General features: G+C 39.5%; 2 protein-coding genes across 7 annotated transcripts; both read left to right on the forward strand.

Moving 5' to 3' along the window:
- Positions 1 to 7,858: 7,858 nt before the first annotated feature.
- BLTP1 (bridge-like lipid transfer protein family member 1) lies at positions 7,859 to 96,599 on the forward strand. Of its 6 annotated transcripts, none has more exons than XM_082281537.1 (85): positions 7,859 to 7,950; positions 16,101 to 16,230; positions 18,985 to 19,101; positions 20,491 to 20,569; positions 21,197 to 21,261; positions 24,404 to 24,590; positions 25,633 to 25,714; positions 26,362 to 26,555; positions 28,901 to 28,980; positions 29,387 to 29,537; positions 31,080 to 31,236; positions 32,003 to 32,081; positions 32,371 to 32,462; positions 33,311 to 33,428; positions 34,200 to 34,355; positions 34,797 to 34,894; positions 35,884 to 36,062; positions 36,215 to 36,321; positions 38,387 to 38,595; positions 41,042 to 41,269; positions 41,831 to 41,968; positions 42,231 to 42,407; positions 44,110 to 44,238; positions 44,448 to 44,567; positions 46,159 to 46,436; positions 46,552 to 46,802; positions 47,237 to 47,495; positions 47,890 to 48,733; positions 49,548 to 49,618; positions 50,099 to 50,272; positions 50,557 to 50,677; positions 51,497 to 51,643; positions 51,999 to 52,126; positions 52,238 to 52,440; positions 53,852 to 54,049; positions 54,709 to 54,920; positions 55,118 to 55,269; positions 56,103 to 56,253; positions 57,057 to 57,209; positions 58,455 to 58,695; positions 59,325 to 59,473; positions 59,902 to 60,121; positions 60,825 to 60,983; positions 62,000 to 62,175; positions 62,266 to 62,441; positions 63,059 to 63,765; positions 64,935 to 65,162; positions 65,531 to 65,624; positions 66,630 to 66,680; positions 69,553 to 69,759; positions 69,871 to 70,109; positions 70,716 to 70,960; positions 71,468 to 71,573; positions 73,514 to 73,611; positions 73,707 to 73,892; positions 74,598 to 74,766; positions 75,267 to 75,478; positions 76,106 to 76,304; positions 76,915 to 76,974; positions 77,819 to 78,045; positions 78,927 to 79,057; positions 79,903 to 80,026; positions 80,182 to 80,291; positions 80,983 to 81,073; positions 83,208 to 83,452; positions 84,028 to 84,243; positions 84,387 to 84,567; positions 85,474 to 85,666; positions 87,583 to 87,744; positions 87,848 to 87,987; positions 88,129 to 88,330; positions 88,503 to 88,706; positions 88,821 to 89,000; positions 89,432 to 89,569; positions 90,043 to 90,303; positions 90,713 to 90,863; positions 91,147 to 91,304; positions 91,425 to 91,617; positions 91,808 to 92,025; positions 92,215 to 92,466; positions 93,015 to 93,218; positions 93,449 to 93,643; positions 94,511 to 94,645; positions 95,087 to 95,252; positions 95,947 to 96,599. In XM_082281537.1, the coding sequence occupies exons 2-85, from the start codon at positions 16,134 to 16,136 to the stop codon at positions 96,161 to 96,163; spliced, it is 14,997 nt and encodes a 4,998-aa protein (XP_082137663.1). In that variant the 5' UTR covers positions 7,859 to 7,950; positions 16,101 to 16,133; the 3' UTR covers positions 96,164 to 96,599. The 6 variants fall into 6 exon arrangements, with proteins under 6 accessions (XP_082137663.1, XP_082137664.1, XP_082137667.1 ...); XM_082281538.1 differs by having other exon boundaries at positions 90,046 to 90,303; XM_082281541.1 differs by having other exon boundaries at positions 85,474 to 85,570.
- Positions 96,600 to 97,637: 1,038 nt separating this feature from the next.
- Positions 97,638 to 104,255, forward strand: ADAD1 (adenosine deaminase domain containing 1; the record flags this gene model as incomplete). Its single annotated transcript, XM_082282579.1, has 11 exons — positions 97,638 to 97,824; positions 98,716 to 98,871; positions 99,298 to 99,465; positions 100,001 to 100,063; positions 100,560 to 100,682; positions 100,795 to 100,918; positions 101,096 to 101,266; positions 102,060 to 102,286; positions 102,810 to 103,047; positions 103,465 to 103,597; positions 104,142 to 104,255. 11 exons carry the CDS (start codon positions 97,638 to 97,640, stop codon positions 104,253 to 104,255), a joined length of 1,704 nt encoding a protein of 567 aa, XP_082138705.1.
- Between the last annotated feature and the right edge of the window lie 39,924 nt (positions 104,256 to 144,179).

Raw genomic sequence — 144,179 nt, forward strand, 5'->3', positions numbered from 1 at the left:
ATCCCATTCTCCAAGCTCAGGGCTTGGGAGCTCTCCATAGGCCAGAAGTCCATGGTCAGTCCTGACACCTCATTAATTAACTTTCTGGATGCAGTATGTCTTGAAGCCTTACCTCTTCTATTTCTGCTGCTGCTTGTTATTTTAGTAACGTTTTTGAAGTCACCTTGCTCACCCTGAAGTGTTGTGAGCCTGGAAGGTAAGATGCAGTATCTTTGCAATTTGACACTCTAGCCTTTGGAAGTGGAGGTATCCCCAGTGAATTAAGACGCTGCCCTTACAGCTCTGTCAATGCTATAGTTCTCCCATTTATCCTGGAAAACACAGGAGACCTGGAAAATATGTGTAAAGAAGTCACTTCATCTGTTCATAGGAGCAGGCACTGCTCTAGCTGAGTGTGGTCACCTCTGTGGCCTTGAAGTAATTCAACCAAGCAGCTATCCACAAAAGATCGGAAAAAGATGACGTTAGAGATGTATAATGTGCCAGAGGATCTCCTAGGCAACTTCCAACACCCTTGGTCACTTAGGGCACAAGCATTTCAAGTGCTGAACACAGGTAAGTTGCATTGCACAGTAATTTACAATAATAAATCATCACTGTTTCCTGTGTTTAATAGCTCTCCACGAGCACAATTTTGACAGCCTTTGGTCTGGTTTTTATGCCACAATTATTACCTTTACACCTCTTCTTTCACCTCTAAATCATTTTCCTAAAATCTGCACTTAAGCACCATTATTCCCTCAGTGGCACAATTATATCACCCCTTAAAATTCATGTTATATTTGTGCATGAAGAATTCACTGTTGGATTCCTCCATCCTTTTTACTTTTAAACCAAAAAATGAACAAGTAATGAAAGGAATAAACTCCCACGAAGTCTCAGTATGATCCTGCCACACAGCAGTCATTGAGTCGCCAAGTGAAAAGTAGCCTCTTCAACAAAAACATTGGAGGAGGTTGAAAAGAAATGTAGGTGGATATTTGTTATTTAAAAAGGCTTATTGTACAGAGCTGGTATTAAACATGGGGTGATATCCCTGTGTCTGTCTTTATACACCCAAACTTCAAGTCTGTGGCAATTTCCAAAGTGCAAGGAACATGGAGTATAAGCCAGAATTATTTGTAAACATGGGATAGCTGAGATTTATATAACAGGCTACTGCAGATTTATGAATCCAGGAAAGGAAATAATTACAAAGGAAATTAAAGTTAAAAATAGTCATGAACCACCAAAAAGAATGTGCTTGCACCTCTTTCTCTGGCAACAGAGTGTAACACCCACTTGCTGTGTGGCAGTTCATTCTTCTAGATAATTAGTAGTGCCAGGAATGGGGTCTCCAGTTTAAAAAAGAAACTTTACTTGGTAAATACTTCTCATTATATGTTCAAAATGGGTTTTAGATTGCCTAGACAAAAGGCTTATACTATATGCCTGTGCATCTAGCACAAAAAGTCTAATAATAGTGTGTTTCAGTATAATGCACTTCTTTTGAGAGCTGGAATAACTAAAAATAAGAGAAGTTTTAAAGCCTAAAGCTAACCTACCATCTGACGATATTTATTACCAGCAGAACAGCATAAAACACACTGTGTGAAATGTAAGATATGAACACTGAAGGAATGGACACAGCTGCTTCTAGTTACCCTGCAGATAACTATTTATAGGGCTGGAGACACACAATAAAATCCAGTATAAATCAAAAATGCAACTGGCCAGAACCAAAATGGGGACAAAGAGCTCTATGACACTGGATATTGCTGTCACCTGTGGTACATACAGTGGCATTGGGGCCACGTCAGGGAGCTGGGAGGATGTCCAGGACCTGTAAGGGTTTCCAAATACTGCCCTGAAGCCAGGTACAGGTTTTTAGTGAGTTCAGTGAACAGATCACAGGAAAACACAACAGCAACCATTTTCTTAAGAGTACGGAAGTTATAATCCATACCAAAAAAATCTATACTGTAAAAAGGAAGCAGTTACACAATTAAGCTCCACATGTGCACATCCAGCAAGTGATGTGGGGGACAGGTGAGAAAGGTGGGTTTCTAAATAGTAAATGAAGGATTTTGTGAAAAAACTTGTGCAGGTGCAACACAAGGCCACTCAAGTGTGTTTTAGTGATTGCCAAGACACAGCAATGGGATCTCATGGAATCCCTACCTGTTCACTTGTTTTCACCTGTCATTTTCTGAAATTAAAAGTACCAATTTTTCACAGAAATAGGATGTTTAGTGCTGTCTGAAAACAGTTTTGATAGATGAATTTTAGCAAGTTTGTGGTGTCTACAAGCTATACCCTAGGTTTGCTGAAATCACTGTTCATTTTGTATGGTTTGATGCCTGCTGCCTCACAAGATAATGTGTATGCAATAGGTCTGAGTGAGAGGAACTACAAAAGCCTGAGAATCTGGCTAAACAATACTCATATCTAAAATGCAGATTTTATTATCAGTGTTGGTTTACCATCACACTCATTAATCACATCAGAAGGAAAGAGTTTACAGAAGTGATAGTTTGAAGAAACTAATAAAAAACCAAACATGTTTTGTTAGTATTCTCGCATTCTACTCTGCTCATCAAAGTGAAAATGATATTGCTTAGTTTGGAGGAATATGACTGCATAACCTTTATGTAGGGTAAGTTATATTTTCCTTCACATTTTGTTTAGGGATTGAATGAAGAATCACTTGATCCTTCCACATTTTTCTTATATTCACGTAAGATCTGATTGCACAGATCCAGACACCAATAAACTACTCTCAGAGCAAGGATGATTTCTTTAGCTAACCTGTTTGGGAATCAGTTTTTGGGTGCACCATAAGATGGGGAACTCCTTTTAAAAACGAGCACCATTCATGTAAAACTCCTTGAATGAACATGCTTTGGAAGTTAAAAAGACACTGTGAGTATTGAAAGGTCAAGTATGGAATAAATTAATTCTGTAATTGATAACAAGCGACTTCCAGATCTGGCAAATTATGTACTTAAAACAAGTTATTAATATTCGTTTGTTTTCTGAACTGTCTGTTTTTATCCTCAGATGAAAGAACCAAGGAATCTAATATTTTTCCCCGAAGTTAAAGGATGTGGGTGTTTTGACCCAGCAGCTTCTGGCTTGTTGAAGTAAGTTTTCACCATGTTGTGAATATTTTGCATAAGGAATATTTATATTTATTTATCTCTAAGCTCAGCGTTTGTTTGCTTTTAATGTAATCTAGAATGAACTCTTATAGTAAATACTGATGTTATTTGGAGGAAGCATAAATCAACCATTGATATCCTCACAGCTCCAGCAACTTCAAACCCCTCACTAAAGCAGAGCTGAAGAGAGAATTAAGTTTCATAACACACAGACTGGTAGTAATGTGATTTTTTCTTTCTTATCTATTTGCAATTGTTGCCTCAGAGCTGTGAGAAAGAGGGAAATATTTCAAATTCTGAGTTGATTACCATGCTGCTCTTGGTCCACCCAAGGTGTGAGACGCCCATATCTGCACTCTGCAGCCTCCTTTGATACCAAATGCAGCATCAGGAAAACAATTGATTTTCTTTTCTGGTATTCTTAGAGAACTCCCTGCAAGAGGATTGCCTGACAAGGGCTTTTCAATCTGATAAGGCTATGGAAGGGCTCTTTACAGCCTCCTGATTAAATGAATTTTCTCCTAAAGTAACTGATGCCAGTGAAGCAGCTTCCAGCTCCACGATGGTGAATGCCTGATTCTGCTTACTGGGCTGTTGCAGGATTTTTAGAGGGGTCATACCTGTGAGTGTCATTTAATGCCCAGTTGGGCAGTGACTGCTCCATTCCCCTGGAAAATGCCAGGGCTGCCCTAACAAGGTAAATGGTTTAAGTCCCAGAAATGAGTAGAAATATTCAGTCACATTTTGCTTTTGTTAATGGTGTCTTGTACCCAGCAGCTTCTGGTTCTGTCTGAACAAATTCTGGAAGCCTCGACATCAGCTTGTCTGTGACCCTTGGATGGCATCACCCAAAGATAAAGAAATGAACAAATGACTTGGGAGCTTTTAGAACGATGTTCAGAGAAACATCTTCCACTGCAAAGTAGAAGAAGCATAAATAATTTAAAGACAGTGCTTTTACTCAACTACTCCTCTTTGCTTACAAAGAAAATCTTGGAATTTCGGGCATGAAAGTAAACATACAGAGGTAAATGGGAATGCTACCCAATGTAAAACAAGTTAGAGCATAGAGGATGATGGGGTTGTAATTTTCCGTAACTTGAAAGTTATATGATGAGACAACACTTACAAAATCTCTTTTCAGTTGCCATGCTGATAACTTGAGCTGCAACATCATATGCTGGAAATAATTAAGGATGAAATATTTGTGAAATATCTGTTTTCTAGACCATGAGAAAAATTTGGGCAAGATTGAAAAGTTATGCCCTAGAGACAACATTCAAGTCTGGGCCATTTGTGCCGTGTGAATGTACATAACACCATCAGAAGCTGCCAGTTTTCCCCCAAAAAGGAAATGAGCCTCTGGTGTGTGTTACAGAGCAGATAGGAGTGGAAGAACCCCCTGACTTAGCCCCACCCTGCAAAACGTGAATCTAAATATTACAGTCATCTTGTTACTCTGCTTTAAAGATATTGAATTGTATTGCAGTGCATTATATTTCATCTGTTAATCTCCAGCTGCCTCAAGAATAGTTCTGTGTATCAGGAGAGGCTTTCCTGGTGCTTCAGATCTGAATCATCAACTGGATTACAGAAGACAAAGGTAATTAATCAATTACCTTTGAGCTTTTAGGTTTATGTGGATAACGTATCTTGAAGTTTTGATTATTAGTTTACCCTTTTAAAAGTAATTTCTACAAATAAATTTCAAATGCCAAATATATTTTATTGTTGGAATCAGCGTACAGAAGGAAGGGCTGAGAAAAGCAATTCAGAGTCATTCCTTATTGGAAAGAAAATAAGGAAAAACTCCTTTAAGAAGACAGAGAATGAAAAGAAAGCAGGGGGAAAATATCAGGAGCTAATTTGTAGACACTCCCCCAAAAGGTCATAGGAGGCAATGGAAGGAATGAAACTGGTGATGGAAATCAGCATCAGCGGCAAACATCCCAAAAATGCAATCTTCAAAAAAGCAGCAGGCAATCGGGCAGGGGTGCTGTGAGAATCCACAAAGCTCACGTCAGCACTAACCTACAGCAGCCACCAGCTCCAGTCCTCATCACACCCAGGCAACACCGCTGCTTCCAGGGAGCTGCACTCAGGGGTCAGAAACTTGGACATAACACCAAGAGCCCACCTAAAAAGAGAAAATCCTGGCACCCACTTTCCACGGCCTCGGGCTGGGATGCAGTGACTCACTGCATTGTCCATGTGCAAGGCATGCTGAGAGCCTGAGAAGAACCAGTTTGCTTGGACCGAGTAAGATGATGCTGACAAAATAATTCTCAGGTGTAAGAATAGAGGGATTTGAAAACTGAACAAATCTAAATCTAAAAATTATAGAAATTGTTGGCAGTAATTGCTAAAATTACTCTTTGTTACTGGTTTTGGAAATCGTTCTTATTCTTGCTGCATTAACAAAGGGACAAAGACATAGGAAACTGCAGTGCTGCTGGCTGTCCTAAGGCAAAGTGAAGCTGTTAGACTGCAGGTTACAAATACACACAGGGACTCATTTTTTATATAAACATATTGGATTTAAGCTGATCTTTGCTTAAAAATATTGCGTGGAATTAACTTCTGTGCTTGAATTTATCTGTTGTACAACTAGACTTAAAGCCTCTCCATTTCCTGCCCACCAATGAAACTGGGATAAGTCCCAGAATTTTGGCTATCCCGTCTTTTCTATTTCAATCCTGGTAACTTTAAGTTGTGGTATTACACTAAGAATAGAAATCATTTCTCCCTCTGCCTTATTTTGGTTGTTCTGGGACACATTCTGCTCAGTATTGATAGGAGTTTAAAAATAAGTCTAGTCAAACATAAAAATATTTTTGTGAGAAGAAAGTGCACGTTTCTTTTACAGAGAATGTAAATATTAGTGTCCTTTATGAAACAAATAAGTTCAAAGGTGTAGAGGGGTAAATATTTTTCCTCATGCTAATCCCATATTTCAGTTTTCTAGCCAGGCCTGTATCAGCATTAAAGCTTTTACTTCCATCTCTTACAGCAGGCACAGGTCCACCTTCCCCAAGTTCTAGTGATAGCTTTGAGCTAAAATTTCTCCATGTGACTTCTCTGTGTGGACCTCATTAAAGCCTTCAGGCACCATGTGGATAAAAACATTTGGAAGAGCCTCCCAAGACTCCATCCCTTCAGCACAGCAGGTCAGAGAAGAGTGCTGGAGTGCACAGCTCTAGCAACAGCAGGGAAGGAGGTGGAAAGGGGGGCTTCAATATGAAAACCAGGAATACTTAATATTTTTCTTACTATGTTTAGTATGATGGGAATGTAATAAAAAACAGCGAGGATAAACCTCGTTAGATAACACTTGCTTTGATGGTGGTTCATCTGCTGGGTGGAGGATGCCTGGAGCTGCTCTGAGCACGGCACTGTCCAGCAGGATGCTGAAGGGCAGCTGGGGTCAGGGTTCACCTGTGGTTTGTGGCACTGCTCAAGGGATAATCCTGCCAGTGCCTTTCTGTGCCAGGTTAAGAGCCCTTGCCAGGCCCCCAGTGGCATCCATGCCCTTGTGCAGAGAGCAGGATCATGCTCTGTGTTTGCTGATCCAGCTGAAAGTTGGCTCTGCTTGGGAAACCATGCGGAATACTTGAGCAGACACGAGGCAGGAGGCAAGAACATGCTCCTCCTCACAGAGAGGAGCCACGAGCCCTCTGCTCAACTGGGCTCAGTTTCACTTTGGCCCAAGCAAATCCAGGCAGCCCATAGACAGGGCTCACTGTCAGGCCAGTGAAAGCAGCACCCTGGTTTAGGGAATCTGTACTTCTCACCCACAGGATTTATTTTGCAGGTATGATCAGCCTTTTAATCCAGGTGCCCAAGGATGGGCACCCCTCGGGAGACTCTGCATGGTGCAGCTTCTGGAAACCTTGGGGACATTGAGGGAACATGGAGCTCAGCACCAGTGTTGACAGTGTGCAAGGATCACATGATAAAAGGTACCTATACACACACAGAGCCACTGTTTTGGTTTTCTCTAGTGTGCTACTGAAGGCTGTAGGATGCACGCCTGGGTGCTTTTAAGAAATTTAGGTGTTCTATTATGCCTGGGTGATTCTAAAGAAATGTGTTTGTCTTACTTGGCTACACCTGGCAGTCAAGTCACGGCCACCCGTGTTCAAAAATGTCTAAAAATTCACTTTTTATCTGGCTTTTGGGGGCCGGTTTTCTTCACCTGCATTGGAGGGCACAAAAAACGGGCGGGAAAACGAACAGCCCGTTACCGGGCGACTCGGCCAGCAAACCCCTCCGGTGCCTCGCACTTAAGCGCTGCGAGGACAAGGGCGAGCGGCAGGTACCGCGGGCGCGCAGGCGCTCGCTCTCCCAGCCGTCGGCGGGCTGGCAGCACCCCTTCTCCCGACGTAACGGGCAACTAACCGCGCCGGGGGCAAGATCCACTAGCGAGACTCCAATTTCGGGGCCGTGCGTCCGCCAGCTCCACAAGGTACCAGCGCCGGCCACGCCCGCGGCCGCCACCGCGCCGAGCACATCTGGCCGCTCCAGCTGTGCCCGCGCCTGCGCGCGCCGCGGAGGGGCGGGCGCGGCTCCCCGCACACACACACGGGGCAGGCGCCGCCCCTCCCGATTGGCGGAGCGGCACCTTGGTCCCGCCCCCAGGGGGGCGGACAGCCTCGCCATTGGCCGCGCCGGCCAGCGGCGCCTTTCTATTGGCTGCGGCGGCGCCGTGGGCGGGGCCGCGCCTTACCGTGAGGTGCGGGAGGACCCCAGCCGCCGCTGCCGCCGCCGCCGGTTCCGGGTCCGCGGGGGAGAAGCCGCGCAGGGCCATGGCGTAAGTGCGGGGGGGAGCCGGAACCGGGCTGCGCTCCGCTTCCCACCGGGATGGGCCCAGCGCGCAAGGGTCGGCCCTGCCGCTCGCCCTGGGCCTGCCGGGAACACGCAGCCGCCTCCGCGCCGGGAGGAGTCGCGGTTCGGCGTGGGGCTCTGCCAGGCCGGGACGGGGAGGAGGTCTGGTGCCCATCCGTCCGTCCCGGAGGGCGGTGTGCTCACCTCCGGGTGCCGGTCCCGCCTTGCTTCCCATGGTCCCGGCCGCTTCCTGGGGGAGCGATGCCGGGGGAAGCCCCTCCGGTGACGGGGGTTCCGTGTTTTCCCTTTGGAGCGGGTTAACGCCGTGCAGAAAGGGTGTGAGACCAGGGGGCGGGAGCTCAGGCGCCTCCGGTTGTGTTTGGCCTGAGAGGGAAGTTCCCTGTGCTGGTCCCTGGGCGGTGAAAGGCGATCTCTGCCAATGCCTCTGGTCCTGAGAGGGTTTAACGCACACACAGGGATTTAACACGACGTGCACCTGCTTTTTGGTGTGTCTGAAGCTGTCATGGTAATAATACATAATTCTGTTATCATAACGTGCTTGCACTTTGAATTATCAATAAAAAACCCGATGTAATTATCAATGTAACATGTGCACGACAGATATAATACACGACGTAACACTGATACGGTGGAGGTGTGTTTTGGAGGTGGCTGTGTAGCAAATATCCTAATCACAATTTCCATCTGGATTGGTTTCCCATCTTAATATACGTCTCCCCAGCAGCCTTTACTCAACTTTGTGAAAACTTCCGAAGTTGGTAGTTTGCTGCAACATGTAACTTCATCAGGCTTAATATTCAAAAGGCCACAATTGTTGCCATGTGAGTTTTTCTGTTGTGGCACTTAATCCATTAATTCTGCTTTTCTGGCTTGCTCTTTTTATTGCAGCCGTGCAGGGTTTCCCCTCCCCCGTGCTTTTTACCAGCTAAGCAATGGGGCCAGATATTTTGGCAACTGAGAAGAAAAACTGGAGTGTAGGAGTATTCCTCTTGTTTGTAAAAGTATGTTAATAGGTTATTCAAGCAGTCATTGATAAAAACAGTATTGAGTGTCCAGTTAGGCAGTTGGCTCTGAATGGGTGTTCAGGGATGTTTGTTTAGGATCATGGCCTGGACTTGCACGTTTTCACAGTGTTCATGAATAGGTTTTGCTTGTGGTGGATCATCTGGAGTTGATTGTGCAAAGGTATGGACACATTTAGGGAGAGCTCTTACCCTTGTGCATGGCGTGCTGAAGTCACTCACCCTTTTGGGAATGCTGTTGGAGACCTTTGGCATGTGAAATGTGCATCAGCTGCTGTTTGGTGATTGTTCTTTTGCACCATTTTACCCTGTGGGAAATAGGCAAGAGGTTAATGCTTTTGGTTAGCAGTGTGCAGTTATCCTGTGTTTACTGTGAAGTGTAATACCTTCTCCTAGTAACTTTTTATCTTCTCATATCACTTATCCTAGCACTTGTTGCTGCACCAAAATCGTTGTGGTGACTCCAGGCTGGGATGAACCTCTACATAGTTCCCTTAAGGATGATGGTATATGTAGCTACAAGACTGATTCTTAGTTTGATTTGTGGCAGGCTTCCCCTTTCCCCAAATTGTGGTGATGTGTCAGAGGAGAAGTTTAGAGGAAGATTACTTCTTGAAAAATTCATAGGTATGGAGTAGGTGACTTAGTTTCATAGAGCATTTCAAAGGTACGGTGCTGTAGCTCAAATTGGAAATGGGGAGGGAAAAAAAAAGTTATTGCCTTGTTGTTAAGACCAACAGCAAAGGCTCCAAAGGCAATATTTTGATTTTTCTCTCTAAGTTGAGTAGTGTGCATGAGGGAAATTCTTATTTATTTCTACTGTTGTGAGCCTCTATGTTCTGTTGTTTGTGAGTTTTGGGCTTGGGGTGGTTTTTTTTGTTTGTTTTGTTTTGTCCCTTTTTTTCCTCTGCACCGTCAAAACCTGGCAATGTAAGCAGGAAAAGAACCAGCTCTCCTGAACAAGTCTGGGAGGCAAGGTTAAGAAGTATATTTTTACTTTTTAGAAGTTAAATGAAAAATTATCCCAATTCAATCAGGGATTTCTAGGCTAGCAGTGGAAGTAGTGTATGTTGGTTTCCATGGCAGGAGTTTGTCTTTGATTTCTTCTGTAGGGAAACTCAGGTCCTGTACCATTAAAAATAGATAAATAAAAGATACCACTTGTGCTGTGAACCTCTACCTCATTGGGTAGGCTATTGTGAGAATGATTTTTATCTTACACTGACAGTTCCTTTGAGTATGCTTTAATCTCGATTTAATTAATTTTGAAGTAGACCTGTTATTTACTAAGCTACTGTAGTACAAAATTTGTTTGACTAAGGGTGTCTACACACCAGCTCAACCAGGTGTGGCTGTGCTGGGCTCTGCTTTCAGTTCAGCTGTTTCTGCTGGAGGTTGTAGTAGGATTTCATTAGTATAATTAAAGCTCTAGTTTATTTTGTTTACGGTTTACCGCTAGTGGGACTCCAAGCACTGGCAGACAGGGAGGAAAATAGACCTGAATCTTTTTTCTTAAAAAAGCCCAGAGGTGCTAATTTTAATTTGGTACCAGTTATGAAGGCGATGCAATGTGTCCTGTGGCAGAATTGCTCTGTGGGTGCTGTCACTTCCCTCAGTTTTTTTGTGTGGGTTTTTTTTTTGAGAAAAACTTTCCTTCTCTTCCTTCCTCTTTCCTTTGCTTGTTGACTGAAGAGTAGCTGAGTTTGCTAAGCAGTGCTGGGATGGGTTTGAAGTGTTTGACCTAGCTGGAGCATTTTGGGAGAGATGCCAAGGTTGGCAGCTTTTTGTTTTGTGAGATGTGCCTAATGTGCCTCTGGGTGCTGACAGTGTAAGAATACCCTGAGAGGAAAATTCAGTCCACTTGTGTCTACATTTGTGAGCCTCCTTTATAATATCATTTACTTATCTAAAGCTCTGGTTTCGTAACAGAAGTGCTGGAGACACTTTGAAAGGCAGTGATGGAGTGGGTAATGCAAAAATGCCTTTTCTTTCCATTAAGGAATTGCCTTGGGTATGGCTGCTTTTTTGGAGATGTGAGGCATCCAGACATATTATCTGCATACATTTATTGAGACCAGGGGGATTTGCCTTCTGTCATTTAATGTGTCACTTTGGGTGTAATTGTAACTCCACTGATTTGTAATTGCTGTAGAAGTTGGGAGTTGAGTATCCTTGGAATGGTAGTTAACCTCTAATAACACCAATTAACATATATTCGATAAACACTTGATTTCTGTGAACATCTGAGGGATATGTCTGGCAAATTTAAACTCCTAGTTTATTCCCCCCTTGAATTCCAGCAGTAATAAGGGAGTTGGCAATGTCCATTATCTCCCTATCCACTTCATGACCATATAAAAGGTTTTTTTCTCATTATGAAATTCTGTTTTTTCCCCCACCTTTGGACACCCCTTTTATTCAGCTGTTTCTACAAGGGTGTGCCGGGAAAACAGTGTTACAAAGGATGTGGTAGACAGATATTTCTTTTTCTTTCTCCTTTTCTTGCCCAGATCAAGACCCGTGTTACCCTAATGCTCCCAGGCACTGACTAAAACATTTATTGCCTTTGTCTTCAGGTGTAGGTGCAGGACAAACCTTTTACAGGTGCTTGCAGCTGCCAAGTGACTGCACTCTGACCGAGAGCCCAGTCATTGAGCTTGTGGTTTCTATCCTGCCAGCTCTTGCATATATGCATGCCTCTGTAAATGTTTAATGACTTAGCTCAAGCAGAGGTTTGTTCTTGGTGTTGAGTTAATTTGCCAGGCTGAGGTTAAAACGAGTTTACCTATCTGATGTGATTGAAATGAGTTTATAAAGATTGGGAGCAGCTGCTTTTGAGTATTTGGCTTTTTAGGGATTGAATATTTGTGATGAAAATTGAATTGGGCTTGTAACACTGGAAGCAGGCTGAAAATGAAGTGCATCCCCCCAGGATTATAACTTCCCTTGCATCTTTTTTGTACTGTGAAGAATGGATTAATGTGTGACACAGGTAATTAAAAGTCACTTTTTAAAGTCTGTTAAGTATGTGTTTTTTCTATAAAGACAGCCTGGCTGACCACGAGGTCCAACTTTACAGTAATATCAAACCCTTGCATCTTCAAGCCAGTCCACTGTCTGCTCTGAGTGTGCTAAGTGCTCCAAACATGCACAACCTGAAAAGCAGGCCCTGAGTATTTCAGTTTGGGCATCATAAATAAGGGATTTGGCCTCTATCTCTCCTTGCTTCGGGTACTCATTTGCAGAAAGACAACTACACAATGCCCTAAAGGACTGCTGGAAAGATAAAATGAGTATCAGTGTTCTGTCACCTCAGTGCCACAGAATATTCCTTTTCTCCTGTCTTCTTCCCAGGAGAAAGCTAATACATTTTGTATTTATTAACGTGGTATGTAGTAAATGAGAGCCACAAGTGATACAATGAATAGTAAAAATAAGGCAGGAGGGACGGCGAATAAATCCAAACACTTACCATGGTTTTGAACTATATTTCAGTATGCTGACTGAGCTGTTCATCACAGAACAGCAGAGACCTTGAGAAAAGATTGTAATTAAACACAGAGATACAAATTTGAAGTTCTGGGTTTCTGTTCCTCTTCGTTACATTTTCTTTTGTGTATTTGCATGGTTGGCAAGAGTCAGTTTCACAGCCTTGGGTCTTATCCTTACAAGAGTAGTTCCTTAATGTTTGTAGAGTTCAGAAGAATACAGCAGGCAGCATGAAAGAACATTCCAGGCTCAGCAACCTGTGGATCATTGTTCCTGGGGAGTGCAACAGTTTGGTCTGATTGCAAGTTAACATTGCACACAGGAGTAAATGTAGCAGAGTGTGGGCAGTGAGAAGCCTGCAGGAGTCAAACCTATGGTTACAGTGTATAGGATGTGGAAGAGGAAGGCTGGAAGGTGGTTACAGTGTATAGGGTGTGGAAGGTGCAGGACTGTTGTCAGAAAGAAATGCTGGTTACTGAAAGTAGCAAATATGTCCTGGAAAGACTGCGTCTCTTCCTTTAAGCAATCCTGGTGATCCAGATCTTGTCCCTTTATCCTCTGGGCCTTATAAATGCACAGGGACCTTATGAACAGGGTGTACTCCTGAAGTCTCTGCTTGCATCCCCTTTCTATTACATTACACAGAATCACCAGGTTGGAAGAGACCTCTAAGATCATCGAGTCCAACCCATACTCTAACACCTCAACTAAACCATTGCCCCAAGTGCTACATCCAGTCTTTTTTTAAACGCTTCCAGGATGGTGGTTCCACCACCTCCCCGGGAAGACAATTCCAGTACTTCATCACACTTTCTGTGAAAAACTTTTTCCTGATATCCAACCTATATTTCCCTTGGTGCAGCTTAAGACTGTGTCCTTCTGTCAGCTGCTGCCTGGAGGAAGAGACCGACCCCCGCCTGTCTACAGCCACCTTTCAGGAAGTTGTAGAGAGTGATAAGGTCACCTCTGAGTCTCCTTTTCTCCAGGCTAAACAATCCCAGCTCCCTCAATTGTTCCTCATAGGGTTTGTGTTCCAAGCCCCTCACCAGGCTTGTTGCCCTCCTCTGGACGTGTTCAAGCGTCTCAACGTCCTTCCTGAACTGAGGGGCCCAGAACTGGACACAGCACTCAAGGTGTGGCCTCACCAGTGCCGAGTACAGGGGAAGGATGACTTCCCTGGTCCTGCTGGCCACACTGTTTCTAATACAGGTCAGGATGCCATTGGCCTTCTTGGCCACCAGGGCACACCGCTGGCTCATGTTCAATCGGCTGTCGACCAGTATACCCAGGTCCCTTTCTGCCTGGGCACTGTTATAGATTATGATTAATTCATAATCTAAGTGGATTATTAAGCACCTGATTCCTCTGAGAGGTGTGTTGAGAGCTCACATCCAGTGCAGGCGTTGCAACTGCCTGGTTTTGGGTGGTTACACTTTGATTGCCAGCATCCTCTTCCTCAGGGGACTTGATCAAGGGCAAAGACTACCCTAACAGAAGAGAAAAAAAATAAGTAAGTGGGACAGGTTGTTAAAGGGTCATCTTTGAAGCTCCAAAATGATATATTGTCACATGATTACGGATGGGGGGTTCCTGAATTTATTTGCATGCAGGTAGCAAATGTATCCCCCCAAAAAATTCAAAGTATGTGCAGTTTATGTTTATGGTTAGTGATGACCAAAAAGTGATGAACACTGTCGTTATTTAAGTAGCTAAGTATCAAGATTCAATACTTTTAGCCTCCAAGTTGTCTTGCCACAGTCCTATTTCATGGCTTTTAATGTCCTGTCTAAGTGTCATGTAATGCTGGGTGACAATTTCTTAGGAAAAAGCCATGGTTTGCTTCCTTGAGGAGTTCAATATTAGTGGTTGAGGCAATAGATAGGCAGTCCTCACCTATTGACAGCATTTCCATGGTGGTTTTGATCACAGCAGAGTGATCCTGTTGTCCCTTGGTAAGAAAGGGAAAGAAGTTCTGTCCTTTTATGCTGGAAGTGTTGATTTGGGTTTCTCCCTTTACCCTGTGATTCAGGGGTTAAAGGCTCCTGGAGGCTGCCTGCAGAGGCATCATCTGCTTCATCATACAAACTGACATGTGGCTTCTTTATTAAGGTACTGTGGATGTCTTAAAGCAAATCACAGTGCCATTATGTGATTTAATTTGCTGTTCTAAAGTCCCTTCTGAACCAGTGGCTCCTTTTTTAAAGTCTGTGTATGTGTGTGTGATGCTTATTTCAGCCCCCCCCTTGCAGGGGAGTAAGTTGGTAGCTTTTTTATCATCCCTGCTGGAAACTGGTGTTGGTTCATTGTTTTTTTGTTGTTTCTCTTTTTGTCTTTGTTGCTCTCATATTCTTTCCTCCCCATTCTATTCCTTCTTACAGAAAGGGTAATGAACAAATTATTAGCACTTATTCTTGGGACTGTACTCCTATTTTAGTTCTAAACACAGGCTGTTGGTTCAGAGTACAACAGGAGAAACAAGTGCATTAAAGGCAGTTTTTTCCCAACTTCTTTCAGTTAAAATTATGAGAGTAGTATGAGTATTAAAGGAAAAAACAGATCAGTTGTTACATTTATTGCTAACATTTGCAAATACTGACTATTCCAAAGCTGTTATACTGCTGAAAAACCAAGGACTCACCAGTGTTACTTAGTTTTATGTTCTAGAGCCTTGATGGGAGACCTTCATAACAAAGGGGAATAAAGTCTACTCATTTTTTTTGAGGGCTGAATACTGTCAGGAAGACAGGCTGCCAGGAGCTGGAATGTGTTAGAGAATAGAAAAAAGAAGCAGAATTAATGCCTCTCTTTTTGTAAGAAGATTTGACAGATAACATCCGAGGGAGAAGACTTCAAATGAAACCAATGCAACAAAAATACTGCTGTGTAATTACAGATGTTGCTGAGTTGAGCAATTCCCTGCTAATCACATTTAATTAATATAACCCAGTTGCAAGGTAATTTATGGGTGGTTTGAATACAGGTGTAAGATCGGAAGGACTCGTTTTCTGTTCTCTGTAACAGATCAATCAGGTAGTCAGTTTTTATGGAATGATGCAAAGCCATCCTAAAGCAGAAGTAATGGACACAGTGGATCAGGAAGTTCTAGGAATTTTCCATAATTCCTGGAAGTGTCTGCTTTGGCCTTTTCTTCTGCAAGGGCAGGGGTTTAGTCTCATGTTGCATTTTTGCATGTCAGTAGGCTTAATACAGCCTCATTTTTACTTGTATGTTCAGTTGCCTTTTGACTGCTGTGGCACAACAGATTTAGACATTTATTTGCTTTTCTATGCTGTACAGGGCATCCAGGGTACTAAATTTGGAGAGCATATTCTGGTACTTTGTTGATATGTAATTTGTTTGGGGCAGTCATGTGCCTGGAAACTGTTCCAGCAGAGATGAGTGGAAGTGTTTCTGGAACTCTAGAGTAGAAGAAGAGGTAGCTGAGAATCATGAAGTTGTTATTGAAGGAATAAAACAAGTACATTCGTATTTGTGTGAAACAGACTGCTGGAGATGATTTAACATGGTATATAGTCAGTTTTTTCCAAACTGTACTGTGCTTGTTACTCATTTTGGTTTTGATATGGTTTTCTTTTTCCTTCAGTTCTATAGGTGCTGAGGCAAAAACAGTGTAGCAATGGATCAAAGAAAAAATGATAGTTTTGTCCCAAGTATCACACAGCTGGAAGACTTCCTGACTGAACATGACTCCAATGTGGTTTGGCTGTTAGTAGGTAAGGTTAACCTCTTTTGTTCTGGTTGAATTTATTTTATGATACTTTACAAAGGATTAGCATGACAGTCAGCTACAATAACTTCCTTATGCCACTATGTACCTACCTGCCATTTAACATGATGTAGTTTGGAAGGTGATCTAAAGACCATTGTGTTTAATGACACAGCTTCCAGACTAAATTGTGTGCCACAATGAGCCTTTAAGCCCAGCTGTCATGTCATCAGTTATGAGCTGGATTTGTAAACATGCCTGATTTAGGTATGCTGGTTTTCTTTTTCCTAGCACTAGTGCTATTGCTTATATTTGTGTAGGTATTTTTATTTTCTCAGTCTATGAACAGGTGGATCAAGGACAGCAAAATAAATATGAAGTTGTACTCAGGTCCATGTAAGAATACTGAAAGTGTGCAATGAATTCAGACCTTTTCCAAAGGTAGAGAATGCCTGCTTTTCAGCCTTGACTTTTGGACTCAGAGCAACACGAGAAAAACAACTTTATTTTTTCACTTTCACTTCTGACAAGTTAAAGCAGCCTGTTTGCTATTGACATACTGGAATTATTTTTCAATGGGCCAAATTAAATAGAAAGGACGTAGGTAAATTAGCTGAGGATGCTTCCTGGTTGTTACTTATTTCACTTTTAATGTGAGTGGAAAGTTTGTACTCAACGTAGAGTTCTCTGTGTAGTCAAGATGAAAATAGGGGAAGTCACTGGTAGTAGCTCACGGTAAAATGTGGAACAGATGCAAATAGATCTGAAAATTTTGTCTTCAAAAGCCTTGACTTGCTTCCTGTTATGAAGTTTGGATAGAAACACATTTAAGTGATGTTTATTAACTGACCCAGTTTCAAGCAGGCTTTCCTTCTTTGCTTTTATCTGCTGACCTATGGCATCCTGTTATAAGAGAACATAAAAAGATATCACTAATTTCCTCATCTGAATGCTGAAAGAGCTATTGGTCTCAGTAGCAGGTGATGAATTCCAGAAATGAACATGCTCCTCAAAGAGCTGTTGCTCACTTTTGGAATAATTTCTAAAAATCACATGCAGTAAAACTTTGGAAATGTAATTTCCGAAACTTGGTTTCAGTGAAGAGGCTTTAAAATCAAGAATGTAATAATGAAATGAATGGAGTTTATGGGATTTGGTTAAGGAAAAGCCTACAATTTGTGGCAGAGGTGAGACTAGTGGTGAAGGCAGTGGATCAGGACTGGGAACTCCACTGGTTTCCCGATTTTTCTCAGTATGTGTCACCTTAAGAGGGCACCTTCTTGACTTCAGCTATCTAGCAGTGTCTCGTTGAACTTTAGGCTCAAATTAAGCTTTATGGCTGGAATGGACCCTCAGAGCTTGAGTCATCCCACCTTCTTCCCTCCCCACAGGGGACCAGCAGTGAGGAGCTTACTCATCTGAAAGTGGGGGAGGTGAACACTGTCCTTGGAGTATGCCTTCCCTCAATACTCCCTCAGCTGGAGTTTCTTTCCTGGGATGTAGCTTCCACCCTCCCTGCTCTTTCCTGTATAATCACCCGCACAGATTTGGTTTGTTTAACATGTCAAGCAGCTTATTGCCCAAGGGTATGAGCTGCTTGAATTTTGGTCACACTGGATCCATTTTCCAGCAAGGAAACGACAAAGTCATGGGAGTCTTTTTCACCTTCTCTTTCTCTTTCAACAAAGTATTGTTATTAAGCAGTGGAGTATCCCACTAAAAAATAAAAAATGAACAGTAAAAGAACAGATTCTTTTTGTAAATTTTTTTTATTATTATTTATCATCTGAACTCTCTTCAAAGTGAAGGTGCCATGCCCCTATGCCTTTCTGCACTTCAGATTTTTCCATGAAAGTACAATAAACCTGTGATTTTTAGCATAAATGAGAAACTTCTGTTACAAAGTTCAGGCTTTTTCCCTACTCTGCTTTGGGTGAAACAGAATGGTAATTATCAGTAAAGTGAATTAGAACTAGTCCATTCCTTGGCCGTGCCATTCCTTTTGGGTTTGTCCTTCTGGAAGCTTTGAGAACCCTTGTAGTTAGAAATAGGTTACTAGCTCTTAATCAACTAAAGTAAAAATTACTTTGGGGATTAGCAGGCCTAATTTTTTTTTTTTTAAAAACATGTTCCTCATTGGATTGCTATTTCCTTTTTTTTCTATCAAATTCCATGCTTGAACTGTTGAGAGATTGCTGCTAACCCAAGGGCTGGTACGTTTCTCTCAGGATGCAGCATCGTAGGAATTGGTTCCATATATGATAACGTTTCCTGTGGTAATCCTGAAAGACTAGAAATTTAAGTTACAGTTCATAATTTGGAGAAGAGTAGGGAAGGCATGTAGTATGACTTTGGTGGTGGGGGCATTTTTTAGGGTATTCTGAAATAAATGTCCATGTGGGACAACGCACCTTACGATTCAATCTATAAAATTTCACTTCTTAGATGGTAAGTGATGTAATGAAATAACGTGGTGCCTTCTGCAGGTCCTCTGGGAGGACAGGTTTTTTTATATTGGGAAAAGGAAGAGCAGTGAAGAGTCTATATTTTTCTGGACTTCCCGTTTCCCCTTCCCCCCCAACTCTTCACACACCCTTCTCACACCATTTCTCTGAAAACACTCCTTAAAGTGTCCCATAGTTTCAAATTTTTTGGAGAGCAGGAAGAACACTGTTATGCCTTGTAGTCCTAATAGGTAAGGTTTTTATCTGGGTCAGGGTACTTTAAAAAAATGCTTTAATTCATTGTAATCTTTCAACAGCAACAATATTGTCCTGTGGATGGATTATCTACCTAACTTACTATAATTCCCGGAACATTGGACTCATTTTAACATTGGTTCTTAACAGATTATATAAACATGGCTACATCCATATTGGTAAGTTATGATTAATGTAATGCCACTCTTTGTCTGCTGCTTTTTATTATACCTCAGTTTGTTAAAAACTTGATGTAAACTCAGTGTTCCTTTGTTAGGGTGATTTGAAAATGTTCAGTATGGAGCAGACTCAAAGCAGAGACTCAAGCTTTGAGTCCCGTTCCAGCACTGGCCTTGCTTTCTAAATAAGCTGTCAGAACAACTAATGACAAGTTGATCCATACTGGGACTGTGATATGTAGAATTGATACTGGCTAGAACATTTTGCATCAAAATCCATTAACTTTTTATTAAAATATTTTAAACATTTTTGAATTAAACAGGTCAGTACAAATCACTTGGGTACTCACCCACTTACAAAAATATCTGGTGCTGAGTCACAGAGGGCTGTAGCCCACAACCTCACTGATCACACTTTTAATTTTCTTTCACTTACTCCTCTGCCTTCCTCTGTCTGCTTCACAGAACAGCAATGACTTTAGTTCTAGACTTTTTTTGCAACTATTCATCATAACTGTAGTGAAAACTTAAAACCAAAAAAATCCCACTCACACTTGACCTGCCAGAGACACCCTTGAAATTCATTTGCTTATGTCCTCAAGAATCTTAAGAACCGTATTTCAAACCATCTTCAAATCCAGCTTTTTTGAAGAGCAAAATAGATGAAATATTTTCTGGCTGCTACATTAGATCTATAGACTTTTATTAAAATTTCTCTGTGAAATTGCCATTAAGTAAGGACAGCTGATATGGCTGGCCAAATGCATGGTATTCTTTATAAAGCTCATCAGTAAGCAGAACATAACAGTAATTAAATCCCATGATTTACAGCTTGGTTTCAGTTGTTTAATGCTGATTTTAATTTTTTTTTTTAAATTACGGTGCACTTAACTTTCTGTGGGTGAGGTGAAAAGCCTTAGGAAAAATCTGGGCTATTGCATTTGCTGCTGGTCTTTTCAAGCTTATTAAACCTTCCTGCTGTAAACATAATTTGTCATAATAATTGGACTGAAATCCTTATAGCCGTTTAAAGTTTTTAAAAATAGTCCATCAGGAGTCTTTATTTCTCTGATTACGGTGTTGCACACAATGGCTTGAAACTCTAAATGTTCAAAACAGCTTTTCTAACTCTTTTCACAAGCTTTGCCAGGCACCTGGATGTTTCTGAGTGACTCGTGCCTCAGGGGCTTGGTTGTATTGTTGGATGGTGCCAACCCAGCATCTTTTAGTTGTGTGCTTTGTCTTCTGTATTCTGAATCTCTGACTTCCCTTCAAAAAGGGAAGCTTAAGATACCCAGTTAACCCCTTTCAGATAATTTAATGCTGTATTCTCTCTGTTCACAAAATCAACAAGTTTAGGCTAATAAGCACTTTTTTTTTAATAATTAGGTTCCTTTTCGTTCTCTGTGCTGTCTGGGAAAGTCATGGTGCGTGAAATCTATTTCATCACAGAGGATATGTCCATCAGGTACAGATTTCCAGGGGAGTCCCCCTTCTAAATAAGGGTTTTAAATACAGGTCTAAATAGCACAAATCAAAATGTAGCCTTCCAAATGAGCAGTGTATTTATAAGCATTAGACTCTCTCTTTTGGTGCTGGTATTTAACACTCCTACATACTTGTGAGCTCATTTGCTGCTTTAGTGTTATTGTTTGGAAGTGAGTGCTGGATAAGATTGTAGTTGTCCTTAATACCTGTCAAATAAACCACTTTGGAGTGTGAAGGAAAACTGTTTTTTCATTTGTCTTTGACTCCCTCATCTTCCTGCTCTTAAGTCTGGAAGATTCCTGTTGGCCAAGTAGTTGGCATTTATTTGGTGTTTTATTTTATTTGTTTTGTAAACTGCACGCCAGCAAATAGTTTGTAGCTTTGATTCTTGCTGTCAAACTTGGAAAAGCCTTGAGGAGGCAATGGATATGGGTTTTTTTACAAGTTTCAGCTAAAGCAGGAATTGTCATACACTTTGTGCTGTAATGCTTTGTGCTTTCATATTTCTTGTACACTACTGCAGCTGCAGATCTCTGCACAAACTGCATGTAGGATGTGGGATTGTCTCTCTCTCAACTTCTGTTTTATTCCAATTTATTTGATGTAGAATTCAAGATGGATTTATCATATTTCGCTGGTGGAAGATGTACAACCCTAAGCAGAAGCAGCACGGTAGGTTTCCCAAAAAGGTTTCAACGTTTAAATTTACAGGTAGCCTACAGAAAGGCTTCCTTTGCACAATCACAGGTGTGCAATTGCTTTGTTAATATATACCTGAAGTACATTGGATCCTCAGAAGGTATGGATTTGTTCACTGGTTGCAGAGTAGATGAAACAAATACAGGCTTCATTATCAGGGACATGAACCCTTCTTGATACAAACCATTCATCTTAATAGTAGCCCTCATTAACTGGAGTCCAGCCATAATTGTCTCTGTATTGAAGTTGATAACTATGATGAATAGAGATGTCTTATGTTCTGGAAGTGATTTTAGTTTCTGAGTTTCAGTGAGTGTTGTGCTTTCAGTATTTTAGCTAAAGTGTTGCGGTAAGGGATGTTCTTTAGTGTTTGACAAGCCTGTGTCTTGATGACACCTGTGATTACAGAAGTGGGGAAGTGTGAAAAATTCATTTATTCTTCTTCCTTATCTCTGGGTGAAGATGGATGATTAACACAGATGCAAGAGATTAATTGTATCTGCAGAAAACAGTGAGAAAGCATAAGTAGCCTAGGGCTGTGTGCTTAATCACTTACAGGATTAGATTCTTGGTGGATGGGACTCGGGTCCTGCCCCTCTTGACTTCTGGAGCCATCACAGCTCCATTGCTTATTCAAGGAGGTCCAGAAATGTCAGCTATCTACAGTTGAGATACACTAGCTGAGAGGGTCATTGAACTCTGGAGGGCTTTTTTTCCCCACCTTGCCTTTGGAAGTGGCTTCTGCTGGTGTGAAGCCTCTTAGACTTGTCAGCAAGCTTGTAGAGCAGTTGCTGTGTCAGTACCAACTCAGCAGTGGCAGCACTACTGCATGCAAAATCTGTCAGGTGAATGTGACACCACTCTGAGCAGTGATAGGAGTTTGGAAGAGCTGCTCATTTCTATTTACTGAGGCTGTGCTCACACTCTGAGGTGGTAGGGCACAATTTAAATTCTTTACACCATAAAAAAATCATTCAAAAAGTAGAACCTAGTCTTAGAGTTAATTAGATTTTCCAGCCACAGGTTATTGTCCAACAGGTTTTCATAGGATTGTCTACCAGTTAAAACATATTTCTCTAGTGGCTCAGAAAATGAAAAAATGAATTGAATTTAATGCAGTGAAGATGGTTGTCTGTCCTCTATGGTGGCAGTTTTTGCTTGGCAGTATTGCAAGGCTTTAAGGTTTCCTCCTGGCATTTAAGGCCACATGATTAGTGGACAGATAATCCAAGTAACCACAGAAGTTAAAGGTGTACATGTCTGACAACAAAGTAACATGACTAAAATGCTCTTTAAGTGTTAAATGATACCGGGGCTTTAGGTTTTGTACATACTTGAGAAATGATAGTGGTTTAGGAACAAAAGCTGGAGGATCATGTTGTGAGTAGGGCACACCCCAATGACTTGGCTTAGGTGCTGCAGCACATTATCAATTTTCACATTGTGAAACAATCTGGTAGTTACTTGTACATAAACTACATAAATGCTTCTTTAAATCATTCAGTATTATAGCATTCAGATTTGCTTGTCTCTTTTCCTTGCCCTTTTTGTTTTCCTTTTCTAAAAGTGTTTTAGGCAACCAAATTGATGCGTGGAGGTTAAACCTTATTTTTGTTGTTAGGAAAGAGATGTCTCTTTAAATCCCCTTTAAAGAAATGAATTAGTACATATGATTTCATTTAGTTAATGAAGTCTAATGCTTGCCTCCAAGAATTGAAAAATTACATTTATTTGTGTTCTTGATGATACTGAGATCTCCTGGGTGAGCAATTGTGTATCCCGATCTTTGTCTATGTCATTCTTTGCCTGTGTCTTATTGATGCAAGTTAGCATTGGCAACAAATGGATTTGATGGTGCTTTTATGAAAACAGGAAGGAACTGAAGCTGGCTCATTAACTTTTCTCTGTCTGCTGTTCAAGAAAACTGTCATGTCAATGTGCTCTGGAAACTTACTTTCTATATGTATATATTTTTATAATTATATGGAAATTTCTGGTACTGTAGGTGTGATGGAGGAAAAGTGGATTGCTGTTGTTGGGACAGTGTTGCAGAGATGTGTGATTTTGGGGGACAGATGAGTTTTCTATCAAATTGTGTGCATTTAATCAAGCAGGTATCTCTAAGCCTTGGTTCTTGGGCATCTGCATTACTACTTTTGACCCTGACCACAAGTGTTTGCTCTGAGCTTTTAATTTCTCGTGTCTTTGGGAAATGCTGCCTTCAGTTTGTACCCCTGAGTTACAGATTGGGGACTGCTATAATAACCATTGATTCTTCAGCTGCCTGAAGTCTGTTTGATTTAGAAAGACCAGATGAGGTTTTTAGAGCAGCTCAGGTCTCTTGAGTCAATGTGTAATGGGCGCTCTTTCAACTGGGTAATTAGGGGGAAGTGGTGCGAGCTTTTCCCTCACATTAACTGCATAATTAGGTCACACTTTCTGAGGCAAAAGTATGTCAAAGTATGTCACAATCAGCTCTCTATATGATCAGCAGATGTTAAAATAGGTTTTAAGGATCAGAGAGTCAAGCTGATATAACAGTTGAAATTTTAAATTAGTGTAAATGTCAGCTGATTGTGCAAAATGAGTATGATCCTGTTAGTTCTGCATATTAATGTTTTCTATTTCTCTGTAAAAGAAGGCTTTTCCCTACTTCAGGCATGCTGTAGCAGAGAGCTTGGCTAGAAAACAGTTCAGGTTTTGAGATTGAATTGATCTCAGTGATATCTGTGCTAAAAAGCAGAAATTTTCACCAAGGCTTCTGTTCTATGCATCAAGAGGGATATTTGTTTGTTTTCATACAGGAGACTGAAAAACTTCATTTACCATTTTGTGCAGTTTCTGTCTGGCTTTATTTTTGGACTGTGACCTAGGGGTGAAATGCCTTTCAGATTTAATATTTTGTATGCAGCTGTCTTATTTGCCAAGTTTTACTGATTTGCTTAGAATGCTGTAATTATTTTGTGGAGTTTTTTACTGCTTTTTAATATGTACTTCAGCAGCTGTTCAGTACCATGTGGATTGGTTTTGCAAAATGTGCATATCTGAGAAACTGTAAATATTGCAAGGGAATGTTGAAGCAGAATTAGAAGCTCTTTTCCTATTGTTTGGTTAGATCCAAAGGCAGAAACTCGACTGTATATTATGGTGAATGACTTTGAATTTCACGTGTACAACCGCTCTGAGCTTTATGGACAACTTCAAGAACTGTTTGGCTTGGATCCCACAATAATTCCAGCAAAGAAAGATGATGAGAGAGCACAAGTGAATGGGAGGCAGAGAACACACACCAATCTTGAAAGGTAAATAATTACTCATTTTGCTGCTTTGTCGATGCTTTGTTCTGCAAAGTGCTGAACTAATTGGGTGATGTTTTGTTAACGTGTGCTCTGGAGGCCAAAAGAGGGAAGCACAGCTGAGAGGAATTGCACTGACAAGCCTGACAGTCTGAATCCTTTCCCTTTCCTCAGACTTCCTACCAATAATAATTAAAAAACAACCAAACAAACCAAGCACTCTTATTTAATGATCAGAGACGGGCTGAACAATCTATATGAAATAAAGTGTGGAGAGGAAGCATGTGTTGAAGAGGATTATGCTGGCAGAATAATAATGGTTTTGCTCAGTAGAACAGCTGCTCAAGACATCGAATAGGCAAAATGTGAGGATCTGTATGGTCTTGTGTACAGCTACACAAAATGTCTTCTGTTAATTTCTGGGATACCCCAGAAAACATGGTGTGGGTATGTAAGGAGTTTTACATGGCTTATGTGCAGTGCAGTCAGATGTTCAATAATCAGCCTGTCTTTGGGCAGAACCACACCAGACTGATTTACTGTCAGGAGCAGAGAAGATCTAATGAGTCTTGAGTCCTTCCACTGCTGCTGGCCAGTTACTAAATTACAGAGTGGGCAGCTGCAGGATGCTGTGGCAGTCCCGAGTTTGAGTAAGGGCTGTGCCTCCCAGCCAGTCTCTTTGGGTTTTTATCTCAAGCCTTTATTGACAGGCGCAGGAAGGATTTCTGTCTTTGAGGAGGATGTGTCTTGGGAAATGAAAAATCTCATGCCTCAATAGGAGTATTTAGAACAGGCCAAGATTCCCTGAGGAAGATTTATTTAGCTATTGCTCTGAGTTAAACAAGGCATGCTTGTTTCCTACCTGTGTCAGCACCCAAGCTTGGGAAGCCTGGCAAGTAGTCTGCTGGCAGGTCCCTTGCAGGAGGCACCCCTCTGGGGAAGGAGTGTTCCCCAGGATCTGTGCCCTGAAGGCCCCTAGAAGAAAGGTTTGGTTGGTTCTTCTGCAGAAAAGACAAAATAATGACCACCTTTTTTTTTTTTTTCTTAGTGTTAAAGTGAAAACAGAATCTCAAGACCCCTCTTCTTCATGGAGATCACTTATTCCAGTCATCAAAGTCAATGTGAGCACGGTGAGTAAAAGAACCCTGATCAGGAAAATATTTATCAGTATTTGCTTAAAAATGACACTTGCCATTCATTTTTCTTACACTTTCTATTTGAGGTTTTTCTTTGCCTTCCTGCTTTAAAAAAGTTAAAATTTCACCATCAGCACACCCCTGACAAATCCTACTGGTGCCGTTGGAAATAGTTATGTTCTAACTTTGGGGAAATACTTGTGTCTTAGACTTGTAATGATTTCCAGAATATCACCAAGTAATTAAATTGTGGGTGTTGTACAGTATGGGGTATGCTGGGTTTTTGGCAGGTGTTTGGGGTTGTTTTCTTAATTTATTTTTCTTTCCTGCATGTTTTAATAGGGATGTTTGGAGACATTCTTTAAAAGTTAATGTTACATCCCAAAACCATACCACCCCTCAAAAAACCCAAATGGACAACAACAAAAAACCCCCAGGAAAACTGTTATTAAGGTGATAGGAGAAAAAAATGGAGAGTTTAGTATATAAGGCAGTACTTCTAGATCTGCACAGAATATGGCCAGGATTTTTGTCCACACTGTTTGTACGTAGCTGGTTCAACTGCATTTTTATAGGTAAATAGATACTTAAATATAAGAGATCAGTGTGTAGTGAGTAATGGGGTTTGCTTTTTGATTTAGGGTCGCTTGGCATTTGGGAATCATTATCAGCCACAAACACTTTGCATTAACTTTGATGATGCCTTTTTGACATACACCACAAAACCACCTTCAAGCCACCTTGATCAGTTCATGCACATTGTGAAGGGAAAATTGGAAAATGTCCGAGTCATGCTGGTTCCAAGTCCAAGATATGTTGGTCTTCAAAATGATGAGTAAGTTTGGGGTATTTTTATATCCATTTTATTTTATTTTTTCTTTTAAGAACACAAAGGAGAGAATATTGGTTGTGCTTCCATGTCTTTATTTTACTCAGTGGGTTTAGACAGTTGGCATTTCTACTACTCTGTAAGTTTTAAATTTACAATCTCATGTATGGAGAAAAGCCCTGATTTTCTATCTCATTGTAGATTTGTGTTTTTGTGTGTGTGTTTAAACATAGAGTAGCTTGGGTTGGAAAGGTTCTTTGAAGGCCATCTAGCTCAACCCCTCTGCAATGAGCAGGGACATCTGCAACCAGATCAGGTTGCTCAGAGCCCTATCCAGCCTGGCCTTGAATGTTTCTAGGGATGTGGCATCTGGTGTCCAAGGTCTGTTTTCCTTCTCTCAGGGACTAGAGCTGTACCTAGGCTTTGCCAGCACTAAATTTCTAGCTGAAATGCAAAGTTTAAGGTGTTGACATCTGTAAAGCTGATTCATGGTTTGGGAAATACTAAAAAAAACCCCAAACTGGGCAAAAGCTGTGTAGCACTTGGTAGAAGGGAAACCATGTTATCTTTTGGGGACAGATTGCTGATCCTTTTACCTCTGTGTATTTTGCATAAGCAGGGTTAGGCAGCTTGAACAAACTGGAGTAAGTCAAACACAAGCCTGAGTTCTTCCATGAAGTAATAAAATAAACTGTACATCATTTGTACCTAAATTGGCTTTTTATCAGCCAAATACTCCTGTTTATAATATGCCTTTATGTTTTTCAAAGAATATTTTGTGGCTGTGTACAGAATCTTACTCCTCCAACATGACGACAAAGGAAATTTCTGCAACTAATATTGAAAACAAACAAGATTAAAACAAAATAGGATTAAGATACTCAAACTATTAGCTTTTCCTCCTGCTTCCTCTAAGTATTTTCTTTTTATGCTCTTACCATCCCTGCAGTTTCTGATGGCTCAAGGATGGCATCTGTGCACAAAATGTGCTCTGATTTACTGGGTAAATTCAAAAAATTGCCCAGTTCACTGGAAATGGAGAATGTTTGACTCTTCAGAGCCTGCCCTCTTCATACTGCTTTGGCTTAAAATTTAAGCTGGGTTTTTTAACTTCCAGAAATTCCTGCAGGTGGTGAATATATAAAAAAGAGCCAAGTGACTTGATGAAATTTGTAACAAACTGGCTAACCAATACAAAGATCAAAATTTCACCTTGAAAACTTTCATTTTGTATTACAAATATCCATCTCAACACTTCCATCATGCTTTGCAAATAAGTCCTCCAAAGTCCAAGGAAAGAAAAAAAAAATTGTGCTTGGAAAAGCAGGTCAAAGCAGAACAAGTTTGGAGGCAGCAGGCTCAAGGTGGTAGTTCAGGATAGATATTAGAGATGATAATGATAATTAATGATAATGATCTCATTATCATTCATTGCCATTATCTAGTTTGTGTTCAAGTATTTGATCTTTCACTGCTGTCATTACTCTCAAAGTAAACTTAGTTTCAGAGTTCCTGCTCTATTGCTTTTGAAGAGTTTCTGGCAGTACGTGGTCTCTGCTCGGCTGTCTTCCATGTTTTCCAGGGTTTCCTGCCTTTGAAAATGAGCTGTGGTAAAATGGGCAATGTGCTTCTAACAGGTCACCCTCTTAGACTGTGTTTCAGTCACAGGAATTTTCTTTTTTGTTAAGAAATGATAGTTTATGAAAGTGGCTGAAAAGCTGCAATAGTGTCTTCTGCAGTAAACCCAGAGTTTTCATATTGTAATATTACTACTTTAGAATCTATTAATATGTAAATTAACATGAAACAGGAATTGTAATATACCAATATAATAGTGTTTGGAGAAACGTTTCATCTCTTAGTTTTATCACTCAGATCCTTTTATATTGAGGGAAGTGTTATTGAGGCAGAACAGGTTTTTTTTTTCTTTTTTTTTATTAACTAATGGTCTAATTACTGAATGTCTTGTCCCTTTGGTGTAGAGGGCTATTTTAGTAAGAAAACAATTAGCAGGTGAAAGAGCTATATAGGACAAGGAGAAAGGAACTCTTGACTGAAAGAAACGCTGAAAGTAAAACTTCAGTAGTTACTTCTGGTTTAGAGTATCTGAGAAATACCTTTGTGGAGAGGAACCTGGTATCTTCATGCTTGACTTAACTAAACGTTTAAGTTATTTGATGTAATGATTATAATAATAATAGCAACATTATGATCAAGGGTTTGGTTTTTTTCTCAAATCATTATGCAAATCCATTATGCTTAATATGTTGCATTTAAAATTACTTGAATTCATGAAGATCAACCTCAGCGCGTGGATTTTTACACTTTATCTTTGCACTCTTTCTTTGCAGACCACCAAGGCTGATGGGTGAAGGCTTTGTTGTAATGCAGTCCAACGATGTTGATATCTACTACTATATGGATGAACCAGGTACATTCTGTTAAATACCAAGATAATTTATTTTTTTTTAATGGTGAAAAATCTTTATGCTAAGAGAGTTAGTGCAATATTTTGGAGCCAATAGAAGTATCACAAATATGCTTTTGCTCTTTTTGCCCTTAAAGTATTGCCTGAATCTTGAACAAAGATAACAGATTAGATAATGGTGTATACTGATGTAGGATAGGTGCCATTTTGGATAATTTTTGGTCATATTTCTTGGCCTTCCACTGGAAGTCTGCATTGAATTGTGTCTTTATATGATATTTACATACTGTAGTGCTCTCAAATAAAACTGACATCAGGACACTTTAATTGTCTTGTGCTTAAGCAAACATTTTTCATGCTAATTTGAAGTAGCTTCCTTTAATAATGTTTATTATTTTATGTAATACAGGTCTTGTACCAGAGGAGACAGAGGAGAGTAATGATGGAGAAGCAAGCAATGAAGACAGCAAATTACAGGATCTGCCACCATGCTGGGGTTTGGACATTGTGTGTGGAAAAGGGACAGACTTCAACTATGGGCCTTGGGCTGATAGGCAGAGGTATGACCATGATTTACAGCTTTCATCTTTAATGTCCAGTATTACTGTGAACTTTCTAAAGTTTCCTTTGTGTGATTGCTCAGGCTTAATTTGTGTGGGTTAGGGTAGACTAAGTCTGAAAGAAGAGTCCTGCCACAATGGTTTAAGATTAATAAATTCATCGGTGTTTGTCTTGTTGGCCTTCCAAAATTAGGATCACTCTCATTATTAAATTAATAGATTATGTTCCCTTTTTGTAAGGAAAATATTTTTACCATTTTTCTACTGTTACATACCTAAAGGTTTAACTTGTTAAGTGGTGATCTTTAGATTTATCAAGGTCCTGTTAACTAATATGGGAATAAGCTGCATGTTGATGAGGAAATTTTAGGGAAGAACAAATCTGACTATGAAAATAATGAGGGAGGAATAATTTATCCCTGCTTAGCATAATCACCTGCTTGATGTTATCTCCAAAGTATTTATTATCTAGTTATTTTAATACAAAATATTAGGCTGGAGTTCTACTGTTCTTCACTTGGCCCTGGATGTTTTGCATGTGGGTATTTCTGGTGAGGACAATAGGATTGTTTAGAGAGTAAAGGACTATTAAATAAAAGTGACATCATCAGTGCTTTCCCTCTTTCCCCCTATTAATTACAGTCTGGTACTTGGCCTTCACTAATTCTCCTGTGAAACTGTTACGATTTACTCCTGTCTCTCAGGAGTGTGAGGATGGCAGCCCAAAGAGTAGTCATTAGATACAATAGTGCATTTAAGAGAAAATGTCACTTTTTAGAACCCTTTGCTAGAAACATGAGGTCAGTGAATCATTAATGATACTTTCAATACTCCAAAGAAAGCTTGCCCTGTAATGGAACGCTTTTTATAATCTTAACTGGCTCAGTAGAAAGCAGTTTAGTGCAGGGTGTGTAGAGTTCGTTGATACATACCAGGAACACTTTTATATCTTGCTATGGGTAGATAGTGGGATTTTGGGAACTTCTACAGCAGTCAGGTACTGGGTGCAGGAAGGACTTCCACCCCCTTGAGACCTATGTAAGCTCTGCTGTCTGTGCTTCATCACTCTACCTTCCCTGTAATGTATTTCATGGCATGTTCACCTATAAATCTGTAGAAATGTGGTTGCCATTCTGAGGTCCTAAAGTTTTGTATTTTCTTTATTTCTGGGCATTACATCAATTATTTATGCACAAACTGAAGAATGAATAGATTACTTCCTACTGTGCTTTTGTAGCAGGTTTTGTAAACCAAGGATTAGAAGTAAGAAGGAAAACATGGCTTGTTTGCCTTCTGAATTAAAATTTATGGCTTTTGTCCAAAAGTAACTTCTTGCCATTTACAATTTTGGAGATCTCCATAAAGGCTCCCACGATGAAGATTTTCAACAAACATTCTTCCTTATCACATCCACTGGTTGTCTAAAGAGTCAGTTAAGAGGAAAGTAGTTAAATGAACCAAGTAGATGTACACATATACATATACACTTATTCTGTGAACAAAAATACAATTCTTTTTTTTCTTCTTTTTCTTTCCCACTAGGGATTGCTTGTGGAAGTTCTTCTTCCCACCAGACTACCAAGTTATGAAAGTCTCAGAAATTGCTCAGCCTGGGAAACCAAGACAGATCCTTGCCTTTGAACTGAGGATGAATATCATTGCAGATGCCACCATTGATTTGCTTTTTACCAAGAACAGGGTAAATAACGAAATCTTATCAAGAGATTAACTTTGTCTACTGTGATTGCGCTGTGCTTTTTGGTTGTGCATAGTTTTACTTGCCTCAGGTGTTTATTACAGAAATATGGTTTTAAAAGCTGGTAGATTTTTGACTTAGTCTTTTATAATTACGAGCAAACCTTTGAAAAAGAAATATATTCTGAGAGGCATTATTTTAATTTTTTTTTTTTTTAGCTTTAAAGGTATATTTTAAGCCATTCTAGCCCCTATAGTCCTGGGGCTTCACGATCTGGACATGTCCTTTGCAATCTTAAATTCTGATAAAGCTCACCGTGATGGAAAAACAATTTCTTCTGATACTGAATGAAGAGATTATATTGGGGGGAACAAAACTTGTATGTGTAGGAATTTGGATTTTTCTTCTCCTTGTTGCTACTCTTCTAAATGGGATACAGCATCACTTAATAGTACGCCTGTTTTGTTGTTTTTTTGGGGACTGAAAGGGTTAGAAATGTAGTGTTAGAAATGTATATTAATCTACCCTCTCAGGCCTTGGATCAGAGTATCGTGTGCTGGTTCTCTAACTGGAATTCAGTCAGCATTTGTTAAGGCTGAAAATGGTGTTATTTGGTATCAATGTATATTGATAGCTCATTAGTGATTTTTCTGAATTCAAGGAAGACTTTAATCATCAGGTGCTTTAGTCCAGATGTGGGTAATGACAGCCAGAGGCATAAATAAACCTAGAAATTGTGTTTGGACTGTTTTCTTTTCTTGCAATGCAGGAAACAAATGCTGTGCATGTAAACGTTGGTGCAGGATCCTATTTGGAAATAAATATTCCCATGACAGTGGGTGAAAATGGTGAGTTAAGGCTAAGCCTAATTTGTTTCCCTAATGTTTTTCCTGAGCAGTTATCTTAATTCCTTTGTGTGTGAATATCTTCTAGTGCTTTTTCTTTGTAATCTTGAGATGTGTATTCCTATGTAAAGGAACAAAACTACTTTTTTGTGCACCTCACTGCAAGATATTAAGGCAAATATCCATCAGGATACTTCCTGGGAGTGGACTGCTGAAATCACTGGTGTAAATTGTTTAAATATTGGTGTAACTCTTGCGTCTGAATGATCATTTGATAACTTCTGTTTTCCAGGCTATTCGCCCACAATTAAAGGGCAGCTCCTCCACGTGGATGCCACCAGCAGTATGCAGTACAGGACTCTCTTGGAAGCAGAAATGCTGGCTGTAAGTGCACATTAATAGGCACAAAGCTTCAGTCTCTAGAGGATTTTTAATAAAGAACATACTTATTTTTCTGTGGAGCAGTCTTTAGTTTCTTAATGCAGGAAAATGCTTTTGAATGTGTTTTGCAAGACCTTAATATATAAGGAATTTATATATACACACGTAATTGTGCATGTATGTAACCTTTAGTGACTTAAAAAGCACTGACTTGGTGTAAAAATTTTGTATTTACAAATGTTGCCTCATTTACTATGTAACCATGTTTTCATACAGGCTTTGGCTTAATACATGATTACACTCACTAGCTCTGCTAAAGGATACGTGTGCACAAGTATTTAAAAGCACTCAAGTGTGCTTGAACTGCTTGAGACAGATTTTATACTGCATTATTCTTTTGTTTGCCTAATATTTCACTTCTGCAGTACTGTAGTTCTGTGGATTACCCTTCTTACAGGTTTTTAAATGACCTTATTAGAGTGGTGTTTTTAGTGTTTGAACTTGAGCAATATATCAATGGTTGAAAAACACTCTCTTCTGGGAGATTTTCTTTTGGTGTATTGTGAAAAGTGATGCATTTGATGAAAACTTTGGTACATCTGCTGCTGTAGATGTATCAGAAACTCATAGTATACCTTTCTGAATAAATGAGTACACTAACACTTGACCTTCAAGCACAGAAGGAGAGACAGAGATTAAATTATTAAGGAACTGGAAGGACCTTCTGTTCATCCCAGCAGGAAAACAGTTTTAATTATTCAGCAGGGTACATATGTGCAAACTGCTGAGAGACAGGGTCAGGCATTGTCATCTTTTCAGGTAATGCTGATGCTTTAATTTCTTGTCCACAGTTCCATATTAATGCCAGCTATCCCCGGATATGGAACATGCCACAGACATGGCAGTGCGAGCTGGAGGTTTATAAAGCAACCTATCATTTCATCTTTGCCCAAAAGAGCTTCTTTACAGGTATGCTCTTTACTAAATAAGCTATATGTCAAATTACATATTCTTTCCTTGGGATTTCTTTTCAAATTTTGCCGACTTGTGCAAGGTCAGGTTCTCTGATTTCACATATTTAGGGCAACAAATTGTTTCTGAGGACAAAGTTCCTGATGCCTACAAAATGTTCAAGCACATGATATTCTTACATTTGAGCAGAGTTACAAGTAATTTAATTTTCTAATATCTAAATAAATTTGATTTGGAGGTAACTGATCTTACATTTATTTCTTATGAAAACTCACAGCACAGCTACTGATTTGCTTAATATTTGTCACCCATGATGTTGATTTCTCTTGCTCTCTCTTTGCTTGGCTCGTTTTCAATTACTTGGGCTTTGGATTGTGTCCCTGTGGCTTGACAGATGATGAGGAAAAGTAATTTGCTCCGTAGAATTCTGGCTGTGAGGAAGAAGGCAATACAAGGTGGTACAGCACCACCCAACTGTTGCTGGAAGTTCCAGCTGCAGTAATGGAAAGAATACAGCCCCATCACTGCGGTGCTGCCTGGGCTAATTAGCCCTGCTGGGAGGAAGCTTTAATTAGTGCAGGCATAGTGCCATGCTAATGAAGTTATCCACTCAGTGAGGCCAGAGCCATTGTCTGGGTAGTGCCACTGTACCCAGTGTAAGCTGCTGCTGTGCTCAGAGCAAACATGAACTTCTCCAACACAAAAATCCTAAGAAATCACTCACCTGATTGCTACTAACTTACCTTTTCTTACTTGGTGTGAGTCCAGATTTGATCCAAGACTGGTCCAGTGACAGCGCACCTGATATTTTTTCATTTGTTCCATATATGTGGAACTTCAAAGTCATGTTCCATCAATTCGAAATGATTTGGGCAGCAAATCAACACAACTGGATTGACTGTTCCACCAAACAGCAGGAGAATGGTGAGACCAGTTTTTTTATCTGGAAGAAGTAGCACATACAAAAAAATCATCTACAAAATAGAGTGTGTGTGTGTGTGTATATATATATATATACATATGTATATGTGTATATAGAGAGAAAGTACTAGAATTACACCCAAAACCTGATGTGTAAAGAAAAGCACTGAGATATTATAGTTATTTTTATTGTTTGCCTGCAATTTCCTTGTACCAAGTACAGTGTCTTTCTAGAAAGAACGAGCTGTGGGTAGTAAATACTTTCAGAATAATTGATTACAGTAATTTATTACTCTAAGTACACTGTAGCTAAATGGCAATTTTCTGTGTCATGAGTTCTTTAATATCTTTTAATTATTTCTACCTGTATGTTTGATATTTCATCTAAGAATAAAATAGGGAGTAATTTGGACAAATTTGTTTGTGTTTCCTTTTGCCTCCCAGTTTATCTAGCAGCTTGTGGAGAAACCCTGAACATTGTTTTTTCTCTGCCTTTCACTGACTTTGTTCCAACCACATGCAATACAAGATTCTCCTTAAGGGTAAGTTCTTTTGTCATGTAAATGTGAGATAACTTCCCTACCTTCAGGAATCAGGAAATTTTGAATTAACTCTTTCCTGAAAGAAAAATACTCTTTTTCGCTTCCAGTTCATAGAATTTTTCAAGTAACCCAGAGGTGAATGGATTCAGTTTGCTTGTGTGAAGCATTTGATCATAGGCTGTTTAATTTATATATCCACAAAAATTGAAATATTTCTTAAAAATATATACATGCCTATGCTTCACACATACATACAGACACACATGTAGAGTGTATATTTATTATATATACTTAAATTGTGTGTCTGTGTACGTGTTTTATCACTTGGAATTCTGTTCCCCTTTATTTAGGAAATGTGAAAATCTAATGTATGTTCAAAGATAGAATCAAATACTGTACTGGCTACCCCCAAACCATTTTGGAAAGCCATTTTCCAGATTTTAAAGAGGTTCTGTAGAATAAATAATCATCACAAAGTGTTTTTAACAGATGCAGATAATTCTTTGAATTACTGTATTTGTCTTCCTTAAAATAGAAGTTGTCTACTGCTGCTAAAAATAAAAAAGTAGTTGATGCTGATGTTGCTAATTTGGTATAATTTGATAGCAAAGAAAATCATGTTTTATAGGTTTTGTTCTTTTTAAAGTGTGATTTAGTTGAGATGTGGAGTAAATTTGGTTCAGTTATTTAATTTCTGCAGTATGGTTTGAACAACAGAATAACAGGGATCACTAAAAGCTGTCCAGTGTTTTATAGATTGCTCTGGTTATGTGCAAGTTATTGGACTTGTAAGCATTCAGAACTATATATTCAGAACTATATATATATATTTAGCTCTTGGGATTGTACTAAAACTTGGTGGGAAACAGATTTCTTGTCTAACTTTGCCTGTAAAATGAAGACGGTGGCACATATGAACATGGAAATAGTATGAACATTATGCATAAAGGGAATGTAAATGAACTTGTGTTGCTGATGTTTGATTTTAGGGAGAAGACGTTGATCTTCATTTGTATCTACCAGATTGCCATCCTAGTAAATATTCCCTTTTTATGCTGGTAAAAGATTGTCAGCCCAATAAAATAAGTCCTGAGTCTTGTATTTCTGCGGAATGTCAAAGTGGTCAGAAAACGAGCAAACCCAAGTGGAGGAACATTACTCAAGAAGAGTGAGTTTTATTGAGATAAATATATATATTTATGTCTTTATGTTGACTCTTCTTTTTTTTTTAATGTGATTCGTGAACTTCTGAGGTTGCTTAAAAGATATTTAATGGCAGTATTGTACTTGAGATAAAAGTGTGCTGTTTCCTTTTGAAAGGGCTGGATGGGTTGAATGCTGGACAGTCCCGAGTGTTGTGTTTACAATTGACTACTCCTGGCACCCAATTTATCCTCAGAAGGCTGATGAGCAATTAAAACAATCCTGTAAGTGTCACTAACTTTTCCTTGTTAGCATGCTTAATTTGGGAAGCTGCTGGGACTTTGGATCACGCTGCTTCCATCTGCAGAGATGAACTTGGAACTGAACTGCTGTTTTATGTCTCAAGGGAATGTGTTGATCCTTAGAATGCACTGGGATTGATTTAAAACCTGACAGCATTCCATGCTGCTGCGTTTCAGAATGTGTCCCAGTTCCTTGTATAATAAAGAGGATACAGTCTGCAGTTCACTTCTCCTTGTCCTTAACAAAGTGGATCTCTTAAATGGGTTGTTGCACAAGATAAAATATCACTTGGTATATTAAACATCAGTATATTAAATAGGAAGTACAATATTTTTGGCCATATCCCGTTCCTTAGCTTTTTTAAGCTTTTTTTCCTTTTGGATGTTGTGATCTCATCTTATGATTTTAATGTTTGAATGCATTACATATGAGCTATATTAATATTGTCTTCCCTTTATGGATATCAAACTCAGATTTCATAGTAGCTAGCACTGTTAAAGTGAACCATGACCATCAGAAATGAGTGTTAGATGGATCAGTCTAACACTAATATCTAAGAATTTATTTTAACTTAATGGTCTAAAAATTTCTAAATAACAAGTATGCTACAAGTATGTGCTTGCAAATAAAAGTTATAAACACAGAGATTAAAGTAAGTTAATTTAAATGCAGAGGGAGGTATGCAGGAAGTTAGGGGGTTATGTAAAACTCTTTCAGAAGAAAGAGAAGCAGAACTGATGGAGGAGAGATGTTAGAAGAATAATGAGGGCTAATTTGAAAGGGCCACAATCAGCAGGTGTTAGAAGACATGCTGGATAGCATTTTTAGGGTGTGAGTTCCAACAATTCACATCTAAAAGAAGTGAAATTTTAGAGGATGAAGCAGAAAAGGTGAGATTGATTTTGCTCATTAAGGGCTCTTGTGCGACTGTCAGCTTGTGTCAAATGTGCATTCTTCACATTCCGAGAACGTTTACTCGTAATTGTAGCTATTGAAACCTGCATTTGGAAATTTGTACGTACGCAGGTGATTCATCTGCAGCTTCCTTCAGTGAATAATTCAGCACAGTCCACCTCACTCCAACTCCATGGTGCTGATGGAATGTGTTGTAAAATACAACATCTGTATTTTATTTTGAGTCAGTCCATAAAACCGTGAGAAATATGTTGCATTACAAAAGATGTAGTTTCCATTAGAATTGGTCATCTCACTGCAGCATTTGGCTGATTTATAACTCACAACATGGTGCAAGCACTGAGCAAGAACTGTAGACAATAACAGTGAGTTCAAGCCTTGGAGGTTTCTGGCTGCAGGTGTCTGCAGTTCTGTATCTGCCAGTTCTTCCTGTTAAATTGGCACCTGAAATCTTCCTCCAGCTGGAGCATCAATTTTTGATGGTTTTGCCATATAGTTCTCTACTCCCCAGCAATCACTTCACATCCCCAAAACACTTCTAGTCACTCACTTCATTTTCATTGCCTTTCCTCACTTAAAAAAGACAGTGGGGCCTTCTTGTTCCTAACTCCAACTAGAAAGAAGGGGTAGGAAGTAAGATTTGAACATCCAAATTGTTTTTGTGACTAGAGTAATTCAGTTGTTGGAGACAACAACTGAATTTTGGCCTACACAGCTACTAGTTCAGAATAGATTTTCAGTACAACTTCGCATGTTTGTTCTCTCTTGTTTATCCTGCAGTAGCTGTGTGGTTGTGGGAAATCTGCTCTGCTGAAATGAAAGCATGTCTTTGTGTAACTTCAAAAGCAAGATAAATATACGGAATCCTTTTTTCAGAACTTGAGGGATTGTTTTTCTCTTGCATAATTAACATCGACTGAAAGATTCTATATTTTCTTGTCTTCCCATAGTTACTGGAGATGAGAAACCAGTTCTGTAGCATAGGCATGCTACTATAATTATACAATGCAAGTTAGCTTATAAATATACTAAAGTCATATATTTAATACACATTCCTGTTTGCTGGATTTTGTCCAACAGAAGCCTAACTTGTAATCAAAACGTGTTTTCTACTCTTATTTTGCTCCCAAGTGTCAGAAATGGAAGAAACAATGTTGTCTGTGCTAAGGCCATCGCAGAAAACAACCGACAGTGTGATTTCATCTCCCACAGCTTCCACCCGCCTTCCCCTCGACCCCTCGGAGCTGCCCCCGGATAAGCTCCACGTGGAGTTGGAACTCTCCCCAGATTCCCAGATAACCCTGTATGGACCCTTGCTCAAAGCCTTTCTCTCCATAAAGGTAGGCAGAGGAGCATGACTCGTGGAATTTATGGGTGTAGGAAAGGGAAATAATTAGTTTTGAAATGGACGTTTCAAATTCTGCAGAATATGTGAATTTGGATGAAAACTTTTTGTAGGCACTAGTTCTAGTTTAGAATTACTTTGGTGCTATGGCATAGCTGGGTTGAATTCAATTGTCACAGGCTTGTGAGAAGACTTCTTGCATACCTATATATATATAAAAATACCCCCCTATCAGCATAATTTTTCTTTCAAGAAATAGTGCATGTTCTGGACATGTGCAGAAAATTGCTTTTCTCAGTTTTTTAATAGTAAAATAAAAAATATTCCATTATTATGACTAGAGCTTAGCTAAACTCCAATTTTTATGCAAAGTGGTATCAGAGCTCATGCTTTTGGTTCATTTTAAGTTCTGCAGTGTGTTATTCTTCTTAATTAGTTTCCATGACATTTCTGGAGTTAGTATCATGGAGGGGAATGGGGAAGGACATGAGAATAAGCTTAATTTAAAAAGCTTCTTCAGTAAATATCAGAGAAGAATTATGCATCCTTTACTTGGTGTTAATCTCTTATGCTTCAAAGTGTGTGTTCATGTTGGTTTTGCCATGTCCTCTTCCATGACTGATTTTTTAGGGTGTCTAAGTTTAATTTCTTCCCATCTCCCTCACCCTCCCTTGTGGTAACAAAGCCAAGGCACTTAAACATTTGACTTCTGTTTGACTAACAGCGAAATGCTTGGGATTTGGTTGATTTTTGTGGTTGGGTTTTTTTGGTGGTTTTTTTTTTGTTTGTTTGGGTTTTTTTGTTTGTTTGGTTTTTTTTGGGTGGGTTTTTGCTTGTTTGTTTTTCTCTGAACACGTGTTTCAACCTGTGCAGATCTAGGCTAAGGTAATGCTTCTGGAGGCTGGCATTTTGGAGCAGAGGTTGAAGAATTTTCTGAGACAGGTGATCAATATCAGGACTCAGTGAAACAGTCATTTTCATGAATTTATATAATGTATAGCATGTAAGCAAGGAATGGCAGAAAATACTGTTTTGTAGAGTACAGGACTTGAAAATATGCTCATTATTTTTTCATGTTGTCAATAAAATAAATAGGATTAAAATTAGGCCAGTACTGCATCTTGAAGACTTGATTTCTCCTGGTACAGAGGAAATGAACCAGTATTTGAATTGTTTATTGAGCCTTGTTTTTGAAGCCCATAAATTCATGAGGGATTTCTAGCTTTTCAAGCAAAGCAGCACTTTTTCAGTGCTCTTTGCCTCTGGAAGTAAACGCAAACAGTGCTGCATTACATCCTTGATTCTGTAATGATTTTGTTTTTAGGTGCAGATTTCTCACATGAAATTTAGCTTTTCTAGTCTAATTCTCAAGAGGAATTTTAGATTAATAGCTTGTTTATGAAAATGTGCATATATTGCTCTTTTTAGCATTTTTGTGACTCTATTTAGAACTTTTTGTCCAGCTGTGCTGGGAGCATCTCCTGAAAGACTTCTAGTTTTCTGGGGTTTTTTATGTTTGTTTTCCTGACTTGTGGTTGAAATGTTGTTTTCAGTTTGTTTTCATTGATCTTTTTTTAATACATGGGGTAGAGATTCCTGGACACACATGGTCCATGCAGCTTTGTTAAGCCTTCTAATCTTGGGAGGTCGTTTTTTGGTATAGCACACCCTGCTAAGGGTTTACTGTCTGGAAATGAATCATTTATAGGTCCTGGCATTCACAGCAGAAGTTGCCAGGAGTGAGTTACTGGAGCTCCTACCACCCTCTGCTGGGTCTGCCTCATAAAAAATTATTGCAAGAAAATTTTTCTTTAGAGTCCAGCTTTTTTTTTTTTTTTTTTTTTTTAAGGGAGATATGAAATATTGCCAGAAATCTGATGGATTTTCTGTTTCCCGGTAGAATTTGGCAGTGTTACTTTGGCCTTAGCTAATTGAAGAGGATTTGCTTAGACACAAGGTGGCTTTTAGACCTGAGCAAGAAATGTTTATGACCTAATACTTTAGAGGCATGTTTAAGACTTTTAAACTTGCTGAAAAAAAGGTTCAGAAAGTTGGATGAGGGTGACTTCCTGCAGGAGATCTGTTTTGTGTTCTTACTCTGTTATCTGTCTTTAAAAACACAAAATCTGTTTAAAAATGTCAGTAATTATATTTCATAACAGTAATATTTCAGTTATTTGTGTTGCATGCATCTCAAATACCAGTACTGTGAGAACTACTGAGCTGCCTTCATTTTCTGCAAGCACACGGCCTAAATTTGCACATTTAAGCTATCCAGTTTTCATAAAATAAAGTTATGTATGTTCCTTTAGCTGTACGTTGTAGCTATGCCACTTATTTTAGGGAACACTAACATAAAGAAGATTGGATTTGTATTTCAGTTCATTGCCTACATGTTTTTCATTTGTTTTCCATATGATCATAACAATTCCTTTTCCTAGGAAAATTATTTTGGGGAAGATGACATGTACACTGATTTTGAAGAGGTTATTTCAAGCCCTGTTTTGTCACTGTCAACATCCTCAAGCTCTGGGTGGACAGCTGTTGGAGTGGAAAACGACAAAAAAGAAAATGAAAGTTCAGTCAAGCCCGTTCACCCTCTTACTTTACGCCCATGGGATATCACTGTGCTTGTTAATTTGTACAAAGTGCATGGGAGATTGCCAGTGGTAAGTACTTTATTATCATAAAAGAATTTGCTTCATGTAATTAATTTTTTTGAGTTTCATAATCTGGATCCACATATAAATGCCTGGAACGTTTAGTTGGTGTGGTGCTTACCAAAGCGTGTATATACTCTCTGCTGCAACTGTGGCTATCTAAATGGCTTTGAGATGGGATTTGTTTTGTTGCTCTGGGAGGCAGAACTGGATAATTTTTTTAATGTTTGTTATTCACAGAACTTGATTTGTGTAATATTTTTGATTGCCCATTACGATTTCTCTGCTGATTAGCAAATTTGTCTTATAATGGTGCAGTCTGCTCCTGAGTTCTCAGGGAACCCCAGGAATAAAAAATCCAGATAAAACACTGGGTTCACCCAAGTAGGTTTGAAATGCTGTTTATGGAATTGTTAAAAGGTTTTTGAAGTTGCACAGGCTTCTTTTTGGGTATCCACTTAGAGGAAAATTGGCGTACTTCCTGCTCACAGATTTGCAACTAATAGTAAAGTTTCAACCATGTTGTGTATTTTCAGGTTCTGAAACAGATGTGTTTATTTTTTATTTCAGCATTGCAGTCCAGATGGTCCAGAGTGCCCTACAGCTTTCTTGGAGAGGCTGTGTTTTGAGATGAAGAAAGGATTTAGAGAAACAATGCTTCAGCTTGTACTGTCTCCAGTGAATTTGTTTCTGAATGACAATTACCAGGTAATCAGTCAGTGCTTGTGTGTCTGTATTGTGGAAGCTGTGTTGATCTTAAAACTGAGTTCTTTTTTGGTAGGAATTTCGTGTTGTGCAAAGTTTTTATTAAGGCTTGCGAATTGTAAGAAAAATCTGATGCGTATTTTGCAAAATCTTTATTTTTGTCCAGATTTTTTTTTTTCATTTTGTCAAGAAAATAAATAGGATTAAATTAGGCCAATGTTGCCTCTTTTCCAACAATTGCCTCCCGCTTCCTTGTCCTTCGCAGCGCCCTGCAGTGGACGAAGTGCTCCGGGAGGGTCACGTCAGCCTGTCGGGCCTGCAGCTCCGCGCTCATGCCATGTTTTCCGCGGAAGGGCTGCCCCTGGGAAGTGACACTTTGGAATATGCCTGGCTGATAGATGTGCAGGCTGGAAGCCTCACAGCCAAAGTGACAGCACCACAGGTACCATCTAGAAACCATTCTGAAGTGTTGAAGTATTAACCTTCTTCTTCCTTGTAAAACTGGTGCAGCGTGGATTTCTGGAGAGCGTGTGATCTGTGCCTTAAGTAACCTTTACTTTATAGCTTTAAAACCTTTCTGTAAAGGGACAGGAGATGCCAAACGAGCCATTGTCACAGTCATGTTTTAAAGTAGGAGGCAAACGAGGTCATTTGTGGGAGTGTAGTATGGACAGGCCTCAGGAGTAGCTCCTCACTGCATAAATTCTGCTGCTTGGTCCCACTGGAACATAGTTTGCTTTCCCAGTATTGCATTTTGTTAGGTCAGTCTTAGCACTAACCCCTTTTGATTTTGCCATTTATGTTACATTTGTCTTTCCAGCTAGGTGAATGGCTCCAGGTATACAACAGGCAGATCATTTTGATTCATTTCTGGTGTCATCTGCCAGATATTTAAAGAAGGGTTGCTTTGCCAGTGTATTGAGGCATAAGAAAAGTACATACATTCTATTTGGTAGTTACTATTTGCTTTATTTATTTTTAAATTTTTAAGACACTTCTACATCTTCTTGTTCCTCTAAAAATTGGCATTATTTTTTAGGATTAAACACATATTTCATTAGGAGACTTCTGCAGCAAATAAAATCAAAATAAGACATACAAGCAAGTTTAGTAAGTCTAAAGAATAGACATTTTCTTGCTACATATAGAGATGTCTGTGGTGGTACTTCCCGAAATGCTGCCACTGATTTAGATGATTTGTAGTATTTGCTCCACTGCTCTATGGTTCAAAATTAAACTCAGTTGATTCAAAGTACTCGAAGGTTAAAGAACATTTCTAAATGTTTAATGCAACCTAAAGCTTTTCTTCCCTTACAAAGCCATTCTCAATTGTATGCATCATACAGGATTTTTATTTTGTTTTTAAGTTGTCAGCATTGTTGTGGAGCAGAACCTGAATTTGCTGTTTCAGGTTCATAGGCTTTTTTCCTTCCATAGTTTGATGTATTGCAAGAATTTGGGAAGGGACTACACTGAATGGAGGAGAAGAGATTTTGTGCAGGACAATCATAGCTATATTAAATTCCATTCAAATTACTGCCAATTTTAAGTGCCCTTTCCTTAGGGCAAGCCAAAGAAAACCCATTTCCCTCTCATAATAGAGACAGACAGTCATGAATCATTTCCTTTATGAGCACGCTAACTATATAAAAGACTTAAATCAACAATAGGTTAATTACTAGATCTGGCAAGAATCAGCAGTGTTTTGTTGAGCCAGTTTCCTCCTGTGCTTTCTAAATGTAACTTTTTTGCTTTTATACAAGTAAATCTGACATTTAAATTATGAATAGTAATGAAGTACCTTGAGGTATTCTTTGTGATAAAGTGTGGGGAGCTCTGTCTTTACAATGAAGTTCTCAGCTGACTCTAAGAGCAAGAGCTGCTGCCTTTTATTAAGAAATAATTTAGGAAATTGTTTAATGTCACACTGTGCTTTTCTGTGAAAAAGTACACACTTGCATGTTGTGGTGCACATGAGATTAAAAATCAGCCTTGAGTAGCAGGAAGGTGCTGCAGCCAGGAGGGTGTGGTGAGGCCTCCTGCTCACGTCCCAACCCCTGGGGTTGTTGTCTGTTCTCCATCAAACACCACAAGTCCATTTTTGTGTGGGTGATGATGGACAATGTGCTGTTGTTTGCTTACAGCTCGCCTGTCTTCTGGAATGGGGCCAGACCTTTGTGTTCCACGTGGTGTGCAGGGAGTTTGAGCTGGAGCGGCCCAAATCCATCATCCTGTGCCAGCACGGCATCGATCGCCGCTTTTGTGACCCAAAGGTACCTTTTCATCCGTCTTTACTGCTCTCTGTACATGCACAGGTTCTCTGGAGCAGTTCAGAAACCAGCCTTAACGTTACTAAGACACGTGGAGTACAGTCAGGTTGAATGTTAAACGCAACATAAATAAAAGGATTGGCACAAATTAAGCTCCTAATGGACGTTGATATATGTCTTTCCTTTATTCTTTCTTTTCCCTTTTCCTTTAGATGAACTCTGTGCCTGGGCCGTGCCCAACGTCTGATGACTTGAAGTACACGATGACACGCTTAGCCATGGATGGAGCAGATCTGTATGTGGTAGAACATGGCTGTGCCACCAATATCAAGGTAAAAGTATGTCTCTTAACAGCAATTAAAATACTTTGTCAATAGAGATATTTGTATTTTTTGATAGAATATCTACCTTGCATGCAGTGTGGACTAAGCAGAATTCCTAAAACTTTAAGGGATAAAACGTCATCATGGACTGGACCAGGAGTCGGTCAGTTTGGCTTCTACTTATTAATCCCAGTAATTATGTTGGAAAATGGGAAGGAGGAGTATATGTCTCCCAAAATAAAAGTGGAAGCTGCAGAATTGGTGTAAAATAATTTAGAACACACTGGGCAATATAAATCATATAAATCTCAGTGTTTGCACCTGAGAGCTGCTAAGAACTTGTGCTGTGAATTAATAATTCAGCAAATGGAAATGATTGATATGGATCATGTACAAGTCAGTGCTGAACAACTTATGATCCTCTTGTGTGAATTTAGATGTATCTTTGGTAGAGAAGGGAGAAGTGTTTGTGCCACTGCCTGACTGAATCCACTGTTCAAAAAGGGCTGTGCAGAGAAAAGCTGATATTCTCTCCATTATCCTACTGCACAGGAAAAAAAAAGGAATAATTTATTCAGTGTAGCAAAATATAAGTTTAGATACAGTTGAGTTACAGTAACAACAGAAAAGAAGAAAACTGCCTTGCTGACATAACTGAGTAGTAATTGTGCTGTTAGTTAATAAACGCAGTTTTAAATGATAGACTTAAAATTAAAAGTTTTGGGCGCAGCTTCACATTATGAGCAAGAGTCTAACTAAAGGGCAGTGGTAATTATTTTAGATTTTTTTTAATGACGTGGTATCTCATGGTTTGAATGGCTTTTTGCCCTGTGGCAGTAAAAAAATACATTTGAGCCTCCAAATTCTTTTGAATCCAATATTAAAAAGCACCATCATAAATATTAACGGTGTCTGCAGGCATAAATAAGAATGGCAGTATTTTCAAAGGCAGCTTAATAACCTGAACCACTCTAGAAAATTACATCCTGAATGTGTTTCATTCAAATTAAAAAAAAAAAGGTTTTCGTGGTCCTTTGTAATCTGTGACAGAGATGAGAAGCAATAATTTAATATTAACCCTGGGGGTAGCTCTGCCATGGCTGTATTATCTTTCAGCTTTCCTTGTTTTAGAGTTGTAAGACTCGATCTGAAATTTCAGGTGCTTTGTGTTGACATTTTGGAGAGAACTCAAGCTGTGCAGGAAACTAGCTCCAATGTCTTCAGATTGTTTAAAGACTAAGCAAGTTGGAAAGTTTCAGGTTTCTTGGGTTTTAGATGACAGTGAAGAAGTTAATGATTTAAGTTTTTTAAAGTTTCATTACAACATCTGTTGACAGTTGTTTTCTGTTTTGATCTGTTTACAAAAGGATGCTTTCTAAGTAAATGCTTTATTTTTTGTTAAGTACAAAGTGTCTGAGATTAATTTCTAAGTTGCCTTCTTTTATGTGTGTGCTGACCTGTATATAAAACTGCTTCCCTGGAGAGAAGTTTACTGAGATCTTTTTGGGCTGTAGTATGTGATGTGTTAACTAGTTTAAGGCCATTCTTCCTTTGTTTCACTCACAAATAGTCAGGATTCATGTCTAAATCCCGTTTTCAGATGGGTGCCATACGCATTGCAAACTGCAACCTGCACAACCAGTCTGTTGGGGAAGGCGTCAGCGCGGCCATCCAGGACCTTCAGCTCAGACAATATGTTGAGCAGGTGAACAACTGCAGAACTGGCCTCCAGCCAATATTGAGGAGGGCACATTGGCTGGAAGCTGGCTCTGTCAACCTGGGCCTCATCACTGCTGACATCGCTTTAGCTGCAGATCATCCTTCTAAACACGAAGTGCAGAGGCATTTCTTGGAAACGCACGATAACCGAACCAAGAGGTGAGAGATGCGGTTGAGGGAGGTGCATTTAAAGGGATATCTTTGAATCTTGCTTTCGCTGAGCTTCAGCATGGTCATGTTTTTGTTTTGTTTTCTGCTCTTCTGCCTTTTGTAGGTTGTGGTTTTTGTGGCCTGATGATAATTTGAGAAATAAGAGAAGCAAGAACAAGTGTGGCTGTCTCGGTGGTTGTCGATTCTTTGGTGGCACCTTAACGGGACTGGATTTTTTCAAACTTGAGGAACTGACACCTTCAAGCAGCTCTGCTTTCTCAAGCACAAGTGCAGAATCTGATATGTTTTATGGACAGTCTTTACTTCAGCCAGGAGAATGGATAATTACTAAGGAGATTCCTAAAATTTTAGATGGTGAGAATGCACTGTACTGTATTTTTACTCTATTTTGCCCAAAAGTATAGTTTCGTAACGTTTTGCTATTTATAGTGTTTATGAATCTGGTACAACTGCTTGTGCTCTTCTGTCCTGACCCCTTCTAAGAGCAGACAGAGCTTGAGCAAACTTTCATGTGTTGGATTTTTATATTAACATGCAACTCCTTTCTGAGTAAAAGAGTTTTTTGGCTTGTATCTGTTCTATGTATATAAAAGGGAGCCGACCAAGACAATCTGATATTTTGCTGCCATGATTTTATCAATTTTTGTCAGTACAACGTGCTAGTATGTGCATGCATTTCAAACCTAGGGCTTTTATTTAATAATGATTTTTATTTCAGTAGGCAGGGAAGAGTCCACTGCAGTTGTGTTATCAGATATTCAGTTTTTCTTTTCCATCCCTGATCCTAGGTAAAGCAAACGGTGTCAAAAGAAAAGACTGGGACTGCAGATCTGTGGGGATAGAAATGGAAAGGAAAGCACAACACCTGAGCCTCCAGGTGCCGCTGCGCTCCCACAGCTCCTCATCCTCTTCAGAGGAAACGAGCAGCTCCAGTGCTGCCCTGCCCTTGCTTGCAGGGGAAAAGGACAGCCCCTCATCCACTGCTGAGGATCACCTGGGACAGAAGGAGTTCCTGCCCAGTGCAAAAAGGGAAGATGCTCATGGAAGGTTAGTACTCCTGTCCAGGTTGGTGCATAATTCAACTTTTGAATGCTCCAAGATGTAAGAAATTGATTTAGCAATTTTTAAAGCTGAAAAATGGTGCTGCTGAAATTCATTTCCTGGTTTGAATGCCACTTTGGATCCCTGATAGGGGATGGTTACCTGATTAAGGTAGAAAATCCAGCATGTAAAGACACCAGCACTTGCTGTTAAATGTTTGGCTTTACATCCTCTGTGTGTAGACAAGTGGCAGAATTCGATATGCAGCCAGCATTATGAAGATAATGGCTACACTAATAGAAAGTCACAGAATCACTGATGCATTTGACAGGTTGTACAGTGTGGGAAGAGAAGCATTAGTAATGCAATAAGGAAGTGAAGTGTTTATTTTCGTTCCCAGTGTCGCGGTGGAGGGTGCAGAGGGCCGGCCTGCGTCCCCTGGCCCCCAGGAGAGGCCTGTGGGCCAGTCCCCCATGAGGTCCCCACTGAAAAGACAAGCGTCCGTGTGCTCCACCCGGCTCGGCAGCACCAAGAGCCTCACGGCAGCGTTCTATGGAGACAAGCAGCCCGTCCCCGTGGGAGTGCAGTTCAGCAGCGACGTGTCCCGCAGCGACGAGAACGTCCTGGACTCCCCAAAGCAGAGGAGGAGCTTTGGCTCTTTCCCCTACACTCCCTCAGCAGATTCAAACTCGTTCCACCAGTACCGCTCGATGGATTCCAGCATGTCCATGGCGGATAGCGAGGCTTATTTTTCAGCTGCAGAAGAGTTTGAGCCCATAAGCAGTGATGAAGGTCCAGGAACCTATCCAGGGAGGAAGAAGAGAAAAAAGCAAGCTCAGAAAACTGAATACAGTAGGGGGTCTATTTATCACAGTGTGGAAGGGCCCTTAACAAGCACAATCCATGGAGAAATTAGTCAGGATATGAAAACGTTGCCAATTAAGACTCATCCTTCCCAGGCTTCATTTGTTTCAGCTCTGGGAGGAGATGATGAGCACGTTGACAACATGTATGTCCTGGACTCTGAGAAGACTGTGGAACGTGAGCAAATAACTTCCCAGCAGCCTGTAATGGCATGTTACCAAAATTACCTTACACAGTTCCAGGTGATCAACTGGTCAGTAAAGCATCCAACTAACAAAAGAACTTCCAAATCCTCATTACATCGCCCTTTAGACCTTGACACACCAACGAGTGAAGAAAGTTCCTCATCTTTTGAGCAACTCTCTGTCCCAACTTTTAAGGTATGGAAGATGGAGGAGTAGAGAAAGGAGTAAGAAATCAAAATAACTTAAAATGGCTTAGTACCAGTTGTATGAATAAGCTAGAAGAAACTTGAATTTTCTTGGCTTTTAGTTGAGGAATACCTTGAACTTCTGACTTCAGATCATGGGGCTCAGTAGCTGGGAGGTTGTGGACAAGGAAAGATGGAGTTCGAATTCTGTGGATGTGTGTTCAGAATTATCACTGTTGCACTAAAAAATGCTGGCTGTTGAGTGCTGTACAGCTGAAGGATATTTATGTGAATTTTGTTTACAATATGTTATACAAAGTTGCAGTAACATTACATTTAACGCTGATAAAGTATAATTTAGGCTCTCAGTGCTTTATTTCAAAATAAAATTGCAACTCAGATTTAGGAAATGATTATTTTTTTTTAAATGACCTGAGCATACATGCTTAAGGAAGGAGCTGAAATGAAGTACATGAAAATTAATGGTAATGACTTGATAGAAAATAAGTGTTTGAGCTCTGGAATGGAATTTGTTATCATTTCGCAGAAAAGGTTTGTGTTCATGGAAACCTTTTGTAGATTAGTATTTGAAGGGTTTTTTTTAAAACCAGTGAGTCAATGTTTATGTAAATGCTGTATAATCTGATTTTTCAAGGAATTAAAAAAGTAAACCTAAGAGTTCCTGTATCCTATATTGGAGAATCTGCTTCTAAGGGATTCTTTTAAGAAAAACGGCTTTAAGGCAAATTTTTAAAGATTCCTTGGTTGGGGAATTTTTCATATATGGAAGGAATGTAATAAATTTCTTTGCACTTTTATCTTAGATTGTTAAACAGGGTCTCACAGCTAACTCATTACTGGACAGAGGCATGCAGCTTACAGGATCAACATCCAAGTAAGTTGAACACAGCCTGACATTATTAGCATATTTTTTAAGAGTAGGATTTTCCTGATACTCCTCTTAAATATTTTGGCTCCCATTAGCCATTTCAAAATTTGATTTACAGCAGTAGTTTTCAGTACCTGATCTATTTCAGAACAGATCATTCTATTATGAAATGTTTGGGTGTGGTCAAAAAGAAAGTACACCGTGCAAGCATTAAATTATTTCACTTGTACGTTTTCAGGATTACAAATGGTGATTCAATTTAGATGAATTTGGAGGTGCTAATGGCAAGTGTCCATTTCTTTGCCAGAAGCTGAACTTGCAACTAGGGAGGGCCTTGCCCTGGGATTATATTTGTGTACTTTCTAAGCTATATGGTAGAAGAAACCTGCCATTACGTGGATTTTATTAAGAATTAAAATGACACCAGAACACTTCTGTATTTGTTTTTCCAAAGCCTGATCATGAATGTGTATTTGACTTGTTTAGCACACCTTACACTCCTCTGGATAAGAAGTCTGCAGAGAATACAGATGATGAAACAATAACAGAGGAATGGACGTTGGATCACCCAGTCTTCCAGACACGGACAACGGCAATAGTGGAAGTAAAAGGAACTGTCGATGTAGTTCTGACTCCTCTTGTAGCAGAGGCCCTGGATAGGTAACTTTATTTTGATGAAACTAAAATTTTCTGAAATCACAGCTGTTCTGTTCAGCAAAAGCTTATGTAAAAGGATTGAATAATGTGGCTGATGGAACAGCAGGGCCTGGTGCCCAGTGGATGTAATTCTGCATTTCCTATGAGGTAACTGGAAGAATGGGAAGTGCCCTTTGTGTCTGCCAGTGCTTATTTTTTCCTCTGTAGTGTTAATTACACGTGGTTGATGGTGTGCCATGTGAAACTGGGAGTGTAAATGGTCTCTTGTGGCTGGTTTCCCCTCCCAGGTACATCGAGGCCATGGTGCACTGTGCCAGCTCCCGGCACCCGGCAGCGATTGTGGATGACCTGCACTGCAAAGTCCTGCGGGATGCTGTGCAGAACAGCAAGACCAGCTTCTCAGAAAATGTGAGGAAGGAACAAGGGAAATCCACATGGATTTGAGAGAATGGTCTATTCTGTATCTTACATAGAAAGTTTGAATTGAATTTAGTGTTTTGAGATATAGTAGCTAAATGTTATATTAATTTTGAATGCATACTTGCATACATTTTTATATTCAACTCCTACATACTGTCTTTCAGTGACCAGAAATCTCTTCCAGGATTGAAGTTTTTCTGTTTTGGATGGTCTAGTTCATAGCAACAGTAATTTACCTGAGATCAAATCACACATTCTGTTCTTTGAAATTACTATAACTGATATTCTTAAGTATTACATTCATCTCAGTGAGACATTATTTATTATTCTACAGTAGTTAGGGAGAGCTGTGAAAGTGCCTGTGGGTTTTTTTGCAGTTGATCTGAGACTTTAAAAAATTAATTTAACTTAAAAAGAATTGTATGGTAGTTCTACAGAATTAGGAGTTCTTTCTGTCCAAGGTAATGACCATATTTCTATTTTATGATTCTTTAGACTCCACAGTGTAGTGGACACCAATAATTTGCTTTATAGTAAGTTGTTTTATATCATTTACATGTGTAGACTTCAAACTTTCAGCTGAAGTCTGGTTGTTAAAGTTTACTGCAGAATGTCACTGCTGCCCTTATGGTTTTAGACCTACTGTACCTCTAAGTGCTGGAGCCTTTGTTCTGGAAAATCGTGGTAAATTGCCTAAAATAAAGTCAAAATCTCTTGCTGCTTTAGTGCTAATAAAATATCCTGTTACTCCTGAGCTTAGCAGCTCTTGAGTTTGTGCTAATAAATTATTTTCCTCCCCTCTTCAAGTTATCTTCGAAGCAGGACATCAGAGGAACAAAAATAGACACCACCACGACAGGAACAACAAACCAGGGACCAGCACAGACCAATCTCTCACTTAAGCAAGATAATGTGACAATTAAAGGTCTTCAGGCCAATGTTACAGTTCCAAAGGTAACAGCTTTTTTTTAGCTTATTAGTAGAAAAGTGCCTCACAAAATGACCCTTATTTTGCATCCCTGTTTGTTCCCCAAAAGCTGAAGTGAAGCTGTGCATTTGTGCTAGAGAACTAATGTTTGGAGTAGGATAGGCTGTTTTGGAGCTGTTTGATTTTATGATGGTAGAATGTGCAATAGTTATATAACAGCCACTATAGGGGTAACTGGCTGCCATGTCTTTAAATTATGTTCTAGGTGTGATGGTTTTATTTTTCTTTTTACTGAAAGTATAAGACAAGATTGTATCAGAAATTAGTGATTAATGCAATGCTTTTCTAAGTGTCTTTACTCTGATGCAATTCTGTGTACAGGTGAACCTGTGTTTGCTACAAGCATCTGTGGATGAATCCCCAGGAGTTTCTTCCAGCAAAACCGTGACTCACGTTTCCTTAGTAGCGTTGTGTTTTGACAGAATTGCTACTCAAGTTCGTATGAACAGGTAAGAATAGTTCTTGTCACTATTTGTCACAACCTTTAGACATATTTCATTTGATTATTTTTGTTAATCTCGAGATTTGCTTAATTGTTTTTTCTCCCTGGCACTGAAAAGGGGTATAGTTGAGGAGACTTCGAACAATGCAGAAACTGGGAGGAATTCTGTCACATTCGATCGTTACATCCAAACCAGCAAAATGCAGCCCCAGTCTTCTGGCTCACTGAGATCCAATTCTGGAGCAGAAAAAGGAAAAGAAATTGCTGCTAAATTGAACATCCATCGTGTTCATGGACAGCTTAGAGGTCTTGATACAACAGGTATTAAACAATATTAAAATGTGGAAATGTCAGCTTTCGTAGAATCAACTGGTTATAGTTGGTCTTTATCTTGTAGTTTGGTTGTGGCTTTTTTATCAACAGATAAAAAGCCACTTGCACCTGAAGGTTTTGCAGACATGTGAAAAAGAAGTTTGGGATGAATTATTTTCTGTGAGTCCACTAAGTGGTAGATTTAAACTTGGGCAAACTACAAACTGTCTAGACAAACTTGTAAGCAGTTTGTGTGGCAGATGTGTTGCACTGTAAATACTGATCTGCACTGCTGGAATTTGAGGCCTGAGCTCCCTTCCTCGCAGCTGATCTCTTTTCAGCTACCATTCATTCTTTGTCACCTTATGCAGGGAATGAATTACACTTACTTGCTTTCTTACTGCTTTCTAACACTTTCAATGATGTGCCTGTTGTACCAGCGATTTCACCATGACAAGTTTTTAAGTAGGTTTTTAACTACAGTGGTTTTAAATCTGAAAATGAGATCTACCCAATTGACTTCCTTCTTGTTTGTGTTAAGGAAATGTCTTAAAGAAGCTATGAATTAAATTTTACTGTAACTCCTGATCCTGGGAAAACTAAACAGAAAAAGATGACCAAAAGTAGAGGCAGTTTTTGTTAAACTGCTTCAGTTTTGATGGAATCTATACCAGTTTTTAGTCAATCCCATGAGGAACAGGAGTCTTTAGACATGAGGAAGTACTCTGTAAAGCCAGTATGATTAAAAAATACGCAATAAATAAAGAAACAACAAAACTCCCACTGCTCTGCAAAGATGAGTGAGGCAAGGAAATTTTGTGAGGAAAACAAAAACAGTAAGAGAAGACTAAAATGGTTACATCTGTTTTTACTTAGTTATGGGTAGAATCTTAGCAAAAGTGCCCTCTATCAGGTATGCTGCAGACAATCAAGAGGGCCAGTTTTGGCATTCTAACCAAGACAAGTCACCATCTTCTATTCAAAAGGTTGGGAAGAGCCTTTCTGCAGATTTTAGCATTTCGTGTCTACTTCAGAAATGGATGCAGTTAGAAATTGGAGGCAGCGAGTAAGGATTAGAAGGGATATAAAAGTGACTCAGTGTAGTTGTCTTCCTCATGTATTTGACATTTAGGTATAAAATTGTTTAAAATGTTGCTCAGTCCTTGTTTTTTTCCAAATTTAAAAATTTTCCTGCCTGTATTAACATACCAGGAGAAAGACTTTTTTCCCCTCTTTCTGTGCTTCTTTTTCTTGCTTGTGCTTCAACTTTAAACTTTTTCTTTATTTTCCCCCCCGCTTCCTATTTGAGGAATACTAAAGGGATAACTCCCCCAAAACACTCTAAACTTCAGAGAGCTGTTTGCAGATGTAAAGTTTTTTCCATTTTGTAACAAAGCAGTAAATATGTTTATTTTCACAGATATTGGAACTTGTGCAATAACAGCCATTCCTTTTGGGAAATCAAAAGTTCTTTTTACTTTGGAAGAGTTGGATGAGTTTGCTTTTGTGGATGAAACAGATCAACAAGCTGTTCCAGATGTAGCTCGAATTGGTCCTAGTCAAGAGAAGTGGGGTTGGATAATGTTTGAGTGTGGAATTGAAAATTTAACTATAAAAGGTAAAACTTTAAAAGCTTTATATTATATATTATAAAGCTTTGTATTAATTTGTTTTATGAGATTACCGCCAATTCTGTTGTTAGGTCCTCTTGTTTAGCAATTACTTGATTAGAAATCATTGAATCTAGGTGATACTGAATAGCACATGTCTGTGGTAAATAAATTTCATAGGTTATACAATAAAGACATTTTTAGTTGTACTACTTATACAGTGTATGAAATAATTTCATATGAAGTGGTTTCATCAGTTTCTGAGCTTGAAGTGAAGGTTGAAATTGATGTTTTCACTAATCACTTAAATCCTGACCTTACCCACAAAAAGTGCATTATAGAGCCAGAGTTTTCTCTGGGAGGGGAAAGAAGCTAGCTTCAGAAAGAAAAAAAAAACCCCACAGTACATATGTATTTTCTATCGTCCGAATTATTTTTTTCAGAGAATAGTATTTAAAAACAGTCTTTATGTGAATACTCTTCATCTGCTTGTGATAAACCATCGGAAGCTCGAAAGTGTAGTGATAAGTTGTTGAATAAAATGTTAATGCGTCTTGCTTAACTGAAACCATGTGTATTTCTCTGCTTAAGTGCAGATCTTTTCTATGGGACATAACTTACAGCTGTTTATGTGCTGCCAGCCTTTACAGTCTGGGTACTTTTACAGGGGGAAGACAGTCTGGGGCAGTGTTGTATAACACATTTGGAGTCATGGGTAAATCAAGAGACACAGAGAGAGGTGGATTGCTTGCATCAAACAACTCTTCAGATTCCCCAACTGGTAGTGGTTACAACACTGATGTGTCTGAAGATAACCTCCCTTGTGACAGAATAAGTCCCTCTTCAGATATTAATGGAAATTCAGTTTCAGATGAGCAGGTATGTTCATACTGGGTAGAAATGATTGGTCACTCATACTGTCTGCTTAGACACTAAACTTCCAGCTTTCTGCAGGATCCCTTGGGAGGGTTAATGAAAAAAAAAGTTATGAGCATGGTATAGTATGTTAGTGCTTTTAAGTGTAATAATTTTGGAAAACAATTTCCCTTCTGACTTCACAATTCCTTTTTTTTAAGGATGAAGGTGTTGAATCTGATGATCTGAAAAAAGATATCCCCTTGATGCCTCCTCCCCCTGACTCCTGCAGCATGAAGTTGACAATCAAAGAAATTTGGTTTAGTTTTGCAGCCCCCACCAATGTGCGCTCCCCAGCCCATATATATTCAAGGTATAATTTTACCTGATTTTAAAGAAAGAAAATGGCAGTTCTGCTTTAAGTTGCATTTGTATTTGGTAGGTTCTGAACGGAATTTCAATAATTTTTGAAGCTTCTCTGGAAATGGTAATTTTGAGTTTGTGTATATCACAGTAAGACTTGCTTAAGTTTTTTACTGTTGTCATTTCTATGGAAGTGCTGCTAAAAAATTCTTAGCTAGACATGATTAAAAGAAGAAAAAAGGAAGAGTAAAAAACCCAAATGGAATAAAAAGCCCTCACTAACAACTCTGGTGAGATGGAAATGTGTGAGGGATAAAGGCAGGGGAGGGTATTTGTTTTGGGTAGGTGAGATGCTAGTGAACAGTTCAGTGCTTTTGGTATTCAACCTGATATCCTCCATGATCTTACTGCCTTTGCACTATAAAGGTCAAAATGCATCTTTCTAAGATTAGTTTTTCAGAGCCATATGATAGAAAATACTCTTCTGGTACTCTTGCCTCAGTCCTTTAGCTAAAGTTGTTCATGACATGTAACAACAGTTCATGTGGGATTCAGTCAGTGATGAGAATTTCAAACTGTATGATTTCAGTAGGGAATCAAATGGGAAAAGGAGAAGAAATAGCAGTAGCAAAAGTGGGAAGAACTGTGAGTGTGTGAGTGAGTAAAACAAAAATTGCCTTAGGTACTTTTTGCCAGCTTTTGTTTTCTGGGCAGTAAGTCTGTGTGTATTACTTTGCATCAGTGTCCCACCTCATTTGACTACTGTTCATAATAGCATCAGAAAATCCTGCTGATGGCTGCTGCTGCCTGTGAACACCCCTTTCTCTTTATTTTTCTCCACAGGCAGCTGAACCTCCTGAGCACTGCAACGCCTGCAGTTGGCGCTTGGCTTGTTCCCATTGATCAAGTGAAGTCATCATTAAATAAACTGGAAACTGAAGGAACCCTGCGAATCTGTGCTGTTATGGGGTGCATTATGACAGAAGCTCTAGAGGTAAATGACCTTTATAAAATCAATGAGCATATCAGAACAGGACAGTGTGATAGGTAATATATAGTTTTTGGAATTCCAGATATTTTCACTGGCAAACTTACAGCATCTCTTGTGAGCCTTTGGAATTGGTCACAAGAGTTCAGTAGCTGTGCTTTCTGTACACAGTCTAAATTTCAGAGCTGTTACTGCTGAGTGAATGTCCAGGTAAAAGAAGACTAAGAAATATGGCTGTAGTGCCTGGTATATTTTATGAAATAGATTTGTTTGCTGTTGGTTTGATTGGCACCATCTAGTGGGAAGATTTTGATGTGATACCGACGCCAAGATCCTGTCTTGCGTTGTGAGATGGATGACCTGAGTGTGATGCTGGTTTGCTGCTCTACTCAAAAATTATCCTTTGCAGCAGTCTCTTATTCTTACCTCCCTTCCTATTTATTTTTCCTCCCTTCTTTCTAGCATTAAACCAAATTAGAAGAAGTGCCTGTTTTGTCTATAACTAGGAATGAAAAGTTTCTTTGGAAATTGCAGCTGGCTTTGCATATGTCTGTTAGTCCAGAAGTAACTTTATAAGGTCTGCAATTTGAATCCAGGCTTTTCTTTTATTGCTTCATATAAATAAATATGCATCAAGAATGATTTTTCACATACATTATTTCAAATAAGGTAGGTACCCATGAGGCAAATCTTTGTTGCAGAAGTTCAAAATGGGGTTAGAAGTTTGTTGTATCACAGATGAAATCTTGTCATTGATTCTCTGTTTGCAAGTATGTTTATATGTTGAAAATGTTTTTATTTTAATCTAGAATAAAAGTGTTCACTTTCCTCTGAGAAGCAAGTACAACAGGCTTACCAAAGTGGCTCGTTTCTTGCAAGAAAATCCTTCTTGTTTACTCTGTAATATATTGCACCATTACCTTCATCAAGCAAATTACTCCATTATTGAGGATGCCACTATGGTGAGTTACCTGGGAAAACCGGAAATATCTCAGTCCTTTAGTTGCAGATGCACTAATTCTAATGTCTTAATTTTGGCAACAGTTTAAGGAAGGTTATCAAACGAGAAAATATAATTCAAATTCATATGCACCTTTAAATTGCTAGGTAGATATTGTTTCTCTCGTTTCATTTTCTTTGGCATCTGCTATTTTTGTTATGGCCTATATATATGCATAATGTTTATCAAACTATTTTATTAGTAAATACATGAGAGATCATAAACCAAAAAGGCATGCCTTTAAAACTGCATATGGCTTTTAAAATCAGATTTCTTTCCCTCTCTATTATATTTCAATAGCCTTTTTATAAGATTTCATTTTTCATGGTTTTAAAATTGAATAAATCTCAGTTCTTGAGGCAAGTGCATGAACTGGTTAGCTTATTCCAAACTCTCTCCTTGGAACTAGTTTTCATGTCTTCTAGAAACAATGGGATAATGCAGACAGTTTAAGGAAGGAACTAGAATAGTACAAACTTCAGGGCTTAAGAATCAAATCTTTTTCGTGATGGCTTTAGAATGTAAATGTCTAGATTGTAGTGGGAAATAGTTATTTGAACAAACATCAGGCATAAGAAGGAGTGTTTATTCCTGATTTTGTGTCGTTTTCATAATCCAATTCCACAGCTGTCAGATGTAAACACTTTGGTTTACAGCTTATTCAGCTGAGAGCCAGTGATCAGGAACAGCACAGTTTGTGGCACAAATAGCACAGTTTGATTTGTGGTCAAAATAACAAGCTTTTGTTTTCTTTTGGACAATTCAGTGGTGTAATCAAAACAATCCCTATATTTGGCCTGAAATTTGTGTTATTAAAATACTGCTTATGAACAATGGATAAAATATAATCTTTTTAATTTCAGTTCTGTTTGTACAGAGTTGTTATGAATCTTAGCCCGTAGTTCAGAGCCTTAAAATTACTCAAGTACTTTTAGCTTCATATTTAATAAACATGCTTCCTGTCTATTTTTGGCCCCTTGGGCTAGATCCTCAGGTCATGTAGATAAATGTATTTACCGTGTTCAATAAAGCTGTAATTTTTATCTCAGCTTTTTGGCTTCTTGCTTGATGTGTTGTGGTGCCAGCATGTTTGTCATAAGCCTCTTCATCACAGAGATTTAAGAGAGCTTTGACTTCTTCTCCCCTCCAATTTACTTCAAAATGCTGTGATACGAATTTTTAATTTTTAAATTTTTTTTATTTAAAGAGTGATGGCCTTCCTGCCTTAGTGACCCTTAAGAAAGGTCTGGTTGCCTTAGCAAGGCAGTGGATGAAATTCATTGTGGTAACCCCAGCCTTTAAAGGAGTCAGCTTGCACAGACCAACCCAGCCAATGAAACTGCAGCCAAATGCCTGCCATGAGCATGAGGATGGCCTTGGACTGGACAATGGAGGGGGTCTTCAGAGTGACACGAGTGCTGATGGAGCAGAGTTTGAATTTGATGCAGGTATTTTTGTGTTATTGTCTCCATAAAAAGTCATAGGGACAAGTAGCTCCTCTCAGAGCATTTGTATCATCTTTAGTTTTAATGCTTGAACACATTATAGTCTCCTTTTTTAGAATTATCAGGCTTCTTTTTTTATATCACCTTCCTTCCAAAGCTGCTGCTAACAATGGTAATTATAGTATTACAATAATTAGTGCTTGTTCAGGGAAAAACAAAATAGGAGACCTGTCTTTTTTCACATCTTTTGTCTTGTTATTTCCTGCACAAAATTAATCAACTTAATGATCTGCTACCTTGCAGTTAAAAGGCAGGCAGCAGTTACCAGCTTTAAGAGAGTGAACCCAAAGATGTTTGTGTGTGAAACTTGTTTGTAATCATACAGTGTAACAGAAATTTTTGCCCCCTTCTCTAAAATACCTGTTTTGGTTGAGCAGAAGCACTTTGGATTATTAAACAAAACCCAGCAGACCCATGTCTGAGGTGTTCTTATTTGTAAATCAGACAGCTCTGTGTAGGTGTGTGTCAGCACTTGGAAGTTCATGACCGCCTGTAGATAAATACACCTGATAATAGATAATCTTGGTTCTCCAAATGTATCTAAATGAGGAAAACTGTTTCCTTGGGTGCAGCTACTGTGAGCGAGCACACGATGCTCCTGGAAGGAACAGCCAATCGCCCTCCCCCTGCCAGCGCTTCCTCCGGGCCTGTCACTGGTGCTGAGATCATGAGGAAGTTGTCCAAGACTCACACTCACAGTGATTCTGTGCTGAAAATAAAGGTAAGTGTGCAGGGCTGGGCACCTGGGCAAAGTGGGCTGTAGCTGGCCTCTTCAGGAGGGATTCCATAGCTGCAGATAATAAATGCATGCAAAAAGTAACTATAACACATGGAGGGTCTGCTCCTGACCCTACAAAAGGGATGCTCCATCAGTTGGCCTATATTCTACATCTGTTCTTTATTGTTTTTCTTGCCAATTAACTTCATGTGCATCCTTCATTTAAGGATGTGCCTTTACCTTTATAGGCTTTGATCTTTTACTTATGGCAGCAGAAACGAGGATTTAACTATCATGATACAAAATTTAAGACTGGCAAAGCTCTCCAGTAACTTGTAGTAAAATTATTGTGTTCCAACCTGATATTCAGACCAGATGTTGCTTCCTTTTTGCAGTTTGCACAGCACTTCATTCATTTCTTCTGCACACAGGGCATTCATCCATATCATTCCTTGAGTTACACCAGTGGAGATACAGCTACAGATTCACCAGTGCACGTTGGCCGCTCCGGAATGGGAGTCAGGGAAAGTCCAAGGAAAGAAAGTCTGCTCAGCTATCTGACTGGGAGTTTTCCTAGCCTGCACAATCTTTTGGAAGGGACTCCTCAAAGAAGTACAACTGCAGTTAAAAGTAGCTCTTTAACAAGAACAGGTATGATGTAGCGTAAGTAAGCCAGAGGGAGAATTGCAAGTGCATCAGGTTGGGAAAAGAAATTGCAACTAACAGAATAAATAAAATATTTTTCCTTTTCTTAGTCTTGATTTTACTTAGCTTCAATTTATGAGTCTTTTTGAATAAATAAGGTCATTTTTTCTTGACCTTGTAAGTAGCTCAAAAAGGCTAATATTTCAATAACTTAGTTTACTATTGCATATGATAATTTGCAGATATTTAGTAATGGTCTTAGGAACAAAAATTTGAGAAGTTTGAAACATTGAAATGTTCATGCTCTGTATTATTTTTCAGAGTGTATTGTTATTGGGTTTTCTTTATATGTAAATTAAATACTGTATATGATACTGTATTTTCTCTAAAACCTCTCTCCTTTGCTGTCAGGGACTAAGATATTGTTCAGAAAAAGAGGTATTTTGGTTTCTTAATGACTCCTTTCCTCTAACTAATGGTAGAGATGAGCAAATGCAAAGCCATGTGTAGTGCAACATCCATTAGTGCCACGTGTAACTTCTGTGGTAGCACTTCTAGTGCTGTTTGACACATAATTTAGTGGAATAAACCTTGAGAATTAGGCTTATTTTTATAGTAAATTGGTGTTGTCAGTGAAATCGTGCCATGTTCCTTGTTTTTTGCTGACTTTGATGGAACAAATGCTGCAGCTTCTGCTTTATCTGCGCAGGAAATACTGTGGCCACAGACATGTTGTCTGAACACCCTTTGCTGTCTGAGCCCTCCTCTGTGAGTTTCTATAACTGGATGTCCAATGCTGTGGGCAACAGGGGGAGTGTCGTACAGGAAAGTCCAGCCACCAAGTCTGGACACAACAGCCTTCCAACAGGTATTGCTAATTTGCAGCTGAGTTTGAGATGGTTCTGGGTTGGCTGTGCCTGTGTTTGCCATATTCTGACTGAAAGTAATTGAGAGTGTGACTTAAATTCAACAGAACTTAATTGGTTCAAAATAGTATTTGTGGGACTTCCCAGCAAACTGGAAAATGAAAAGATGGGATTTAAGCAAAACTGTTGTTTTAATTTCCCTCACCCTGCCTCCAAAAATTCAGCTTTTTTTTTTTTTACACTTGGAACTGTCAGTGTAGCTGCCAAAACCATGTGTAGCTGCCAAAAGTTAAGCCATAAAGTCATTTTCTGTTGCTGAGTTCCTTCGATTCTGTTGGCTATTCTTGATCCAATTTGCATATCCTTATTTTGTAATGTGTGCATTGGAATCCTTGCTCTTTCTCAGTTCAATTTTGAGACTAAACATAAACATCTATTTTGAGAGTGACTTAGGAATGGGACGTGGTTAACTGGTGTAAGTGAATGGAGAAAAATCTATATTTCTGAAAGTCTTAGGTGTATTAAAGAAACAGATGTGTAACAATTTATTGCAGCCTTATTATTTTTCTTGCCAGCCTGTCATCATTCAGACTTTTCAAATGTGGGTCTTAATTTTCTTTTTCACTAACACTATACTTGAATCTTTTTGTATTAACACTCCTTCAGCTGTGCTATATTAATCTTAGGCAACAAGAAGTTGTTTTAGTTTGTTTTTAATATTGAACCAGTAGTCTGATCCTACAAACATCATGGTGCTGTACATATTGCTGAACTATTGTGGCTCCTTTATAAACTAGAATGTGTTTCTCTGATGCAAGACTCTTTCCAAATTTGAGTTGGACAACCTCTACCAGTTCCAGCAGTATCAGGCTGTTTCTTTATCCTGAATGCCACCTTTGTGAGGTTACAGACATCACTGTGGCTTGTGTATCTATATAATTAATGTTGCTGAATTAATAGAGTCGGTGGTGGTAAGATTTGCTGTGGTGTTAGTGTTCCATGGGTATTTATTTTTCAGGTGTGGCACCCAATCTTCCTACTATCCCCTCTGCTTCAGACTTCAACACAGTTCTGTCCAGTGACCAGAACACCCTGGATGGCACCCACTCTCAGCACAGCACCAGCCAGGATGATATTGCAGGTGTGGAAGAGGGCAACCAGGGCTTTCCTGCTGTCCAGCTGGCAGATGCACAGGTAAGTGGGGTTGCACATCACCAAATGATGAGTAAGAATATGGAAAATATCAAGGTCTTCATAACTGAATAACTGGGTTTTGTTTTGTAGGTTGTTTTCAAACCTCTGCTAAGTTACACGGGAATTCAGTCGCAGGATGCGATGCCCCTGTGCTACAGGATGTACTTTGGAGAGTACCTCTCTTTCTCAGGAACTCTGGACTGCCTCAGAGCAGATATTGTTGATTCAGACACGGCAAAGGAAAGGAAAAGCAAGCGAGCCCGAAGGTGTGCCCTGAGAGATTTTAAAATATGTGTATTGGTTAAAGAACAGAAATTAGGCTTTACATGACAACAGATTTCCAAAGCACTTTAAAGGGCTGCTCCTTATCCTATTATTCTTTTAATCTTTCATTTTGTCTTCCTGTTAAAATATTTTTTAAAATCTTCCTATGGAATGGTTTGGGAATTCTATTTGACTCTCAGCTGTCTTTGAAAATTGCAGATTGGGGAAGGGAGAGAGCTGGTGGGAATAATAGTGGGGGGGAATTTGAGTGGCTCTGCAATTGTGTTTAATAATTAATCCTGTAAATAATGATGTGGCTTTTTGTGAAAATGCTGAATCTTCCCCCAGACCAATTTTGGGCAAAGCTTTGGGATATAATGGAATGATTGCATGCCAAACTAGGTTTCATAGAAGTGGATGATTGCTATGTTAGTAGCACACAGTATGAAATTGTAAAAGTTCATTTTATTGTATTTAGGACTGTGGTAAAAAGGTGATATCCTAAGGGAAGTAAAAGGCTGGATTCAGTAAATTAGATGTAGGCTGTATAAAAAATGTATTTGACTCTCACTCTCGTAAAAAGAAACAAAGTCGTAACTTGTACCTTTCCTTTCCTTAGGCAAGGAGCTGTCAATCTTCCTCCTCTGGAATTCAAACCAGCTTTGATGTTAGAGACTTTCAGCATTAGTGCGGTGGTGATGGAGAAATCCATGTGCACCCCTCACAACTCCGCCAACGCCCTCTCCTTCCATGACTTGAACAAGCGCTATTACAACACCTTCCACTGTAATTTCACCATTTCCTGCCAGTCCATCAGCCAGCACGTGGACATGGCCCTGGTGCGGCTCATCCATCAGTTCAGCACCATGATTGACGATATCAAGGCCACGCAGACAGACATCAAACTGAGCAGGTACACGGCTGGCTCGGCCTCCCCGACCCCCACCTTCAAAACCCGCAAGCACAGGGACTTCCGCTCCTCGGATTTCAGCCGCAGCTCCCGAGGGAGCCTCAACGGAGGCACCAGGGTGAACAACACCAAGAACAAGCGAACAAACAATGACAACAACAAGAAAGAGTCTCGGAACAAGAATTCCCTGGGGAGGTCAGAGCGAAGGACTTCCAAAGTGTCCAGGAAAGGCTCCAAAGATGTGGTTGACCATGTGGCGATCCATATGGATGACTCTGACTCCATTACCGTGTCGGAACAGAGCGAACCCTCTGCAGAGTGCTGGCAGAATATGTATAAACTACTGAACTTCTATTCACTCATTTCTGATCCAACTGGCATCTTGGAAAAGTCTTCTGAAACTTTTGGGCCAACAGGTAAACTGGTTCATGAATCCAAATAATTGTGTGTGTGTGCTTTTGCTCAAATGTGGCATTCTAGAGCTTGGTCACAAGATGGTTTTTGAAAGTTGCCCACCACATCTAACTTGGATCAGAGGGGCAAGTGGTCAGGATGGAGGTGAGCTTTTGATTAGTTTACCAAGATGACATACAAAAGAAAAGCTTAATTTTTCTCACTAACTGTGTAGTGTGGATTGAGTTTGTTCCTTCTGAGGTGCTGTTTTGTGTTCAAGGGGCTACCAGAAATGCTGTTTATTATCATTCTGTGAAAATGTGCAAGCATGTACATAAGCCACTTAGAGGGAGACAATTTCTGCCTTGAGAATGACTGACAGTAAGAAAAAAAAAAAGGGAGCCTTGAGAGCAGGAAAGGTGAAATACTGATTTTGGTGAAGTCCCACAGAGATTGCAGGTGGTTTTGCTATAATTTCACCTAAAACTTTGAGATCTGGTGTAATTATTGCTATTTCCAATGTATTCCAACACAGCAGAGTAAATTTGAGAGCTGATTAGCGTGATTCTTTTTGTTGCTGAACTTAGGTTGCTGTAAATATGCAAGGGATGGTATAGTTGCTGTATTAGCCATATTTTCCTTGGACTTCTTTTAACTAAAGAACAAAAAACTGAGGAAGTGTTAGATGAGAACTTGTATTAAATAGATACCAGTGTCTTTCATGCATGGAATATCATATCCACAGTTATGATATCTGCACAAAATGTAAATTTTCTTACATTGCTTTTAGGCTCTTGAGTGTTGAAAAGGAAAACTTGCTCATCCAAAACAGAATTATTAGAACCTTTGCCTGTGGAATGATCAAAAAATAAACAGGACAATTGGAAACTGTCAGGGCATTTTTCTGGTATAACAATAAAATTAGATAATTGCAAATATTTATATAAGGAACATAAGAGCATATCTTTGAATAATAGTGAAACCACATCACTCATTATTGTCTTCATTGTGTCTTGGATTTGGTTCAGTTGCAATGGTATTAGGGTGGAGTGAGCGAGGCACAGATAATTTTCCTGAGGAGTTTTGTTGACATGCAAGATACGTGAGCCTTGGTTTCAAATACAAATATATATGGGATATGCCAAGGATTTATTACAAATAAACCCTTAAATAACTGCTGGTGTCTCTGTAGGTGTTCGAAGCCCCACTGAGCCTGCCTGCAGGGTGGTGTTTGAGAACGAGCAGGACAACGGGCGGAAGCGCAGCCTGGTGACCTCGGAGCCACAGCACGTGACCCTCATCGTCTTTGGGATAGGGATGGTGAACAGAACCCACCTGGAGGCTGACATTGGTGGCCTCACCATGGAATCCGAGCTGAAAAGAATCCATGGCAGCTTCACCCTGAAAGAAAAAATGAAAGGTGGGATGAGTTAAAAGTGTTCTCCGTAGTGAAATTCGCTGGCAGTTTCACATGTTCGTGTGTGTGTGTGATGTGTGTGTGTAATATAATAATATTCAACAAGTTCTTTTAAAAACTATTACGAGGATGCTGAAGGATTTTAAAAGGATGCAAGATTTTCAGGAAGTGCCATGGAGGAAATTCTCTTAGAAGATAGTCATTCATTTCTAAAAGCTTTCTTCTTGTTACAATTTACAGTTGACATCATGTAATGTGACTGCTAAAGCTGTAATTTTTCAGTTATTTTTCTGCTGCAGTATTTTTAAAAGCAGTAGGCATACCTGATGTATTTTGACTGAAATGCTGTCATATATCTTTTTTTCCTAAAGATGTGCTACATCAAAAGATGACTGAGACATGTGCCACTGCTCACATAGGAGGTGTCAATATCGTCCTGCTGGAGGGAATTACCCCAAATATCCAGTAAGTAGGAAGTCTCACAATTTAAAATTGTTCAAGTGCATAGAAGTGGTATATGTTGTGTATTTTCCCTCTTGTGCTTCTAATTGCTTTTTGGAACTTACAGGTTCAAACCATACAAGATTTTTAGGGAGTAGTTAATCTACTGATGCTGATTATTCCTGTTTAAGATCTATAGTGTTTCTTTAATAGATACATTTTTCAATTCTCATAATGCATCATTCTTTGTTCTCTCATGTTATTTTTACAGTTCTAATATCCCTTCTCCAGCCTTTATATAATTGACACAACCTGGCAGGGGAGGGGAAGAGAATCATTTCTTGTGCATGAACATCGTGAATCACTTGCTCAGCATCCACACTGTTTTGAGTTCTTTATTTTTGCCAGGTTCACAGACTCAAAAAGGCCACGCATTATTTTTCTCTGTAAAGAGCCGCATCTCTTTCTGTTTGAGTTGCAGAACAACAGCTGAACCACGACTCTTTGTAGCACAGATCACCCTCACACAATTTGGGTGTTAGCTGGGTAACCCTCAGTATGTGGACTGGTCTTGGAACCTGACTCTTGTAAGAAGGGGGCTAAATAATGTGACTTGAGTTTCTCTCTCTCCTTTTAAGTCTTGGTTAGTGTGGAAGATGCTACATAGAACTTAAAACATAGAGAATTTTATAATTTCCTCAGCGAAATTGATTCCAGTAAGTTTTTCAGAGGGATAAATGAAAGTTCCAATCTAAGAGTCACAAAGGGTTTCTGAAGGTGACTGAAGCCCTTCATGTCTGTACATATAGGGAGGGTACAAAAGGAAAGAGGGAAAATAATGATAAATCTTTAAAACAACAAGAGCAAAGAACAAACATGAGTAAACCCAAAACCTTCAACTTGGTAAATTTGAAAATAAATGTCATATTGTGGGTTACAAGTAATTAACTGACTAATTTTGCATGACTGTTTATTCTTTATTTGCTTTGTTTTTGTTTTTCTTGCTTTCTCTTCAATCTTCATCTGTAGACTGGAGGATTTTCCTACATCTCCTACAAGCACAGCCAAACAAGAGTTTCTGTATGTCATATTATTATGTTTAATAGTCTTGGAATTAACTCTGTGTTGTGTACCTAATGGCTGCATTCCTACTATGTGTGATTGTGTAGGCAGATGCTGCTTGAATACATTTTGGTTTAACATCTTGTGTTACCTAGATAAGCTGTTTTTAATGAAGCCTGCTAAATACCTGCCAAAAAAAGCCCTTGTAAATGTTAGCAATATAGTTTTAGGGGCTGCTATTACACTGCACTTACTACTGTAATGTTAAAATGGTTTGACTGGTCCTTAAGTTCTTCAGATCTGGTCCTGTGCTTATTTTAATGAGCTGAAATACTGTTGATAAATGTAAGGGAGCATGCAGGTGAGATTTGCTTTGGAACTGCTGTGCTTGGAGTGATAGTCCCTGTTGTGGTGTCATCATGAACAGGGCCATTCCTTTCTCTCTTTATTTACCTGTGTGCTGGGTTAAGTCCCAGGCATGCTGCAGATCTATGTGTGTGGGTGTAGGTTTCCTCTCTGTGTCTGTGTATTCAGTGTTGTGGTAATACAGGATTAACTTTAAAATGTCCTTATACCTCTGGAAGGACTGTAAAGCTGCAAGTGATGTAGGGAGAATAGTGGGATTTGTGTTCCTTTTTGTCTGGTAGCAGCATTAAACCAGTGCATCACTGAGTTGTTGAATTTGCTGCCATGTGATGTGGTCAACAAAAGTATACATTATTAAAGGTATTGGATAAATCCATGTAGGATAGGTCTGGTGGTGAGTCATGAACACAATACAGCCTCTGGTCTAGAAAGTAAATTCCTGATGGTTGAAATTAAAGGAAGGATCATTTATTTACACCTCAGGTATCTGCTGCTGCCTGAGTTTTCAGCTGACTCAGTGTAGTAGTTCCTGTGTGTTACAGGCCTCCTGCTGACTTCCCCCTCCCCCCCCCCCCCTTTTTACAACATTCCCAAAAATCTGTAGAGTACTGGCCTTGTAGTCAGTTCTATAGCAGGACAAAGACTTTTTGTCACAAATTTGTCTGGAGAGTGATTTTTTTATGGTATTGATGCAAGAATATAGAATTCTTTCTGGAAGCAGTACTGGTATAAAACCTAAATAATGATTAATGATTTTAATTAGATACAACCAGATTTGTTGTAGGCATATCACTGTAGGTAAGCAAACTGCAGATCTTTAATAATAAATGGATAGCCAGACATTTGTTCCACATTTCATTCTGTCATGGAAGTAGGTTTTTTGTAGGCAAGCAGCAGAGAAATTAATTAGTTGCATGAAATATGAAAATACCTTAGGAGAAAAGCAGAGTTAATTTTGCTGAGGTTTTTTCTCCTGCAACAGCTGAATTGGTGGAATACTTTTTTAATTAAAGAAGCATTTAAAATGGTTTGAATGTAATAGTATTTTGTGTTATAGATGGGGGTGGAAATGTGTTCTTGATTGGCTTCACAACAGCTGAGTCAGAATGGTAGCAGGAAGATAATAGGAAATAAGCAAACATCAAGAGAAATAATTGTGGTTTTCTTTTAAAGAGGTGGATTAAAACAAGTCTGGCCTTTTCTTAAGTAATGTTTATTTATATAATGTTTTTCTGAAAATTGTTGTGAATTAAGGTTTGTTTCCTACATCACATATTTTGAAATAATTTCTACGTGATGGTCTGCCCCAAAGTATTAATTCTGAACTGCTTTAGGTCACTTGCATCTCTTGCATAGCTGTGAAAATCTGAGAATGTTCCTTGAGCTTCAGTCAATTAATTTGCTGTTGATAGGCCAGTGTTTGCATTTCAGTGCTGTGTATTTCTTGATTATAAGCAGATGGGTGATGTCTTTTTTTTTTTGGTTTGTATTTCCACATCTGGGTTTGTTTTGCCTTGCTGATATTTTGACATAAGAATAAGAAGAAACATTACTTAGAGAGTGGAGTTCACAGAATATTGTATCTTTCACCACGAGACCGTTTATAGACCAAACTGTTTTTAAACAACTTAAATAGGATACAAAAAGTGGTTTAGCCATACCCCTTGAAATATAGTACTTGAGAAACTTGCATTGAATGTTGCAATTTTATAGTCTATTTTTAAGCCATTTTAGCTAATGTATTGCATCTTGACAACTACATGTCCTTCTCTTTGAGGCTGCAATTCTGTGTTGGCTGCATAAAATACTTCCATTGGGTAACCCTCCAGGAATTGACCACAGGGACATTAATGTGTTATCCCGATATCTTTTTAATAGGAGTTTAATGAACTCTGCTATGCCAAAATTCTGTTATGACATCAAAAATTGTCAGCTTTGTGCAGTTGCAGTTTTATCTTGGGTAACCATCGTGAACCATATCCTTCTCAACATTAAAATAAAGTTTAGATGATGTATTTTGGAATAATATGTTTGAATTAAACATCAGTATTGATTCACAAATTCATTTATCAGTTGCTATGTATTTAATATTGAGTATTTCCTCCATTGACTTTACTTGGATGCTAAAATCAGATTTTACTAAGTCATTTTACTAAATGGATGATTCAAGATTATTCCTGAACAGGAGTTGAAATGGAAGGCTCTTTTTTTGTTTCTGTGTGCGTAAATTTGTCTGTCTATGTGCAGCCTGGTGTGTATGCACTGAAATGACCTTACTTTAGGCAAGAATAGCAGTTTTTAACAGGTATTTTTGGTATTTTTGCCATGCATGATGTGTAGTTCCTTTAAGTGTAGCGTAGTTGTTTGTGGCATGTAGTGCATCTGTGTGTAAAGTGAAAGAAAAAGGAATGTTGGGTGTAGTTGACAAGCAAAATTACTTCGAAGTTCAGCTAACACCTCAAAACTCAGTTTAACCTACAACTGGGAGGATGTGCAAATGACTGCTGTTCCCTTTTGCTGTCAGAACTGTGGTGAAGTGCAGCATTGCCAAATCGCAGGCCCTGTACAGCGCCCAGAGGGGGCTGAAAACCAACAACGCGGCTGTGGTGAAGGTGGGCGCCATCAGCATCAACATCCCGCAGCACCCGGCCACGCTGCACAGCATGATGGTGCGCAGCTCCCACCAGCTCTCCAAGCAGATCTCCGACCTCATCCGGCAGCCCTCCACCACGTGAGTGCTCCCAAACCCCTCCCACTTCCAGGATTTTGCCACCTCAGGTGTCTGTGGGAGAGCCAGGCAGAATAACAGGAAGGGTTTTCCGCTCTTCGTCTTGGTCCACAGGCCCCAACCAGCCAAAGAAGATGTGGCGACTCCTCTGCCCTCAGAGAAGACTCCAACAAGTATCAATCAAACTCCAGTAGAAACAAATGAATTCCCACAGCTGCCAGAAGGCTTGGAAAAGAAGCCCATAGTGCTGAAGTTCAGTGCCATGATAGATGGGATAGCTATTGGAGCAGCGCTCTTGCCCTCCCTGAAGGCAGAATACAAGATGGGAAGAATGCGGAGTCATGGAATGACAGGTAACAGTTCTCTGGAACTTTAAAAACATTATTGCTTTTAGTTTGGCCTTCCTATAAGCATCCGAAAGCACTCGGTGTTTCTGTTGAATTATAGCTAGAATCTGTTTGAATCTGTTGCCATCAGCTTGAGGATTTTTTAATGTGGACTTCAATCAGGTGGCCCTGTAGAGAATTTTCACTGTGGTTGTTACACACAATTTGCAGAGGCAGAATGCAAGAGCAGGTGAAGACTTACATACGTTCATATATAGCCTCCTCTCAGGATGCTTCAGTCTGACTGCTGCCATCAGTTTATGATCCTTGATTAATTAATTATAATCTGTACTGCTACTTGAGAATAGTCTTATAAGGTCTCAGTACACCTGAGATGGTTTGTATGACTCCCTTCTCCATTTATTACTGTGGAGCCTTAGTTTATTTTAGAAATTAAGACAACCCAGAATCATGTGGGTAGATATATATAGCTCTTTAGGTCTGTATACCTCAATAACATTTTAAACATTTTAATTTTTTTTTTATTGTTCAAAAAATGTTCTTAAATTTAAGGATAAATAAGAGATTCTTTTGCCAGTTCATGCCTTTTCTTTTCCCGCCTTCCTTTTACAGGTGCCCAAACCAGATTTAATTTTGAGCTTCCAAATCACAGACTGCGCTTCACTTCAAAAGTTTCTGCCACTGACATGTCGACCATTCCTCCTTCGGCCAGTCTCAACCTGCCTCCTGTCACCATGTCAGGGAAATATGTCATGGAAGAGCACGACACTTACTCTGATCAGATCTGGAGCATAGATGAACTCCCTGCCAAGCAAGGCTACTACCTGCAGGGGAACTACCTGCGCTGTGTGGCTGAGGTAGGTGTTCAAGATTCATCTTGATAACTTGCTATTTCCCTTCTCTTACAATTCTGTCTGTGCATCTTCATGTTTTTTTAACAACCTGCCTCCTCCAGAACTCTCAGGTTTACAGGTTGAATCCAAATACTGAAAAATTGGAAAACAATTTTATTGTTATATGGCTGGTTTATTTTTTTTGGGGGGGATTAGACAGCTCCATAAGTAGAATAATGACATGACATAGAATCTTAATGATAGAAAACTTTCTGCTCGACACAGAGTGTTCTTTCACAAGTTCTAGTTGTGTGCCAATTTCCATAGTTAATTTTCCCAGAGAGAAAAGTGCTTAAAACAAGCCTGCCTGCTGGGGAAAAGCAGGGCATTTCTTCTAACTGTAATTCTTTAGCCAGAAAATAGTCTGGCGTGTTTGTAATTGAGACTTCTGATGTTTGCAGCTCAAAAAAACCCCTAAAAATCCACTGTTTTTAAAACTAAGTTTTGTTCTAAAATGTTCTATTTCTGCAGGTTGGTTCCTTTGAACATAATCTCACAACTGACCTTTTAAACCATTTAGTGTTTGTGCAAAAAGTGTTCATGAAAGAAGTAAATGAGGTCATACAGAAGGTTTCAGGTAAGCAGAACACGTAAAAGCAGCTTTAAGTAAGATCCTCAAACCTTGTTTGATGGTAACATTAACAGCTTTCAGGATCAGCTCTTTATTTTACAGATACCATCATTTCATGTCTATTATTGCAAGCAACAGCAGAAAGCAGAGCAGGACTTTGAAATAATAACAGAGGCTCTGGAAATTATTCTAGGTCGATCATAAGCAGGATTTTTTTTGGGGAAGCAGGGTTGTGTGGCATTCTGGACATCAGTCTCTGTGTCTGTCTATGGCATGACCTTGGCTGGGTTACCTTCTGTATTCACTTTGATTTAAACACTTTTTGACTTATCCTAAAAGGCTGTTACAGAAATGCAGCTATTTTTTAGTGTAAAGATTCATCAATAGTTGGAAACAACATGGGGAAAGAAAGAACAACAAGTGGTAACTAAGTGAAAGGAGTGTCTGTGTGTACATCTACCTCTTTCCATGTACCTCTGTGTGTGTGTATATATATTCAGGTATACAGATGCAACAAAAGGACTGTGCAGGTCCACGTGACATGCCCTTGAGGCAGTTAAAAAATGTAGTGGAGAAAATGGAAAATGCTGAATTCCCTGAGGGATAACAAGAAACACCCTGATATTTGTTCCAGCCAAAATACATTAGTATTGGGTAGTAAGAAAATGCTTAGGGGAACAACAATTCTTCTGACAGCTGTCATTATTCTATTAGAACATTTTTTGTAGAGGAGCATACAGTGCTGAACCAGGAAACCCATATTAGCTTTTACAGTGTTCTTTAGACCCTGCATTTCAATCTCCCCTGCATTTTTATGTGAGGAACTTAGGGCCAGTGCTGGTTCTCTGCTTTTCCAGACTATAAATTTGTATTGCAAGTAGCAGCCTGATGGTTTTTGAAATGTGACTGTTGCCTTCCATATTGGGGTAATTCAGCAGGGATATGGTCAGGTCAGCAATCCGTGGTCTGGGTGCTCAGTGCAGAACAATGGGGGCAGAAATTGGCTTAGTCCTCCTGGCTTGGAGCAAAGTAATTTTTTAAATGGCTTGAAAGTACCAATTAGTGTAATGTGCTACAGTGTTTTTTCTAATTATGGCTTGTGTTACACTAAAATATCATTTGCATATTATCCTTATATAAAAACGGTGTAAGTGCCAATTACTTGAGGTGAAGTTGCACAGATTGGGAGCTAGTTAATGAACAGACACTCCATAATAATTGCTTCTAGAAGTTGAAGGCAGTGTTGATTAAAAGAAAATTATCCAGATACAAAATGGAATGATAAAAATTTATTGTTGTTGTTTGGGGTGTTTTTAATCCATGATTTAACTGCCTGTTCTTACCACCAAATAACTGCAATTAGAAGAATTGGCATATTTGGAGAGAATTAATGGCTTAGCCTTTTCCAGCAGCAAGCTCTTCCTATACAATACAAGTTGCAATGTAGATAAATCTCAAGGAGAATTAAAGCCAGGATTGCTTCAAGGGCACATAACTTGGGATGAAATGTGCCAGGATGAGGAAGTAAACCCAAAACCAAAATAATTGTAGAATACTCTTTCCTCCTCTCATTGAAAAATACTGATATCATTTCAATTCCTCAGATGTTGAATTTGTGTTGTCAGATAAGTAGGAGATACATTGGTGCAGGGGACAAATAACATGTTTCTTGAAAAGTAGGTGTTACTCCTTACAGGCTTTGAGATTTCCTGTGGAAAGTTTCCCAGGAGGGAGGAACATACCGCTCTTCCTTCATTCACAGTAGAGGGCTATTAATGATATGTAAGAAAATGAATCTGCACTGATGTCTTCAATCCTCATTTGTTTTTATAAATCTTCAGCTAGTCACTTTAAAATGAGGCTTCATCCACTGTCACCTCTTTATATCTATTGGTTTTAAAATGCTTTCTTTGTTAAAACTGACCGTGTATATTTAACGTGTACAGGAGGGGAGCAGCCAATACCTCTTTGGAATGAACACGATGGCACAACAGATGGAGATAAACCAAAAATTCTTCTTTACTCATTGAGCCTGCAGTTTAAGGTAATCTTATGATGACAAAACAGTGGTGGGTTTTTTTTCCTTTCTCATCATGTCTCTGAAGCAGATGCTCATAACTTTGTACCTCCCTTATCCAGGGAATTCAAGTGACAGCTACAACTCCCTCAATGCGTGCTGTGAGGTTTGAAACGGGATTGATAGAACTTGAGCTCTCCAACAGACTGCAAACCAAAGCAATGCCTGGAAGTAGCAGCTATCTCAAACTGTTTGGAAAATGCCAGGTGGATTTGAACCTGGCACTGGGACAGATTGTTAAACATCAGGTCAGTGCTCAAAACCTTTGCATGTAATGTTCTTAATAGTGATTTAAAAATTATATAACCAAGCCAAGAGGTTGTTGTACCATACTGGTTTTTTGTTTTGGGATTTTTTTCCCCCATACTATTAATATCTTAGAACTTCTTAGCCCTTTGGAACAGTGATAGCCTTTCTACTGAGTCAAACTCAAAACTTGTGTTGATATTGATATGTTTTTTTAGAATATTTGAATGAAATAACAAGATCAGAGAAGATCCAAACTTTGCTAGACCTACACTTTGACCTAGTTTGTCTGTCTTGGTTTGATTGTTGTACCTCTTGTATTCTTAAAGCTGCTGTTACCTGGAATTGCTTATTCTAGGATATGAAAGTATTTTGTGATGCCTAGAAACATACAAGCAAATAGAAATCTTAGGACCTATAAATCAACTGTCACAATAGAGGATCTGGATATATAAATAGTTATGTTAGTTAACAATTCATGATAAATAAGGAAAATAATACTGTGATCAGAACTTAATGCAAAAATATTGGAGATCCTCAAATGGACTTTGGGTAGAGAAGAAAAAGAGGAAAGGACACAACTTGCTGTTTTAATTTTATATTTTGTCAAATGCAGTAATTTGGGGTTTTTTCCTTCCCACTCCCCCTCCCTGAACTCTTCCCTGCTGCAAACCTCTCCCTCTTCCCATTTTTTGAAATGTTTTAAGGTTTATGAAGAAGCTGGCTCAGACTTCCATCAAGTTGCCTATTTCAAGACAAGAATTGGATTAAGAAATGCTCTCCGAGAAGAAATCAGTGGCTCATCAGACAGGGAAGCTGTGCTCATTACTCTGAACAGACCCATTGTTTTTGCCCAGCCCGTGGCCTTTGACAGAGGTATTGTAGAGACAATTGCTACAAGTTAGTGTTCATACTGAGGAAGAGAGATTTTTTTTTTTTCCCAAGAGGCTTGATTATTTAAGATTCAATATGTTTCATGTTAAGTAGATGAGAAATTTGGGAGATCTCCTCCATGCTCAACAGATTGATAATTCTGTCATCAAACATCAAAAATTCCATTTGTTGAGGGGATTAGTTTTCAGACGGTTTGGAGGAAGCTGCTGTTGTAAATTTTCACAGACAAATAATGCTGAGAACAGCAGGACACTTTAATATATTAACTCTGATGGTAAATGATCAGGTTTGTTCATCTCATCCTTTGAAGCACGAGCCCAATCACTGCACCCTGAATGTGTGGATGCCCCTTGTTATACATCCTCTGACTTAAAGTAACAGAGAACTGTAAAAGGGAGAAAAAAAAGAATTTATTTAGTGAATGTACATTAGTTTTTTTAATGTGAGGATTTCAGTTAAACATTTTTGGTTTCCTCATCAAGCTGTGCTATTCTGGCTGAACTACAAGGCCGCATATGACAACTGGAATGAACAGAGAATGGCTTTACATAAAGATATTCATATGGCCACAAAAGAAGTGGTAGATATGCTGCCTGGAATCCAGCAAACCTCTGCACAGGCTTTTGGGACCCTGTTCCTTCAGCTGACTGTCAATGACTTAGGAATTTGCCTGCCCATCACAAACACACCCCAGGTAAGCAAAAGCGTGACTGTGAGAAGTCTGTTAAAATACCAGTTTGTGTGTGGTACATATACAGAACGAGGTGATGCATATTTCAAAAGAGGTCTAGTCTTATAAAAGGAAATATGTGGGCTTTTTTATAGGGAAACATAATTATAGATGTTCGTAGAGCTAGAAATTAATCAATCTGTACACCTAAGTGTATGCAATTGTACATATCAAAATAAGCACCAAAAAACCACATGAGGATTGAAGCTACTTTTTGTCATTGTTCAATCAAGTCCTGTGTGACCCTTCTATGAGAAAAGAATCGATCCTGGACTTGTGTTCTCTGGTCATGGGGCCTATGGATTATAGCCCTCGATCAAACATGGACTTTTGTTCTTTTCCCAGATGAGCTTGACTCCCACTGCCCTAATAAATTTATAATGTAGGTGTTGAATTTAGGAAACAGCAATGCAAGGCATTGTGTGGGCAGAGGTGATGCTTTTGAAGCTCTGCAGAGAAGGAAAAACACGAGGAGATATGATGAGGGGATCAGTTTTCTACAAGGGAAAGATAAATGGCATTTAGTAAATGTACAATATCACTTTGACATCGCACTGACCAGTAGATTCTCCCTGTGATTTTATTTTCCAGTCTAACCACTCTGCAGATCTTGACACTGGCTCTGCTTTAGTCCTGACTATTGAAAGCACACTCATTACTGCCTGCTCCTCAGAGTCTTTAGTTAGCAAAGGTCATTTTAAAAACTTCTGTATCCGCTTTGCTGATGGCTTTGAGACAAGTTGGGATGACTGGAAACCAGAAATAAGAGGAGATCTAGTCATGAATGCATGTAAGTGAGGATGATTTCATACTGGATAAGAGTATTTCAGATATAAATCCACTTTTGCCCTTCCCCTTGACCTGAAAAACGGCTGAGCTTTCCCAAAAAACCTAAAGAAAAGACTTCGGCCTTTTGAAAGCAAAATAATATGGATCTAAAAGGTTACTTTCCTTTGTTGTTGTTTTCCTTTATTAGTAAACTTTGCTGCTTTATGTATCATTGTAATAATTTAAGTTCTGAGAGATGCTGGAAGAGTTGGATGCATTGCTTTTATGCAATGTCATAAGATCCCAGTAAGTTTTTAATAGAGTAATATAGAAATTTTTTTTACATGTATATAAATATATATAATGGTGAAAATTCTAAAATGTTATGGAATTTTAAGTTGATTCAGTACATATATGTATTTATGCATAATATACATTTAGAATTTTGTATCTTCCCAAATAAATTAACTTTACTAAATAAGAGAAGTCCTCCAATGGGAATTAAAACTAGAACTTCTATCATTCTTTGATTATGGCAGGCAGGAGACTGAGGATGGGATTGGGAAGGGCTGGTCTAAAGCAACTTTTACTGTCTGTGTAATCAGTGTATTTGCTTTGTACGCTTCACGTAGGTGTTGTGCCAGATGGTACTTATGAAGTGTGTTCTAGGACAACGGGACAAGCTGCAGCAGGTAATGTGTTTGTTTTAATAAATTAAGTCCTACATAAATAAAACACTCATAAAATATGAAATTTAAGTCTTTTAACTGTGTTTTCATTTAATTGGTTGGAGAAAAGTCAGCAATAGTTGCCATAACAGTAGTGTTGTCCTGTTGCTTCCTGCCCTAGAGATTGCTAAATCTTGCAGTATTTCTCATGCTGCTTCCATCCCTCTCTTATCTCTCCCAGAAAAGGCTTCCATTTTTCCCAAACTCCCTCTCTGCCCAGTCTAAGTAGTCTGGACATTCTCCAGAGCACTCAGAAATAGATGTCAGTCTCTGTATTGGTCATACTTCATTTAGAAAGAAAACCAGTATCTTGTGTAGTTGTGCTTAGAGCAAGGTCTGTATTTTGATGGTGAAAAATCCTGGGAAGACAGGATATTCACTAGGCACACTATACACATAATACGACATCTTCCAGCGTTGTTGTTCAAGACCTGAATAAATAGGTCAGCATTTGTACATGCAGAAAGACATGTTTTATGTTTCTTGCTGTTAGAAATTCCATTTTGGAATGATGTACTTGCCTGCATTTGTAAGAGCTGAAGCTTGAGATGCTCTCTCCTTGTCATCAGCTTGGCTGAACGGAATGTGTTTTCTTTAGGTCTGCCTATGTTATATCACTTGTTAAAGAAATAGTGGGAAGTATTTTCATTTGGCATTTCAGTTGTGGAAATATATTTTTCTCAGAATGAGCAGAAAAGACAGTTCTTTGTAACTGACAAACACTGTCTTAGTTAATTAGTACATAATTCAGTATGGGGGATTTTTTAGAAGAGGAAAAACTGGTTAAACTGATTTTTTGTTAACACAGAAAGCAGTAGTGCTGGAACCTGGACACTGAATGTGTTGTGGAAGATGTGTGGTATTGACGTCCACATGGATCCAAACATTGGGAAAAGATTGAATGCTTTGGGCAACACCCTCACAACATTGACAGGAGAGGAAGATATTGATGACATTGCTGACCTCAACTCTGTGAACATAGCTGACCTTTCAGATGAGGATGAGGTTGACACCATGTCTCCCACTATACATGCAGTAAGTGAATCCACCAAAATAAGTCCTACTGCTTGGAAAAAGTCTTCTGTCAAATGGAAAGGTCTTAGTCTTGAGTCCAGCATGCAAGTCTTTATAGCTCATACAAGTCTTGTTGCAAGTTAAAAATGTTTGTGTGTGTGTGTGTTTTCTAACTCCATATTTCAAAGGCAACACATTGCAGATCATATTTCTACTGGTATAATGTGGAAATATTGATCTGAATTTGAAAACATGGAGGAGACATGGTACCTAACCTCAGGTACCTGAATTGTAAAAGCTGTGGATTTCTTCTAGGCTTTCTTCACAGGAGAGTAAGTTACTAACATGAACAAATTAAAAAAACCCCTACTTCTATGCAATATGCTGCTGACTTTGCTTTTTTGGTTTTCTTCAAAACCATTTTAACAGCTGTTCCTTAATGTCTCTTGCCTGACAACATTATCCCAGCACACTAATGCTCCTGTTTGTTGTTCAGAAATCAGGTGGAGGCTACTTGGGTGGAGATGCACGCAAGCTCACATTTGGGCAGCGGATTGTAAATCACCTGCTGGGTTTGAGTCCCCCAACCCACCGATACTCTGTTCCTGTAGAATATCTCTTGGGCTCAGCGAAGCGGGATTTGCTCCAGTCTAGCAGAGCACATATGAAAGCAGGCAGATCCTGCTCATGGGGACATGTATGTAGTAGTTATAGTGTGTCTAACTGAATGATGGGCTTTGGATCACTGGAAAAAATCCAATCAGCTGCCTATTCACATGAATTGATTCTTTTGCATGCACTAGTCCAAATTTGAAGGTGTGAAATTCACATTGCCTCTTGCCTAAATCGTACTGATGTCGAATTTTTGATGAGGGCATTAATGAAATGCTTACTTTAAACAGGAGATCGTTGATCACCGGCGGCAGGGAGCTTCCAGTATCCAAACTGGAGAGCAGCGAGGAAGGAAATTTATGAAGCGTTTAGTTGATATCAGAGAGCTCAATGAGCAAGCAAAAGTCATTGATGACTTAAAGTAAGTGGGGTTTGCTTTATGTTGTTATCATACATCTTGTGGCACTGTTATGGTTAAGTGCAAATTGCTGCCTTTATTTAAAAATAAAAAAATTGTCCTTTTGGATTCCAAAAGCAAAAGCTATATAGGCAAGTACTCTCCCAAATCTCTCTGGTTGTTCCATAAGTGTCAGATTAGTCTGTATTTTTCTGACTCTGCATTTTAATGACTGATTTATAATGCTTTTCCTCTTGATCCAAAATCATAGTTCCATCTTGATTTACTATCATGCTGATTACTTTAGCAAAATATATTGTTTTGAAACTGTAATAAGCTTAGGAAGAAGAATAAAAATACTTAAATTGGTTTTTTTTTTGCATGTTGTACATGATGTCTTCAAGATAAATCTTATACTGTACTTGAGAAAACCCTTTAGAAAAAATTACTTCAAATTTCATCTGAACTTCTGTGAATTTTATTAATGGTATTTGCAAACATGGTTTTTTGGGTTGTTTGGGGTTTTTTTCCCCCCCCTTTCCCCAAGACAGACTTACTATGAATGGATCTGGCTGGGATGGGAATAGAGGTTGGTAATTACGTGTTAAATAATGAAGAGGAGACACGTTTTAGTGTTTATACTTATAATGAAATTATTGTCACCATTCAGAGGGAAATTTCATTTGAAATTTGGATTTTAGGTTAAGTGTTTGTTCTAATATTTCTGCAGCTGTATTTGGCCCTGGTCGTAAGTATTGGGACAAAAGAGAAAAATGGGGTAATTCCCAGGGAAAGCATTCTTACAACACAGGTTTTTGAAATGGTGGAAATAGTATCTATAAGATAACTCAACCATGCTTTATCTCCAGAAAATTAGGTGCAAGTGAAGGGACCATAAACCAAGAAATTCAGCGCTACCAGCAGCTGGAGTCAGTGGCTGTGAATGACATCCGCAGGGACGTCCGCAAAAAGCTCCGTAGATCCAGCATGAGGGTGAGCAGGACTAAGCTACTTTGAGAATATTGTAGCACTTGTGTCCCAAAAAGCCTTTTACTTTGCTGGCACTCCCATGTGCAATAGCATTTTAGCTTGCCAGAGTTTTTCTCTGTGTTCTCAGTTGTTGCATTTCAATGTTGTTTCTGGTTTAGGCTGCCTCCTTGAAAGACAAGTGGGGTCTGAGCTACAAGCCCAGCTACAGCCGATCTAAGAGCATTTCGGCATCAGGGAGGCCACCTCTGAAGAGAATGGACAGAACAAGGTGAGCTTCTGGGAATCTGGGATCTGTGATAGCAATAACAGCACATGGAATGGGGGAAATGTTGGACTTGGGCCTGAAGAGTCCTTTTACTACAGGCAGCAGCTGTTTGTAGTGGAACTGGATAGGAGGAGATCATTTTGCGAGACAGGCATGTTCTAAAAAGCACTTCTCTCATTTTTTTGAAACCTCTGAGAAAATTCCACTTTTACAACAACTTGAGGTTTTCTATGGAATCCTGTTTTCAAAACATACTGAAGAAATGTATATAAGGAAAAATGGCATAGCGTAATACTCGTTTTCTACACTTGATGTACAAACATCTACCTTTTGAAAGGGCTGTTGTAATGAGACAAAGAAAGGGAGATGCTTTTTTGTGTGTGAGTAATTGCCCTGTGTGGTAGATTACAAATACCTTGTTTTTCTGTAATTTCTGCATGTTGGCTCAGGATTGAAAAACTTCCATACAGAAATTAGCAGAGATAGGTACATTAAAAGGAAGGAGGTGGAGAAAAAAGAGAAAGAAGGTACACATGATTTGGCCAGTATTCTAAGTGCTTCAATTATGATTTAATATACTCCTCCATTACAAAGTGATAAGGATGACCTTATATTTGTGTAGTTAAATGTTTGCATGACCCGAAAATCTTGCAGTACAACTCAAGAATCTGTTTGGGTTTTGTTTTGCTTGCAGCTCTCGACTGGGAGACAGTGAAGACCTCCCAGATATCCGTGTAGATGCTGCATCTCCTGGGCCAAGAGTAACCTTCAACATACAGGATTCTGTAAGAATTACTTTATATGCCATACAATTGCATTCCCTGTGCCATTTGGTCACAAGTTCATGAGATTATTATATCCAGGCAAACCTTCATTATGTGTCTGCTTTTCTTAGCGTTTGCCTCAATTACAGATGTGGTTTTGGAAGATAGACTTGTTTTGTTAGAAGACAGATGTATTTTGGTTTCTTAGCACAGAAATTAATTGAATCATGAGCGAAAAATGTTTTTAAATGGTTTGATTTGGTTTTTAGGCTCACACAGTAGAGATTTTCTTGGGATTCTTGTCAGAGGTGTGGAAAAAAAATCACCTAGGTTTTTTTTGGTGTTTGAATCTATTTAGAGTTTTGGAAATGGGTATTAGTCAGTTTGGTATAGCTCTACAGGTTTATCCTTCTCAGTGTTGGAAATGGATTGTTGAATTGGTTTGGGGGTGGTTTTTTTTCTTTTTTTTTGCTGCTATGTTTTCTCATTTTCAAAATGTTGATTTTGCACAGCTGAGATTATTGTAATTGTTTTAATTTCTATATTGTTTTCATTTCTATTAAGTTGAATCAAACAGCTTTGGGGATTGCACAACAATCCAGCTGTCCAGGGGAAGGGTATTTTCAGGTATTTCTGAGCAGAAACAAGTATTCTTTTCCAGAGAACTAATTTATCTCATAGGGAGCTGCTTTTCAATATTTCCTCTCTTTTGCACTCAGCTAAACAGAATGTATATTGAGTTTGAAAATATTTAAATTAAGCAGAACAGTTGTTGATGACAACAATCAAAATACTTCTATACCCTTATGTAGACCTAAAACCTCTTGTAAAATGAATTATTGGGGTTTTGCTTAAATATCGAGCAAGGCTTATGTAAAGTGACCCAAGTCTAGCCTTGAAATGTGCTTTAGGGGATGATTTTAGTGTGTGTGCCTTCACCTGTTACATTGTGTTCCAATGTAACAGCAATCAACACCAGAACAAAATAATTACTAGGTGGGAGGACGTCTTCTCACACTCTTATTTCTGTTAAAATTCTTACATTTAATGCGGAGTAAGACATTTTCAAATAATAGCAAGTAGGGAATGTTCCAAAATTTAATATCCTGAGAACTAACAGAGTTTTTTAATTGCTCTCAAAAACATATTTAGGGAACATAGTAGAGTATTTTTCTTAAAAAGAAATTAACAGAGCAAACCCAAAACTCAAAACAAATCAGGAAAGCTACAACTAACCAAAAAAAACCCCAACCAAACTGAAGAGACAGTAATTTACTTTTTCTCCCTTCTAATTATTCTCATGCTCCCAGGAAATAAATTCCTGTTTCTGAGAGAATGGTGGAAATGACACCTGGGAATGTGCTTTGCACATTTCAATATGTTTGCATTTAAAAGCTATTCTCCCTATTGTTGTTGTTATGTAGAAGCCCAGTTAGCTTAGGTTCCGTTGGCATAGCAAAATGCTATCAAACCCTTAAAGGTATCAAATTTTGAATATTTTTTTAAAAATGTATTTTCCTGGTGTCATAATGTCAGTTGCTCAGCAGAGCTCTAATTTGAATTTGCAGACAACAACTGTGTAGCTTTACAGTAACACTGCATAGGAAGTGCTGGTCTTTAACACTTGTAGATACTTTTTGCAGGCATTTTAAGAATTTAATGTTGGAAAATTGCCTGTGCCATGATTTCTGTGAGAAATAGGAGGCTCCTTTAGGACATTTGGTTCCGTGCTCAGGCCAGGGTGCCCAGGGGCGGTGCCGTACATTCTGTGTAGTGCCCTGCATGCCCTCACTAACGCTCCCTGCAAGTCATGGGCACTTGGGCTGCCTTCTGTCCTTTTCTTTCAAAATAGTTGTTAAATTTAAATGAAATCTTTCCATTCCTTCTAAATTGGTAAGAGCATGATGAGTCTTTATCTAGCAGGCTGAGCTCAATCACTAGGCAATGGCGAACATCTCCCCACCAAGTTTTCATTCCCTTCTTTTTCATAATCCCTCTTGCAATTCCTTTACCTGCTCTCTCCTTGTTATGAGGAACTCAGAAGTAAGAGTTTCTCATAGCACTCTTGCTTCTTTATTTCCAGATCTATCTACTGCATTCTCGGTGGAAATCATACCTGTGGAAATTTACTATCTTTTTGTCTTTTCACAATCAGTTTCCAGAGGAGACAGAAATGGACCTTTTGTCCGTAACTATTGATGGTCCCTCCCATTACTCATCTACTAGTGAAGGCTCATGCTCGGTATTTGGTTCACCCAAAACTCCAGTAGGCTTCTCACCCGGCATTCCCTTCCAGCCTGAAGAAGGACGCCGGGATGACAGCTTATCCTCCAGCAGTGAGGACTCGGAGAAGGACGATGACCATGAAAGGGAGAGGACGTATTTTTATAGGAAACCACCGTAAGTAGCGGTCCTGAGGAACAACACAGAAATGAAGAAGATACCTCAATATATTTTCAGTACTTTCAAACTTGAAATACTGAATTTAAAGCCACAGAATCTGTTGCTGGTGAAGTACTGAATACAGTCAAGTGTGTGTGTGAAAGGCAGGGGAGGTTGTGTCCAGCAGAGGTGACTGTGTGGGAAGGAGGGATCCTGATCGGAAAAGGAGGCAACTGTTAGAAATTTCAGGGCTTGGCAGAGAATGAAAGAACTTGGAAAGTGAGGTTTTTGAGGCACAGAACAGGAAGTAATAATGTGGGTATTTACAAATAAGAAATTAATTGTATAAATATTTGTGTTCCTTTTTTGATTGCGAATTTAAGCAAGGCTTAGTTTTTGTAATACTCTATATTAAGAAATGTAATGTGTTAATGCAAGATGGGTCACTGTACTGCTGCATATCAGATAAGGCTTTTTCCCAACATGTTTTTATAAGATTATACACTGAATGTGGACATAGTTTGGGAATGCCTTGTAGCCCCTGCTGAGGTTAATGTCCTGCTGATACCTGCCCCCCACCTGTGCCTGTGCAGGAGCACCTCTCGCAAGAAAGCCACGGGCTTTGCTGCTGTGCACCAGCTGTTCACCGAGCGCTGGCCAACAACACCCACCAACAGGAGTGTCACTGGCACCACCACGGAGAGAAACATTGACTTTGAGCTTGATATCAGGGTTGAAATTGATTGTGGGAAGTGTGTGTTGCACCCCACTATGCTCCAGCAAGAGCACGACGACATTAGTTTGCGAAGGTAAGAAACGTGTGCATTAGTTCATTACCAGCACTTTATTTGTAGCAATTAGCACTGCTTAATAACAGAACCATAAGTTGCAATTGCTCTGGCCCAGTGTGACACAGGAAATTATTTTAATAACATGAGTAAATTCATTTTAGGAGCTATGATCGGAGTTCCAGAAGTTTGGATCAAGAGTCTCCTTCAAAAAAGAAGAAATTTCAAACTAATTATGCATCTACTACTCACTTACTTGCTGGCAAGAAAGTGCCATCATCTCTGCAGACAAAACCCAGTGATGTGGAAACAACAGTGTTCTATATTCCTGGAGTGGATGTAAAGGTAAAATAAAGGGATAACTCACAGGAAGGCAATGAATATGTTTTCTCCTGGGCACCATCAAGCTGTACAGTCCCTTGGTTTTTTAATCATTGTTTCTATATCCTCGCATGGAAGGGTCTCAACAGAAACATCCTTGTATGTTATGATTTAAAAATCCTACGGAGTGAGAACAGGGAAAAATCTGTCACTGCTGAAGGAAAACTTCATGCAATTCAGTTGAGGCAATGCCATAAATCACATGCTCCTCACCTGAAACAGCTTGGCTTTTCTAGTCTTTCAATGTGCAAGGACTATGTGTGTCCCTTTTCCAGTTTTCCAGGCTGTCTTCAGGGATAACAGTTACACCTCAGGTGCTGCCCACTGCTTTTAGTCAAATTTAGGAAAAACTAAACATTCTCTACAGCTTTTGTTATGTTCTGTGTTTTCAGTAATAGTGTATTGTGCACGTAGAGGAGGCGTGAACTCTTGGAATATCTTATTTTGATTTTTTAATGCTAATTTCTGTATGCCTGTGCTTAGTAATGGAACAGTTCCATCCCACATTAAGACAAGAAAGAAGGCTGTGTGCACAGGTGGCACAGGATGCGTGTGATGTAAGAGAGAGAAACAAGCTTTAGACATTGTTCCTAAATAATAAATTTCCTCCATTTCTCTGTTTCATTGACTTTTTTTTTTTAATATTTATTAATTTATCTGGGTTTTTTGCACTAAGTTTTCAGTTCTTAATATGTGTAGGACATGAATTGGAATGTAATCTATCTTACTGTGATGGTTTAGTCACACTTACAATGATATTTCTGTAAATAATGAGAAGAAATAAATTTTGGAGGGAAGGAGTGACACCAAATGGCTGTATAGAAATTGAGTTCTTTGTGTGAAGTAACTTGACCTTGCTTTGCTTTCCAGTTGCACTACAATTCCAAGACTCTAAAGACTGAATCGCCAAACACTTCTCGAGGATCCTCTCTGCCACGCACCCTTTCCAAAGAGTCCAAGCTGTATGGTATGAAAGATACTGCCACATCTCCTCCTCTGTCTAGCACTATCCACAGCAAGACTAACACCTTACTTCCTCCCCAACCCCCACCCATCCCATCAGGTACTTATAGACAAACTTTCTGAACCTTTCATGGATATATTTTTCCTTGGTGTAATCTACTGCCTTTAGATCTGGCTGCACATTACCTGGAGCACTGTGTTTATCCAGTCTTGACTTTGCCTGCAGAAACCTGATCCCAGAAGCAAGAATGCAGTTCATAAAGCTGCATTTTTAGACATTGTTTGCCAAACCAATCTCAGTAATGTTTCTGTTATAGTCACCATATCCCAGTGATGGGCTGTCACTGCCTTCTCCCAGTTTTCATTTAACAAAAGAATGTTGGAAAGCAAAATGTAAATATCTCACCTGTTGCAGGCCCTAGAATAGCCATAATTTAGAGTAACATGAGTTCTGATACAAATTTTGAGTTGTCTCCAGTGATTCCCGTTTTCAAGCAGGAGGCTGTTGTTACGTCATGTCAGATCCAGACGCGTGTAGATTGCACCTCCAGTTTCTGAGACATTCACTCTTCTCTCCTTTGGCATTTGAATATTGCTTTAAACACAAAGCCAAAATGTTGTCAGAATTTGATCACCAGGCAAAATGAATAACTGAAAGTTGTGCTTGTGGGTTTTGTCTTACAAAATCACTGGAGATGCTGGGAGAGAACAGTGAAATGGGGACACCTTCCTCAATTCTCCATGCTGTTGAACCATTAGCTCTTACTCCTTTAGGTGGCCATCCTCTTTATGATTACCAAATGTCGTGTAGTGGTTTATGCTACTTCTCTTCACTTTTGTTCTCTACTTTGCTATCTTCTTTCTAATCTTTGCCTTTGAATTCTTACCACATCATGTGCAGGTACTGAGGCTTGCTGGTTTTATGTCTGTAAGCTCTGCATTTGGTGTGGAAATTGCACTTGTATGATAACACAAATGCCTCCCAGACTAGATATAGGCTTGTAATTGCTTTATTTCTTTATGAATTATATTTCTATAAGTATTTATTAGTCCTGAATGGTTTTGAAACACATTTATTGTCATTTATGCTACGTTTTTTAATAGTACTTTTCCTCTGGAAATCATTCCTCTGGAATGGAGACCAACTTGTTGTATCGCCTTTGGTTTCCAGTAAAAGTAAGATAGGACAATGTAGTCAGAGACACGAGGCAGAATAGTTTCCACAGAATGAAAATTCAGTGCTTGCTTTTTTTTTTTTTTTTTTTTTAGTAAATAAAGGATTTTTAATCTCATAGTAGTTAATTTTCTGTATTTTTCTTGGAACATTTTAAATCCATATCACCGTTTATGTATATTCATTCAAATAGCTATATTTCATAGAGACAGTAATTGAGCTGGTACTAATATCTTCTCTGCATATTTGTTTTGGTGATCATGGATTCAAGATTCCTCTTTGACAGATTTAGAAAACAGTAATCCTTTTATTTGTTTATACTCTGGCTAGTTCCAAGCTTTCAAAAATGCCAGTTTAGAATGTTCAGTTATTCCTTGCATAAATACGATAGGACTTGCCATTTAAAGTTTTAATTTTTTTAATGTATTTTCTGCATTTAAACTGACATTTTTTCCAGACTCGTGCATTTATTTTTCCTAATTCCACTTTCATTTCCAGTCAGCTGCGGTTACTTTGCACTGGGTATTTGGAGAAGAACTCTGTGTGTTTGCTTTCAGTGCTATTTTGTAGAGTGAGGTGGTGACAATGACAACAGAGTGCTTGGTCAAGACCATGAGGAATGGAATTACTGCAGTTAAACATTACAAACTAATGGTTGTTTTTGGAGTTTATAAGTGTAAACTTAACGACTTAATTTTCTCTAGCAGACCTGATCTATGTCTCTTCAGATGATGGAGAAAATTAGAGGGCACAGCTTGATGAGTTATGAAGTGTCTTCTTATGTTCAGCAGTTACTGCTCAGTGGTATTACCTTAGACAAATGTATCTTTTCAATGTTGCAGCCAAAGGGAAAGGGAGTGGTGGAGTCAAAACCGCTAAACTCTACGCGTGGGTTGCACTCCAGTCACTGCCAGAGGAGATGGTGATCAGCCCCTGCCTCCTGGACTTCCTGGAGAAAGCCCTTGAAACCATTCCCATCACACCCATTGAAAGGAATTACACAGGTCAGTTGCATAATTCTATTCTGGCACTCTGTGCTTTTTATGGTATTGAGCTGCTTTTCCCTTCAAATTCCACTTTCTAATGAGTTCTTGTACTTGTTAAAAGCTGTTAGTTCCCAGGATGAAGACATGGGACAGTTTGATATACAAGATCCCTTGGAAGAGTCCACAACATCCTTAGTGTCATCTTCAACGTCAGCATATTCCTCCTTCCCTGTGGATGTGGTGGTTTATGTACGAGTTCAGGTGAGGTTTTAACTCAACATTCAGAGTAGTAACTTACTTTAGTAAGTCTTTTAAACAATCACTGCTTCTAAGTGGTTTTTAAAAAATCAAACTCTTTTCAAGTATCCCTTCTGAATGCTTTATTTTTGTCCTGCCTGTCAGCCCTCTCAAATCAAGTTCAGCTGCTTGCCGGTATCCAGAGTCGAATGTATGCTGAAGTTGCCTTCCCTGGACCTTGTCTTCTCTTCCAACCGAGGAGAACTGGAAACTTTAGGCACCACATACCCATCAGAAAGTGTGTCCATTGGTGGCAGTACTTCACAGAGTGGCTCAAAGAATTCAGCTAGTAAATCTGGAGCACCAGGTAATATGTGTGTGCATGTTGATTCTATACACAGAATATTAAACTATATTGCTGCTAGAGGGCATAATTTGAAGTGCATTTGGTCTGTTTAATACTGCTGTTAGCATCAAGTATTATTTCATGTTTGAAAATGCTTTCAAAATCTGATTTTTGCCCAAAACAATGACTCCAGGTTCATCACCTGGCCTCGGCAGTCCTCTCGGCAGGACGAGGCACAGCAGCAGTCAGTCAGATCTGACAACTTCCAGCAGCAGCTCTTCAGGCCTGAGCTTTACTGCCTGCATGTCCGACTTCTCCCTTTACGTCTTCCATCCCTACGGAGCTGGAAAACAAAAATCAGCTGTTACTGTGCTAACCCCTGGATCCGGAGCCTTGGGTACGGAACAAGTTTTTGTTTGCTTCTATGAACATTATTCAAGTGTGGCACAGTTTTCTGAACTGTAGATTTGAAAGGATTTTGAATATGAAAATGTTTCCTTCCTGCTTCTAGGGAATGTGGACGAGGAGCCAACTTCAGTCACTGGCCGGAAGGATTCCTTGAGCATCAACCTGGAGTTTGTGAAAGTCAGCCTGTCACGGATCAGGCGTTCAGGAGGCTCCTCCTTTTTTGAGAGTCAGTCTGCGAGCAAAGCTACCAGCAAGATAGATACCACATTGATCAACATATCTGGTAAATGCTGCTTTCATTTTAATCCCAGCTAATTAGAGAACTGCTGTTCCAGAGATGGACTTTACTCTTGGCAGCTTTTTGGTTTTTTAAAAGATCTATGTACTTTTTTTTTTGCCCCTGCACATGGGGCCCTGACTTACGGGGCAAACAGCAGGAATGGTTGTGATTAATCTGCCATTAAAATCCTCCCATGAGGAGTCTGAGGCGCATCCAACACAAGCAGGACTCAACATAATCTGTATTCTTGGGTTCCATCTTGCCTTTATTTGTATATAATGTTTGGACTTGGAGAAATGGCAACACCTCAGGAAAACTTATTTTTTCATGACAGCAGAGACGATACTACTAGGTGAAGGAGAATTTGACTTGGTTACCAAAACCTGTTATTGCTGGGAATTTATAACTGTGTGGATGTGCTGTTTCTTTTTCAGCTGTCTGTGACATAGGATCTGCTTCTTTCAAATACGACATGCGCCGCCTCAGTGAGATCCTGGCCTTTCCCAGGGCTTGGTACAGGAGAAGCATTGCTAGAAGGCTTTTCCTGGGTGATCAGACAATAAATCTTCCAGGTAGGAGACTGCTTCTTATCACAAAACAACTTGCTATACAAAGGGTTACAGTAGGAATTTTATAAGCATTTATTACCCAAAACTTACTACATGTATTATGATTTGCTCCATATGCAGTCACTCAAAGAAGTTTAATAGAAAATCCTAGAAGGAAGAAGTGACAAATTGCTGAAGTAGGTCATTGAATAATTTAAACAGCATCTTCCAAGACCAGGTTGGATGTGGCCCTGAGCAACCCAATCTAATAAATGGCATCCCTGTCCATGGCAGGGTTGGAACCACATGATACTTAAAGTCCCTTCCCAAACCATTCTATAGTTCTATGATATATTAGTGAGAACAGTAGAAAACTTTTAGTTATGTTAAATGAAATACATTTGGACACTCTCCCAATACTTCTTGGTATACGGGAGGATATGGTTAGACGCGAATGAAACAGTTTTTCTGTGTTTCCTGTGCCACTTTTTCTCCAGTAGCATCGGGCCCTGGAACTCCAGATTCAATTGAAGGGGTGAGCCAGCATCTTTCTCCTGAATCCTCCAGGAAAGCATACTGTAGGACGTGGGAGCAGCCCTGCCAATCTGCTTCCTTTACTCACATGGCACAGTCACCCAATGTTTTCAGTGAGCACAGTGCCAGCAGCAGTATGTCACCTGGGACAGCATCTCACAGCCTCAAGTCTCCAGCTGTCACAAGATCCAGGAGCGTGTCTGATTCCTCAGTGCCTCAGAGAGGTGAGTAGATAATGACTTTTTAATTTTTTTTCTAAAGTATTTCCATCAGTTGTATGAAAGAAATATGTCATTACTGCTTTGAAAATACTCTTTTCCACAGTGCCTGGCACTGGAGAGTCAATGGCTTAGAGAAGGGAAAATGTCTGAAATGGATGAATGAAAGTTGTCAGCATATTTTCCATAAAATTGCACTATCTGTGTGTGTATAGCGAGTCAATTTCTATGACAGCTAAAGCAATGCATATTGTAAATCCTCTAGTTCTCACTTATCTTCTCTCATGGCTTGTGCTCTTTAAATATTGTGCTTGTCAGTCCTTTTGTAATATTCACAATAGATATATTCTGCCAGTTTTTCCTAGCATGTGGAATAATTTAAATTTCTGTGGGTTTTTTTTGTTTGTCTGTTTAGATACTCTTTCAAAAACATCAACTCCATTTAATAAGTCAAATAAAGCTGGAAGCCAGCAAGGAACACCATGGGAAACACTGGTTGTGTTTGCTATGAACCTAAAACAATTAAATGTTCAAATGAATATGAGCAATGTAATGGGCAATACCACGTAAGTATAAAACAAGATCAATCACGTTTTAACAAGTGGTGGTGTTTTGGGGGCAAAAACCCATTTTTTTTCCCACACAGACTGTTAACAGCCTGTCGTCTTTTAGCTTTAAAATTCTACCTTTTTCAGTTTTGAACTGAGAATCCCCTCATGAATACTGTAGTTGCTTAATCCTGAAGTCACATATGCCTAAACCACATTATTTGCTTCTTTCCAATAGATAATATTCAGTTTCTCTTTCGACAGCCTGGAAAGTTGTTGTCTGTTTTCACCTCTGTTCTAGGTGGACCACCAGCGGTTTGAAAAGTCAGGGCCGTCTGTCTGTGGGAAGTAGCAGAGATCGGGAAATCAGCATGTCTGTGGGCTTGGGAAGATCCCAGCTGGACTCCAGAGGGGGAGTTGTTGGAGGTACCATAGATGTTAACACCCTGGAGATGGTGGGTAAGTTGGAAAGCCTCCTGCTGTTAGCATGTGCTCCAGTCAATAAAGGCGCTATCACTGGAAAAACTGATTTTCATCTCTTTAATTCTGTATTTCTATATTGATTTGATTCTATTTCAGCTCATATTTCTGAACACCCAAACCAACAGCCCAATCATAAAATTGAAATTACTATGGGTTCTACTGAAGCACGTGTTGACTATATGGGATCCAGTATCCTAATGGGAATCTTCAGTAATGCTGATCTCAAACTGCAGGACGAATGGAAAATTAATCTCTATAATAATCTGGATTCGAGCATGACGGATAAAAGGTAATAATATTTCCTGTGTTTAAAATGTATGATGTTGGATAATGTCAAGTGTCATCTGTCCAAAATTGCTAACCAGAAATGTAAGTGTCTGCTGGAATGCAAAGGGTTCATTGTTTGGTTTTATGGTTTTTTAAAATTGTCTGTAGGAAGTATATTAACTGCTAATTTTCTTGCTATTTTTAATATCTAGTGAGATATTTGTCCATGGGGACTTGAAATGGGATATCTTTCAAGTGATGATTTCAAGGTCGACTACACCAGACCTGATAAAAATAGGAATGAAACTCCAGGAGTTCTTCACTCAGCAGTTTGATACAAGCAAGCGAGCTCTGTCCACCTGGGGGCCTGTTCCTTATCTCCCTCCCAAGACAATGGCAAACAACTTAGAGAGAAGCTCACACGAGCAATGTAAGTGCTACCAAAAATAATAGAATTCCCAATTAGGATGTTTTAATTGCAAAAATTACCTGTGAGAGAGTGTCAATGAAATAGATAAGAAAATATCACTCATAATTCCATCTTTTACTAAAAATATAAATAGGGCAGCAATCTAGTTCTGTATCTTGCCTGAAGTTGTTGTTCCTGTTTGCTCTGCAGTGTTGGATGCAGCCCATCATCGCCACTGGCCAGGAGTTCTGAAGGTGGTATCTGGGTGCCACATATCCCTGTTCCAGATGCCACTGCCAGAAGATGGGATGCAATTTGGAGGATCCATGAGCCTGCACGGGAACCATATGACCCTGGCTTGTTTTCATGGACCTAATTTCCGCTCAAAATCATGGGCCTTATTTCACCTTGAAGAACCCAATATTGCATTTTGGACAGAAGCTCAGAAAGTTTTGGAAGATGGTAATTTAAACTAGTTCTGTAAATTTCTTTAAATTCGTTTTTAAGAATGTATTATCACGTAAGAAGAAATCAGTTATTTTCTTTGTCTGAATCAAGGTTATTTCCCAAAAATATACCACTTACCTAACAAAAATCTGTTCCCTCCATATCTTTGCCACAATTTACTTTATCTGTGGAATAATGCAAAGTACATTTTCAAATATACTGGATCTGTCTTATGATAATAAGCCTACCAAGTGGATTGTCTGGCTTTTTAATTGTGTGTGTGTGTGTGTGTTTGTGTAGTCCTTTCTAGCTGTAGGATGAATTTCAATGATTTCATTGCTTATATTTGTCTTAATATTGAGAAGTTTTATTGTCTGTAGCTACTGAGGATTTAATTTCTCTGTTGTTTGTAAGCTTTATACCAGGTTTTATTCCACTGGCACACTAACTATTCATGTTAAATACCTGTAGGAGAATGAGAGAAAATTCCACTACCCTCACTAAGCTGCTTTTCCTTTTTTTTTTTCCTCTCCCACCCCACGCTGCCCACATCTTTAATGCAGGTACCAGCGAACACTCCACGTACATTGTCCAAACCCTGGACTTTCATTTGGGCCACAACACCATGGTCACCAAGCCCTGTGGAGCCCTGGAAAGCCCCATGGCCACAATCACAAAGATAACCCGGCGCCGCCACGAAAATCCTCCCCATGGAGTTGCCAGCGTGAAGGAGTGGTTCAATTATGTGACAGCCACGAGGAATGAAGGTTAGTCAGGTTCATTCAGTTTGGGGATTGGTCTGCTTGCACATGGAGCTGTTGAAAAGCTGCTAAATCTCAAGGGTATAAACAACAAATTTGACCTTTTTGAGCCATGCTTTTGGGAGCAGAGTAAAAGATACAATCTTCTCAATAGTCACGAACCAGCAGTTTTACAAGTGACTCTTCTTAACTTTTTTTGCCTTGTCACAATTTAACATCTCCCATTGTTCCTGTAGAGCTGAACCTGCTTCGGAATGTTGATGCCAACAATCCAGAGAGCAGCACAACAGTGAAAAGCTCAAGTTTGTTAAGTGGCTTCAGGGGTGGCTCCAGTTACAACCATGAAACTGAAACCATCTTTGCATTGCCGAGGATGCAGCTGGATTTTAAATCTATTCATGTTCAAGAGCCCCAGGAGCCATCATTACAAGGTGCAGTAAAACATAATATGTTTTTTTCTTGGTCAAAAACTATTTCTCACAAATTAGGAGTTAAAGGCAAAGGTACTGTGCTGATAAAAGGATTTAATCTGAGAGTTGCTCAGATCTGCAAGAAGAGATAACATTTTTTAATAAAGTGTAGAGTGAAGATCTAGTGTAAAGACTGGTCACTATAGAAAACACTAAGAGAAATTAGTATGAGCATTTCAGCTAGGTTGGCTGTTTTCAGGGGTTGGTTTTCTTCTGTTTGTTAAAATGTTAAAGAGGAAGGCCATTCTGAAAAAGGGAATATGAGATAGGAGCCTGAATTTTATGCTTTCATTTTCAAAATGGTGTCTTCAGCCTGCAGTTAGAACTGGTGGGAAATAAAACTTCTCAAGGTTTAAGTAATTGATTTAGATATTTATCTTGGCTGAGCTGGGGTTTTATTCCATACCTGCTCTTGGAAAAAAACTGATAGTTAATTCAACCTGTTGGGTTTTCTTGTTATTTTAAGAGCCAAGCAAGCAAAATATGCTATCAGCTTCTCTTACTGTCTAAAATCCTACATTGATAGCATAGCACAAGCTGGTGATACTGCTCTAAGTTGATTTTCCACATAGAAGATGGTCAAGGTTTGTTACCTGGTCATATGTCTTTATTTTCAATATCCTTTCTAAAATACCAGAGGTGACTCTGATGGGAAAACTGTTCAAAAAGTGCTAAACACAAATGTTAACTGTGGTACTTCCTCTCAAGAGTTGCTGGTTCAATGAAAGAAATACTATTTTCAAATGACTTGCATTCAAATTCTATGTACTTTTTACATGCACTGTATGTACTTGTAAGTGTATTGATACTATTTTTATCTGACTGTAGATACAAGTGTTAAACCTAAGGTGGAATGCAGTGTAGTAACTGAATTTACAGACCACATCTGTGTGACTATGGATGCTGAACTGATCATGTTTCTGCATGACTTGGTGTCTGCTTATCTAAAAGAAAAAGAAAAAGGTGAGTTGTTGTTCATGAAGTAACATTTGTCTGACAATCTGCAGTTGTCAGATTATTTGACAATAAATATATTCCAAGTCATAATCATGCTCCTATTTTGGTGCCTGGTGTTTAACTTTCTCTTTGTAAGATGGTATAGGCAGATGAAAACTGGTTTAGGAAGCTTTATTATTGTTACTTTCATCAGTGGAGTCCTTTCAAGACATGCATTTTTCTGATTTCAGAATGATTTACTTTTCTACCTTAGTGTATCAGTTGAAGTATTCAAATTTGGCATGTTCATTCTTAAGCAATATGTGGTCTTTTGCAGAAAATCTGTAAAACTGAGGTGGTTCTCTTCTTGTTGAGACTTGGGCTTTTGTTTTATTTAAATTATGTACAAAAAGAATCCAAGTGAGCTGCTCATGACTGACTGGTGTTTTTCCTCTCTCCCCTTTGCAGCAATTTTTCCTCCTCGCATTTTGGCTGCTCGTCCAGGGCAGAAGAGCTCTGTTGGTGTCCTTGAGGACAGCTCCACTGACAAAGAGGCAGAGGAAAGCATTACCTACACTACAGTTGACTGGAGGGAATTTATGTGCAATACTTGGCATTTGGAACCCACGCTCAGGTAAGAAGCACCTTTGGCTGCAGTCTCTTTGGCTGTGCATTAACTTCTAGATTAGAATTTATGCAGATTAAAGGCATCGTTGGAGGCTCTTCAAAATTAGGATACAGTGAACTTAAACTCATTAATTTCACTCTGTCCTACAACAGCTCGTTCACTTTTAGCCATACAATTTTCATCTTCCAGTTTTCCATTCTTAGCATTTCAGTTTTAGTTTTTAAACACTCACCTTAAAATTAAAAATGCAGGATCTACTCAACTCCATATGGCTGTTTAAACTTAGCACAAAATAAAGTGTGTATGGCAGCAATTCACTATTTTCTGTGTGTAATCATTGGTTTTTTTTTTTTTTTTTAACCTCTGCTTACACTGCTGGAGGACCTGAGTGTTCATTCACATATCAAAACAACACATCTATCCAGGCATAACAGATCTCGACACTTGGCATTTTGTGCCAGCAATAAATCAATTTAAACATGATCTGCAGGCAGCCCAGTAAGGTTTTTCACCTCCTTAAACATCCTCTTCCTTTGAGAGGATGTTCCATTGAACATCTTGAGCTTCTCTGTCTAAATTAGGTTCAAAACAATGCCTGTTAGATTTAAGCTACACTGGGGAAAATTGATTTCTGTATATACAAATGTCTGTTTGCTATATTTATGTTTGAGACTGAGGTTTCTGTTTATTGTTTTTTTAGATTAATATCCTGGACTGGGAGAAAAATTGATCCCGTTGGTGTTGACTACATCCTTCAAAAGCTGGGCTTTCACCATGCACGGACTACTATCCCTAAGTGGCTGCAGCGTGGTGTCATGGATCCTTTGGACAAAGTTTTGTCAGTCCTTATAAAGAAACTTGGTACTGCACTACAGGATGAAAAAGAAAAGAAAGGAAAAGACAAAGAAGAATATTAAAAGTACAGTGTGACAACCCTAACTCCATTTGATTTTATCAAAGTATTTTATTATATTTTAAGAACTTAAATATGGTTTAAAGAGAAACCTAACAGCTTTTTGCTACTCTATTTAAAACTTACATTGTGAGTAACTGTTTACTGTGGTACTTGATACCATTCTGTATTTGAAGTTATTGCATGATGATGACCAATGTATTCTGTGAAGGAATATCTGGAACACTGTAAATCTGCTCCTCAGTGTCCCTTTTATGATGTGCAATATGATCCTGCATCTTTACAATACTTGCAGATTAACTGTGAATTTTCTTATAATTTTATTTGCCATAACACAAACCCCTTGTTGATGTGACCAGTAATTGATTTGTCAATGTAGACCGGTGTAAATTATATATATATATATAACTTATGAAACTGTGATTGCCTTAGTGCTAAAAATCATGAACTTTATTACACTTGTAATAAAATTTAACTACTGTACAGGGCCTTTATTTTTTTGTATGAATCAAAGAAGTTGAACAACAACAAGAGAGTGTTTTAAGTGTAACTTTGCAAGGTGTCATTTAAGTGAGGTAAAGCCCAGAGGCCGGGCGCCAGGAGCTCGGGAAGCGGCCGGAAGGCGGGGAAAGCGCGCCCCAACCACAAGCGGGGACGCGGCGCTTTCGCTGGCATCAGGGAAGCGGCTGCTCCCGGTCCGTGACGGCTGTGGCGGCTTCGGGTGCCGCCCTTGCCCAGCAGGAGCGGCCTGGGAAGGCTAACAGGCGGCCGGGAAGGCGAGCAGCTGCCTGGGAAGCGCTCTTGAAGCCGAGCAGGCAGCACAGGAGCAAAGCCGGGTAGCGCCCCGCTGCTCCTCCCTCAGCCACAGCTGCGGCTTCGCGCCTCGGCCGCGCCCCGTTGGCGGGGCGTGCCTCTCCCTCATGAAATGGCGGGAAGGGCTGTGAGGGGCCGCCCCTGGCTTTGAAGGCCCAGCGGGCAGAGACGGCGCTCGGAGCCCATCGCCTCAGGGCGGCTGGCACCTCCCCGGCGCCTCCACCCTTGCGTGGCCTCAGGCGGTGCTCCGCCTGCCCGCGGGCAGTCAGCGCTGAGAGACCGTCTACAGCAGGAGGAGACTAGCAGATGCAGGTACCAAACCCTTCAACTTCATCGCCAGCTTGTCCTGGAAACTTGGGAAGGAACAGCTTTGTTGCTTTAGTTCGCCTCACTCCCTCAAGAGAGGCTGGAGGAGTTGGTGTGTCCTTCGAGAGGGTGGCAAGGCGAGCGGCAGAGCCGCGTTACGCGTGAGGGAAGGTGGCTTAACAAAAGGGAGAAGGGGCCACCCTGCTGGGAAGGATATCGGGTCTGGGTTCTACCCCAGCCTGGGCGAGTTGTTCCTGGTGTTGTTGTGAAACAGCTTGACCAGGAGAACTGCGGGGTGTTTGGCAGTGTGTCTTTACTACTCGCAGCGTTAGTGTTAAGCTTCCTGAGGTCGGTCGAAAATGGCGAGCAGCAATGGCTGGTTTGAGGGTGCAACGATGCTCACCTCCCACGCCGCGCCTGAGAAGATTTTACCACCCGAGGTTCTCAGACATCGAATTTCAAAGGATCTCTCCGAGCCTGTGACTGCAAAGCTGAATCCTCCACCTGGTATGAGGTGCAGTGAACCGGGGGTGATGAAAAATCCAAGTATAGTTTCCAGTTTATACAGTGGGGATTAGCTGTTAAAGCTACTGAAAAGTAACTTTGCAAGCCTCTGCTACTCTTTCTTATCACTGTATTTTCTCAAGTGCCTTCTTTAGCATCTCTTGATGTGTGAACTTGTTCCTCTTTTAAAGTCTTTTTGTGCTGGAAGTTTGTTAGCCGTTTGTTGTGGGGTGGCGTATGTAGTCTGCAGCATTACCTAATTATAAATTAAACATTAAAAGTACTGTAGATTGACAAAATATAGAATATATTCTGCTGCATGAATTTTCATAACTAACATTGTGAAGGGTTCTAACTGCAGTTCCAGATGTCCCAGGATGTATTTTGAATTCTGTCACTTTGAGTAATTGTACTGGGATAAAGGTACCTGTTACGATACTTGCAAACAAGGATTTTAGTTCTTGGCTGGGAAGTGCTTGTGCCTGTGTATATCACACCCCTGAAGCTGATGATTTTGTCCATTTAGTGGTTGCTGAAACTTTATTATAGTGTCTTACAACAGGGAGTCCCACTGCTGCATAGTTTTGTGGGGAAAAATCACAGGTTCCACTGCTTGGTATCTGCCATCAGCATCTTTGATTTGATTGTTGATTTGCAAGAGAGGGGAGGGGAATGTATGTTGTATTTTTTGTAATACCTGTCCATATTTACTACAAGTAAAAGCTTTGATACTTTTAAGTAGGACGCATGCACAATTTTGGAATTGCTGTTGTTGTTAACATAGGGTTCAGTACAAAGCAGTCACGTGTTACAGTGCATTTTGTTTTGGTGTTTTTAGAGGCATCTAAGAAGTATTTATTGTAAGCAGATTTTCAGAGAGTGTGTTCAGTTCTCTCCTTAATTCTGTTTAAGGACCTTTCCTTTTTTTCAAAGGAGTAGACACCACCACATTTTCAGCCCTTCCCTCACAGGAAGACCTGGATTTGATTGAAAGATACAAACAGGGAGCAATAAACTCACTATCTGCCTTGCATCTGTTTGCCAAAATACACCACCTGCAGCTTGAATTGAAAGAAACGAGTGTGGCAGGTGAATACTTCTGTTCCTAGATAAAGTAGTATTTGCTTGGCCTTGAGATGATCTGAGTTGCTGCAGTTAGTATTTGATGGCACTGGTACAGCTGAACGTTTTACTGCTGATTGCACTACCCCCCACACACGTTGGGTTTTGGCTGCCCTTTTATTGCTTCCACAGCTGTTTCTCATCATGAAGTGCCACAGAAATAGATCAGGTGAATTGTGTGTAATTATGGCTGTTACCAGAACTTAGTGAAAACTGCATGAAGCAACAGCCACCAAAATTCTTGAGGAGGTGGAGGATGGGAGTTGTACTTTGCCAAAATTGTCTTTTTGTTTTGTATTTGTTCTAGGAATTAGTAAAAGGACATAAAGCTATGGATAGAGTACCTTAAAATAATTTTACTGATTGTGTCTGCTTTTTTCTTCTCATTTAAAGGCGATGTCATAAGGCCTTATTTTGCCTTTTGTGCTGTGATAAATGGTGTGTGCTACAACACTGGGCTGGGAAAGAACAAGAAGGAATCTAAATTAAATGCAGCTAAACTGGCTCTTGCTGAGCTACTTAACTTGGAGAATACAGGGGCAAAGTCTTCTGGAGATTCAGGTAAATATTGTAGCAACACCTAATTAGAACTTGAAATGCTTGGCTTAACAGTGTCCTATGCAAAATATCAGTGATTTTATTAAATGCTGCAGTATCAGGGCCTCTGCCAGTTTTTTTAGATCCTTTGGGCAAATCTGTACTTCGGTTCTGAAACAGTTTTTTATTTCTGTCATTTTTGTATTAAGAGTTGCATCAACTGATGCCAGGAATATTGAAGGAATTAATTTGTTCTTGTTGCACTTGGTTTGCTACTCACTAGGTACAGCAACATGAAGTATGTCTCAAGTGGGTTTGAATTTTTACAATTAAAAGGGTTCCCCGCTGAGTTACTGCTTTCAACAGAATTCAGTTGCTGTAGTATTTTATTTTCTTTTGAGTTTTGCTGTCTGAATAGTTTTAAGCTTACAAGGACCTTCAGAATCAGAAAAGAAAATTGTTAGAGAATTAGAAAGTTTGACTTGTTGGAAATAGTGCGAGACTTATGTTTAGAAATTAGTAATGTCCATCCCACTTTAAAGTGTTGTTAAATTCTTAGATTTTCCCTGTCTGCCTGCTGAGCTCCGACCTCCAGCAAACTCTGCTTGTGTTTCAAGGACTGGTAAGGAGTAGTCTTGTTTTTCCTCTGTTGATTCAAATTGCCCAGAAAATAGTTTTTTTTTTTAATTCTTCTTTTAATACCTTTAGTAATCTCTCTGTTGTTACTATTATTTTAAACATCTTTGCAGAAGGCTGGAAGAACTAGAATCACAAGGTTGGTTCTACAAATGGACACAACTTCAGTAAATTGCTTGAATTTCTATGCCCAGTTGAGGTGATAGAGATAGAAACAATGTTCTGTGTCCTTACTTGAACTAGTGTTCAGTAGGTGATCAAGCGTGGTCCATATCCTGTTGTTACTATAGTGAATGATAAAAGCATCAAGTGTTCAGGCATTCTTGAGCTTCTTTCAAACCTGAGAATCTTCAGAATCCCAAAAGTATGGGTGGTTGTGCTTTTAACGTGTGTTCAGGTTTATAATTTGGCAAGTTGCTCATGTCTTTTTTTTTCCCCTACCTGCAAATTTGTGTCTTGCTGGCTGCTGTTGTTTCATTTAGGAGGAGAGCATATCTATCAAAAACTCTCACAAACCCTTGAAGAAGTGTTTAACCGCCTGACTACCGATCACCCCGAGTACCAAAGCTGTGGCAGTTCCCTGGCTGCCTTCATCATTGAAAAGGGCAAGTCTGGTTTGATTGTGAGTTCTGGGGAGTGAGAGCCTGTTCCCACAGAGCACTGAGAGTGTGGGGGCAGCTTGGTGGGCAGCAACCAGAACACCCTCTGTGTTTTTAGGTGGGCATCATGAAGTGGTAGCTCTGGGGACAGGAGAATGCAACTACAGCCGGCGCTTTGAGTCCTGTGGAAGGCTCTTGCATGACAGCCATGCCATTGTCACTGCCAGGCGTTCCCTGCTCAGGTGAGAATGTCTCTGCAGATAGTTCCCTTGCAGCCAGTTTGTCTTAGTTTTACTTCTGCACTTGCATTTTATAGTTACATGAACTAATAAATAATATATAATAATTCAAATATATACCTGGATGAGGTATATATTACATAAAATATACAATGTTATTGTAATTAATTTTTCTTTCAGGTATTTATATAGGCATCTTTTGCTGTTCTATAACAAAAATGCAGCCAAGGCAGAGAGATCCGTATTTTGCACAGCACCAGGCTCAAAGCTGCTTACCCTAAAGCAGAATATAACCCTCTCTCTCTACATGAACCAGCTTCCAAAAGGAACTGCTCAGTTAAAGTCAGAGCTGTAAGTACCGTGGTGTTTCCAGAGATAGAGAGGAAGACTAACTTTTGTCTTGTTTTGGGAATGTTAATGTACAGGGTAGTAGTGATAAATATGAGATACAGCTCAATATGACGATACAAAAAACTTCAGTATGGATTATAGGATGAGCTTTTGTTTATTACAGACCAATAACCTGTTAACCCCCCTTCCCAAGACACTATTAAAATTCTAATAAACCATGAATTTAACTGCTGAACAAGTGGATGTGATGACTTAATGTCATCCTTTGCACCGCAAGATTGAAGTATAAAGAGCCTTGAATTGAAACAAAACTCTGCTTTGACTTCTTAGCCCTGCGTAACTAAGGGGAAAAACTGTTTTCCTTCAGACATACTACTGGTTTGTCTCTTATGCATTACATCCTCTTGTTTAAATATTTTGGAGAATTACAGTGTAAGTTACATTTTAAAGGAGACTTTAAGAACCTTTCCGCTCTTTTTTTCACAAGTAACTTCTGTTAGAGGGTGAGTAGACACAAAGTGCCAGCTCGTTTGCAGCTGGTCTTTTTAATGTGTGCAGGAGTGGTAGCTAAGATTAGATTGAGTAGCTATTTCCTATTTAAATACTGTTTTCAGTGTTCTAGGCACTTGAGCAGCTCACTCTGGTGTTTCTAAGAATTACAAACATTGAAGATAATACAAGGCCTACATCTACTGATGATTTTTTTCTGAGAAGCAGCATTAGATAGCACTTAACTGTCATCTCTGATCAGAGTGCTTTCTCATTGAAATCCGTTCTCTTGTCCTGCCCACAGGCATCTCGGTCCCCAGTCTCTATCTGGTTATGAAGCCAGTGAAGAACTGAGTCTGCATGTTGCCCTAGAAGGCAGGATTTACCTGGCTGTTTGCTGTCCCCGCAAGACTGTCAGAGTGAGCAGCATGTCAGCTGGTGACAAACTGGCAAAGTGGGAGGTGGTTGGTCTTCAGGGAGCCTTGCTGAGCCACTTCATCAAACCCATGTACATCAGCAACATTCTTGTGGGTATGTTCAGTGCAAATTGCGGTGGGGGGGTTGTGTGTTTTCATATTCCAGTTTGATTGCCTTTTATAAAACATGAACTAAACCACGAATTCTTTAAAGAAATACAGCATTGTTCCTTGAGCTCCAGTGGACCAAAGTATATTTATTTAGTAGCCAGTCAGAAATGCTGTTGGATGTGGAGTAATGCGGGCCAACTCTTTAGCATATTTTGTAATCTGGAATACCAAAGTTCTGTTTTAGTGGTGTCTTCTGCAGGGAACATAAAGGGTTGATGAAAAACAATGGTTCAAAAAAAGAAGGCATCCAATGAAAAGAATGATGTCTCTGGAGAAGAAAGTGGGAAATCATTTCTGTTCTGCAAAGTGAATGTTGCACTGGTCTACTGATCTTTCCAAACATTAATTTTATGTGAAGGAATTACTATAATACAATTTCTAAGAATGCAGAAACATCTACATTCTTAACTTCATTTTTTTTTTAATTTGATGTACTTGTGTGTGACTCATCTTGTCCTGTTTACTAGGAAATGGAAGTTGTAAGGATACAAAAGGACTGGACATAACCATAAAGCAGCGTCTTAATGATGAACTTGTATCAAAGCTTCCCATGCCTTACCTGGTCAACAGATCTCATATTTACTTGGTGAAAGCTGCACTGCCAATCCGAAAGGATTTAAACCAGTGGTCGCTTAGTTTGAATTGGACATTGACAGATGCATCCCTGGAGGTTGTGGATGGATTAAGTGGGAAAACCACTGAAAGGTCAGCATTTGTCTTCATTTTGTTGGAAATGATGAGTTTGTGCTGGTTCATTGGAGTATTCAGTTTTTAAGCTATAAGAGAGACTGTTCTGTGCTAGCTGAATGCATCCTGTGATTAGGTGTGGTTTTAGCGACCTTGTAACTTCACAGTGAGATACCAGGATACCAAACAAAACAGTTCTCTGAGTGGAGGTATCTCTAGTCCCGTTGTCTGTAGTAGCGAAAACGTTTTAGCTTTCACAATGCATAAAGCTAATTAGGATTCTAATTGAGATGGACTGTAATTGAGGTGAATTCCAGCTTGATCAAATCCACAAAGTCTGAAGAGGGAGGGCAAAACCCCTGTAACGATGAAAGCAATCTCCCTGTTGCGTGCTTGTTCCTGAGTTCCGTCCCTGTTTCCCTGCTCCCGCTGCAGCTCCCCATTCCGCAGCGGCACCTGCCTGGCCAGTCGCCTGTGCAAGGCCGCCATGTTCAGCCGCTTCAGTATGCTCGCCAGGGAAGCTGGACGGGATGATTTGCTGCAGTTTGCAACATACCATGAGGCAAAGGTAAGCTGACTCAGGGAGGGGGAGTGGGAATAAGGAGTCTCTTAGTGGCTACTCTCAAACCTGGTTTGATAGCCAGGGGTGATTCTCTGTTTTGCTGAAGAGTTCACCTGAACAGCTTGTATAAAGTAAGCATCTTTCTTTTTTTCCTTCTGTCAAAACATGGAAGAGAGAATTGTTTAAATGATTCAGAAACTACTTTAGTGAAATTTAAAGCTTGCTAATTGACTGTTCATGTGTTCAGATTTGCATTGAATGATAATTACTGTTTGTTTTTTTTATAAAGGTATTACTAGAATTGAAAGCACTGAAAAACACAGAACACTCAGAGCAATTTTCTTTTCCCAATAAATGCCCCAAAGGAATATGTTTTTAGAGTCTAAAACTTCCTCTCATTGTTAGCAGCTTGAGGGAACTGTAAGATTTATGGTATCATTTTTACAGTGTTTGTGCTTATGCTTATTACATGTTAGTAGTAAAGAACACACATCTCTCTAACCATCATTCTTGACATATTTCAAGGTTCTGCCTTTTTTCTTTTTTTTAGATTAAATCTCACTTGTACCAAGAAGCTAAAAGCTTGCTGCAGAGCTACTTAGAGGAGCACAGATATGGATCATGGATTGTGAAGTCTCCACATATTGAACAATTCAGTGACTGATGGAGGTGGATTGGATGTGAAGTCTGTTTGAATGATGTTTCAGTAAATATAGTTCTGATTAGTAAAATATTCAACTTTAAGTTCATAGTCATAGGAAGAAAACAATTCCAGAACTGCTTCTTGCTAGTTTAAATGCAGTTAGTAAACCATGTGTAACAGTTCAGTCTTTTCCCAAAATTGGTGTTTCTTCTTAGGGTGGGTGTGTCCAACATCTTTGTAAATCTTTGTTCTGCTCTGCCACCCCAGTGCCACCTCATTTCAGCTCCCTTACTCCTGCTCCTACAAATCCCCACCCCATGGAATGAACGTGGCTTTTTTCCTGATAGTTCCAGGATTTCTGCATGTTGATTTCTGCTTTTTTCTGCCTTTTTCATAACTTCAGAAAAGAAAAAATATCAGTAAAAGCTGGATTTCTTTCCAAAAAAAAGCATACACACAAGAGTCTTTCAGAAACAAAAATTAGCAATCTGTGCTTTATCTGTAGGCATCCATCCTGTGCTAAGAGTGTTGTTTAGTGTGGATTTGCCAAGTGGCTTGTAGTTTATGTTCTAGAAGAGTTAAAAAGTAATTAGTGTACTTCCAAATGTGCAACCTGGAATGAACCTGGCTGTCACAAAACTCAGCTGTTTTGTGACAATTGCTGTGTTTGATAGTGGATTTAAAGCTGTAAAGTGGTGTCAGAGCTGTAAATAAGAAAATAATGCAATGTACTACAGCAGTCACCGTAAACAAGGTTTTTTCAGCTTTTGTGGGTTGCATCAAACTCCATCAATGTTAATGCTTGTGGATGAGTTGGACTCCTGCACCCACAGATTACTTCATCACTGCACTGACAAGGCCTTGCGAAGTTGTCCGCGTACACAGTAACCTGGAAAATAGTGCCTGTCACAAGGGAATTTGCTTCCTTGTAATTCTGGTAAGACCATGGTAGCGTTGGGAGGGTGTTGTTAAGGTGCCATGGTTGGAGTTGGTGTGATGCTGTGAAACACTGGTGTGTTCAAGCTAGACAGTACACCTGGATTACGTTCCTTGATTTCTGTAAATCGTGCAAGGGTGGGAAGTTACGCAGTGTTCTTATACATCAGGATTAGCGAGTGTAGTGCTGTAGTCATGTTTTGCCTTATTAGTGTTGGAGGATTCTAAAACAAATTCCTCCTCCTGCTATTTTTTTTCCTTAATCTGTTTTTCTAACTGGTATGTGGAGTCTTCTGTGGAGGTGGTCTTAATGCTGATTTACAAGTTGTTGAAACTCGCTGACTTATTGCTACTTGGTCTTCGACCTTTTTTTGGCTTACCTGCTCTCTTGTTTTCTGTTACTTCAGCTTGGGAGGTTGTGTGGTGGTTGTTGGTTTTTTGTATAGCATGTGCTACACAAACTGCTTGTTCCATGTAATGTTTTCTTTCTAAGAATGCTTGGGAATGGCCATCGTATTCCAGGCTAGAGCATGATGTTGCCTTTTTGTAGGAGTGTTAAAAGTTCAATAAATGTCCTTGACAATGTCTTAGCTGTACCTGCATTCATACACATGCTGGAAAGTGATACGCATGTCAAGTCTGACATACCCATAGCATACCACTCGTGTGTTTGCATTCTGTACAATTCTGGACTGTTTTTCTTTATGGACTTAGACCTCTGCTGAGGTGTCAGCACCAAGGTGTTTCTTGTAGTTAACCCAGAAGCCTTAAACATGTACAAGTACTGAGATTCTTCTGTGTACTTCAGCCATTTTATTAATTGAGCAGTGAACTGAAATTTCCATGAAACTTAGGTGCTGCCTTAGAAAAAGAGAGGTTTGTTAGTGAAAAGGATGTGTTGTCCTGGACACGATCACTGTGTCCTTGAGAAATGACTTGGATGACACCAACGTAGATCCAGTTCTTGTATCCAGATTGTTCTTCAGTTATGTAACAGCATATGCAGCATGCACTCAGCTAGTAAATGGAAGCATGGAGGGGTTGCATCCAGGTTTTTCCTCAGCTACTTCAGGAATTTCAAAGCATACAATCCTACAGACCTGAGCGAGGCAAGAGTGCTGCAGCTCCAGTGCTGTGGCTGAAGCTGTATTCCCAACAGGTACGATTAACAAACTGTATGGGCACAGAGCAGGTGTGGATCATACAGATGTGGCATGGAGCAGACAGAGGCATGGGAGCAGCAGCAGCAGCCTGTGGCTGAGCTCAGCCTCTCCCCTCCCTGCTTGAGAAGAACTGAGCTCCAGGGGCAAGAATGAATGTACACATGGATATGGAGAAGGGTGGGGTGGTGTGTAGGGGTGTTCTTTCCACTTCCAGCAGCTCTACCTGACTCACACATGCAGAGTGACACACAGTGACATTTAGGAATGGTACTTCCCAATTCTGTGCCTGCACTGAGACTTTCCACATGCTGCTCTCTCTCACTTGGCTGTTTCCCCCTTCTCACCTCCCTTCCGCAGTGGGATGGAGAGAATTGGGAGGCAGAAAGGCAAAGGTCATGGGCTTGAGATAAAAACAAATCACTGGAAGCAGCAATGGTTCGTGTGGGGGAAAAAAACCTCCCAATAATAGACAATAGTGGACAGCTCCCTCCACCATTTTCTCAACCAGAAGGAACTCCCCCCTGGGAGAGTGTCCTTTTCCTCTATCCCTGGTAATGATGTGAGATGATACAGAATGACCTCTGTGGCTTGGCCATGCCCTCTCCTGGATACTGCAAAAACTTAACCCTGTCCTGACTGGGACCAGAACATTATTCATCCTTCCTACATACGAGCACAGGTATCATTCCACAGTCAATGGCCCTTCTTTCACAACGTTGGTTGAGTTCCTTTGGTCCATTACTGTGGGTCTATCCATCCTAGATGTACACACAATGCATATGATACTACACAATCCAGTATTACAGACTGTTCTCACCCAAAAATCAAATCCCCTTGAGCCACACATCGTGTTTCCCCATCTCTCTGCATTACCCAGCAAGTGCCCCTGGGTTTTTGGGCAAAAAGAATCCCACAGATGGTTTTGCCACTGCTTGAGGCTGGACTAATAATAATGTCGCACATTGTATCATGTCACATCCCATCTCAGACTTCATACTCTCAGATGTCAGATGCATGTCACATAAATGTCACATGCCAAATATGTATATGCCCATGTCATGTCACATGTGTGTCATGTCATACATCTTAATTTCATACTAGAGCTGCACAATCAAGCAGGAGAAGGCAGCTCAGGAAATCAATTTTTATAATTATTTTAAGGGATTCTGCTGAGGTTTTTTTATAACTTACAGGGGCAAGGTATGTCTAATAAAGTTCACCTTGTTAATCATTTTCAGATGCTTCTAACAACATCCTTTTTCTCTAAAGAGATCTTTTAAAGCTTGGGCAAATACAGGAGCTGATCCTGCAGACATTTTAAGTATATGAACCTGCCTCTAACTAGATGTAAATTTGACAGACATAAGTGACTACAACCATGTGTAGCACAAGCACCTTCCTCATGCCTCAGCTAGCTCTATGTATTAGTAGTCTATATGGAAGTATTTCTTTGAAAAAGTGTCTTGATGTGCTTGCTGGAGGTGCTACATGGGGAGCAAGCCAGCCTGAAAATGTTTTGAAAATCCACAGCAGAGTGTGGAAAAGTGCAAAAGTGGTGTGGTAATCCCCAAAACTAGAGCTAGGATAGGCAAAGCCTCCTCCTTCCGTGACTGTAAACCTACAGCTGCCTCAGAATAGCCCAACTCCAGAGCAGTTTGTGCAGACCAACTGCTAAAGAAAGTACATGTTTTTACACTGCTTGTGTTTGTGAAATAGTGAGCTCCAGCCTCTGCCTTTCCTTATGAGTCCATGGGTGAATATCTCTTTACCATCCTTTCCTGCTTTCTGAACTATTTAACTGTTCCTACCTTACCTAATGCTTACTGTTTAGGGACTTAGAAAATGTCTTTGTTATTCCATGTGGGATGTCCAACTCCACAGACTGACTCCAGGGTAGGTTTTACCCGATTGCCAAAGTTGAGGGCTCTTGTGCTAAAGGAAGCCTCATTTATAAAGGGAGTTGTGTTTCATGAGAATGGCTCCTTCACCCTCTCTGGTTGCTGAGACCTGGGACAGCACTGCAGACAAATGTCTGAGCTGAGACTGGAAGAGGTTTGTTTGCAAAGCCGTGTATTGTGTGTGATGCTGTTTCTTTCTGCATGCTACTTTTAAGAATTTATGGAGTAAGAAGGAATCTGTGTAAAGAGGATTTTTCTACAAAGATTGACAAGGTAGAAGGAATTCTTACGCAGAAGTTTCTTGCCTGTTTTCTCATCTTCTATGTCCTACTGTATTCAAGTATTTTTGTTATTACTGTCATCTGATTTGAAGAGAGGGTGGAGCTTATCTGTTTGTGGCTGGAGTGACTGACAGTATTTACTTTCCTGAGTCCTTGTGGGTGGGGACAGAGCACTCCGTGGGAAGAGAAGATGAGTAGAGAAGCAGACAGCAGTGCTGTGAGTATTTTCCCAGTTTTGGCAGAAAGCTGTCATTAACGCCTGTCTTCTCTTTGCAGCGTGTAAGGAAACTGCTGTTTTTTCCATTGTTAGTCTGGTTTTAAGTGTAAGGTGAAGTACTCCCTACCACACCCACCAGGAAAACGCATCAAAGTCTAAACGATAGCTGATAGCTGTTGTAGTAGGCTCACTCTCATCAGTTATAGCCTGCCTTGTTAGCGTTGATTTGGGGCTTTTGTATTGTAAAAGATGCTCTTGCATTAATCTCTTCCTGCATAAAAATTACAGTGTCACATAACGGAGTCCCTCTGCACTGGGAGTAAGGACATTTCTGAGGTTCCACAGAAAGCTTTCTGACAATCCAGTGTGTTCACATGGATTTATAAGTTGATCATTAATTTTGTGTCGGTGGTTGTTCTGGGACCTCAGTTACCTTCACAGTTATGTCAGGTGTGTTACTGTTTTCATAGTGTTTCCCTGTCTCTGAAGAATTTTGAGAACTATGTTTTGCTTACTCTAATGAGAAAAGTGTGTCCTGCAGAAAGCTGGTGTAGCTGAGTAGTACAGCTCAGGAAAAAAAGAGATGGTTTTGGGGCTCTTTTTTGTGAGAGGCAATTTGGTACTATTACTGTATACTTTGTGCTGCATGCCAGGATAAACTGGCATTTTGTATTGCTTAAAAAAGGTTATCTGCAGGTGTCTTGCTTTGAGTCTGGTACCTGCACACTTGCATGTTGCTAAATGCTTCACTGGGGGGTTTTGTGTGTTTTTAAAAGAATAGAGTATTTAGTCACCTGTAAAAAAGACACTATCATGTAACAAAGAAGACTCTAGACATGATTTTTATACGTCCATGACATTTATTAAATATAATCTACAAGTAATTTTTAATAGGTTTTTCAATAAATAGTCGTCTCATGTTGCTGACAAAGTGACAATGAATGAGTTTTCCAAAGAACGTTGAGCCCCTAGGGCTTACAGAAAGGATCAAGTGTGATCTTAGAACAGACTATCTTACCACCCACATTAAGTACATTCAGTGGTCCCAAAATGGACAAGCTAGTAGTATGCCACATGGCAAAATATATAAATTATTCATAATTAAATACTTCAATAAATAATGTAGCAGTAAAAATAAAAACAGTTATACAATTTCTCTCAGCATAGATTGCAGGAAGCTCTCCAGTTCTTGGCGAAATTCAGGGAACTTTTTCTTCTCATTGGATTCACACTTCTTGCATGTCGGGTTTGAGGAATTACCGACCTGCAATACAGAGAATTTTATTGATTGGGGATAACACTCTTGCTAGCTGGTTTTAACAATGATACATCAACTTTTCTAAAGATTTTACTTTAAAAAAAAAAAACTCTTAATATTTTGTAGCCTGAAGAGTACTCCTAAAATGCTACAAGGATCTCTAGGCCATGGATTTTATTTTGGTAGTATGTCATGGTGTACTACATTCATCCCTGGGCCCTCCAGTCATAAACTCATGGCACAGTTTTCAAAGCCATTGCTGTGTAAATAGTTGTTATGCTCCTAAAAGCAAGCTTTTGTCAGCATAAGATGCTTTGCATGATTCAGCAAAGAAAACAAATGTCATATTTTGTTAAATGTTGGCTTGTATAACCAGTAGGGCTCGAATCTATTTTACTGTATTACATTACCATGCAAATAGCTGTTTTCATGTAGTTAATTTTAGCATATTTTTGTATGAAATCCTGTATTTTCATGAGTTGATAACACAGATCTTGATGCATAAACACAGTGAAACACTTACTTCTTTTTTCATATCCTTTTTTTGGGTAGCACTTGTAAAAGATTGCCTACCTTCAATTCCTTAAGATTCCTTTCGATATTTGTAATATGTATCTGCTTCTCCTCTTCCACATCTTCTTTCAAGACTTTCAGTTCTGCCAGGTAACATTCTAGAGTTGACTGATTGCACTCCTAAGAGCAAAAGAAAAATTGTTATACGTGTGACTTGTTTTCCTTGTTCCAGTTTTCAACATCTCAGTTCCCTGTTGTTCTTACTCTCATCTCAGGAACTGAGCTGCTTGTTTTCTGCAGTGTATTACAGTTCATTTGTTGCCCTCAAAGTTGTGTTGGGGGATGTTACATGTGGCTTTAATTCTGTAGCTTTTGAAAAGTGAGTAATCTTTACAAGACACTTGAAGTGTTGCAATATCTCTTGGGGACAGAAAGCTGCAATAGTTATTCCTAGACCGAGTTTTACTCCTGGTTGCCATCGGAAAATCATGTGTTAGCAAACAGGTGGCCTCTCCTAGAGGCATCTTCAGTTGATGCACTTTAGTTGCTCGCTCTAATGTCTGCATCAGAGCTGGCTTCTGAACAGGGTAAATAACTTTATGCATCACTTTTGCAAGCTATTTCAGGGACTCACTGACAAGTGTTACTGATCAGCCCCAAACATTTGCATTTAAGCCCTTGAGCTCTGAGGTAGTCAGGTCTTAAAGCTGCCAGCACATGAGAAAAGGGACACAGATAAGGAAGTGGTTGCAGAATCTGACTTTAAATCTGCACTGAAACAAAATTGTTGTTAAGTGAGAAGTCTTCTGAATTAGAAATTTACCAGAGGTTCAAAGCAGCTAACAGATAACTTGTGTAAAGCTTTTAACTACTTCCCAGTACTGAATAATTCATGCTCTTGTTTATTAGGCTGTTTGCATGCTGAATGAAAGGTAGTACAAATCAGCAGCCTGTCTGCAGTAGAGTTGTACTTGGAACACTCTTTGCACACTGATGTGCAGTGTTTTAGAGAGAGGTGACCATAATGATGGTATTCTTGTGGAAATATAAGTCTCAGGTATTAACTCAGTGCCATAAAACATGATTTATAGTTTATGTATCCAGAAGGGCTTGGTAAAGTTTTGTTCCTGAAGAGAATTAAGTAGAGCATAACTGGGTCTCATCAGTGGTGGGATATAAAAGACTTAGAACATCTTAAACAGAACCAACCAGTGGCTCTGCCTCTAGTTTAGATAAAATGTGGGTGATTTCATGTGGATACTGCTTTAATCTACTTCTAAGTCTGGTTTCATTCTCAGAATTGTTCCTGTCTTATTGCCTCCTGCAAATCTTATACCATCTTTAAATTGCTCATAAACTACTTTTTTCCTGTGAATTCAAGAATGCTTTAAGCAGGAAGAATATGAAGTATTCATTTTGTGTTACTTATTGCACAGAGGCAATGAGATAATATGGCATGTCAGCCTTTTAATGTTTGAGAATAAAAAGCAAAAGCAGAAGTTTCTTTAAGAAATGGCACTGCCTAAATTGAATTAAAACTAATCAGAAAATTCGAACTCACCTGTTTGTCGTTCGGTGTGTAAAAGTCAAGAAAATTCTGTAGAGAAGGGGGGGGAAAAGTTAATTTTTCTGAAAAAATTACATATAAAAAAAGAAATGCAAGTGAATCTTCAGATAGAAGAAAATCACCACTTACGTTGTCAATGTTTTTCAGCAGATCTAAATCCATTATTGCATGGCTAAGAAGTTGAGCAGGCGGTGTTGGAGTCGTAGTAGGTGCTCCATAAGCTGCAGTCATGAGAATTACTGCTGCAATACAGCCAAAGATGAGGACTTTGCACATCATGTCAGTGTTATCTGGATGCCAGTATTAGAGTTGGGATGGATGGTGAGAGCTGATAAGTTGTCATTAAGCTGTTTAGTGTATTTATACTCTTCTTTCTGGGGGGGAAAAAGATGGGGGCGTCATGAAGAAGAGGTTTTATTACACATTTTTTCATATGTTCTACCTGTATGGCAAGAATCATTACTTTTGTTTTTCCTCCCCTGATGACACTTTGGAATTTTTATCAAGCAGGAGGGATTTTACCTACATTCACTGGTTTAAGAGAAGCCCACACTTACTTTTGGCAGCCTCTCTTTGTGCTTTCTGCATGAAACACTTTTTCCCTCATGCGCTCTGCTACTCCCCCATAGAATAGGCCATAGAATATACTCCTGCCATACAAAATGTTGTCCTAAAGATGTATCATTTAGTCATTCAGTTTATCTGTATACATCTACCCTTTCACAAATCCTGGGCCATTACTTTAGTGAAGAAGAAAGAAGCCTTCTAATCTTAGTAATTGTTAATCAAACAACAGGAAGAAAGTTGACTTCCTGTCTGAAGGTGGTTTTTTTACCTGTCATCTTTCGCAAAGGCAGTGTAAGCTTAGGTGCCTAACTCAGTCTTTATAGCATCACATTTGAAACATTTATGAAGAAAATCCAGTTTGGGGACGATAAACTATTTATTCTATTTCTGTTTATCTTAGTGCTGTTCTTTTTTCATTGTGTGCAACTTTCACTTTTCTGCAGCTTAGAATGAAAATGCACCACTCTAAAATGTTTACAGATTTTATTGCTGATACCTAACCCACTGCATCTTGTGGTGTGTATCACAGCACTGAAGCTGAGAAGAGGCAGTCATTTGACACTGAGCTCTGGCATAGATAGTATTGCTAAATTGTTTATCTTTTCTGCTTCAGGTGTCCTGGCTGATTTCTTCGGGTTATGAGGTGTTTAAAATTCATGGTTTCCTTCATTTTGAGTGTAGTTCAGAGCCAAATACTCCCCCTGCTGCCCAGCAGGCTCTGACATTATATGAAACATGGTTCTTCTGCTCAGTGTGTTCAGCTGCTGAAGCTGTGTGGAATAAATTCTGGTTTGCACACTGCTGTGGTTTGAAGTTTTGTAGCATTTAGGATGTGCAGGACTAGGTGGGTGACTATGTTATCCACCGTTGCATTATGGAAACCCACATTACCTGTTCTGATCCTCTAATCAGAGTGGGTGTGAATCTGCTGGAAGTTGGTTAGAATACACTTTGGCTTGGATTAAATACAGCCATTACTATAATTCTTTTTATTAGTGTGTGTCTGTCCCTTAATCATTAACTTGGTGATAATTAGCAGTGCAATCCCAGCTCTAGAGAATGTCTTAATTTCCTGGTTTTGAAACAAATACAAACATTTCATATGTATGGTCATACAGAAGTCCGAATAACTATTGTAGCTTGCAGTGTGTAGTATTTGTGCAGTCTGAAAACTTTTTCTGGCACCTTATATTTGTATATTGTATTTATTCTTGATAGTAAACCAATTTGTAATGAACAGAGCTGCTGAGCACTGGGTTGTCAATTTTTCTCCAGCTTTCAGCTGTTTTCTTTTGCAGGTCTTGGAGAACTTAGAGAAAAAAGAAAGCCTGAGTATTCTGTCCGAATTTTTCAACAAGTTTGCCGCCAGGTCTGTACAAAATTGTGTACAAAACTGCACAAAATTGTGACTCTAGTTGTAGTCTAGGTGTAATTGGAATCAGCTTTTTAGCTGTTCATTCTTTTCAAAGACCAGGCAGGAGGGTGGAATCTGAATATGCAGCATTTAATAAATTGTGCACAGGAGTTTGAGTGATTAATTTCTGCTTAATGTGGTGCTGCAAGATTTGTGGCCCAACAGGAGAAAACAGCAGATCTTGTTTTGACTATGTTTATTGGATGTACCAGGTGAGGAGGAGATGGCTTGGAATGTATTGATGTACTGAGAAACAGGAAACCCTCAGTCAATGTTAACACACAACTCTGCTGTGCTGGTTGGATTTCAGTTATCATGCTCAGTCTGTGCTCATATTTATTACTGGGCAAGGAATTACTTGGGCTTTTATTCAGTGATTCAATCCTCTCAGCTTCACCACAGAGTTGATTGCACTTAACAGGAAATGAAGTTACTCTTTTAAATTGCCTTGGAATCACAGAGGATAAAGTAGTGCTACAAATGCTGACCTGGCAAAATCCTGCCTTTAAAAAGTATCAGGGCCAGGTACCAGTGACCATGTCTTACTGTGGGTGTTTATATTTGGTTTTAATGCACTATTATGAAAAGTTAGTTGCTTTATATCTAATTTTATCTCTAAATTTAATATTATTACACTAGAACAATGATATAAGAAAATGCACCCTACCTGAAAAGCTTTATCAAACACTTCAAAAGCCTTGCCTAAATTTTCAAGGAAGATTAATTAGCAATAAACACATATTATAAAGGGAAACAGTATTTGTGGATCAGGAATTTGGAAAGGGAGAAGGTTCTGTCCAGCTGTTGTTTTAGTGGATTGTTTATACTTTTGGTAGTACTTTTGCTTAATTTAAAGGATAAGGGCTCATTTTCTCTTTTACAAAATGACTAAAAGTAAATGACACACACTGACTAAACCCCTAATCTGTACAACTTCAAAGTCTGGAAAAGTTTTTACATAGGATCTGTCTCCTCTCAGTTTAGACTTATTTTTTGTGTCTTTCTAATCTGAAAACTTGCATCTTTCTTTTTTGTCCCTTTTTTTTTTCTTTTTTTCATTTTCTGCCCTTGCAAACCTGATGACTGGTGAATTTTGGGGACAGGTTGTGGTTTCATTGAGGTATTTGGCATCTTGTTGATCAAGGTGCTTGCCTCTGTTCTCCATCCCAGAACAAAGCAGTGTTCAGCTAAAGTGAATGTTTTGTTGCGTGCTTTAGTTCATGTGCAGGTTTTTTTCAGACTCCTACTGTAGTAGCATGCTGTACAAAATTACTGTCAGTAGAGTCACAGGAACCACAGCAGAATTCAAATGTCTGATGAAAGTGATAACTCATTTTTTGTTACGGCCTTTTGATTTAACTAACTGTGTGTAGAGAATTTTGGGGTAACAGAGGTTGACTTCTGCTTGCAGATCTCGTCATTCTAAGCAATTACCCATAGAAAGTAAGCCTTTAGTATTCTTATTCTGCTCTGTGGGGAGACTCATGGAAACATGTTGAAGATTTGAATAAAGGATTGAGTGACAGTTGTTCTTCATTTGATTTTAAGCCATCAAAAGGAGACATTTACTGCTTTTTTTCTTCAGCCTTTTCTCAGTGTTTATCATCTTTTTGATAGATGCTACAAGTAGAATAGCTTCCAGATAAATGCAGTGGATTCCATCATGTATTAGAATTTAAATGTAGGAATGAATAATGGATTTAGCTAGTTGACTTTCGTCCCTGATTAGGGCAAGTACCTGTTGTTTCAGGAGAAAATGCCAAAAAAACCCAACCCCAAAGTGAGTAATTCATAGTGAATTTTTCCTGCAAGGATGTCAGTGGGGATTTTTTTTAAGAAAGACTTTTGGTTTTGGAGGCTTAACTAAAATGACCTGGAAATAGTTGACAATTGGGAATCTCTTCACAAACCCAATGTCTGATGTAATCTTCCATTGAAAGGACCAACATTAACAGGGAACACTTTAAAAATAAAAAATGTTTTAGTTATAAATGAGCCCATCCTTGAGAAAAGTAACTTTAATCTCTCCTTAGGAGTGTGACACATGAGTTTCATCTTTCTAAAAATCTTGTTTGTAATTGTTGAATAGATGTGGATTTAGTTAAGATATGGGGAGCCCTGGTGTTTCCTGTCACTGTAGCCTACTTTTCAGAAAGTAAGTTTACAAAGGTTATGAACTTCAGAGTTGGTGTTTTTGTTTTCTGATAAAATTTGGGATGATGAGAAAATGAATTACTGTGAGAGGTATGGCTGAATGCAAAGTTGGGAAGGTTGATCAACAAAGGGTAAGGATTAGGGCTGGATGTTAAGATGGTGTGTTGTGTTTACACAGGAAATAGTTTATTTGTTGCATGATTTCTGGGTGAACTTGAATGGCTTTTTTTGTCTAGAAATAATCAGTCTCCAGGAGGTCCATCATATATTTACAAGGACGATTGGTCCTGTTTATTCATGTTTTCCTTTTACGTCCAAATGGACTTTTTAAGACTGTCTCCACAGTGAAGTGTTAGCAAAACTTTAGTTACAAACTTCATCTTAGTACAATATGCACCAAACCTGCTGAAAGTGTTCTTGGCATACCCACAAAATAATGCAAGTGTTAACCTCTGCTAGTTTTGGTTCACACTTCTTTTTAAGTGCAGAACTGTAGAGACCAATACAGACGCACAGTTGATGAAGCACAAATTTGTGGGGGAAAGCCAAATGGAGGTGTCCTGAAGAGAGGAAACCGACTCAGAGCATCCTGGTCAGCCTAATAGAAAAAGAGGTGCTTTGTTGTGGCTGGAAAAAAACCTGAGGTCTGTCAAATACTCTAGGGAGCTCAAATGAGAACAATGCTTGTTTTCATTTTGGAATGAGAAGTGGAGAGAAAGCCCAAAGGCAAAAGGTTTCTGATTTTTGATGTTATTGTTTTGCAGTGGAAAAGAGGCTGCTATGTACACTTGACAAGCCAGCTTGTTGCCAAACTGTTCTCAGGGTTCGGATTTAAGAAACGTAAGATAAAAAGCAAGTTGAACTTGCCCTCCTAGGTCAAAAGGCCAGTGTCAGGTTATAGCCATACAGGATGTTAACAGACCACAAAGAAAGAACTGTGTTTTGCCTTGCTGAATGCTGTGATAGTGCACGTGCTAGACAGATGGCCTAGATTTGTCACTACATAGGAACAAAAAGTGTTCAGATACCCCCACAGTGCTGACTGGCTCGGAATTGTGCATAGGCATTGTTATGACATTGTTCCCATTTTCTCAAAGTTCCCTTTCTTGATTCCATTTTCCTTTTGCTCACTTTTCCCACTTGCTTCAGACTGGATGTGGAATTTACTGGGGAGCAGCAGGGGCTTCCCCACACGTACTTATTTGCTTGCTGTTGTACCCAAGGTATGATATTCCTTTACATCCTTGAACCACTCCTAGGACTCACAGCACAAATGTTTGGCAGGTTCTGCACATCAACCCACTGTGGCTATGCGTGCTCTGATCATGATTCCTGTTAAGTTTATTTGATGGTTTTACCTCTTGGTCCTGGAACTGGAAGAGGTGTGAGTCTTCCTGTCTACCTCTGCTGTGACACTCAAAATCAGGTGGAACTTTTTCCACAAGAATTGCCTCTTCTCTAGCCTTTCTTTACTGTCCTACTTTTTTGCTGAACAAAACAACAGAAATTTGCTTGGTTTTGTTGCTCTTGCTTGAGCCCTTTGAAGTTCTGCCATTCTTGGAAATGTATCCCTTTCCCTTCTTCACCAAAACCAATTAGAAGTTGCCATTTGCTTTATTTTTGAGTGAGAGTTTTAAGGGATATCCCACAGAAATAATGAATACAAATGCAAATTTAATAGTGATTACAAGGGCAAATTTCCATACTAGTGACCTGGCACAATGTGAATTTGAACATAAAGCTGGAGAAAAAATATCTTTTGCTAGGAAAATCCTCTGTGTCAGTGGGATTCAGAGCTAAGGAAGGTTCCTGATTCTTTCCCTTTTACTCATGTCGAAAATAATTTTATTACCACAGATGGAGGAGAGCCATCTTTGGTCCTAATGCAAATGCTGTAGTAGACAAGCTGAATTTCTTATATGTCTACAATACTTTGTTGCTAAAAAAATTATTTTTCCCTCTCTAATGGCAGTTTTTATGAGTTTACATCTGTTCCTATTAGGCACAGCAGTTCAATATCTCTAGTTTATTCAAAACCACTCAACACAAGTGTTTCATGTATAGAAAATTATGTTCAGTTGATTTGGCACAAGAACATCAGTACAGTGATCAGAGCTAAATTTATACCCTGCCCAAGGTCTCAATAATATGTGTGAGACACAATGAAATTTATGCAGTATGGTAACAGCATATTTCATAATTCAAATCCTGTGGTGATTTTAGAAGTGCCTGCCCCTAGAGCTGCATGTCTGCCCCAGCCACGTCACGACCCCGTAGCCAAGTGAGCCCTGTGTGTGCGTCACCCTCCCTCCTGCAGCTTGGTTTTCTCAGAAAGGAAATGCATTTGCGTGGGCTGCAGAGGAGATTGGGTGTTCTACCTCGTCTCTGATCTGGACGATTGGGGTAGCACCTGTGTCAGCTCATGCCCAGCTCTCAGCCTCAGTGGAGAAATGAGATATTACAGTGTGGTTCTTCCCTTTAGTCCCTAAAGAGCGTCTTAAAAGGCTCCAGAAAATTCATGGATCTTGGTAGAAGCAAGTTTTTCCAAGGTTGTGTTGGAATGGGGGAGGGTAAGTTTCTGCAGCACTCAGCCAATTAGGAAACTGCAAGTATTAAATTCCAAACCAGTGGAGACTTCTTGGGTGGCAGAATTGCAAGAGGTGTGAAACACTTTGTACCTAGAACATATTTTCTGTCTAAATGCATGCACCGTTACTGTTATTCATGTTATAACAATGCCCAGCCATGACCAGTGAAATCCTTTCTGGATCTTTCAAAAACCTTTCTGTTCACTGTATAAATACAAAAGGAGAGAAGCTGCTGTTGTGTTACATTGAACATTCTCCTAAGTAAAGGTAAGTAATAATAATTCCTAGAAGACTTATGTTGAGCAGGATTAAGGTGTGAAGTCTTGCATCACACCAGGAAACATCAAGGTTTCCTGGAGTTTGAGAAAGGTGCTTTTACATTTCTGCGGCTCTGGAAGCAGCTTACAGCAAGGTAAAACTGAACAGCACAGTAGCAGAAAGAATGTGACTGATTTTCATGCTTGCTCTTCTGAAGCAATGGAATGTACTCTAAGGAAAGTGGGCTAAAGTATCCAAATACCATAAAACCACTTGGTCTGTGACCTCATCACATTTCTTACCATTTTCTTTTGCTCACTAGTATTAAAAAGTGCAGGAAATTGAAACTTTGATCATGCAGTTAGAGGTTTCATAAGGGACCACAGTGATCTGATTAGAGTTTATAGTCATGCTTGGTTTCTGAAATCTTAATAGAATAGAAGTCTATTAAACCACAGAGTACAAGTTTCAATTACACAGTTACAATGTGTTTTGGATGATTTGCTGCTTCAATAGCCAGATATGAAGGTCAATAGAATGTACTGTGGAAAGCGAGGTTGAAATTCTAGTGCTGAGTTCTCACTTGGTGTCTGGACTTTCTTCATGACAAATTTGGCAATGGAAGCAAAAGCAATGGAGAAATTTGCTGGGGTATTGGTCTTCCCACCGTTATTCAAATTACTGTACTTTTCATTTTCCATATCTTGCCGAAGGAAAGATTGACAGTGATTTATTGCTGGCAAGTGCATCATAGCAACTTCAGTCATATATTCCACAACCAAATGCATGAGAGACTGTGCATTTGGTCCCCTTGCGCTGTCCAAATCCCAGTTTAAAATTTTAGTAATATGAAGGGTTTGATATCAGTAAACAGGAGCCAAGAAGTCCCTGAATGTGTAATTTTGTGCCTATTCAATTTCAAAGCTTTTTAGAAAAGCATCTTTTGGATTTGGCATATCAGAAGTACAGTGCATGACAAAGGCTGGCTTCCATGAGGAAGAGTGGGGACCAGCGAGTGTCTGATCAGTGAGAAGCTCCCTTTTTAAGCACAGAAAACACCAACTGCGGAACCAAGTATGAAAATTACTGTGGTTTATTCTACTGTAATCGCCTAATTATGCTTCTGGACATGGAGTGACATTTGCATCCAAATGCTAAGGTGTTGCTTTCTGGAAGGGGAGAGACAAAGGTGGGAGAGGAGGATGGGATGGACCAAAGAAACCCACGTGAAAACAGATAACATGTATGCATCTTCCACCTGGGGACAATAGAAAGCCAAGGATTTCAGTCTGCTGCAGAATGTAGCCCATGGATATCACAGAATATTCTCAGTTGCAAGGGACCCATCAGGATCGATTCCAACTCCTGGCAATGCACAGGACACCCCAGGAGTCACACCATGTGCCTGACAGCACTGGCCAGATGTTTCTTGAACTCTGTCAGGCTTGGTGCTGTGACCACTGCAGCCCTGGGGAGCTTGTTCCAGTGCCCAGCCACCCTCCGGGTGAAAAACCTTTTCCTGAGACCCAACCTAAACCTTCTCTGGTTCACTCAGTGCCATTTCCTCAAGTGCTGTCCCTCGTCATGAGCGTGAAGAGATCAGTGCCTGGGCCTCCACTGCCCCTTGTGAGGATGGTGAAGACCCCAATGAGGTCTCTCCTCTGTCTCTGCCAATACAAATAGGATGTAAATATCTTGGGACACTTGAGGATTTCCTGTAGGGAGAGTTACATCTTAGATGCTCAATACATGGAACTGCTACTATGCATTATCACAGTAATAATAAAAGGACTTTTCAGTGTATTTATTTCAGATTTAGGCTACAGGAAGAAAAAAAAAAGTGAACATGCAATTTTGTCATTATTTTGATTCTAGAAAACTGCTATTATATTTATGCTAAATTTATATAATTACTTCTTATTGCAAAACATTCTTTTTTCAGCCTTTAATGATGGCTCTAATGTAAGCCATTTGTTTCTAAATTGAGGTATAAAGATTTGAGCCAGGTACTGAAATAAACTATCGGGCTTTTGTCACTGGTTCCTAATCCCTACTTTCCAGAAGCCTTTCCTGGTAATTAGCTTTCCATGCAAAATAGGAGCCTTTGATCAGCTTTTGGGTACCCCAGACAAAGTTCTATGTATTTCCAGAAGGAAATTAAATATTATTGCTCAGAAACATCTTGTATTCAAAAGATTTTGTGATTGTTTTGATGTAATATAGGTTTTTTTTCCACATTTTGACATGCAGTTACCATCAGATTTTGAATCTTGTTCTTCTAAAGAGATTTAATGCTGATGGTTCTTCCTGATCCTGTCAAGATAGCGTAATTAGTTATGGAGTATAAACATTAGCCATTGTTAGCATGAGCATCTGAAAATTGAAGCTTATTCATAGAATGATATGAACTTTTGGTGATCTTTTTCCTTTTCTGGTGAGATGTTTTTGTTTTGGAATTCTGAGTTGGTAAAACACTTCATGTCTTAAAATTATATCCCCTGATGGCAGAGGCAAGTACACTTTGAAATACACACTTTGAAAAGGGAGATGATATCAGCTGATAATATTAGACATTAAAATCTCTTAGAAATACTAAGAATTTAAGAAAATGAGAACATCTACTGCTGAATTAACTGACCAACTCTTCCCTAAAACAAAGAATTAGAGGCAAGAAGCACACGTAATGGATAGAAAGGAGTTCATGGGAAGATGTTGCTTTTTAGGATGCCAACATCTAAGGATAGCAAGAGGATTCTCTGACTTTTTAAATCCAGTAATCCATTTCCTATTTTTTTAGTAGGCGTGAAAATGAGCCACTGAGTTTTATTGAGTTCTACTATACCTCTTCTCTTCTGTTTTTGTAGGTGTAATAGCAAAATTTTTACTGTGCTTTCTGCCAAAATCATCAGAAGTGACTGAGAAGTGATCAGAAGTCACGTTGGAACAGCTGTGGTTTGGATTTATATGGAAAAGTACTCCACTGCTCTAGAAAACAGAGTAGTAAGAGATGTACAGACTTTTCTGAGGCATGTTGAGACTTCGGTACAAAAGTTGAAAAAGGTTGTGGTTGATTATTTGTTTGCATTTACTCCCAAACCAGAAATGTCACTCCTTAGAAAACACTGGTCCAGGCTTAAAAATTCAGGAAAAGTTCCCTGCTTTTCCCTTCTTTAAACCTAGACTTGGGCTATATTGCCAGATTCATGGAAGAGCCCAATTATGTTGAGAAATTGTAGTTGATAAGGCACAGGGTAGTGGAAATGCAGAAATGGCACATAGTAGAAATTTGGATCAGATTTCAGGTGGAGTTTTTCAGCTTGAATCTTTCTGCACTTAAAATTGAGTGCATTTGTCTGTGAAATAAAAGATTGTGGCTTATCTCACGCTATTCAATGGCTGTAATTTCAGGAGGCTCATTTAGGAAGTGGATATGCATATGGGTGGTGTGTAATATAGGTAGCTCTAGTACAAGGAAAGATTTTGGGGGGTTTTGTTTGGTTTTTTGCAGATTTATTATCCTTTGAGCAACCTGGTCTGGTGGAAGTTGTCCGTGCCCATGGCAAGGGGGTTGAAACTAGATGATCTTTAAGGTGCCTTCCAACCCAACACCATCAGTGAGTCTATGTTCCTTGACCTAAGCACCAAGAAAACCATCTGTTTAAAAGTTTGCTTCATTCCAAATGCTTATTAGTGGAAATGTTAGGTTATCTTCCTGTGCCAAAACTAATCTCCCAGTATCTCACAACCTTAATGTGCAAAGCCTGTGTGATTGAGACAGATTTCTCTTAGAGCATGAGAAACAATAGCAGTTCTGACCCCATTTCCTATCTTTTTAACGAAGAAAAAGTTAGGATACAGAATATCTTTTGTGGGTTGGATTATAATTTCATTATTAACAGATGTGATTCATAGGTAGAACATAGGGGTTTCCCCCTATGCTATGTAGTAGATCCTTGCTTGTGGTAATTCAGGGTTTTCCCTCTCCTGGTTTTTTTGCTGTCTTATATAGTCCTAATTCTTCCTGTTCTCCTAGATGACTGTATATTAATTTCTTCCTTTCTGCCCAATCCTGATGGGTTTTTGTAGGATTACCTAGTGTGGTAAAGCATGACCTTCAGCAGGGCTGTGGTTCAGAGGCTCCCATGTTGTCATTCTAGCTATGACACTGCCTCCCCCACTGCCTGGGGAAGTTGCTGACTCTGCTTTAATCTTCATGAGTAAATGAGAGTGAAATTTCACTGCTGCATTTTTCAGGAACTTGGTGCGTCCTTCTGAATAATCCAGTGTTAATCCTGATCTCACAGAAACCAAGAAGTGATTTGCATTGATGAATTTCTTCATTTTAATGTACGGCTTTGAAGCACTTATACATTCTGTCTCTTGATTTTGGCTCGTTTTTCTCCCCCCAATGGAATTGGTGATAAAATAATTCACTTTGGCTTAATAATAATAGTAGTAAGGATGACACATAGTTCTGTAAAAACACATTCATCTCCAGAGCATATCTCCCTTCATTCCCAAAGTAATTTTATTACTATATTAAAATTAACTCCTCTATTGTCATGTAGCTAAATGATTTTTCCCTAATGCTGGTTTCTATATCCATATAAAATTTTACAAGTGGTTCTTTGTCTGGTATCTATGAAAATCTATACATTTCGATTCTACATTCAGAGAAACTAGGGGAATATTTTATGAGATATTTTGTCTTTTATCATGTATCTCATAGAACAGTATTATTACTGCCTCCAGAACTCTTAGCTATGTGTGGCTAAACAAAAATGTCAAAAGATTCCACTTAAATGCCTGAGGAAAAAACAGAGTGTGAAACCAAGATCTGTGGGAGAGAAATTTCTGATGTTAAACAGGAAGCACAAATATTCAGCAGAAATGTTAGCAGAGGCATCATTAATAACTCTACAGATGTACATGTGTTTGTTTTCTTACTCGTTTTACCCCAAGGATTATTATTTTATTTATGGGAAACTTAAAATTATTTAAGGCACTTAATTTAATAATTAAACTGGAAATTACATCAGTGAAAAATAATAATAATAATCATCATCTTCATGTGTGTTTGCTAAACAGCTGATAGGAATATCAACCAGTCTTGTATCCAGGTAGCTTAACCAATGTTAAAAAAAAGTTGTGTTTACTCTTTGACAACTTCAACAGTAATATTATATGAAGTTCGTGCTTTATGTGGAGTTTCTTATTCTTGATGTTCTGTAATGATACCCAACTCTTAAATATCAGTGTTAATTGGACAATTAGTAGTGGTTTTCCGGTTTTCCACGTGTAGAATATGGACACAAAGATCCAAATATTCGTTTTAAATCTATGTGTGCCTGGACTTTCTCTGCAAATCAGTAGGAGCAGAGAGGGGAAAAAACCAAACCAACAAACAAGTTCAAGATCATTGTATTTGGGAAAACTCCAGACGTGCTAAGCAGTGCCCTGAAAATGAAAAGCATTTCCTTTGCTGCTATAGATAAAAGGATTGTGTGGGGCCTCTTGCACTGCAGTACTCGTGAGAATCCTGAATTCTAAGTAGAAGTGAAAGGACTTTTACTTGTGTTGAGAAAGTAAGTTGATGTTTTTTTCCATTCAGAAAATTATTGAAAGGTTGTAAGGACAAAACAGCAAAAGAAAAAATCAGAGTACGAATATGAGTAGGCCTTGACTCAATGTTTTATTATATTTAAAAAGTACAGGTGCATTAGTCATATTCTCTGAAGGATTTCTTGTAAAAGAACTTTGCTGTTTGTAGGCTTTTCCTGTGATTATTTTTTTTTTAAATAAAAGTGATTTTAAATTAGATGAATTGGTACTTTGGAAATTGATAATGATGAAAACTGAAATTATCTGCTCCTGACTTTCAGGGACACTTGAGTGCTGTGAGCATTGTGCAGAGAGCTGTGCAGAGGAAGCTGTTTCTACCAGGGCTGGGCCAGTGTGTGGTTCTCAGGAAACCCCAGGAGGTGACACAGGACCTGTAGTGAGGCCCCATCTGCTGGTGCCTCCTCCTCTGGCTGCTGCCTGTGGCCATGTGTCAGGTACAAGGTGCAGTCTGTGCCCTCTTTGGGGTCACATCCCTCTGCTTTCAGTGAAGGGGACCTATTTTCACCATTTAAATCTTGCAGGATAAGGTAGGAATTAAAACCCGTGCAGTGCAAAATAAGGGAGAAGTATGGAGTAACAGGGAATGGAATAACAAACATGGTTCCATGTTTGTTATGTTGCAAAGCAGCTAAACTACATCAAATCTGTGTAAATAATAATAAAGAGGTGGGCCACTCCCGGTATGATTTTGGGTATCAAAAGTTGGAGATCTAATCACTGTCAGACTCCTGTTAAGGTCATGTGGTAGAACCCATCAACAATGGCCAATTTTTAGTTGGTCACCTTTAACAGCTGGCAGAATAGTTTTTTATATATAAGCAACATTCAAATAGAGCAACAGAAAGAAGTGGAATTTTTATCATAGTTTATGATGACAATTATAAAGCAGTATTTTGCAAATGTATGGGGCTACATATCTGTATTAAACTTAGTTTAAAATATGTTTGTCATATCTTTTATGACATGGATCATTGTTCTTTAACTGAAAAACTGAGCATGAATTATCCAAAGCCATGTGACTGCTGATATCTGACTGTTGGTACAGAGCAGTTTCACTGCAGTGAAAGTGTTGGTGCTTTGTCTTGATGGAAAATAAGGAGATCTGTGAGGCCTGGGAAAGCACCCTGGGTACTCTTGACTGTGAAATGGGTTATTGATGGATCAGTACTCATACAGAAACTTTCACTGAGGGAGAAGTTTTAAATGAAATTACTATCCATCTTTGTTCTCCCAGTGACTTTTCAACCTACGGTTTCTTTCATTCCACAGAGGGATTTACTGTTTGCTGTGTACCTCTGCTGCTCTTCATCTGACCTTTACTGCTCTGCTGCCCACTGAGTTGTTCTTAAAGCCTAAAAAAGGCTTATGTGTCAGATGGGGAAATTTGCCGGAGAATTGTCTCAAACACTGAGACAATCATATGAGAACCACATAGAACTAGCTAAAAAATATTTCCCCATCTCACAAAAGTGTCACGTTTTCAATTTTGATCTTTATCCCCCACTGTGTCACTCTGAAATGATGAAAACTTTCAGTTGTTTTAATAAAAAAGCAGTCAAAGAAGTGTGAGACTGATCCCATAGCCATCAGTAGCCACGTCTGGCACCTTGGTGGAGTGTGTCCAAATGGAGAGGCCAAATCAAGCAGAGCAGGGGTTGGAGCCCAACTCCAGCGGTCACTTCCCATTCCAAAAACCTGCCTTCTGCTCTGCTCTTACATGCTTTTGTTTTTAACAGAAATTCCATCCTGGACCTGAGAAATGGTTTTTGCTTCAAGTTTTGTCAGACTGTTGCAGTGGAAGTTGTAAAGTTTCAGTTTCAACAAATTGTTATCCTCCAGTGGAAAAACTTGCACTGAAAAATTCCCAACCCAGTCTGCTTCTGAGTTTGCCTTGTAACACATCTTTTTAAGGGAAGTCTTCTGATGCAGAAGTTATGCTTCAGGAGGATGTGTTTTAAAATGCAGAGAGACTGGGTCAGAGAACTGACCTAGAGCAAGTATAATTTGCCTCCTCACCCTCTTACCCCCCAAAATGCAACTGTTGGGGACTGGTAGGGGGAAGAAGTGGGAATGGTTTAAGCCAGCCCTGTCCAGTGCAACAAGTGGAAAAGGAGCTCGAGGCAGTATTTTGTTCTTCAGTGCCATAAAAAATTCTTAATGCCAGTCAGGTTTTTGGGAATTTGTACCGCACCTTTCCCGCCACCTCCAGCTGCACTGGGTGTTACCTGGTGTTTGTTCAGCTCTTTGTAGGGTGTAAAATAGGAAATGGAAAGAATTGAAAAAAGTAAAATAGGACCCCCCAAAGCTATTTTTAACCAGAATTATTTCAGGTTTGAAGATCTGTTGCAGTTAAACCTGCCCAGCTGAGACTGTGAACCCAGGGAAGGGCTGGGATTGAGTGAGTCGGAAGAGTGGAGGAGGGTGGGGAAAGGAAGAAGAAGATATTCTCACCAAACAAAGCCTATTCATGTATGAGTGTCTAAAAATATTCCTGTAAAGGTAGGGATGGAAAAAAATAGGTAATAAAGTATAGCAGGTGTCTAACAACATACAGGACACCTGAAGGGAGAGGCAGTAAGTCCATAAGGAATGCTTGGAACTGTTCATCTGCAGGTACTGGGTTAGCAATTTATAAATGAGCCAAGTGCTCCGTGGCTAGAAGAGCAGCAGTGCTCCATGCTGAAGGGAAGTGTAAATCTTCCAGGAATAGCACAGATCCTGTAAATTTTTTTGCTTGTTCTTTGTTTTCAGGTGAGGCTTCTCCTAATGGCACCTGTGAGATAAGGTGGGGCAAGATTTACCAGTGCTTGTCCTGTCTGGTGTTAATGCAAGAGTTGTCAGTGTCAGGCACAACTGAAGCACCTTCCCTAAAGGAGAAAGGGAGTGAATGAGGACTAGATTGTTTGGGAAGGAACAGAATATAGGAAGAAGCAGAAATTACTGTGTAGATGGCATTTGAACCGTAAAAGAGAACACAGAAGTGGGAGTATTTTTAGTTAAGTCCCCTTTTTGAACAGTATTTCCCTACATTTGAGGGTTTGTAGATTAATTTCTTACGAACTGGGTGGGGCTAGGAGGAGGAGGAGGGAGTGAAGATCTCCTTTTCTTTCTCAGCTGCCTGCTGCCCTCTTGTGCAATGATCTGCTTTTTACACTGATGCATTTCCTGGCCATCCCTAAAGGCTGTGATAAACTTGGATTTGCTTCTTAATTTCATAAAGTCCTGGACTTGGGGTGCCAACCTCACACACTTTTCAGTATTTGACCCCCAGCAGATCCTGTTTTCGTATCAGCTGGCTCTGGCCTTGACCCCTTTCTCATTCACTGTCTCTACATTTTTTTAAAAGGATTTAAGGGAGGATGGAGAGAGCTGCTCTGTCATAGTGTTTGTCTGATCTGTTGTGATAAGCTTGGTGTGAAACATACTGTATCATCTGCTACAGCTGGTTTGTGAGGGCTTCTCTCACTTCTTTGGCTTAGAAGAATCTTTCTGACTTCCTTGTAGTCAGGATGTTCTCCTGTGGATGGTGAGGAATTAAACTTTATATGGGCCATTAGCATTATGTTCAACTCTTTTTCCATTTTAATGGAATTGTGCAGCTGATGATCGTGCACCATCTGAGTGTCTGAAAACTCCGGACAACAGGAAGGAAGCTGGAGGAAGTGTAAGAGAAGGAAGAAAAATGAACTGAAGTTGGGAGAACAAGTATGGGAAATTAGAATGGGAGGAAGATGGAGAATCAGGGGTGGGCATGAAGAGAGGACAGGAAACAGTTGAGAAGTTTAATAATAAAAAGTGAAAAGAGGTAAAAGTGAGGTGGTCCTTTACAAAGAATCTAAAAAGAGCAGGGGAATTCCTGATAGGTTGTTGGACAGTTGATGAAGGGATGGACACATGGACACAGTATCCATTTGTAAAGCCCCTTACAAAGGAAAAGGAGCTGCTGAAGAGCCTAACTGATGTGGTAAGGGATAGTTTTAAACATGCTCTTCATGATGTTACAACAGCAACACAGTTGGACCTTCAGCTGTATAAACAGGAAAAGGGAAAACTAAATGGGAAGTGGAGAACTTAGTAGTTATGTCTGCGTGGTATTTCAAAGCTCACTGTCATGACAGTGATACTCAGCTTGCTTGTTTAATGTCTGGAACTGCTTTGAATTTCCAAAGTGCCGTCAAAAGGTGGCAGTACAGCAGTGGAGATCAGCAGCTTGGGCCAAAGGTGTTTGAGTAGGAAATGTTCTCTTTCACCTTTGCTCCTGTTACAGCATGGATCATCAGCACAAGTGCAAACAGAGAACACTGTAGGGAAGTTTTGTGGTTATCTGAGAGAGCTATTCCCTGTGGGTTTTCCACTGGATGGAGGGATCCCTCCTGTCTTTGGGAGGGATCATGTATGCTGGGGTTCATCCAGAATTAACTGTTAGTCAAGTCTGAGTCATCTGCTCACTCGGTGAGAAGCAGAAATACTCAGGAACAATTCACCCCACTCCAAACCAGGTATATGGTACAGGTGACTGGAAAACCCACTGGGAATATTTCTCACACACATAACTTCAAAAATAAGTTTTTAAGGAAAATAACAAGAGAAAATCGTGTTGGCTAAAATTGTTTAATATCACAGGCATATAAATTAGTCAGACCACACAGTCCTTAGTACAAACATTCCCTTTACAGAAATGCAATAAATAATTAAATTAGATTAGTCAATTGGTATAAAAATAAAGAATCTTCTCAGGAAAAGTAAATATTATACAAAATCTTATATACCATGCTAAAACACATCTCAAAGTGCCTACAAAGGGCGCTTATGATCAAAATCATAAATATATTGTAAAGCCTCCCTGGGAGGTAATGAGCTTTTATGGCTTACACAATGTACTCTGTTAGTGAAACACCCATTGTTTCTGCAGAGTGCACTTAGTACAAAGACAGTTCATCTCATGAAAGGAAACAAAGCAAGAGGGTGTACACATTTGGATTTGGTCCTTCCTAAGGTCACAAGTTCCTCCTTTGGGCATCTTCATTTTTCCTTCTGAGAACGCCGGTGCAGAAAAAGATGGGGTCTTCCTGAACACTGTTTTGTCCTGCACAGATTTCCTGTTCTTCATTCGTCCTGTTCTTCAAATAGCACACCCTGAATAATACACTCAGTTTTTGATAACTCTGACAAATCAAAGAGTGAGCATGAGGCCACACATCTTGTAAATCAAAGCATATTTGAAGCGGACAGAGTTGCCCACTGTGATTGTGCTGACACTGCCCAGAGGTGTGATGTTGGCCAAAATCAGCTGTGCTAATTTTGTGATTAATATTCTCCACACATAGCTGGACTGGATTATCAAATAATTTCAGTTTTCAGCAAGATCTCAGAGCAATTAACCCTCTAAAGTTACATTTGTTACTGTTTCTCACTAGGTTTTTGAATACTACAAATGAGCGTTGTAAATTAAGTTGTTCTGCAGGTACAAGAAATAGCTTCAATTAATAAACAAGCATATTATGTTTAAAACAAGAAAAAATAAGCCTTAGCACTATGCTTGGTGTGATAAGATCCACAGTTAAAAACAGTGAAGCAAGTCACTAAACAGAAATAGGTGCATTACTTCCTGCGTTACATGCTGCCTCTTGGACAAAACCCAGACATTGCTGCAGTGTAGGCAGGAGCACCTAGTTAGCTTATGGCATTTGTGTAGGGAATTGTTTTTCATTCATAAAATGTCCATCCCAGGTACAAAAGCTCCTTCTCAATGCTTTATAATGATTGCTAATAAATATGTGATACGCAATGTTGTCTTTGTCAGGGCATGCTAATCCCATTTCATCTGCGCAACAAGGATTTTAACAGGCCCTTTTAGAACAGGGATTTCAATGCGCTTAGTTACTGGAAAAGACGTTTACAAATAAAGAAATACATACTGTATTCTTTGTACAAAAAAAAAAAGCTCTTTCTCTAAAACCCTGCACATGCAAATATTCCATGGAACTGCATGAGAAGTGCTGGTTTATTTGTTGGACTTCTAGGACTCACCTAAAAAGGCACTTAATTCATGATAAAGGCATTCAATTAAACCCCTCCATAAAAATATAAATGTAGAAACATCAGCAGGCACACTGCAACCACAGGACATGCTTCAGTGTTTTCCCAGTTGCTTTTATCCAAATCTGGAATTGAATTTTACCCTGACTATTACTTCTGTAACTTTAAAATCTTTTGCAGTAGCAGCTTGCATATTGCTCACCAACTGGTGATGAAGGGACTTTATGGGTAGGTGAGTCAGAGAAATGGGGATAGAAGGTGCAGAAAGAACATCATGTAAACTCAGTACTTTGATTACTTGCATATGAGTGGTAGTTCTTTTGTAGAATGTTAATTCTGATGCAATAATGTGGAAACATTGAGGTATGAGATAGAATGTTACACAGAGGAAAAGCGGGTTTTGAAACGGAAAAAGAGAAGGAGAAGAAAAAGACACTCTGAATCAAAATGGCCATGACCAGAAACAAGGAGAGTTCCCTTAGTTTGTTCTGCCCTGAGGATCTTCCTTCCTCCTTCTGATGTACATTTTTGAGGAGGTTTACATTTCAGGACAGTATAAATGCGGAGGCAGCAAAGCTTTTTGTATTAGTTTTCCTTTAGGCCGACGACATTGGTAGGAATGGAAATATTTTTAATACTACCTTATTATTTTTGGAGGTAACTAACCTTGTCATTTTCCATTCTAACACTAGATGCAGTTTTCCAATTTCCTCTCTCTACCACATTTCTACTAAGTAGAGAGAAAATTAGATGAAAAGTTAATTTTTACTGGAAGGTTCATGCTCTTTTCCAAGATCGGTTTCCTCATGTGGGGCTAATATCTGTTTGGGGTAAATTAGCAGTTACTGCTCAGATGGAAGAACCCAGAGGTTCAGAATCACTGCAAGCATAATATGGTGGTATATAATTAAGCTGCTGAAACTAGCTTTAAGTGCTGTGATCCTCACTTCCATTAAAAAAAATTTCTGCGATGTTTCTGGCCATAGTCCCACAGAAATGTTCAGGATTCAGTAGCTGTCCAGGAAGGTTTCCACATAATAAAAAACTTGACAGATTTTTAAAGAAAAAACAGCAAATAAAACTTAAACTGTTACAATCAATCAGGAGGAGAGACAATGAATAGTGTTAATGGTACATGAATATGAGGGTGCTGTCCTCTGAGAAAGAGCAATATGCATTAGAGCTGTTTCACTCTGACTAATCATCAATTACTCTACTTATTTTGTAGTGGCTGGTTGTACCAGCCAGTCATGCCTCTGCTGCATCTTTCATGTTAGTCTGGGAGAGTGTAGATGAAATTCCATTTTCTGAAACAGGATTTTCCCCCCAGAATCCTGTATCTCAGAGCATGTGAGTTACATTTCTCCCTATTGAAACCCATGGCAAATGTGCCATTAACTTCAAGATGTTAATCACAGCCATACAGTATGATTTGTAAATGTTTTTTCCAGTACTTAGAAGACAGTTAAATACAGGATATTTTCCCATAGTTAGCTAAGATACAATCAAAGAACTTATAAATAAATCTCTGTGTGTGGTATCATTGTAAATAAGGAAATCAGTCCAAGTAGATTCCTTTGAGGCTTCAAAGCCTCTGATAATTTGTCTGTTGATTTTCTTAGAAAAGTTGCAGAAATCTTTGCATGGCATTCAGTTAAGATCAAAGCAAAAATACAAAGGTAACTATCTCATGTATTTCTAGTTCAGCAGAAGGTGACAGTTAAGTCCCTTACAAGAGCCTATTTTTGTGAAATTAGAATTTAATTTTCACTGTACGGTGGGGCTAGAATCACTTCGAAAACAGCATCCATCTTACGAATATCCATCCAAATAAGACTCCTTAATATTTTGGGAGAAGCTTTCACTTACCACACACAGAGAACACATCATAATAGCACTGGAAAGTATTTACATTTTTCACATCTTAAATATAACATAGTGTCTGCTTTAAAGAGTAGATTTTCAGTAGCCTTCAGCTCTGGTGTGTCCTATTTTAGTTCTTGAATAGCTGTAAAAACAACACACTGTTAGTAAGGATGTAAAATAAAGATATCTGTGATGGTTTGCAAAATGTCAGGAAGCACCCAGGAGGAATCAACTCTGCTTACCATTTGCATTAGGTTTGCAAAGCCCCTCAAAAACTCTTTGGGGGTTTTCTTCTCATAAGATTCACATGTAGACTCACACTGCTGGAAGATAAAAAAGAATCATGGCACTTCTAAACAGCACATCACAATCCTAAATCAAAACTCAAGCTTTCTCACTGAAAAATCAAGAGGGTTGTAATCAATGCCTTTTCTAGCTGGAAAAGCTTAGACACAAACTCTTTCAAAAGGGAAGGAATTTAGTAATGACAGCTTTCATTCACGTTGTTTTGCAGTGATCCCTGTCCTTCTGCCAGCACATCATGTGGTTGCCAAGAACATGCATGCGTTTGACTAGGATCATGGGGAATGCCTCTCCCAAAAGTGCAAAACTTGGGCTTTTTTATTTCCAAAGTAATGAAAGGCAGATTGCTTTTTCTAACAGATTTGCTTTCTACAATTCCCCCATTGCAGGGGGTATCTGCTAGAGAAAATAAGGAACAATGATCACAATTATGAGCACTGTGAGGAAATCCTACCTCTCCAGGGTCTCCGTAGGTGAATTTGTTCATGAGTCTAATGGCTTTTTTGAACTTTGTATTGTCCTGGCTGCTCACTGGTTTTAGTTTCTGGATGCCCTTCTTGAAGCAGGTCACAGCTGTGTACAGGCATCCCTCCTAGGGCAGGAAAAGAAGGAGCTGTTTTAAAGTTAATGTTGCAGCGCTTTCTCCTGCATGTGTTAAGTTGTGGTCCATGTGCAAAAGAAGGTATCCAGGATATTAACTGAGAATATTCAACTGTACCTTTTTATTTTATTTTTTTAAGTTACTTTTACATATGGAAGAGATCTTGAAGCTTTACTTTGCCTGTTCTTGCATAATTACTTACGTATTTCTTAACAAAATGAATGTCCACTTGGCTATTAATCATGGCAGCATTTGAAAGAAAACATTCCTGAAGAGTAGATCAGTTACGTGTAGTAGGTTTTCACCTACTAAAGCACAAGCATTTTATTTTTTAAAAATTGCAAATATCTCTCAGTGCTACGTGTGGGAATATAATTTTTCTCTTCCTAATTTTTGTTCCCTTTTTAATATTGCCTAGTCAATAATTATAATTGATGTAGAACTGCCTGTTTTCAAATACTATTGAAATGTTCTTACACAATAGCATCAGAAATGATATAGAAACTATCCCCAAAACTAACCTAATAGTCAACAGAGAAGGAAAAGCAATGTTTACTGAAGCCAATTTCTAAGTTGCTTCCTGTTTTCCAAAGAAGGAAGCATTTAGAGCTGCTGATTACACATATTAGAAAGGCTCCAAAGCCATCGTCCCTGTTTTGCATACCTACTGCTACCCAAGCTGAGTCTCATCTGCCTTATGAGATGTTGCTGCAGTTTGCTGCTCGGGCAAGGACAAGGCTGCCTTCAGGGATGTTGCTTGTAGCAAATTTTACTAGCAACATTCTATGTTGGTCAGATAAAACATTTTATTTTCCTTAAAAGCCACACGTTTATGTTAGTTTCAAGCATCTTTACCGTAACCGGCCGTGCTTACTGGAAAAAAAAAACTATTCGTCTTTTAAAGAGATTGATTTTCCAGCTGAAACTGAAAACGTTTTCGGTCTCATCCGTGCTGAGCTGAGAAACAAGCATTTCTCATCTGTGCTGCCTTTTCTGTTTTGCTGAGCTGTCAGTTGTAGCTGAGGCAGCCAACGGTCAGGGCACCACAGGGATTGTGGGGCCCGGTGTGTTGTCACAGGCTGAGCACTTTGGGGATGAGGCATGAAAGGGCACAGACCATTGGAAATGTCTGAGGGGAGCTAGAAACATGTAAAATATTTGTATCAGAGGCAGTTGGCAGCAGTACTCTGCATCTGACTCAAACTAACTTTACAGATGAGCCCATAGAGCCCTCACTTCTGGAATTAGTGATCAGCAGGGTTAGATATGGATCCGGGGTACATCAGAATCGTGTCACTGAATGCCACTTCAGCTGCAGTGCCAATCACCAGCAAGAGAGCTCATTTGCCCTCCAGGCTGGAATCACCTCAGCCTTAACACTGTGTTGTCAGCCTCAGCCTGTTATCCCTTGAGTTGATGTCCACTTACCTCTCTTTATTCAAAGGAAAGAATGCTTCATTGTTGAGGGTACAAGGAAATTGTGTGGGATTGAATTGAGACTAAGACTCCATGCAAAGGAACCTCAAGGAATCCAGAACAGATAGGGATAAACCACCTGATTCTGAATGTTATAATAGGTAGTTTTCTCTTTGAATATCCAATACCAAATACGAATCTGGCATGAGCAGGTTATAATAAAATAATTTCAAATATTTTGATACTTGAAATGCAGTTATATGAGTGACTTTTTATTAAATTGAGTTTCACTAGGGTGTGATGGCACCTAATCACCCTGAGTGCCACTTTGGCACACTGTAATTCATATCTTAGTCACCCTGTAGGATGACAAGTTTGTTCATTTGGTTGCTGGTGATAATTACTATTAGCACACTAATATTTTTTACATGTTTTTCATCAGAAGCTTAACCTGTATCAACTTAATACCTTCTAAATATGTGAATTCTCCATCTTCTCTAGTATTCAGCAGAGGCACTTAGGACCTCCCAGAATCAGCCAGTAAAGCCCTAAGCTGCAAGTGAACTACTGTCTTCCTTCCTGAGGTGAGCACGACTTTTTTTAAGAAAAAAACCCCAACAACATCACTAAGCAGTTAGTCACTAGTTGTATTTGCTTAGTTTCAGAGGCAGCGGCAAACACTGGAGTAAAATGACAGCTAATAATCTCCTCCTTTTCACTTTGACACCACAAGTTAGAAAGAGTGTTAGTGAAAAAAGTCCAGCAATGAGTCTGTGCACTGCAGTTGTTTCTAGCAATGTGAAGAAATGTGTCTGCTTTGGCCATGTTTCTGTATATTTTTTGGCCCATAAAACATGCACCCAGCTGTAAAGCCTAGGAGGAGGCTAACCAAAACCTGTGTGAAATGAGGTGAGTTTTTTTCCTTTCTTCTTGTAGTTGCTTTGCAAGGGAGTTTACAGTCCTGAGTAGATAAATTTTGAAGAATGCCTGCAGCTTTACAGAGTTGTAATGCATAGTGATCATTTTTATATGTCAATCAAAATTGTTTGTGCTACGAAATAGTTGCTAGGGCTCAAAAATTTAAGACAGCTGATAATACAAGTGTAATATTAGATAGCCACAGGTTGCTCTAGACCTTAGTTGCACCTTAGTTGCATGTTGGGGGATTATCAAAGTAGGATGTAGTTGCCCTCTAAGCTTTTAAGACATGATGTTACTGTGGTTGGCATTTAATTTCACAGTACATCCTGCATCCTGGCACTTTTGAGAATGCAGAGGCTTGGTGACTGCTACTGTATATCAGAAGTTCTTAACCTTGGAAGATGCCAAATGATGTATGAAGAAGTATCTGTATTAAAAAGTGATTCACTGGCAGCTGCTCTTGTATTTTAACTAGTTATAATCTGAAGAGACAATATTTGCAGATGCAGTTTTGTCTTCCCATTGATAGCACAACCCCTGCACAGATAGTCTCAGAGAGAGCAGTGTGACTGCAGATGAGAGGAAGCACTCTGTGACATGGCCTTGCAGTGCCACTCTTGGCATTTAGCTGCACTGGGAGGCAAGGGGGTCAGCTCAGCCATGCTGGAGCTCATGGCAGCTGAAGGCACTTCCACTCCAAATACCTGCATCCCCAAAAGCACTGCTGCTCCTCTGGCTCTTGTATGGAATCCTCACTTTTAGCAGTATTCCTTGAGTAAATGGAATATGTGCAGCTCTGGATCTATTGGTGGGTTATGGTACACATACAATAGCAAAATAGTAATTGAGATGCCAAAATAGAAACACTTTTGCCATTAAGCATCCAGAAAAAGGAACTTTTATGAAGTATTTTCTTATTTAGTCTAGCTTGCATTAAGAGTACTAGGTCAGAGACGTGAAGAAGAAGACATCTGCCATTTGTCAATGGAATAAACCCATACAAAATCAAATTGATATAAATAGGAAAAAAATGTTAAAGCAGTCTCACCACAGTGTTTTCTGGTGTATGCAGGAATTCAGCATCCTAAAATAAAACAAATCTAAGTTAGAAAAGTTTTAACATTTGAAAGTGGTGTCCATCACAAGATATGTACTAAGCAATACATAATGCTCAAAAGAAATTTCAATATTATGACAAATACCATCACTTACCTTATCTTTCACCATGGTTTCTAATTGCTCAATTGTTTTGAGAATCTGTTTGTATTTTGCTGTTCTGGGTGAAGCTGCAGTCAGCACCATACTGGAGCAGAAGAAAATCATGCAGAAAATAATCATCCTCTTCATCCTGATAGGTTCTGTTTTAAAATGTGCTGGGAGCAAAGTTGTGCTGTTCAAGTGTAACACTCCAGTTTGAGCTGTGCTCAGGCATGCTCTGCACCTACCTATATATTGCTCCCTGCTGGAGATGGAGAACCCACCCATTTCAGTTTGGAAAGCTTTGTAGAATGGATTAATGAGTAACCCTTTTTTCTTTTCCACTGGCTAGATGCCTGTACGCGATCTTGTGCGTGGGGGGACAGGGATTGATGGAGTGAAAGAAAATGTGCCCGATCTGCACATTGGACAGGAAAAGAAGAGAAAAGGGTGAATTCCCATTTTCACTTTGAGTCAAGAAATGAACGTACTAAAAAGTTGGTACTTAGAAACCACAGGCCTAGGTAAACAAAGATTCTGCATTTTTTTTCCTGTGTCATACAGCAACGAATCTCTTCAGTCCATCTACAGCTCTTCTGTACTGTTCTGGAGAAATATGACAGGACTTCTTTCGAAATGTAAATGTGTTTATCTTACTTTAGGGCTCCAAGGAATGTTAGCTAGTTCCTCCTGACATCTACGAACCTTGGCTTTTTCATTCCCAGCTTGGATTCTGTTAGAGCTGTGAGTAAAAGCTCATCTTAGCATTTAAATCAGCTGAGATCTGCTTTATACTTACTTGGAACCAGTACCAGATTTATTAACACCATTGTGGAGGGCATATCCACTGGGGGTGAAGGTTGCAGGGAGAGACATTGTTCTGGGAGAGATGAATCCCTGAATGATGCCCATTACCAAGATGGGAGCAATACTGGAAGAGCAGGGACTAAATCCTGGTGAGTCAGTCCCAAGGGACACTATTACTTGTGACAGCTAAACACATTCAATTACATCCTTCAGCAGCTAGGTTCAAGGTTAGTTTTGGAGTTTATTCTCTTCAAAGAAGATGTGATACTGAGACCTGAGAATTCTCTTGGGAATCTAGAAGTGCACTTGTTCTGGGTGAAATCCATACAAAAGTCTCTGCAGGGATAGGGACTTACTGGACTGCCAGCTCTAGGAATCAGTTGATTTTAAAATCACTGATTGTAATATTTTATCACAAAGAGGAAAAAACCAACTTTAAATGCCTCTTACATATTATCATTAATTCATTATTATCAATACCATTAAAAGGTTCCTGTTTGGAATTAGCAGAAGGCGGTTAAAGTCACTTGGGCACTTTCACTGTGGGGAATAAAAAGATGGTCATGTGTCTTTCAAATTAAATCTTTGTCTCTGAAAATCTGAAGATTCCAGATGGTTTTGGAGATGCTTTACAAAATCTACACAGAGTTTGGACAGCAGCTGGGTGTGTGGTAATCTGTGTAATATGCTGACATTGTATCAAATGCACCTGCATCTGTCTGGTGGGTGAATCTGGGCTGTCAGTCTGGGTCACTTGTTCACTGTTCATTTAAAAATGAGTGCTTAAACTGGTGAGAGCTGTATGTGACATACTCTGGCACGTTTGTTTTCTGTGCACAAACAATTATTTACTCTATGCTGTTTATGTACTTAAGTAATTTTTCTTCTTTCAGAAAATGAATAGCTTAAAGGAATGGATTTTACAGGTGTATGTAGGTACACGTATGGCACACAGGGTCTCATGCATGCACACACACAACCTCTCCTGGTGAAAGGGGTAGCTAGTCACACCCAATAGAACAGAAATCCTGAAAAATGAGAACTGAAACAAGTAAGAAAAAAAAATACTTTCTTCTATCACATAGTCTGAAATTTTATTTCCTGAAGAAAAGGTAGTGTGATGATTTTTTAATCTTTTTTTTCTATAGACGTGTTGTGAAATAATGTTAGATAAGCAGCACAGCTGCACTGTGCAGTACAGAGGATCTCAGTAGATTTTATTTGAAATGTCTGTTAATTTATAGCTAAGGTTCATTAAAGGAAATCAACAGCATCTTTGGTTTGAGCAACCACATGGTCACCAGTACTTCTTTTTATCCCTCCTCCCTCCATCCCATTCCTGTGACGCTTTGCAAAACCTTTTTTGTCTGTTACCCAACAGCTCCCTGAGGCTGCTGAGAACATGGAGAGTTTATTTCCAATAGTGGTGTTCTTTACATGAAGAGGGTACTTGGCTCTGCTCCTCTTTACCATAACTTTTCTGTAGGTTGTTGTGTGGTAACGTGGATGAATGTTCATTTATCCTTAATCCACTTTTTGACTTGCTGGTGGAAGTGTTCATAGTAAAGAAACAGGCTGGTGATAATGCTTGCTTTTACTTCTTATTGTCAGTATTTCAACTGTGGATTCTTTTGGGAAACCTCTTTGAGCCCAGCTCCAGTAGGTGGTTGTGCTTGCACTTGCACTGTCAGCCCGTTATGCATCTTTATTTGGTTGATAGGTTGGGAACTTTTCATTTGGATGTATAATATGACAAAAAATATGACAAAAAAAATCTGTGTTTTCAGAAGCACAGGACTTGAAGGGACAGAGGCAGATCTCCACCAAAATCATGGGAGGTGAGATGGCTCTGTCTGAGCTACTCCAAATTAAATCAGTTAGATCAGAGATCGGTTTTAAAGCTGGTGGAGTAAATGGGAACTTAAACAATGGGCATTTGACAATGTGGTAACTTGTGTTTGCATATCAGGTTCTCTAAAACTGCTGTATAGTCTTCTGGTTTGCGTTAGAGGCTGTAAGGCCACAATAATTGCTTCAAGGAAGGCATTATAACAGAGAAAGTGAAATGCAAGGACAAAGGAGGACTTCCTCTATTGTCTAGGCAGTGGAGAAAACTCCTTGATATCCCTCTTATCAGATAAGAGTGAGCAGCAAGTTTTTTATATACGTCACCTCTCTCTTGTGGCTTAGGAACATGCTGAGTCAAACAATGACACCCTCATTCACGTTGTCGCTGGCTCAGCCCCACAGGGATGGCTGAGAAGTGGAAATGTGAGAAACCTCCCAGCCCAGCCCTGCCAGGCCGAATCCTCCTCTTTCCTCTTTGCGACGGTGCCACCCAAGAGATGCATGACTTCGACCCCGAAAGCCCGGTTCCCCCACCCACATTTTCCTTTACAGGAGAGCTGAATGGAGGCTTTTCCCATGGCTTAGTCATTGCTATGGCTCAGCCAAAAAACTCTGTAATATACAGGGCTGCTTTCAAAGAATTTTTATAACTTAGGTCTGTGAAATTTTGTGTATGTATTATCTGTGACTTGGGGGGATTGTAGGAAACAAGGGGAGAGAGTTATGCTGGAAAATGGGAGACTTAGGAGGAAGATTCCTGTAAAACATATTTAGAAAAACTAGTCTTTGAAATATTTCTGACAACTTTGTAAGTTAGTTCTACCCCCTTGCAATCTTATTTTCCTATTATAAACTTTGGTATAATTCTTTGGTCTTTTAACTTTGCTTCGAAAAGGGAAAACCTAACCTGGGACAAAATCTATTCTTAACTTGTATTTGCAATAACAAGCAGAGTAAATATAACTCTGAATGGGGAGACATAGGTACTAAAATATTACTAGGCAACAATATAAAACCATCTACATTCTCCATAATGTTCCTCCAGAGTTAACTTGTAGCTGATTTCTTTCCCATCCTGCTCCTAGGTAAACCCAGTAATCCTTTTTAGGCACATAGTTCAATGTATTTGTGTTCTTCCCAACCACTGATAACAAACTGTACTGAGAAAACTTCCTGTTAACACCCAGAGCATGAGACAAGCTTAGACCCACCCTGCACAGAGCCAGATATTCAGAACTGTCCTCTTGTGGGCACATCCTTTTAAGTCTCCTTTAGTGCTGGGAGCAGCCTCCCACCTCCTGGGTCACACCTTTCTCTGAATGTAGGATGGAAGAAGCTCCCTGGGTCACCAAGTGTAGTCTTCTGCCACTGCAGGCATCCACATCATGCAGTTCCTTTCATATCTCAGTTAAAAACTCCTGCATAAGGCCTGAACAGTTTGATTTCTGTAACTAAGAGCTTAGAGCTCTGCCTGGGCTGTGTTCCAGCTTTTATAGAGAGCTTCATTCTTGTTAGCATTGCAGTAGTGCTCATAATCTTTCCCCACTACCAGAGGACAGCCACGTTCAGAGGACAAGGCAGCAGCTGACAGGATGTTCAGCTACCACAGTTCTCTTAAAAATTTGAGGGCAGAAAGGAGTTGCTCAGCTAAAAGCCACAGGAGGGGAGAGGTTGGGGCAATGAGTGAGACGAGTCATTGCTCCTGCTCTGTGTGGCAGCCAGGACTTCTGCTGCTCAGGGGTTTGATGCATGGCAGGTCTGCAGGTCTCCTTGTGAAGGATGGCCCACAACCTTTCTACCACAGAAGTGTTGTCTGTTTCCCAACATTCCCAACACATTTCCCAATGATTCCACTAAGACACAGGCCTACAGTGTGAAAGGCAGGGATGTGGTAGTGCTGAAACCCAACAGTGTGTGTGTGATGTTCATCCTAAATGTTGAGAAAGAAAAATCAGAAGAGATACATGCAGGTGTTGGACTGTGAATGGAGGATGCAGAATGGGCACAATGCAAAATGCTTGCTTTTTTAATTTACTAATATTAATGAACAGAAGGAACAGAAGTCAGAAGAGAGTCACTTCTGTGCTACAACATCAGTAGTACAAACCAGATAACCTGCAAAGCATTATAGGCTCAAGATGGATGTGCACAGTCTACTGCAGCCCGTGGGAATGCACTACATAGGTAGCATTCCACTGGCAGCTGGGGCTCCCTTTATCCTGTCATGCCTTGCATGGTGATCAGCATGACACTGCAGCTTGAGTTTGATAACAGAATTAAAGTTTTGATGTTACAGGTTCTTTTGGAAGTCACTCCCAGCATTTCGTGAGGCTGCTGTGCTGGTGTGGGATCTCCACAGCAGTGCAGTTGTTCCCCTCTTACACAGTCTAAAGCTGAATACAGGGCACAGCTGCTGAGGGGCTATGGCCCCTTTTCTCTCCTTCAGCAGATCTGTCCTGATTTTGCCTTATTAATACATTCTATATAACTGTATCTTCAAAATAAAATGCAAATCTCTCCTTTTTATTATGGTTATTGCTGGTAGATGACTGAGTGCTACTTATTTCTAGCTAGTTCTGCTTTCTGGTTCTCAGGTACTACCACAATACTACAGATCGTACTCTCCTTCATCTATGTATGTGTGTTTACTGTTTATACACAGTTTCTATTAGAATTATTTTTAATGGTAGTGTTGATTCCAAATCTTATAAACTCAGTCACGTTGTTCTCCTGCCCTTTCTTTTGTGTCTTCCCAGGGACAATGTCCTGTCTTACGGTGCTGGGGCTCCTCTGGCACAGCAAGAAGTAGTGAGGACAGAGGAGCAGTGTGACATTGCACTGGAGGATGCAGCCTCCCTTTGGAGTGACTCTGTGTCCCTGCTTGCACACCAACTCCTCAGCTTGCCCTGAGCACCACCCCTGTGCGTGCTGTAGACCACTGGATCAGCCACCAGATGTGCTGTACTTCAGCTCCTGCAGCGGAGAAGAGGCTTTGGTGTCACACTGTGTAGCCTAAGAGAAGGCTGAGGCAGAAGCCACCTCTGCAGTTCTCAGGGTGTAGTAATGCAGGTTTTTTTTTCAGCTGCAAAGCCATTTAAAGAACCTTCTCCTCAGGTCACTGCTACTCTGTGTCACATCTGAGGAACCTCTGTTACAGGGCCTTGGGTCATTAAAGTGAAATCCCTCTTGCAAAGGCCTTGAGAGCTTGTTTGTTTAGCTTTGTTTTGATTGCAATCATTTCACTATCAACCCTACTTTCTCCTTAGCACACCTGACAGATTTGCAAATAGAAATGAGTTGCCAGAAGTCCAAAACTCCCCTTCTACTGCCTTTACTACTGAACCCAACTGTGATCGCCTACGCAACAAGTGCCTCCTTAGCACACGAGGCTGAGGGGGCCAGTGGCTCTCACTCAGCATCATTGTTCCAGGGACAGCAATCTGGTGCCAGTGCAGACAGCATTCAGGCAGAATCATTTGATGGAAGAGTATTTAGGGGAATCTTAACTCTGCACCCTGGTCTACATTTAAGACTCCTGCAGGTATGATGGTATTGTGCAAGCAGGATTTGTTGTTACTTTTCAGGCAGTTTTATCAATAAAAGCCTTGCTGCGGAAGTAGCTATACCCATCTGGAATTCTCTTAAATAGGAATACTATTGTGTTTCTCATACATTAATTGCTCTGTGAATGTAATGCTCTTTGTTATGACTTTTAACTTCATAAATAGATCTGCTATTTAGTTGTTTACAGAAGGTTAAAGTCTGCTCAGGTGGGTAGCTCATGCTACCCTTAACAGATAAAACTTCAAGCCAGTAACTTTGTAAAAACAGCTTTTTGTAATGACCTTTTTTTCCAGATGTCTCTGTCTTCATCTCTAGCTAGACGTATCTAACGTAGGAATGTGTGTGCTGGTGCATGCAGGTTTATCTGTTATGTGCACACACATACAGATTTGAGAAGCTGTATAGCACAGTTGTTTGCATGATGAGTTTCATTTCTCTTCACAGGTCAGCACCTTAAGCGAACTTTGAAAAAACTACTGTGTGAGCAGTCAGCACACCAAGGCAGCAGCACCCGTTGGGTACAGGTTGTCTTGGATAAAAAGCTGAATGCTGTGGTTTCAGTGACTTGTCGTTGAAACCTTGCGGTTTCTGTGTAGGAGGCTGTATAGGCTGGACACGTTCGACATCCTTGTTTCTGAGCTGTGAAATCTGCACATCTAATTTATGAAAATTATCTCTGGTTCAATTTTATTCTTTTTTTTTAATGAAGTCAACATATTTTCCTTGCATTCAGTGGAAACGGTAATGGAAATGTTTTAAGATGCACTGTGAGCATGTTTTGACCTCAAAAAGCGAGGCAAATCAAGATACTCTTGGTTATGATTAAGGTCTAGGAAGGAAATATTAAATTAAATACAGAGAGCCAGATGTGAGAGGAAAGCATTCTCCACAAGTGTGGAGACAAATAGAGTAAGTAAATGTGGGAAATGACAGAGGACTTATAAAAT

This window comes from Coloeus monedula (assembly GCF_965178545.1).
Source record: "Coloeus monedula genome assembly, chromosome: 5".
Lineage (NCBI taxonomy): Eukaryota > Metazoa > Chordata > Aves > Passeriformes > Corvidae > Coloeus > Coloeus monedula.

Bases quoted from the DNA above. Each gene is read 5' to 3' on its own strand.
- BLTP1 (XM_082281537.1), top strand. From the start codon at position 16,134: ATGGATCAAAGAAAAAATGATAGTTTTGTCCCAAGTATCACACAGCTG. The intron at 56,254-57,056 runs GTAAATGACCTT...ATTTTAATCTAG, and splicing joins TTATGACAGAAGCTCTAGAG to AATAAAAGTGTTCACTTTCC. The intron at 84,568-85,473 runs GTAAAATAAAGG...TTTGCTTTCCAG, and splicing joins TTCCTGGAGTGGATGTAAAG to TTGCACTACAATTCCAAGAC.